The 109,132-nt window shown below is 37.9% G+C and overlaps 3 protein-coding genes and 1 long non-coding RNA gene across 21 annotated transcripts; 2 read left to right on the top strand and 2 right to left on the bottom strand.

The window, feature by feature from the left end:
* The first annotated feature begins 401 nt into the window (after positions 1–401).
* Positions 402–28,521, top strand: RPE (ribulose-5-phosphate-3-epimerase). 3 transcript variants are annotated; one of them, XM_034432244.3, is made up of 6 exons: positions 402–608; positions 3,770–3,849; positions 8,665–8,804; positions 12,229–12,363; positions 12,537–12,623; positions 12,986–14,880. In XM_034432244.3, the coding sequence occupies exons 1-6, from the start codon at positions 487–489 to the stop codon at positions 13,106–13,108; spliced, it is 687 nt and encodes a 228-aa protein (XP_034288135.1). In that variant the 5' UTR covers positions 402–486; the 3' UTR covers positions 13,109–14,880. The 3 variants fall into 3 exon arrangements, with proteins under 3 accessions (XP_034288135.1, XP_034288152.1, XP_034288143.1); XM_034432261.3 differs by having other exon boundaries at positions 454–597; XM_034432252.3 differs by lacking the exon at positions 12,986–14,880 and adding an exon at positions 27,703–28,521 and having other exon boundaries at positions 461–608.
* KANSL1L (KAT8 regulatory NSL complex subunit 1 like) lies at positions 14,706–71,658 on the bottom strand. 15 transcript variants are annotated; one of them, XM_087882168.1, is made up of 17 exons: positions 71,385–71,602; positions 67,621–67,703; positions 62,411–63,522; positions 50,542–50,683; positions 45,865–46,059; positions 44,054–44,175; positions 42,097–42,301; positions 34,938–35,088; positions 33,550–33,660; positions 32,805–32,942; positions 29,848–29,969; positions 28,521–28,645; positions 25,774–25,828; positions 23,670–23,779; positions 18,022–18,187; positions 16,323–16,614; positions 14,706–16,238 (listed from the first exon to the last, which is right to left on the bottom strand). In XM_087882168.1, the coding sequence occupies exons 2-16, from the start codon at positions 67,627–67,629 to the stop codon at positions 16,378–16,380; spliced, it is 3,000 nt and encodes a 999-aa protein (XP_087738294.1). In that variant the 5' UTR covers positions 67,630–67,703; positions 71,385–71,602; the 3' UTR covers positions 14,706–16,238; positions 16,323–16,377. The 15 variants fall into 15 exon arrangements, with proteins under 15 accessions (XP_087738294.1, XP_060544151.2, XP_060544150.2 ...); XM_060688168.2 differs by having other exon boundaries at positions 67,643–67,703; positions 71,385–71,588; XM_060688167.2 differs by lacking the exon at positions 71,385–71,602 and adding an exon at positions 71,178–71,301 and having other exon boundaries at positions 67,643–67,703.
* On the top strand, positions 41,078–50,766 carry LOC117674338 (uncharacterized). The gene is made up of 3 exons (XR_004593804.3): positions 41,078–41,209; positions 44,093–44,182; positions 50,599–50,766. It is a non-coding gene; the product is annotated as an uncharacterized LOC117674338 (long non-coding RNA).
* A 351-nt stretch (positions 71,659–72,009) lies between the features above and the next one.
* Positions 72,010–99,884, bottom strand: ACADL (acyl-CoA dehydrogenase long chain). 2 transcript variants are annotated; one of them, XM_034432220.3, is made up of 11 exons: positions 99,461–99,884; positions 95,433–95,594; positions 93,191–93,328; positions 90,345–90,509; positions 89,158–89,224; positions 86,026–86,190; positions 85,264–85,365; positions 81,603–81,716; positions 79,598–79,725; positions 77,264–77,350; positions 72,010–72,562 (listed from the first exon to the last, which is right to left on the bottom strand). In XM_034432220.3, the coding sequence occupies exons 1-11, from the start codon at positions 99,541–99,543 to the stop codon at positions 72,511–72,513; spliced, it is 1,263 nt and encodes a 420-aa protein (XP_034288111.2). In that variant the 5' UTR covers positions 99,544–99,884; the 3' UTR covers positions 72,010–72,510. The 2 variants fall into 2 exon arrangements, with proteins under 2 accessions (XP_034288111.2, XP_034288100.2); XM_034432209.3 differs by lacking the exon at positions 72,010–72,562 and adding an exon at positions 74,427–75,430.
* Between the last annotated feature and the right edge of the window lie 9,248 nt (positions 99,885–109,132).

A 109,132-nucleotide genomic window follows, 5' to 3' on the forward strand; every position in this document is an offset into this window, starting at 1 on the left:
AAAATAAATAAAATAAATAAATATAGAGAGAGATGTCTCATATATATAGATAGATAGATATCACGGCATATCCTGTGGTTTAGATTTCAAAATTAAGTGTCCGCAACACAGTTGCGATTCCTTTCTCTATTCGCACGGAAAAGGCAAGTAAGGTGGGGAAAGAGCCAGTCGGTTCGTCCTCCCTTCTGGGGCTTCCCGAGGCCTAAACAGTTTGAAAGGCCTAGCAATAACTGGCTCCACATAATACGCGGACACACAAATCAAGGTGACTTAATTTTCGGGATTTCCCAGACGAACCAAGTAGACTTTTCACGGTTAACGTTTTGCAGGTGAGCTCCCCTGGCGCCTAAGCGGCCGTTTTCAAAGCCACACCTTCAAAGAAGAGGAAAACTACATTTCCCACAAAACAGCTTTCCGCGGACTGGCGAAGCCCGAGTTGTTTCCGGTTTGGAATGAGTTCCGCTTCTGGGCCTCCGAGAAATAGTTATGGCGTCGGGGTGCCGGATAGGTCCTTCCATTCTGAACAGCGACCTGGCGGCTCTGGGAGCCGAATGCAGGCGCATGATGGACTGCGGCGCAGACTACCTGCACCTGGATGTAATGGACGGGTAACTCGCTCGAGCGCTTGGGACAGGGTCCCCTCCCTCCTTCCCTTCCTCGCGTGGGCGGCCGACGCCTGTCATTCGGCTCTCTAGTAGTAGATGACGGTCGTGGTGGGCGGGTAGGAGGGCAATAAGAATCGCCCGTCTGATTGGCTCGGGGCGGCTTTCCTTTTTCTGAATGAACCTTTCCTGGAATAGAACGGAAGGAGGAAAGTGCGGTGCTCTTGTGCAATATTTAATAGCAACAGCACTTAGACTTATATGCCGTTCCATGGTGCTTTACAGCACTCGCGGTCAGTCAAACGTCATTTTTGATGTTTTGTGAAACAAAAAGCAAATTCCTGGCGTGTTCAGTGCCAGCAGGTTTATGCTGGGATGGGTGGGCGGCTGCCTGTACCGTAACAGCCCTCAGTCACGTGAAGAGCTGCGTAAAGGATGGGGATCTTGCCAACTGGCCGTTAGCCATGGCAGTCGATACTATCATCACTTCGTTTAGCTACTTCGTTTTCAGGAAAACAGTATTTTGTTAGCAATGCTTTGTTATGGTGCCTGGAACTTGAGGGAAGATAATGCAGACTACTTCCTGGAAGCATTTTTGCCTTAGCAATACAGGTAGCCCTCGATTTACAAGCCCTCATTCAGCAACTGTTCAAAGTTAGGACAACCCTGAGGAAGGGGGACTTAATGCAACAAAGTTGCAACCATTACAGCCTCCTCCAGTCATGAGGTCATCATTTGCAATCTTCCTTGCTGGCTTGCCACAAACTGTCAACAGAGAAGCTGTCAAGATGTTGCAAGTTGCTTCCACTGCTTTTTCATCCACCCACCTATAACATCCGGACATGTTCCCTAGTGCCTGCCCATGGCATTCATCCATAGCTCTCACCTGCTGGATTCTTTTCTGGGATTCCCGCCTCTTCCCATGTCATGATCATGTGAAGTCCTTGGTTAACAATCTGCATGGTCCTGGGTTATGATGGCAAGCAGGACTGCTGGATTGTTGTGGCTAAGCAAAACGGTCATGTGATATTTAATTTTATGGCCACTGCAGCTGGCATGCAAAAATTTAAACCCTTTCTAAATCAACCAATCATAGGAAAGAAAGTGTGTAAATGGACTACAGTGCATCTTTGTACTCAAATGAACTAGAATAAAACAGAACTTTTACTTTTGAAATACCTAGAAAACAAGTCAAATTATTTCATATTTGGCCCCATGTTTTACTTTAATTATTGTATCTTATAAAGTCCATAGCATAGGGGAAACCTGTATTTATTTTTTTTAGTTTAGTTTTAAATTTTTTAAAAACAAACTAATAAATGAACACATCTTTATTAGTCAAATATTTTGCAATGTTCCATTCTTAGTAATTCCATACAGAAATATCTGAAGACAGAATTTTAAAAGGTTTTATGGACTGATGAGAGTGACTTTTAACGGACCAGTTGGATGGACCCATGGCTGGAGCAGTAACAGGCACAGAGCTCCACTTCGACTCAGACGCCAGCAAAATGGAGGTGGGGTACTGGTCTGGGCTGGTATTATTAAAAATGAACTGGTTGGACCTTTTCAGGTTGAAGATGGATTCAAAATCAACTTCCAAACCTACTGCCAGTTTTTAGAAGATACTTTCGTCAAACAGTGGTACAGGAAAAAGTCTGCATCTTTCAAGACCATGATTTTTATGCAGGACAATGCTCCATTGTATGCATTGAAGTACTCCACTGCATGGCTAGCCAGTAAAGGCCTTAAAGACGAAAGAATGACATGGTCCCTTCCTAACCTGACCTAAGCCCTATTGAGAACTTGTGAGCCCTTCTTAAATGGGAGATTTACGATGAAGGAAAACATAGACCTCTCTGAACCGTGTTTGGGAGGTTGTGGCTACTGCTGCACAAAAAATTGATCATCAACAGATCAAAAAACTGACAGACTCCATGAACGGAAGGCTTATGACTGTTATTAAAAAGAAGGGTGGCTATATTGGTCATTGATTTTTGTGTGTGTGAAATGTCAGAAATGTTTATTTGTACATTTTGAGTTGGTTGTTTATTATTCTCACAGATGCAAATAAACGACATGGGCAAATTTTCATTTTTCATTTACTTGTATAATAATTCTGCACACAAATAGTTGCCCAATAATTGTGCACACATAGATATTCTCCTAAGAAAGCCAAAACCTCACTTTTACTTTCTTAAATATTTAGGTTTGAGGTTTATTAACATTTTAGATTGACTGAGGGCACTTTAGTTGTTCAATAATAAAAATAATCCTCAAAAATACAACTTGCCTAATAATTTTGCACACAGTATATTATTATAGCTCTTTATTTCAAATAACTAATATTCTAATTGGTAAAATATCTATTTAGAGTCAATCAAAATATATTTCAGTATTGATAATTTCTTAGGAGTTTTAGATGCTGCTGATGCATCCGAATAAAACTATGGGGTCAGAAGACATTTTAAATGTGTACTGCCTTTCCTCAATTTAGAGGAAAGTTTTTTCTTGCAATAACTCAAAAATGTAATTGGCAAAAAACTGATGTAAAATATTAATAACCTGTTACCCATGATTTACAAAGGAGAGAGATCTACCAAGTTTGGGAACTGGGTATCTGTTTCTTACAAATACATTGCAAAATAATTCCATTAAAATCAATGGAATATGAGACTGATGATATATAGAATTAAAGCTGTAGATTGTAGCTATGTAATATTGTGGACAGGAGATTACTGAAAATAGGAGCAGGGAGTTGCATTTCCAAACTTGTTTGCCAATATATACTGGTATTTTAGAATAAAATTCAATACAGACAGACCTCATTCTGCATAAAGTGGTTGCAGAATCACCAATCCTGTAGGGTGATTGCAATGGTTTCCAGTTCTTGAGTGGCATTCTGCACGTGGCAATGCAAGGACTCTTAAGCTTGCCCCCCAACCCCTCCCTCCAGTCTAACTGAGATTCCAAAAGTATGAACTGCTGCCATTGGCTGAAGGTCTTTTCAGTGCTAAGGATCTTTACTCTTCTGTCATTGCAGGAATTTTACTAATATTTAATCAGTAAATTAATTACCAGTTAATTATTTAAAATCGTGCATATATTGAAATGGTCCGGCAAAAATTGTTTCACAATGGATTTATTTATTTTTTCCGTTTGGATAGGCATTTTGTTCCAAACATAACTTTTGGCCATCCTGTTGTAGAGAGCCTTCGGAAGCAGCTGGGTCAGCAGTCCTTTTTTGGTAAGCTGTTATTCTTTATTAGTTTTGGGTTAATTTTAGATTTAGAATGAGATACATTTGAATTATCCTCTCCTTACATCAGGATTGTTTTGAGCTGTAGAATTGTCCATAAGATGTGAAAGAAATGCCATCTGAAGGTGGTTTAAAGCTTCCAAATGACTGTTTTGCAGTGTTTTGTTAACATAACTGAAGAGCCTCTTCTCAAGGCCTTACAGGAGCTGTGTTATTTGGAAGACTTGGAGGTTGCCTTTTCCTGTATATGGCTTTGCTTCATGAGGGTCCAGGGGCTCTTCCCCATACAACCACACAAGCAGAAATACATGAGGCAGCCTTCAAGGAAGATATTTAAGTCTTGCAGCAGATGGGCTTCCTTTTGGTACTCTCAAGAATAGGTGATTCACTCACTCTAGCACCCCTTTGAATGTTTTGCATGTAAGAAAAACAGTGACATTACAGTTTATTGTAATTGTATATTAGAGATCTTGGCTAATATTGTCAGGGCATTTATTAATCCCATGTTTGGCTCTGGGACTAATTACCCTGGTTTAGAGGAGGAGATGAATCGAGGCTTATTCCAAGTTGCAATAATCTGAAAAGAAACGCGAAGGAAGGTTTCTAATAAAACTCATTTATTTGTTATAAAGAAAATAAAACACCTCACTAACTAAGAAAAGTTAATTGTTACATTTTTGAAAGTAATTCTTGCCGGCTATCTGAGCCGGACCTCTGGCAAGAGAACAAAGGAAAAAGTGTGTGAGAAGCAAGTGAAGGAATGTGGGTGGATACGGAAACACGTAGCTTACTGATAAGAAGTTGGCAAAGCTACGGAGAGTCTGACAGTCCAGAAATAATGAGCTCAGCTGGTAAATAAAATAACGCAGTGACATTCCCCTTCTTTTGCCAGTTGAGTGAATATCAGTTCATCATCAAATAAGGCACATCTTCTTGCGCAGATACTCATGTTGCGCTGCTGGAAGTGGTTTGTTGAGCATGTCAGCAATTTGATCATGTGTAGATACATATTGCATTTTGACAAAACCTTTTTTCACTAAATGCTTTATGTTTTGGTAACGAATGTCAATGTGTCTGGACCTAGAACCTGTGAAATGAGATTCAGAAATATAAACCACCGATTCATTGTCTTCCATCACGGTGATTGGTCGGATCGGGTGTGTCCAGTACTCTCCCTTTTTGGAGTTTGCATACTTGCCTGTGTTTGTGTTTTAGGCTTTGGCTTTAAGTAATAAACACCACCAATTAATATGGTTTCAGCAACAATATCTCCATCTTTAACTATGTAACTTGCTTTTTCAAGGTGGTGAACCTGAAAATTTAATGTTCTAGACAAGTGACTCTGACTAAGCAAATTACTGGTTGCTGTTGGTATGTAATAAACATCAGGAATGAATGCATCGAGCTCTTCAACATAAACAGTTCCTTTTCCTTTGACCTGACAAGGATGATTTGAAAAAGAATAAAGTTCACGTAGTTCAGGTTCTGGCTCGTGCATTTCTGTGAAAAATTCCTTTCTGTAGGTAACATGCAATGCTGCACCACTGTCCAAAGTCCACAGGAGTCGTCTGTCGTACTCTGGTTGAGGTTGTGGATCATTGGTTAAAGCCAATGTGGCGAGTGGAGTTTGTGGATCACGCTGGGGACCACGGCGACCTTGTCTTCCGCCTCTGCCTCTGCCTCTGGAATCTGTTCCTCTGGGCTGGTACGTGACGGGAGCTGGAACTCGTTGGGGACAATCCCGGGTGGCATGTCCCACACGATCGCAGGTGTTGCATCTTGGCATCCTTGGAGCGTAGGTCCTTCCTCGGAAGGGACACCTAGCTGGAGCTCTTGATGCGGGTGGTCCTCTCAAGTGTGGTGTGGCCAGCATGAATGCCTCTTCTTCAATTAAAAGTCTACAGACATTGTCCACTGTGCGTTGAGCAATAGGGACTTGGTTAATTTTTGTAACAGCATCTTTCCATTCATAATTCAAAGAGTTAATAATGATGCTGATCATTTGAATATCTTCAATGTTATGACCTCTTTCTCTCAATTCTGTTCTCAGACCTTTCAGTTTGGTCAAATGTCCTCCAATTTGTTCACCAGGTTTCAATCTCGAACAGTGGAGTTCAGACATTTTTAGTTTTGACTCACCAGTTAGTGGAGAGACAGAAAATGCCTGGTAAGGAGCCTGCATTTGGTACGCTGGCTGTGCTGGCAGGAATGCCTGTGGTATTTGCTGTGCCTGTTGTGGACCTAAAAATGGTCTTGGTTGTGCCATTGGAGGTGGGCCAGGAGGTGGCCCTATTTGCACTTGTGGCTGGGGCACATATGCAAGCATTTGTAGCTGCTGTGGCTGATGCACTGGAATCTGCTGTATTCCAGTTGCCATTTGTGCTTGAGCTGCAATATTGGCATGACCTGCTGGAGATGCAATCATTTGCCTTTGCTTCATAAAGCGTGCCTGTGTTTCTTCTAAAAGGACACCAACACCACCAGGGGGTGTTTGAGTTTGGGCCTGTGGAAACACTTGTGGCATTTCAGCTTCCTGTAGTAAATTACTTTTGCCAGCAGATGGTGCTGCACCTTTGGCTTCGGGCAGCTTTGCATACGGGGCATTGTATGCTTTAGAGTAGGAGTGGTTATGTAAGACATGTGTAACTTGATCAGGGAGACTTTCATGTGACGTACGCAGTGCTCTTTGCCTTAATTGGCCTGACACAGAATCCACCAGGGGGAGTGTCTTTGGCTCTGAGCAAGAAGACAATATGGCGCTTTTTGAAAAATTTAAGTTATCTCCCTTATCTTGCTCAAGCATAGATATAGCCATTTTTGCCTGGAATAGCTGCTGTTCATAGAGTTTTATACGGTCACGAAAGGGTTTCATAGCCAGCTCATCCAGGGGGAGCTTAGAGCTTCGAGGAGAATAATGAATTGTTTCTCTCTCTGCGTGGGAGGAATTTTGCTCAGCAGTGTGCTTTAGCCTTGCATCGAGCATTACAAATTCAGAAGGTTCTGGGAAGACTTTTTCAGAGCTTGGAAGATCAGAAGAAAATGTTACTGACCTCAGTCATAAATCATCATCTTCAAAAACAGCTTCTGTCTTATCCTCTGTCTCCATTTCTGTTCCCACGGCTTTTTCTTGTTCCAGGCGTGTGGCTGTAGTAAGGGGCTGGAAATCTGGAAACCTCCTTTCTGCCACCTTCTCAGCAAAATACATTTTGTATTTGTTTTACTTCTGTTTCGGCATCTCAGCATCTCAGCAATATAATTAGCGTACCTCAGTAGCTAAAAACTAATTGCCTATGCGCTCTTATCAGAAGTAACAAAAACAAGGAAAAAAGCCATAAATCAAACCATCCTCTGCTACCAGATGTCAGGGCATTTATTAATCCCATGTTTGGCTCTGGGACTAATTACCCTGGTTTAGAGGAGGAGATGAATCGAGGCTTATTCCAAGTTGCAATAATCTGAAAAGAAACGCGAAAGAAGGTTTCTAATAAAACTCATTTATTTGTTATAAAGAAAATAAAACACCTCACTAACTAAGAAAAGTTAATTGTTACATTTTTGAAAGTAATTCTTGCCGGCTATCTGAGCCGGATCTCTGGCAAGAGAACAAAGGAAAAAGTGTGTGAGAAGCAAGTGAAGGAATGTGGGTGGATACGGAAACACGTAGCTTACTGATAAGAAGTTGGCAAAGCTACGGAGAGTCTGACAGTCCAGAAATAATGAGCTCAGCTGGTAAATAAAATAACGCAGTGACAAATATGTATATATTCTTTGCAAAAAAGCCAAATGATTTGGATTTAGGGTTTTGGTGTTTATAATCAATATTGTATTTAATATTTTATTCAGTTAAATATTAATCTGAGGCAAGTATGGTACCAGTGCACACAATCATGAGTGCCCATTTTTAAACCTAGCAAGATCTCTTGCCCCTTATTTACTTACACACCCAGGCACATAAGTACTTTTTTTTTTTAATGGATTTTAGGAAAGCAGCATTGCTGCAGCTTCCGGCATTCCAGGCTTTTTACCTTTCTCTTTCCTAGTTGTTTCTGGAATCCATTTAAAGGAGGGGCAAATAACTTTTTTTTCAAGGTGTAGAATTTTACTGTTTTTTTAAAAAAAATCTGGGCTGCTTTCAGCTCTATTTTCATTTTCCATGGATGTGCAAAAATTAAATGAGGATACTAATGTAATTAAAGCCTTTCTTTATTTAGTGAATAGTGATTATAGCATCAGTTGAATCATGATTGATCATATAATTATATATAATTATTTGTTTAAAGTCCACACATTAAAACACTTCTTGCAGAGCCAGCCCTGCTGCTCTAGTGGGTTCTGGGGTTCTTCACTGGTCAGGACTGCTTGGGCAAGAAGAAGAGGCCATCAGTTGAGGTAATAAGGGGTTCCCCTCATTAGATGGCATGCCAGTGGCACAAGCAAAGGTTGTGAGCAGCTCCAATAGCAACAAAACAGGGTATCCAGGTGAATAGCTGCTTTGAGGGTCAATGAGATATAGCCAAGGCCTTCTGAAGCATAGGTGAAAAGCATATTAACAGGGTTTTTCTTGAATTTAAGGTATTAGTAATCCCCAAAACAGACTGATATGTTAGCATTTGAGGGAAAGAGTCTACTAGATATGTATGTACTTGGGTACTGAGTGCTAAAAGCTTACCTCTGGTTCCTATCCTATCTTTTATATCCTAAAACCAAGAATGCTTTATAAATTGGGACTGTCCTCTGGTTGAATGATTCAGAAAATATGCAGTCCAGTAATTTGTGCTTCTGATCTTATTTTATTCTTTCTAGATATGCATATGATGGTTGCTAAACCAGAACAGTGGGTAAAGCCTATGGCTGTTGCTGGTGCAAATCAGTATACCTTTCATATAGAAGCTACCGATAATCCAGGGGCCCTCATCAAAGATATAAGAGAAAATGGAATGAAGGTGAGAGGTTTGGAATCGTTAGAATTTAGTAAACTCCTCTTTTCAACCAATGGCTTAGCACATGCTTTGGGTGAAATTAAGGGTCAGTGGAGTTCAAGGGAAGGGGGGATGTACATAGTTCTGTTGTGGTTATGTAAGGATTCTAGGCTGATCCCTCTTTTAATTCCACTCCTGGGTTCTGCCACTCCTTTTCCTACATTGTATCTCTATTAATACCCTTATTCCTTTAAAATACTAAATAAATATACATTGTATTACAAACACCTTTTCCCCTTCTGTTCAGTTGTATCCAATTCTTGGAGACAGATTGGAAAAGTCCCTGCAGTTTTCTTGGCAAGATTTTTCAGAAGTGTTTTTCCATTGCCTTCTTCCTAGGGCTGACAAGTAATGGCTCAAGGTCACCGAAAGTGACTGGTTTTGTGCCCAAGACGGAACTAGAATTTGTGGTCTCCTGATTTCTCACCTATGTCTTAACCACTATAACAAATTGGTTGCTAAGGTGTTATACTTTCAGTAAAATAATCCTTAACCTCACATAGCTCTGATATCACATAATAAATTAGATCTTCTATATTCTAGGACAATGTTTCCTATATCTCTGGTAGATGAGGTACTTTATTTTTCTAGTTGCCTTCATTATGTTAATGTGGGAATTACTGTTCTAAATATTTTCTAATTGATAGGAATCAATGCTCAGACCAGGAACCATGCAGAAAAAAATACTACACTCTGTCCCAAGGAAGTAATTCAGCATTTTTGTATTTGATGTGATTGAATTCTTAGATATACATGTATCTGTTGTCAAACAAGGAGAGGAATAACTTGAATCTTAGAGGCTGCACTTAAAAAGAGATGTGGCAGAACTATGATGTTGGGTGCTTAGTACTTACAGCTCCTTTCAAGTATTTTTCTGGTAACAGTAGGGATTCTTGTGCTATATTGTTTAAAAAGTATTTGTAAAGAATATATTCATGAATATAGTTAGCATATGGGCAACCATAGCCATATGCATGCATGTGGGTGTTTGAAGCCATATATACCCTGGACCTATTCCCCTACTTATGACACTACCATGTTTTCCCAAAAATAAGACATGTCCTGAAAATAAGACCAAGTTTGATTTTTGGGGGTGGGCCTAAATATACGCCCTTCCCCGAAAATAAGCTCCCCCCCACACACCCATATGCATACACAGGTCCCTCAACCCTCCCAAAGCAGCCAGATCCCTGCAAACTCCTGCGCCCCCTGCCCCTTTTGCCATCCACGGCACTGACCGTAAACGTCGAATGCCTGCTCCTGCGCCATGGTAGCGGTCCACCCGCTCTCTCCCCTGTGCCCAGGCGCCGTGTCCACATAGCCTGTGTTACCAAGCACCTGCCACAGCAGCCACAGCACAAGCATCACCGCCCCGGGGCTTCCTTTGCAGGGTGGCCACCGGCGGCCAAGCTCAGCCACGGGTGAGGAGCATTGGTCATGGCTGGGCTGGCCAAGCTGTTTGTCGGTGCTGCCCTCAGCGCGGCTGCCCAGCATCTCGCTGCCAAGCACCTGGAAAGAGTAAATTGGACCTGCGGCCTTGCTGCAGGCACTCGTCAGTCAGTGCTTGGGCAATTGGAGCAGAGAGGAGCAGGGGGGAAGGAGAGGCCTCAGGCCACCGTCACCATAGATTGGGAAGCACACTCCCAAAGTGGCCACTGCCCTGGCTGGGGTTTGGAAGCCGCAGAGGCAGAGTTTCGGGGAGAGAAAGAAAGACTTCTGCTGCTTCCCTTGCATGCAGCCAAAAGCAGAAGCAGCAGAAGTCTTTCTTTCTCTTCCCAAAACTCTGCCTCTGTGGCTTCCAAACCCCAGCCAGGGCAGTGGCCACTTTGGGAGTGTGCTTCCCAATCTATGGTGACGGCTAGAGCTGGAGCCTGCAGGGAGAGCTGGCCCAGGTTGTGGCTTCCAAGTGGGTGCCGGCGGCATTGGCTATGAGCTCAAGGACCTGGTGTTCGCCAGCTTCACAAACATCAACATGGTGAGGCCTGGAAGGTGCGCGAGCAGGGGGTGGGGACAGGTACTCGCGCGGCTTGGTGCTTGTGTTCTACATGCACACACCGTGGGAGGGGAGGGGCTTGATGGCGCATGAAGGGATCCTCTCTCTGCCGGACTCCTGGCTGTGAGTGTGCAGACTGCCCGGGCCTCCTGCACCCCCAAAATAATAAGACACCCCCCCCGATAATAAGGCCAAGCCCTTATTTCGGGGTTCAAAAGAAAATAAGACCCTGTCTTATTTTGGGGGAAACACGGTATCAGCTCAACTAAATTTGTTAAGGTAGATTATCTCCTATATTTATTGTGCTATTTACTTGTTTCTGGCTTGCTAATGTTTTGTTCTCTTTGGAACAAAAGAGCTCCATTCAAAATGTTCCATAAGACACTTTTAACTGCCAGTTTTCCTGCAGAAAATTTCTCAAAAGTTTTGAGTGTTTTCTGTTTGAATGGAACAAACACTTGAAACTTTTCAATGTCCCATCATTCGCAGTAACTCAAAACAAGCCTTTTATTTTGCTCCCCAGTTGGTTATCTTAGGTCACGAATGTTAAGTGAACAGCAGTCCCTGCTTGCTGCTATTTACCATCCGACCTATAAAAAGTTGGAAGATAATGATTTTGCATGCCTCATTAAAAGCCACAGAATTAAATCCAACAGAGCAGACAGCACTAGAATCACTTTAACACAGCTCATGAGTAACTTGGCAACTGTAAAAGTATACTTCTCTACCTGTGAAAAGTATACATCAGTGTAATTCTGCATTTGTACCATCACAGCAGTACCTGTAATACATATATGATATGTATTGTATACTTTGGAATCTGAATTTCTGAAAAAGGGACCTCAACAAGAGTACTCTAGTTACATCTGCTTACATAAAACATTTCACCCTGATTCCCGTTCTCCTCTTAGCTAGCTCCAGCCCATAGCAGCAAAGATGAAGCCAATTTACTTCATGTCTATATGGTCGGAACAGTTTAGAAGGACTCCCCTTCACAAATGTCAAGATACTCAAAGCAACATGTGCTGACTCCCCCCCCCATTTGTCTTAAATTTAGAATAGTTTTTTTCTTTGAGCCCAAACACTAAAATACTTTGAAATCAGACACTTTGCAGATACATACCAATCACTATAATGAGTGCTTAATGAATGCTGTTTAATCACAAATTTAAAACCAATGTGTCATATAATTCTGAACTCCTGAGCACATTAAGCAAACATTACCTTAGTAGTTGTACATTGGAAATAATCTATTTTTTTCTTTGCAATTAGAAAGTTTATTTGGCACAGCTTTTTACCCACTATCTGGTGGGAATAACTTTGAATCTTTTTGTTTCTTTTCTAAAATATTCAGGATACAAGTTGTTTTAATATTTTGGTCCTTTTCTTCTTTAGGTTGGTTTGGCTATCAAACCAGGAACCACAGTAGATTTTTTAGCACCATGGGCCAATCAAATAGACATGGCTTTAGTTATGACAGTGGAACCTGGTTTTGGTGGACAAAAGTTCATGGAAGATATGATGCCAAAAGTAAGTTTGCCAATTATTTCAAAAATCCCAGCATTATGAAAAAATAATGGGAACAACCTTAAACATTTTAATTGAGAATGTTAATACTATACATTGATGTCTAATTTTTGCATATTATGAGAAAAACAATTACTGCTCCTGTTAATTGATGTTCTTTCTGCATTGCTAACTAGGTTCACTGGCTGAGAACCCAGTTTCCTTCTTTGGATATTGAAGTAGATGGTGGTGTAGGGCCTGATACTATACATAAATGTGCAGAGGTAAGATTAAGAGACAGTTCATATTAAATGGAAAATTTTAATTATTGGAACTTCTTATGTCTAGGTAATCCATTTTTTAAAATCTGTTTAATATTAAACTTTTTTCTTCATTCCAATTAAATATAGAAGTAACTTTTTTGCAAAACATTTGAGTATTCATTTGGTACTTTTGACAAACCTTGATGCTTCTTGCTGATTAGGAGTAACAAGGAAAGTATAATTAAAGGTGCTGATCTGGTTAACTGTTGTTTGTTTTCTGTTAGAATGTATATATTGTATTTCACAATTTTCTATAATTAATAATTCATTATTGCATGTTTATTTTAAAAATTCTTATGCAGTGTCATGGGATTTGCTTTTAGGCAGGTGCAAATATGATTGTGTCTGGGAGTGCTATAATGAAGAGTGACGACCCTAGAGCTGTGATTAACCTTCTGAGGAATGTCTGTTGTGAAGCTGCTCAAAAGCGTTCTCTTGATCGGTAAAATCAGGTTGCAGCCAAATGGGTTGTGTTTTACTGTTCTCATTATGGGTGGGTTGGGATACCATTGTGGAATAAACAAGACATCAACTTTGGAGACTCATTTTATGACCAAAAAAACCCAAGCACAATACATAGTAAGAGTGTCTTGTGATCTTGGAGAAAATGCTGCTTGCTTGCTCCTTGATTTCATGCAGCAGTTTGTCATGGAAAAGGTTTTTTTTTTAATTTATAAAATACAAATGTAGTGATTCCTTAAAATGCTAAATAATAAACCCTTGAATTGGAAAAGTTTGAAGAGTGACTTGGCCCTGATGAACAATTGTAGGTCTAATCCACTTTAAGAATATAAATGGAAGGGTAAATATGAGAAATGGAAGGATGGAAATAAATGGAGCAGGAAATTTGCTTCAATGTTCAGAATATGAAAATAACAACAGCAAAAATTGCAAACCATTAAAATGTTAAGATCATGGGTATATAATCTGTAAAACTTTTAAAAATTGCCATCAGTTGTAACTGTTAACATGACAGAAGGAAAAACTATTAAATACTTTGACAGTAATTTACATTAAATGTTTTAATTTTGCTAGAATCCATGCAATTCTTGGTTGTACCCTCAGCCTGAAAAAGAATGCATACCTGAGCTTTGAGGCAATGCTAATTATCATTCAGCTTGTATAAATTATTTGCAAATTGAAAATAATTTGGTTTTTTTTAATGCACACATGCACATCCTTTTTGTTCCCAATTGACACAGCTGTTTCAGAAGTAGATATAAAGTTTATACTATAAAAGTAGTTAAGGACATGTTATGATTTGGTGCCTGTCAAATGCATTTTGAACAAAAAACAGTCTTCTCTTCCAATCAAGATTGGCACATCAAATTACAACATTTATATCATTTTCTTAAGAAAAATATGATAATGAAGACAAATATTGCAATTCTCTTTTTAGTGGAATGTTTGATATTAATCTCTTTAATTGGCTTTATTGAGAATATATTTTGAAATTAAAAAAATAACCCGATCCTTTACCTACCCTTTTTATGCTGAAAAAACAGTAGGAGACAGTGTTAAAGAACAGGGATGAACAGATTTTTTTTTTAAAAAAATGTTAATCCTTGTATCTCGATTTGCATAAACAGTAAGCTGAAGAGCATAAAAGCAAGAAAATATATAGAACCTTTTTCTGTTGTTCAATTGTATTAAAATAAATATTTTTTACGCCAGGTCTGGGCAGATGAGGTAGTTAAATGCATACTTTTTGTCGTTTTTGAAACTGATAGCAAACTTTTAGGGATTCTGGCTTTGGTCGAGGCCTCTATTTAATTTGCAAAGGTTGCAATCCTGTACAAATTTGGCTAAGAGTAAGCCCTATTGAATTCAACAGAATATTTGATAAAACATAATAAATTTGATTAGGAAATTTTGCATGTTAAAAATAATACAATGTAATTATTTACATAGGTCTCTAAATTCATTTAAAATAACTAAGTAGAAGTTAGCACACATACAACAGGCATCTATATTAGACCAAGCAATGTATAGTATGTATGAATTGCATCTCCTTCACCTGTCAGCAACTATAAGAACAGAAGATGTTCAGAAGAAATTTATTACTATGAAAAAAATTACTTACCAGAAAAAAGTATTATCATCTTTCAAATGATCAAAACCCACCTTTTAGCTAATTTTAATAAAGATGTAAATTGGAATTAGCTCTGTTTTAAGAGTAAGAATCAAATCAACAAAATAAAAATCGTTTTTAAAAGAATGCATGTTTTCATTTTTCTCATTCTGGCTGGATACTCATATATTAGAAGTCATAGTAATTTATATATTAAGAAGAAATATGAGGAAGATGATAAACCAGAAATAAAGTTGACCAACAAAAATACAGACTTCGGCTTTGGAACGCAAATCAGAGGGGGAAAATGTCATTTCATATTCATCACAATTATGTAAAACATTTGATGCCAAGCCAACAGTATCTCCCAATCATGATTTGTCATAGTTAAATACAAAATACTAAAGGGATACTATATGTTAATTACACATTTCAATCCATTAACATCACACTGTAGTATAGAGAAATAACTTTTAATTTTAAAACCTTGCATTGAAAATTGGTCTATCAGAAGCAAGATTCAAAGTTAATTTCCTGGACAAAATATTTAAAAAGCTAAAACCAAAATATATAGCAAACTACAATCTAACATAGGCTGTAGTGTGAAAAGGCAACTTAACATTTTTATATTAGCCAGTGTACTTCTAATCCGCTGGGGACAATGGAACACTAAAATTTGGCCATCTACCCATTAAAGCTTCCTTTGGGAAATGGCAGTTTTATAAAGCATACTTAATAATAGTATGTTAATAAAAGCCATCAATAGTTCCTCACAGAAGAACTATCGTCTTGAGTTGGTAGCAGTAAATGCACATAACAGTCCTGTGCAATATCTATTCACCTAGCATCACCTGGTGGATACAGGTAACACTGCAATGCAGCATTTTGGAATTTGAATGAGAACTTTTTCATTTGTCTTATCATTTTCTAACAGCTATTGTCTTGCTCATAATGCTTATATTTAAATGTCCTTTTTTCCATGTATATGTAAAGTTTCTAAGATACGAAAATGGATGCTCGTAATCTGCTGATTGTAACACATACATAGTGTTTGTAGGGATACAAAAGAGTTAAATAAATAAAAATACTGCTAAATGCAATAGAAATAGATTCCATTGCTTCAGAAATATGAATTTCTCAGATACTTCTAGTACTTACCTTTAAAATAAGGGGGGGGGGGAGAAGAGAAATCCATTGAAGTACAGAAAATTAAATCATTTAAACTGACTTTATCTCATCTGTAGTTTTAACTTGCCTAGCCCAATGAATTCAAGTATGTGTTCCATTTATATATTTATAGATTGATTTTTTTACCACTTGCTAAATGCAAAGATATATTTTGCTGCATTGTAATAACTAGACACTTCGCATATTTGATCAAGATGGGACAATGATTTGAGATTACAGTTTAAGAGCATCCACTTTTCACAACAAATATATTAGTCTACCGGACATTCTTCTTGGAATTCAGATAAATATAAATAGCTCTTGCATTCTCATCCTGCCTGTAAAAAAAGTCAAAAAATTATATTGTAAACATTAATATTATGAAGAAAATTATTGCTTGCATGAGCATGAAAATATATTACCTTACATCTTCCTTCAGCTTGATTTACTTTCCTAAATCAGCAACTTTACTCTCTGTCACGTCTGTTTTTTCCCCAAGTAAATTTGGTGGTGGTCTTCCACTTCAGAGACAGAACTCTTCTTTTGTGGCTGGTTATCGTTCAGAAAACTAAAGGCCGTGTATGGATTATGGTCAGAATCTCTAAGAACAGGCGTATCTGAACATTCTTGATGAACTACTGGGTGACGCTGGGGTATTAAAACTTCTACTTCTTCGGTTTTTAGTGGAAAAGCCCGACGTTCCCAGAGAAGAGTCTGGCAGAGATGAAAGATAAAATAAAAGGCACTGAAAATAAACTTTTAGCAGAGCATGTGTCTTACCACTATTTTTAAGATTAGTCACTTCCACACACACACACATACACCCCACAGCCAGTACTTGCAAATAGGAAGGGGGAATCGTCTTAATTTTTCAACAGATGTTGGAAAGGAAAGAATAAGAAATGTAAATGGCTGCAGATATTACTGCTGCACTAATTGGATACCCTGGAAAAGAAGCAACTACTATGGTGAGACTACCTGTAAGCCTTTTATAATGCCTAAATAAGTTATTATAAAATAATAACGACTTCCCTATCCTGGTCTTGCTAGGAGATGGGTGGTATATAAATTTGATAAAGTTGTGATTATTAACTATGTCTTCCCCTTTCCTATTTGCATCCAATTTGTTTCTACCTCTCTTCCCTACCCTTCACTTCACCCCCTTCCCATTCCATTATCCCCACCTCACCTCCTTTTTCTGTGTCTGGCAAAATAGAAAAGAAGATGTGCTTGTGTATGTAAAAGAAAGAGGAAAAATATGGCTACATACACTGGAGTTCAATTCATTTTGTAAGTGTGGTAATTTTTCTACAGGCCATTAATTTAATTAGAAACAAATGATGATTCTCTTACTAGTTCAAGGGGGGTGTAGCTTCAAGGCCATGTTCATATTCAAGTTTTTCATATATGCACATTATGAAGGAAGAAAGGAATCTCCAAAAATGATTTTAATTAGAATTGGTAACTAGCTGACAAGAAAGAAAGCTGGGCACTGAGAAGTTTTTTTTAACATAGGACTTCTTTTTAAGTGGAAGAAGTTCAAGATTATCTTTGGAGTAGATATGCTATATATCTTGTACAAAATATTTGCAATGATTCTTAATTCTGATAGTGGAAGCTCTGAAATCACATCATTTATATCAACTTAAAATTTACACAATGACAAAATCGGACTGTTTTATTTAGAAGGTTCAATTGAACAGCTTGGGGAAGCCTCACACAATATAGTCTTAACACACTACCCCCAAATAAATAAATAATTGCAAATGAAATAAATATGTATTGAGTTGCACTCAATGCAATACTGTCTACTGAAAATTAAGCTCACTGTGTTCACTTGGATGGTGTGTGCGTGTGTGTTTTTCCAACTAAGTCTATTATAGTTTTAAAAAAAGTATGATTAGGAGACTTACATAAAAACTAAATATAGTGTTCTGGTATATTAAAAATGCTTTAATGAACAACAACACAAACACTTTATAACACAAATGATCTAAACAGGATGTTTTTTAAAGGAAATTGCTAAGTAGCTCACTTTGGTCCTTTTAACTGCTCTTCAGTAAACTCAACAATAATTAAATCCTTATATTTAAATGGCATATTCATTAATGTGTGCTTTACCATTGATAGTTTTTTTCCTGAAGTCTCTGATGTTCCCAAATATTGAGAATTATAGGCTTCTGAAGTTATGCCTGCAGTGTTTTCCGAAATGTAGGTGGTTAGATTAGAATTTGCTTGTTTTTCTTTCAGTGATGCATCTTGTTCCTCAAAATTTCTGCTATATGATCTATAATGAAATAAAATAAGTTCTAATTTCTTTCAGTAACAATGATCTGATGAACAATAAGATGATGGAAGAATCTCTATAACAAAAAAATTAATTCTAAAGGGAACTTTTAGGAAACAAAAACATACTCTTTCCACTGTATACAAAGTTTTTAATATTTTTAATCAGTCTTTTTAATGTTTCATTTGTGGAACAATTCATAATCTTTCTATGATTCTATCTATCCTACATCTTTTAAAAATAATTTTACTTTAATAATAAAGGATGAATATGAAAGGAGATTGCTGGAAATGATGAAAGAGAATAAAGCAAAGATTGTATTCTTTTTGAATTCTTGGAATTCAAAATAGAGAAAGGTGCCAAATAATTCAGTATTATAGAGTTAATACCCATGTAATCAAGTCTGTGAAGCGTATTTTTCGTATCTTTTCCATTTGATTTGATTTGATTCTGTTGACTATATTATTGCTAAAAGGAGATGGAGGAGCTCAGTTATAACATCAAAGACATGACTAGATATGACTGGAATTCATCGTGAACTGCTCCTATGCAAGCTTCAAGTTAAGCTAAAGAAGAAAGCCAGTCAGTTTATCTATATATATATAAAAGCGAAAACCACTCATGCCGCAATCACAAAATCTCCAGAACCGTAAAGCCTACAAACTTGAAATTTGGCACGTATGTTCCTCTTGGCTTCTAGATGCTTGCTAAGAAAGGATTTTTCAAAATGACCATCAGATCATTAGCATTTCTTATATTATTATTAACACACTCTGATGCCAATTAGTCAGACATTCTACTCCCCCTCCCAACCTGAAAATAACTCTGGAGAAAACGGGATAGGATAGGAGAGGCTTCTGTGGGGCAACCCTGAGGGAGAGAAGGGGATAGGACAGGAGAGGCTTCTGTGGGGCAAGCCTAAGGGAGAGAAGGGGATAGGATAGGGGAGGCTACTGTAGGGCAAGCCTGAGGGAGAGAAGGAGAGAGGAGAGGCCGATCCGTAACTACCCATTAATTTTCAAGCTGTGTTGATTTATCAAGCCCGATCACATAGTTTCGTAGCGGAGCACGGGTATTCAGCTAATATGATATAATCTTGAATATATATACACCATTTTAAAGAATATCAGGAATAGCTTTTAAGTCCTGAACCACATTAATAGAGAATTATGGAATGAAATTAAATAAATTGTTAAGAATGAATGTGAAAGGAAACTGCTGAAAATGAAGGAAGAAGAGAAAGCAAACTGGATGTTAGAATAAACTGGAAATTGACAAGAACAGAAGAGAAGCAAAAGCCAAGAAAGAGAGAAAAAATATCTGAAAAGAATTTAACAAAAGAGCTTTCAGAAAAGACAAAAAGCAGTACTACAACATCTGTAAAGATACTGAAGATGTAAACAAATGTGGGGAAAAAAGGAAAGCTTTTGAACTAATGAATAAAATATTCAGTAAAGATGTCAGCATCTAAGATATCTTAGAATATAGTCCTTACTTATAAAAACCTCTGGTACTAAATAAGAAGTCAGATCAGCACTCCAGTCATTACCAAGTCTAGAAGTTATATGAACTGATGGAATACCCATGATGAAATATGGCAACCAAAAGAACATAAATTAGTCAATCCTAACCAAGCTATGCCAGCAAATCTGGAGAAAGACACTGGGGCCAACCAAGTGGAAGAAGTCGATCTAGATTCCAAAACTAAAAGAAAGACTTAACAGAGTATGCAAATTATCATACAATATCCTTAATTTCACATCCTAGCATTAGTTTAAGATCATCCAACACAGATTAAAGCCCTACATGGGAAAGAAAATACCAGATGTTCAAGCTGACTTTAGAAAAGGCCAAAAAACACGAGACATTACTGCCAATGCATGCTGAATAATTGAAAAAGCAAAATAAAAAATAATTTTAAAAATCCTAAAAGAAGTCAGTATGTGCTTCATTAATTATGGAAATGTCTATTGGGGAGAATTTCTTTGATAAAAACAAATGTTTTGCCAAGAATGATGTTTTTGTTTCAGGCAATACCTCTTTTGACCACGTTACCATTAAACAATGCCACGAAGACGTATCTAAATTTTTATAGCAAATGAAAACGTGTCATAGTGTCCTATGACACTCTATGGAAGCAAAAGTTGGACTTTAAAGAAGCAGTATTGATGGTTTTGAACTTAGTGTTGGAGAAGACTGCTGAAAATATTGTGGACAGTCAAGAAACAAGCTGATGGATCATTGAACAAATCAAAGAACAGTAATATTAGATTGTCTTGAAGAAAATGTATGTGATTAGTAGGAGTCAAAAATGGCATATAATGATGGCACATAATCAATAAAAAACCCCATTCTGATTAAAGACAACTACCCCAGTCGTTATTGAAATATGTATGAAGTCACATTCAAGAATCTCATTTAAGCTACCTTAAATAAATATTAAAATGGACAGAAATCCTCAAATCACCTATTCTGTTTATGTTTTGGTACTGAGCAACAAAGATGTGCTGTGAGGTCATCATCATGAGTCAGAATGACCCCTGTCATAATAACCTAGTTTATATATATGAAAACTGTTCATTTATTTATATCCTGCCTGTATTTTTAAAATAACTCAAGCCAAAATACGCAATGTATCCAACACATCTTCCTCCTCCTATTTTTCCCCACAACAACCCTGTGAGGTGAGTTGGGCTAAGAGAGTGTGACTAGCCCAAGGTCATTCAGCTGGCTTTCATGGTTAAGGTGGAACTAGAGCTCACGGTCTCCCACATTCTAGCCTGATGCCTTAAACACTAACCAAACCACAAAACTGTGGTTTTATATTCTGTAAGCCGCCTTGAGTCGCCATGGGCGAATAGGCATCAATATAAATTCAATAAATAAATAAAAATAAATAGCTAGAAAAATTCATGTCTAAAATTGCATCTCTTTGTTCATCACATAAAAAATTAGTCCATCTTCTGTATTTTCCTCATTCTTTGCAATTGCCTTTTGGAAAGAAAGACATTTTTTCCAAAATTTCTATAATGACGTTCACAAATAATTCTCAGTTGGAAATGCCTAATACCACAATGACTACAGCAGAAACAGAATCACAGAACTGGGACCTTGGAAGTCTTCTAGTCCAACCACCTGCTCAAGGCAAGACACCTTATACTCCTGGCAGAATGTTTCTCCAGTCTATTCTTGAACGCAATGGATTCCTGAGTGATGATTTTGTTCATGCTCAGGACAGATATCTTTAGTATGTTTTCACTGCAGGAGACCAACCCTAAATATATGTTTATAAGTATAAAAAAATGTTTAACCCAGAAATGGCCTTCCTCCAAGAATGATCTCAGATTTTCATATCAAGTTAATTAACTGTCTGCCATCCTGCTTATTTCTTGTATACAGGTAGTCTTTGCTTAGTGACCGCAGCTGAGACCAGGAACTCCATCACTAAGTGAAGTGGTCATTAAGTGAAATATCACTTGACCAGGATGCACTTATATCATTTTCCAGTCAGTTATGACAGTGGTGAAATGCACTTACCTTTGTTACCGGTTCAGAAATGTGAGCACGCGCTCTTCTGCGCATGTGCAGAGCCTTCTGCGCATGCGCAGGGGGTCAAAAACAGGACCTAATGATATCCCGGAGAGTGGGCAGAGCCTCCCGCTGCCGGCCCTACCGTCTCACATGAGCCGGATAGATCCGGCAGGATTTCACTGCTGAGTTATGAAGGAAGTCATTAGGGATTAAGTGAAATGGTACACTGAGTGCAACTTGCAATTTTATTTGTGGCTTCTCCACTGACTCTGCTTGGCAAAAGCTGATTGTGAAACATGCAAGTGGAATCACACAATGTGGGACACTGTAACAGTTGCAAATGGGTGCAGGTTGCAAAGCACCTAAATGGCAATTGTGACTTTGAGGACACTGCAATGATTGTAAATGTGAGGACTGGCCATAAAGTTATTATTTCAATGCTGTCGTAACTTCAAATGGTCAGTAAACAGGGCAGCCATTAAGCAACGTCTACTTTTATTACAAAGTCCCAAGATGATGTCAATATCCCCTCAGTGCTCTACAAAACTGCTTTACCAACTGATAAAGGAATGTCTGTGAAGAGTCTCAGTCATCCAGGTCATGGCTGTGATCACATCTTTCTTTGAGCCTTCCTGACAATCTCCTTATCTGACATTGGCAAAACTACAATTTAATTACATTACATTAAATTAAAAAAGTCTTCTACTTTTACCAAATATTATTATGGTGCATTTGTCTCCTCTACCGCTTAAATAAGATTGCCTTCATTCATTCATACATACAAATATTACATAGAGAACTCGTAGAAGACTGCATTTATACAACCCAGTCAAAGTTTTTGGCAAACTTGGGCCTTTAACCTTGCAGAGATGTCTGGTATTGCTTTTATCCCTTGATCGCTCCAAACCCACTTTCCTTTTACAAAAGGCAAGACATAGGGAAATCAAACCCAAAAGCATGCATGCTAGAGTGGGTGATTTGTTTTTTAAAAAGACCCTTCACAGTTCTTGAAGATTCTGACATGGAACTCTGTCCAAGAACATCAACCTTTTGAGGAAGCATAATCCAGTAATGATTTGAACAAATAACCAGCCTATTAGTCACATTGTTAAAGATTTATTCACACATTGGTGAGCCTGTAATGTTCCAGAACTTACATTCAAATAGGAAACTTGCCCTTTCCCTTCAGTTCTTGCTTGAATGCCAGCATTAACGCATTGAGAATTTCTGAATTTCTCCTACTATATTTTATTCATTGTGCTTTGTGTTTATATATTAAAATTTTAAATTACCGCATAATGCTATCTCATCATATATCCTTAGTTTCAGAAAGCAAAGAACTACTTAGTTTTATAATAACAGGATTGCATTAGTCATGTGAACAATATTCACTTTTTCTTTCTGAAACAGCTCTTGGGTTATTTTCTCACCAAATGCCTTCAAACCCCAGTTCCCAATTAAAAAAATATTTTGCTATACAAAATGGAAGCATGCTATATAAAAAAAGTCAATTGATAATGAAAAGTACAGTTCTGTGGATTTTAAACACCCACCTTTTTACACTATTTTCAGATGCCACTAAAGCAATAAATTAAACCACCCATACTTTCAATATTAAAAACATTCATGTTTTTTCAAATGAAAAATTTGAATACATTTGCATAAGTGAAGGTTTTGTAACTAACTATGCAGAAAAATCAACACATACTTTTTAGTTCATGCGCAGCTACAATTAGTATTAAGTCAAGCATCTTGCCTATGTAAGAATTAGATACAAATGCTGACACGAGCATTATATTTGCAATAGTAAATTTTCATTTGAATAATAGGAAAGCAAGATTCAGATAGCTCCAATAACGTAACTAATTTTGTAAGAGAAACTGGCTAAAGAATTTGAGACTACTAGCAATAAACAAAAATGTAATTCCAATATTTTTAAATTTCAACCTGCCTATTCCTTCTAGGACATCGACACTTTTCCCACAGTGACCACCGTGCTTTTTCTTTGTCTTCATATTTTGAATGACGTACAGCATAGACATCATCAGACAGATCTTCTGCCTAAGTATTAGAATACTCAGATTATAAATCTTATTTAATGAATGAGAACAGTCTTCTCACAAAACAGTTATGAATTCAGCACTCTAAAAATATACTGTACAAATGTACAGTATAATTCATTTTTACTAAACATGGAAAAAACAGTAGAATAATCCTAAAACCACATAAATGTATAAATGGCTCTTAAGAACATTATATTTAATAAAAAAGAAACCCATTTTAGGATTGAGAATCGGTGGGAATCTGGGCCAAATACAAGAGTGAGCAATAAATATTTTGCCTTATCTTTTCCCCCATCTACCACCACAGCCTCTCTTTTCAGACACTCCATCAGTTTACATGAATGAATACATACCTAGCCTGCTCCATTCTTGTTTTTAAAGATGGAGATGGACTGAAACTTTTTCTCTTACTATGATAAGATGGCAAAAAAAAAAAAAAAAAAAAAGTTGCTGTTTCTCTTCCATGGAGATGGGAAGTTTGCTCCTCTATATCCTATTAGCTCACCTATTAATTTGATGGCAGCCAATGTCATGACCATGACATTGTGAAGAATTGGAAGTATTATGGTGATTGGGGAAGAGAAAAGGACTCCAATATGGTATCTCACAAGCTCAGGGATTACCCCTATGTTATTCAATATTTATATGAAATATGATACAATTAAAATTGCCCCAAACTCAGTAAAAGAAGTGTTTGTGATTTAAGGATCTTTCTGGGGTTTAAGCTTCTCCTTATATGATAAGCAGAAATCAAGGCTAGGGCCTTTGCCCAGCTCTTGATGGTGAGCCAGGATGCTGTGGTGATGGAACTCTCATCCTGCTCGCTATGTGCTTGGACTATTTCATAACAGTATGTGGGACCCCAGGTGCAACTCACAACTTCTTTGCATAGCAATGGAAAGTCTGGTCCCAATTGCGGTTGTAAATCGATGATTACTTCTATGCATTTGGCCCTTTTTGATTATGGGCAGTTATCATAGGAAATCTAGGCATGCTTATATTTGGCCTTTTTATTGTGTAGTTGATTTATATTCATAATTGTTCACTGTCTGTCACAATTTGGACAGGCTACAAATATAATGATATTTGTAGCAAGCAAGCAAATAACAAGCAAATAACAAGCAAAAAACAAGCAAATAACAAACATGGATTATTGAAAATCAAGGCATAGTTGACCCTGGTCAGTAGATTTGTGGACACCTGCCCTAACCAATGCTATAGTGTTGACCCAATTTTAGTATAAACTCTCAAAATATTCTCTTTTGTAACCTGTCCTTCACCCATCTCAGAACAAGAATAATTATATTTTTTCTTCTGCCTTTTGTGTGTGATTGTGTGTGTGTGCATGTGTTCGTACCATGCTGACTCCTGCAAGTCCCTGCATTTCTCCTGGCAGTATTTTTGGAAGTGGTTTGCCATTGCCTTTTTTCCTAGAGCTGAGGAAGAGTGTCTGACCCAAGGTTACCCAGTTAGCTCTGTGTTAAGGCAGGACTAGAACTTATGATCTCCCAGTTTCTAGCCTGATGCCTTAATAATTATACCAAACTGACTCTCCTCTATAGTTTTAGATAAAAAATAGTCAAAGTATTTATAATTTTATAATAATTATTTTTATTATAACATTTATTTTATTCTTCATATACAGTAAGTTGTACAATGGCATTACTCCTTGAAATGTGAAAATAGTTATATCCTTTGAAAGACTTTTGTGGTAGCTTCAAAGACTGTTCTCAGTCTCTGAATATGCAGTTGTGCATATATAGCTGCTTCATTTCACTTGTGGCTCCAGTATTGTATGTTAATAACTGAAGCAGCCATCCAAACCTCCCAAAGGAAATATCTACTTTCAGATTTCAAGAATGCTTTGCTAACATGCTTTCATTTCAATGCTTTCACAATCCTGATGTATAATAATTTATCTGCAAGTAAAAATATAAAATTCCTCACTGTAAAACAACAGCAAAACAACAGCTGATCATAAATACACCTTACCTTCTCTTCATCCTCATGCAGTTTTTCTAAAGGCTTTAGGCTAACTATTCTCCAGCTGTTGATAAAAAAGATTCTTCTTTGAAAATTGTTCAGATAAAACTCAAATCTAATTCATTATGAAAAACAATTTCTACTCTAAACACTGCAAATACACCTACCGATTCAATTACATAACTGAATTCTTTCTCATAGTTAATATTTATCTGTTCCAAAGTCATTGGCTTTGATATTAAGGTAAGTTTCTCTTTTTATCAAATCATTTGTGCAAATGCACCAATGTACTGTGTTTATTTGAACATAAGACTATGTGTTCCCATGTAATTTTAAAATTGGAGATTCAGTAAGATCATGGTTAAGGGATATTTTTTTTCTGCAATCTTTTGCTTATGGAAAAGACTATCCTAAACGAAATTAAAGCAATTAACTTTGCTTTTGAGTAACATAGTATCTGCTTTTATGCGATTCTTCATAGTGCTACATAGCTACATGTTTATTAACAGCCTGCACAAATGAGCAATATATTCTCCTGTTTTAAACAAATATTTCTCATCTGTGTTTTCTACTTTCTTGGTATTCTTCTATCAGAAATCTTATATTAACCAAAGAATTACCTTTGTAATTGGTTCATTTTCTTTCCTCTTTCTAAGGTAGCTAAGGTAGCAAAGTCCTGATAGACTAGATACAGTTTCACATACTTGCAATGAACCTCAGTAATGACAAACAAATGTTGTGAATGTCTGAAAGCAGAGACACACTGGTTGCTTCTGACAGCTGCTTAAATGTAGTCATCATAATTCACTGATAAATGACTGAAAAGTGAGGAAATATCCAGAGTTTGAATGAAAAGGTTTAGGCATTTCTGGTCAAATTGTATGTTTTAATAAACCCCTAAATGAACAGGTGTGGTTTGTTTGTTTTTTTACAAATCCTTCATCCTTTCTCTTCCAGATATATTGTGCAGTTATAACTAATCAGTTTAATTTTGGTTTCATTAGTCCAAAGTATCTTATTCCAAAACATCTCAAGCTTATAAATATATACTCCCGTTACTCCCGTGTAACACCACTCCTGCGCGAGCTGCACTGGTTGCCGGTGGTCCTTCGGATCCGCTTCAAGGTGTTGGTGCTTACCTATAAAGCCCTTCATGGCATGGGCCCGGGGTACTTGCAGGACCACCTCCTACCGGCCTCCCACACCCAGTGCGCTCACATAGGATTGCCCTCCTCCGGGTGCCATCGGCCATACAATGTCGGCAGGTGGCACCCAGGATGAGGGCATTCTCTGTGGTTGCACCAATCCTCTGGAATGAGTTACCCACTGGGCTCCGGACAGCCCCTGACCTCCACACTTTCTGCGGCAACCTAAAGACATGGCTTTTTCAGCAAATTCCCTGATCTGCTGGGAGTTTTAATTGTTTGGGGATATTAAATTGGATTATTTTAATATCATTTTATTGTCGTGTTGTTTTATCTTGTGAGCTGCCCCAAGTCCTACGGGAGAAGGGCGGCATATAAATACGATAAATAAATAAATAAATACTAACATTATGACTATTGAAACTAAGTCATAGTTTCAAAGATAAAAGTTTTCCTTCTGATAACTGTGGACCACTGTTGGGAAAATAATGTTATACAGTGGACCTGTAACCAAGTATTCCTGTGTCAGTTCACCTTTTGAGGAGGATGTTTGTGATCTGTACATCAGATGCTGTTTAGTTCTGAAAGGCACAGCTTTTTCTCAGTTTTTTGGATCTTTCCATTCCATTTAATTTCCATTTCTTAATAATGTTTCTTTCAGTTGAAATAAGTAGAAGTGTTTGGATATTTAGATATTTTATAGCCCTCCACTGCATTTCAAAAGTAGATTATTTCCATTTTTAAATGCTCAGAAAGCTCATGATTGTTGAAAATATTTAATTATTTCTCCTAGGCAATCATAGATCTGATTCATTCGCCATTAGTAACTTAATACTTCTAACAACTTTACAGAAAAGGAGGGCGACAGCTGAATCAACTTGAAGGATGTCCAAACTTTTGCATTTGCCATATTATATAGAAGTGTATCAGCTTCTGTTCCCTTGGGGATTTGTTAAAACGGTTTCATGAGGAATGCCTAAATGTTTACATGCAACTGGATTTTTAAGCTTTTATAAATTAATGTAACATATGGATATATGTAGTATGATGGTGCCAAATTCTGAATTTACACAGTATAATGAAACATATTTTACTTTAAACGTGTACAGTTTAACATTTAAATATTTAAGAATTTTAATCTAAATTAAGTATCTTAATCTTTTGTGCCTACTGCAATATTATATACACAGATAATACATTAATTGCATTGAAGTCTGTTCATTCATTTGAAAGTTGTATGATTTGATCAACAATAAAGAGAGCTTATTATCTTTAGCAATACAAATCCTACAACTTTTCTGAATTAGCTTTGCCATTAATCTATGAGATAGGTCTCTAATATCTTTGTTTCACAGAAAAGAAATTTAGATATATAGAAACTTGTGATCTATTAACCAACATAAGACATCTGTAGCAAGAGTCAGACTATAATTGAAAGCATTAAGAACAAATCCCAAGAGCTGTGTTATAGGCACTACATCCATTTCCCTAATAAGAAGTAGCATGACTAGACCTTTCCACAATATTGTCAATTGTATACAACATGCTTTCTATCAGAACAAAGTTTTATATTATTTATTTATGTATAAAATTCAATAAAATTTCAAATACCTTGGGGTAAGAATTTCTTTATACTGAAGTTTCTCCAGTTTTGATGGTGCAATTAATGACATAGGAATAACAATATTGTCTATGTCATAGGAACACTCACTTCTCAGTCTCCGCCTTGAATTGAGCTGTTTAAAAATCGTTTCATTAATTACATTAAAAAGCTATATGAAAAACAAATTTCAGTGCACGTATTAGTAATAATACTAAGCTTTCAAACTCAAATAAATACATTAATTTCTATGTAATATTTTCTTTTGAAGCTGGCAATGTTTTTTCTTCGTTTTATAAAGTCATACTTATTTCAAATGTATAGAATGTAGAAAACTAAAAGCATTTTTAAAATGTGACTATGGTTGCTTAGATAAGAGAAAAAAGATAAATGCTTAAATAATCACTTCTATAGTGCCCATAGCCTGGCAAACTTCCCTTAAGTAACCATCACACTGAACTGCCCCAAGGAGTGCAATTCCTTCAGGGCAAAGCACAGGCTTCTAATCATAGCATCTTTATTTTTCCCTAGAGATGATAAGAAAGGTAACACTATAAAGTACTATCTAACAGGTGACTACGTTTTTTCTCTGGTAAATAGCAAGGCCAAAGCACTACAAAAAGAGAAGAATTAAAAAAGAATTTCCATTTCTTGGTAAAGATTGTTGAAAGACTTGATGGCAGAGCTATGAAGAGACTGGATTAGAAAAACAAAGACAGTTTCAGAAGATCACACAGAGAAGACTTGGAAAGGGATAAAGATATAGACAGGAAATGAGAAAAAGAAAAATGGAGAAAACCAGGCAGGAAGAGAATGTTGGGTTGATTTTAAAGAAAAAAGAGCCAGAAAGTACACTTAAGTTTTGTGCATTATTACAAATGTTTTCAACATTTTGTGGCATTGGGAAGATGCCTCAGAAAAAAATAATGCAGGGCACTTTTTAAAGGATTATAGACTGCTTTTATAGTTCAAGGCCAAGATTCAGCTTCTGAATCACTCGGTTTCTGTATATTCTGTTAAAAGGCCTTAGGAACAAAAATAAACTGTAATTTGTCTTGCTATTAAATGATGTGGTGTAATTTTAGCAGTCACCTAAGCAGATACATTCAGAAATCCATCCTATATTTAATAACATTTTAATTTTAAGAAATTTGCTGAAGCATGAGATATGTTTTAAAATTCATTAAAGACAAATAGAAAACTTCAGTTCCTAAAAACTAAAAATTGCTTTCAAGATTCATCATTACAGAAAAAATGCCACTGCCTCATAGAAGCTATTTAAAAGTTACACAAATATTTTTTTTAAAAAAAATAGGCAATATAACAATATTATCATACCTGTGATGAGATACTGTGACTAGATCTAGATAACATGTCAACACTGGATGCTGCTGTAAAATTACTATAAGACTCCTGTCCCTCATGCTGAAAAGACAATGCTTCACAACTATCATTTGCTCCTGCCATGAACAAATGACAAAATTAACAAAATTAATTGATAATAAACATATAATGTAGATGCTTGCAAAAGCGTATCTAGAGTAGAGAGCAGGCTAGCAATGCAGTTATTATAACTTTTTCACCCCAGATAACAGAACAGAATAACAGAGTTGGAAGGGACCTGGAGGTCTTCTAGTCCAGCTCCCATTCCAGACAAGTGGCTGTCCAGTCTCTTCTTAAAAGCCTCCAGTAATGTTCTCACTGTTAGGAAATTTCTCCAATCCTAGGTTGCTTCTCCCCTTGATTAATTTCATCCATTGTTTCTTGTCTTGCCTTCTGGTGCTTTGGAAAATAGGTTAACCCCTTCATCTTTGTGGAAGCCCCTCAAATATTGGAACACTGTTATCATGTCACCCCTGGTCCTTTTTTTCACTAGACTAGACAAACCCAATTTCTGCAACTGTTCTTCATATGTTTTAGTCCTCAGTCCCCTAATAATCTTTGTTGCTCTTTTCTGCGTTCTTTCCAAAGTCTCTTCATTTTTATTATATGGCGAACAAAACTGGGTGCATTATTCTACGTTATAAAGCCTTACTTAGGCTTTATAAAGTGGTATTTTAAGTTCTGAACCATGCTCTCATTTCTTAAATCAGAAATGAAAAGCACAATGAACTAAAATAGCATTTAATTAAAGAAAACAATTGAACAATTTAGCTACACTGTCTATTGGTAGACATGACCTTGATTCTATCCCTCTGTTAAAACAACCTAGGATTGCATTGGCTTTTTTTGGCTGCTGCTGCACATTAGTGGCTCATATTTAAGTGGCTGTCCACTAGGACTCTAAGATTCCTCTCACAGTTCTGCTATTGAGCTAGGTTTCACGTAACCTGTAGCAATACATTTGATTTTTCTTGTCTAAGTGTAAAACCTTATGTTTCTCTACATTGAATTTCATTTTGTTGGATGCATGAATATGGAAATATACCACTTGTTACCGCAGAATTGGTTGTCCGTGCTACCATCAGTTTTAGAGCTTGAGTCATATACTGTACTAAAAGGAAACATCTTTTTAATTAACTTTTAAGTAAACTTTATTTTTTACTTTTTTAAGCAACCTAGAACTAAGAAGAAATTTCCTGACAGTGAGAACAATACACAAGTGAAATGGCTTGTCTTCAGAAGTTGTGGATGCTCGGTCACTGGAGGTTTTTAAAAAGAGACTGGACAGCCACTTGTCTGAATTGCATAGGGTCTCCTTCCTGAGCAGAGGGTTGGACTACAAGACCTCCAAGGTCCCTTCCAACTCTGTTATTCTATTCTATTGATAATGATTTTATATAGAACCTATAAAAAAGGGACAGTTTCAATAGACAGTGTAGCTAAATTGTTCAACTGTTTTCTTTAATTACATGCTATTTTTAGTTCATTGTGCTCTTCATTTCTGATTTAGGAAATGAGACATTGGTTCAGAACTTAAAATAACAATTATGTTTGTATGTGCATTCACATGAAATTCTGTCCAGTACCTTTCATCTTTGGAAGGGTTCAGGAAAATTAGGAATATTAACTCTGCCACCCTACTACTAGCTTTTACATGTAAAACAACGAGTAAATATAATGAGATCTGCTCATTCTATTCTCATTCTTAAGCCCCATGTACACTCCAATTTAGAGATACTGGTCAGGAGAAATAAATTCACAGACCATCTTGCTTCTTGAAAAATGACAAGTAAGCAACAATTTTATTTATAATACTAAAACAATACTAGTAGTTTATTAAATCTGTATATTGCCTCTCAACAACTTTTTAATGGGATCCTGTTAATGGGAGTTTAGGAAGATTACATAGCAGAAACCATGAGTATCACAGAAACGTGAGTGAAGCTTTTCCAAACTTAATAGGTCTGTAGAACTCTGATAATATTAACATTTTAATGGGTGCAATAGCTTTAGCTTGAAAATGGAAGGATTCAAATATTATTGTCTTTGGGCATAGAGAAAACTTTTTGTTTGACCCATGGAAGCATGGGCGCTATATTTACAATTCATTTTGATATTTTTCAAAGGGTTGCTTCTTGGACAAAGATGTTATATATCCTAATCAGTGTCATATAGCCTAATGAATTATTTAATGTAAAGTACTATGGCACATATAAATGGAGCTCTTTATTCACTTAAAATTGGACATAAGTTTTAGCTTTGCACAAAGGTTGAAATAAATAGACAAGAGTTTATCCTTGAGTTCAAATAGAGAATTATTATTTCACCCTATTGATTTGCAGTCATGACTTGTTGTTAAAGTTTTTATTAATTTAATTTACTAGTGAAGACACATTTTCCCTACCAGAATAAATCCAGTCCAAATTCCTCTGTGCAGAGTTTTAGGTCTCCAATGTGCCTTATGCTTTGAATCATATATGAAAATAGAGATCAGACTCTGGCTCTTAATGTTTGTACATTGGTTAAAAATGTGTCCTTACCATAGGATCTTGCCCTCTTGAGGATGTCAGGTAACTGTCACTAAAAGAGTTCCCTTGTAAGCAAATTATAGACAATTTTCCTCCACAAAAATATTGTATTAAAAAGAGGCTATGTTTAAGAGATGTTGCTCATTAACAATAATGAGATGTTTCTCATTATGAATGTAGAATGCCAAATTGATCTAGTTCTTAAAGTATCCATGGACTACTGCATTTTAAAATGTGCCTCAACACTCACAGAATTGGATTATTCAGGATATAAGATAATTTATAACCTGGAAAGGTGCGGTGCTCTTTTTTCAGCGGTGCTGGCAGATACATTTAAAAAAAACCCTATCCAGTATAATTGTATCATGAGTACTATGTACTTACCAGACAATGTCTCGCTTAAATGTCTTTTCCTCCTTCCCTCTGAAAACAGTTCAGATACTTTTGCCATACTTTGATATTTACAACTGGATTCATATCCATGGCTCAACTGTTGAAGAGGAGCTTTAATTTGACTAAAAACTAAAATAAAAACGAACATAATTTTACTGTGGTTCTCTATCTATTTAAATCACACAGAAAATGTTTAATTTCTGGCAGTATGCTTTTAAGACGTTGAATTACTTAAAGCCAAAAATATATCAAAACTGGTCAATGATGTCAGTCACAATTTATAGATGGGCACAATTTATACAGTATATATTTTCCTTGCTGTAAAATTTATTAGATACAGAAGGGCACGTAGATTTATTTTAAATCAAACTGTTTTAAGTAATAGATATTATTAATTTATATATTTGAAAGATGATTTGTTCATCAATCAGGAAGATTCTTTAATAGTAATTTCTAGTAAAAAAAATCTGGTTTGATATATTCATTAGTATAGAGTAAGTGCAAATCAGAGATGGATAAATTTCATTTTCCAAAGGTGCATACAATATAAAATATTTGGTCGGACCTTTTTCAGATGAATTTTCACTACAAAAATGGAATGATGATCTCAGTTCAAAGCAAGCAGATGTATTTTTTTTTGCAATTGTATTAAATACTAGTTCTTATCAATCAGAAATATAAAAACAAAGGAAAACCAACAAACTATTGAATAAATAGTTTTTTTTATACTGCATACCATTTAATGGAGACATTTTGTATGCTAAACCAAGAGCAGCACCTTCAAAAGCATCACCTTTGATCTCATATTTCTTGAGTAAAGTTTTAAAATGAACATGTAGAGGAACATCTGCAAAAAATATTTAAATAGATAACTTCATTTATTTATTTAAAACATTTAATGTACATAGCTCCCCATCTTATATCTAACTCTGGAGGGCTACAGTTAGCAATAAAATAATATCAACAATAAAACAACATGATACATAAATATATTAAAACTGTAAATATTAAAAACCTGGCATGAAATTTTCACTTACAAGCTTTATTATCAATTGTATCTCTGTTTATCTAAAACAAGTATCATATTGTTCATCTTTAGGTGTCTAAAGAGTCTAACAGAGTTCAACACAAAGCAGAAACAAGAGGGAGAATATTGTCATATTGTGTACATTTCAGCAGTTTTTAACATTTATAGATGTTAAAATTTACATCTATAAATATGATATGATGAAAATCTACAACATCACATAAATAAAGACCATAACCGTCCTAGCACTTCCTCAAGAGACTGTTTCTCCAAGGACAGAATTAAGCTAGTTCTGATCTAATTTCTTTATAATTGCTTTTACCAATGCTTGATCTGTCTAAGTACGGTAGATCAGCCAACAACCAACTAACATTGTTGAAATTGATCACATATTATTCAGTAAGTATGGTTTTTGCTTGATACATCAGAATTACATTTTTATCTCACACAATGGAATCCATAAAGTACAATGGCTAGTCCTCATTTATTTATAAAATTATGGCCAGTTCTTATGCACTGGGTTCAGATCAACTATCAACAGGTTCAAATAATAGCAATAAGAATGGCTAAAACCAATGCAAAGAGATGGTGGAAACTGCTCAGTTTTCAAATGACTGTGGAGGATATGACAGCATTTTTCTGATGTAACATCCAGATTTTAACACATTCTCTATCATCCTAGTGACTGAGACTACAGAATAAGATATAAAAACTGAAATCTCCTTTGAACATTAGGAAAAAGAACTAACAATAAAAACAATTCTATAAATGGAATCAATTAACTAAAAAAAATGGTATGTGTCCTTTTATTGGATGTGTTCAAATGTAGACCATTCAAACTATGAACACATTAAAATCATTACTTTGGATTCCTAATGGGAATAAGCAAGTGCTTTCCTAGTCCATGATTCTTACACACCAAATAATGTATGTATATGTGTTGATTGTACCATGACTTTCCAGCACACGGACAAAACTAATTAGAGATTTGATTATCATAACAATCAGCTTTAAGAAAATGTTCTTTTGTAATGATTTTTATACTATATTAAGATTTTTAGAATAACTACCCATGCAATAGCAGGTAACTAACTTACCTGAAGAAAATGATAAAACAGGATGGAATGATGTGTCTAGTTCCAACATGAGTTGTTTGTGTATACTAGAATTGGTGCTAAAGTCGTAAGTACTTCTTTTGCTGCTTGCAATCTCTTCCGTATTATACAAGGTACTGCCCTGATGCAAAGCCTATAAAATGGCATATAGATTTGAACAAATGGAATAATGATTTGACCAATCCTAAAACAAACTTGAGCTAAAACTGAAATCAAATCCAAACAAAATAAATCACTTCTTCAATGACACAGTTCTACTAGATTTTGATGGGCTATATTTCCCTTAAAAAACAAAGTTCATTGTTTGGGTTAATTTGTGCTCAACCCTTTTCTTAAATAATGACATTACAACAAAACTAAACTGTTCTAATTGTATTTGTTTTCTAATGACAATGGATCTGGCCACAATTACCAAGCAATACATCTAATCTAAATTAATATAGTACAAATTATTAAGTTTAACTTTTTGTGACTATACATGCATACAAGTTTTAATAAAAGTCATATATACATGTAGAAAACATTTTAATAATATTTATTGAAACTTTAAATTTACCACCTTATATGTTGTGATCCTACTGAACCAAAAAAACTAATTTTTTGCTTAATTAATATGCACTTTGTCTTTTCTCCAGAAATTCCTAACTGATGAGCATAGAATTGTAGAATTCTTTATTGTCCAAGTGTGACTGAAAACAGAAGAAATTTGTCTCCGGTGCATAAGCTCATAGTATACATATAAACAGCAAGTAATAGGTCATAGATCATAATAAACAACAATTGATAAATCGTAAGAAACCAATTGGAGAAAATAGTAGGAAAGATGAGAGGATAAGAAATGAGACAGTGATGTCAGAATTAAGTGTTCAGCAGAGTGATGGCATGGGGGGGGAACTATCTTTGTATCTAGTAGTTTTGGCTTGCAATGCCTTATAGCAGCGTCCTGAGGGGAGAAGTTGAAATAGATTATGTCCAGGATGTGAGGGGTATGTAGAAATTGAAGTCTGTATCTATCCTGTTTGGTTGCAGCGCCAAACCAGACAGTTATTGAGGTACAAATGACATACTCAATAATTTCTCCGTAGAACTGTATCAGCAGCTCCTTGGGCAATCTAAGCTTTCTGAGTTGATGCAGGAAGAACATGTAGATACTAGAAACTTCAGCTAGTAGAAGAGAGATTTTTTTTAACCAGAGAAAGCATTCTAGAACATGTAGCACTACTATTATATCATAATCCGTTTTCAAACACAATACAAAGGACTCATTATCACTTCTTAAATGTTACAATGCCTTAAGCAAAAGTAAATGTATTGTTTGGTCATTTGACTATATTAAGAAACTCTAAAAATAGTACTAAGATAAAAGTAGAACACCTTCATAATATATTGTTGTCTCTGCAATCAACCCAAATCTATTCTACATGATCCATCCTCTTCTGGATGGTCTTTGATATAAAAGACACAGTCCTCTAGTAATATGCAAGATCATTCTCTGCAAAAAGTACAATTAATTTTGACTGTTCCAGTATGGCTTAGATTATTAAAAAGGTTTAGGCAATTAATTCTTGCTACAGAGTAACAGCAGCACCTTGAATAACTGAACCACCAGAAATATACAATCTTTTTGAAAAATATAAGATTTTTCTGCAAAAAGTACTTCAGGAAATCTCTCATACTTTACCATAGAATTGTGTGGTTCAATCTAGCTCTAGAGAAAGATCTTCTAAGGTGCTGAGGCATGTAAATTATTAAATGCTTTCTACCTGGAAATCTGATTTATGTTGTGCCAGCCTCTTCAAAGACTTGGTACACTTAAGATATGCTATGTCATCATGGGCAGTGAAATCCAGGAGCTTTTGAAACTTTAGCTAGCTTTCAGGTCTGTTTGACCTGGGGAAGTGAACAGAAAATCCCTATTGTGAAATAGTATGACTAGCACAAGTGCAGGAGAACTGCTGAAAATCTGCTCTTCAAAAGACAGTTTTTATAGTCTGAGTCCATTGATGGATTCTGAAACCAGCAATTAAATAATTGTTAGATGACTTTGTATTGGGGGTATTCCCAGCTCAGCCTTCAGTGCAAAGATGGATATCCTAAAACCTAGATATTTTAGGAACCTTGTCTCTCTACATGAATCTGCTAATTACCAGAAAACACTGAAATAGTCCTTTCTTATGTCACCATCAGATCTCAAATAGGATAAATAGGAAAAAGCCTTATTCAAAGTAGGATCCACATGAAAGACGAATTTTGCTCCTACCTAGGTGAAGTTTGATTTCACCTGATTTCTTTTATTCTGGAAAGGCTAAAAATTAACTAATACCTGATGTGCCTTTCCCTCTGTTTCTTCCTTGCAATACATGTTATATACCTTAAAAAGGAATCTATTCATTAAAGTTCATGTGACTTTTTAAGAAGGGGAAAGAGTAGCTGTGCTTGCATGAGGTAAGTGTCAGAATCATTTTGAAGTGTTACAGATTTAACTAAAATGATTTTTTTTCTATTGCAATACACCACAGAGGGGAGGTAATATTAACTTACATTTGGAAAAATCTTGGATATTAATTCATAAATTTAAACATACTGGTGGGTGATTTTTGTTGTAAAAGCAATTCCATCATAACACACAAACACACACTTACAGAAAATATTTGAATGCAGCTAAAGGAGTTTTGTTACATTGAATAGTTTCTTTTCATATAAAGCATAAATTGAATCTAGAGTAGAAACTGAAGCTGCATGTTAACAATACAAATGTTTTGTGGATTCTAGAGGCTAAAATTCAGGATATATGTTTATATTGAAAGGAGTTAAATTGCCCTCCTTAAAAGAACAGGTATAAAATGTGTGGATCTGGATCTGGCTTAATGGTCATATTTCATCTGGGGCAAAAAGGGCCTCAAGATTTTGATTAATACAATTATTGGTAGTTTTTATTTTATTTTATTTTATATTGGATTTCTATACCGCCCTTCTCCCTGAGGACTCAGGGCGGTGTACAGCCAGATTAAAAAACATGCAGAACAAATATTAAAAACAATTAAAAGATATATAAATTTGTCCCAATTAAAACTCATTTACCAATTAAAAACGTTTAAAACATTTAAAAACAGTTAAAAATTTCATCTTAAGCCAGCCCGGCTTGTTTAAATAAATGGGTTTTAAGGGCGCGACGGAAGGCACTGAGGTCTTGGATTCTCCTTATCTCTGGGGGGAGCTGATTCCAGAGGGTAGGTGCCCCCACAGAGAAGGCTCTCCCCCTGGGGGTCACCAGCCTACATTGTCTGGCTGATGGCACCCCGAGGAGGCCCTCTGTGGGAGCGCACGGGTCGATGGGAGGTCGTTGGTAGCAGCAGGCGGTCTCGAAGATAGCTAGGCCCTATGCCATGGAGCGCTTTAAAGGTGATAACCAACACCTTGAAGCGCACCCGGAAGACAACTGGGAGCCAGTGCAGCTCGCGCAGGAGCGGTGTTACATGGGAGTGCCATGCTGCTCCCGTCACTACCCGCGCTGCTGCGTTCTGGACCAGCTGGAGCCTCCGGGTGCTCCTCAAGGGGAGCCCCATGTAGAGAGCGTTGCAATAGTCAAGGCGAGAGGTGACGAGGGCGTGAGTGACTGTGCACAGGGAATCCCGATCAAGAAAGGGCCGCAACTGGCGAATCAGGCGAACCTGACAAAAGGTCCCCCTGGTTACAGCCGTCAGATGTTCCTCCAAGGACAGCTGCATATCCAGGAGGACTCCCAGATTGCGAGCCCTCTCTGTGGGGGCCAATGACTCGCCCCCAATAGTCAGTGATGGAGTCAACTGACTATATCGGGATGCCGGGAGCCACAGCCACTCAGTCTTGGAAGGGTTGAGCCTGAGCCTGTTCCTCCCCATCCAGACCCGTACAGCCTCCAGGCACTGGGACATCACTTCAAGGGCATCGTTGGGGTGGCCTGGGGTGGAGATGTACAGCTGGGTGTCATCAGCGTACTGATGGTATCTCACCCCAAAGCCACGGATGATCTCACCCAGCGGCTTCACATAAATGTTGAACAGAAGGGGCGAGAGGACCGATCCCTGCGGCACTCCACAAATGAGAGGCCTCGAGGTCGACCTCTGCCCCCCTGCCAACACAAACTGCGACCGGTCGGAGAGAAAGGAGGAGAACCACCGCAACACGGTGCCTCCCACCCCCAACTCTTCCAGCCGGTGCAGCATGATACCATGGTCGATGGTATCAAAAGCCGCTGAGAGGTCTAACAGGACCAGAACAGAGGAACAACCCCTGTCCCGAGCCCTCCAGAGATCATCAACCAACGCGACCAATGCCGTTTCTGTGCTGTGCCCAGACCTGAAACCCGACTGGAACGGATCTAGATAAGATGTTTCCTCCAGGAATTGCGGAAACTGTCGTGCGACCACACTCTCAACAACCTTCTTTCTAAATCAAATGCTGTGGTCTTTGTAAAAGGTTTTTAGATGATGAGCCAAAAGAACGTTTTAGCACTTTTCCTTACTTATGAGTCTTTTCTGAGACTTCATGGCTCCCTCATCATTGTAGCAGCTCCCTTACATTGATAATAAGCATGAATTTGCTGTTAAAATTAATGAAGTCCATGTTCTTGTATCTTCTTATATGGGGTTAAAGTATGATGTTTAAAACATGTTATTACTTTTACAACAAACACATTCATGTCACTTGAGTACACTGGATATACCAAAGGACTCTAAAAGCTATCACAGTTAGAGCAGAGTTGGGAATACACTGCATATGTTTTGTACTGATTTAAAAATCACAGGGTATAAAACTTAGTGGAAAATTACTTTTATGGAGATTAATATTCTCAAAATTATACTTGATAGAATAGAATCAATTTCAATTTGTATTTATAACTAACAAGGTGTATCAGAAGCTGTGGGCTTCCTATGTCTTGTTTAGCTGTGTCTGGACAAATTAAGAAACTGATGCACAAAGATGCTCAGTAAGATTTATATGCCAAGATGGATAAGCTACAAGTATAATTTTGAAACTGAAAAAAATATAATTACAAAAATGCCCAAGTATCTTAGAAGGATATTTAACCAGGTGAGATTTGAACAACTAGATACATTGGTAAAATATGAAATGTTTAGTTAAATCTCTATCGAGATTCTCAATCATCCAGGTCAGAGTTGTCCCAAAGATGCTTTTCAAAAGGCAACTGGACTTTCTTGGTTTTTTCCCCCTTGAAAACATTTCACTTCTCATCTAAGAAGCTTCTTCGGTTCTGATTGAATGGTGGGGAAATGGAAGGATCCTTCTACTCCCCATCATTCAGTCAGAACTAAAGAACCTTCTTGGATGAGAAGTGAAATATTTTCAAGAAAACAATGACAAAGTCCAGTTGCCTTTTGAAAAGCACCTTTGGGTTTGGTTTAATCCCCTATCATAAATGTACATGTGTTGGAGGTACAGCAGAAACTGAGGATATAATATATATTGTATATTATTTGAATGTTTGTTGTCTCCATATCTCAGAACATATTTTAAAAGCGCAGTCAGAATATTACAATAAAATGGTCCCCTTTTTGAATAAAACAGTGCAACTGAGAGCCACATATGTCAATATAACTGAGGTAAACTATAAAGTGATAAGAACATATGAATCAAGTTTTTCTTTTTGTTTTGTTATCAATAGTCTTATTCAATTTTTCTGTACAGGTAATCTTCAACTTATGAAAGTAATGGAGCCTGCCCATTTTGGTTGTAAGGTGTGAGAACTTTAATTGAAACTTGTTGAGTGAAAGAGCCCTCATCCTGGATCACCCCAATGCATACATTAAACAAATGTAGGGGTGAATGCAGGGGTGGTTAAATGTGCATGAGGTGCCTCAGGGATGCCTGCCTGGGGCCTCCCCCACCCCAAGATAAGGGCGATGCAGAGGGAGCTGCTTTGCCTTGTTTGAAACCTGACCTGGAAGGCAAAACTATTCTTCCCCCCACCTCTGCATTGCCCTTTTAACACTGAACCCTTCATTGTCCGTTTTCCATGTCACTGCATCAGCTCCTGTTTCTCCCCTTTCCTTTAAAAACATTTTTTACCAGGAAATTTAGAAACTTCAAAGCACAAACTGTGGCTCATTATCCTGTTTTGAGTTAAAGAGGCCATACAGAAAGGCAGAAGGCTGGGAAAATGCTGCTTTGCCGAGGTCAGTTTGAAAATGGCTGCTCCACATGGCCCAGTAAGAATGGCACACAATATACTGAGTTCTGCAGATCTCCGGAAGGTAAGCAAGGATTGTGAGGGGTGGAATGGGAGAGCGGGGAGCTGGCCCAGTGCCTTTGGTAACCTAGCAGGGCGAGGATGGTGGTGGGAAGAGATAGGTGGGTGTTCTTCAGCGTCTCTGCAACGTTATGAAGTCTCCCGGTCATTCATAAGTGCGAATGATCAGATAACTTTTATAAGCACATGGCTTTTGGGAGGTATGTTGTAACTTTGAATGGTCACTAAATGATCTTCAGGATTACCTGTATTGTGTTATGACCTATGGCTAATCTAATAAAATATTGTTATGGATATATTTTTGTGTTTTATGCATCATGAAACATCTTAGGATGTTTCAACCATCATCCTAAAAACCAAGCTGTTTTTTAAAAAGTTACACAGAATCTGAGAAGCAATAAAATGCTTCTAAGCCGATAAATAAGATTGCTTGAAGAACTTAAGAAGTAAACTATTTTTTTGCTGACTTTTGATTTAAAAAATAAAACCAAAAGTTAGGAATGTTGACTGCAAAACAGCAGATGGTTTCTGACACCACCTTTATTTATAACAATTTAAATATTCTCTGGACAGAATTGCATGTACTCTTCTGCAATATATGCCTAATTTTGGCTTTGCATGTTTGATTCTTACTTTAAAGAAGTACAGAATAATATGAATAACATTTGTTCTTTCACTGAATCTAATTAAAATATAACATTTGCAAGACATATGAAAGTGTTGTGTACAGCCAGCCTCACATTTATCCTATATATTCAAGGCTCTCACAAAAACAGAAATAATATGTAAAAATAATATATATACATACAAACATACTGGGATTGACATACTGATGTATATATTGGCTGGAATCTTAACACTATATTAAAGAAAGTGGGAAAACATCTGCACCTGGTTATTCAAAGTGAAACCTGTGTTCATTCTATATGACTTTCTTCTCTGGAAACTCAGAAGTGGTCTAGTGCGAGCAGATGTGCTCATCAGAGCAACAGTAGGTGTTTTCAGTTTCATCTTTTCTTTCCTCCTTCTCTTCAGATGTTGTTGATCAGCCAGGCAACTACTAGAAGATGAAATTTCTTCTTTGTTCTCTGATTCTCTGAAATATACCTAACTATTATCCCAGGTTGTCAAGCATATTAAAAACTCACACTACAGTTACACTTACAGTTAATATTAACTTAAATATATTAATTTAAAAATCTATCATTATATCAGAATTAAGTAACTGATTTTATGAACTATAGCAGTTGTGTTACCAGGTATATTAAAGTAATATAAAAAAAGGAGTGGTCTTGTTTTCTTTTGTCCTGAAGACAGGACAAGAAAAAATGTATTGAAACAGCAAGTAAGTCGATTCAGGTTGGGAATTAGAACAGAAAGAACAGAAAGTCTTCAAACTGTTGAATAACCATAGATTCAAAATATTTTAGCAGATGCATTGAGCAGTTGTTGGACTACATGAGATAAATTCCAACTCTAAGGATCCATGACAGTTGTTCTTTGGTTCATACATTCTTTCTTTTACTTAGTTTAATTAATGTATACATAAATAATATTTGTTATTCAGATATATTGTGTTACATTCCAGCGTGAATTGTAAATAATGAGATTTTGAATCTTTGGGTACTGAACAATTAGATTCCAGTACCTCTAGTTTTCTTCTTCCATGAACAATTCATCCATCTTCTACACACTGTGGGTACCTCCACAATGTACTTGCATTTGGTGCTAATTTCCCTTGGTGAGCTCAAAGTGGCTTCCCACTCCCCACAGTTCTTGGCACCAAAATGGTCCCTCTTCTTAAGTTGTGAAAAAGCTACCAGAGTAAAGAAGCAACAGACTCAAAAGAAGGGCTCAAGTAGTCAAATGATCAGGAAGAAAATCAAAGAGTAAGAGGATTTGGAATTTTTTTCTCTGTATAGGGATCATTCTTGAAACTTGGCAACCACTGAAATTCTTTGGTATCTAATTTACTTCAGTAAATATTACTTATTTGAAGTTTTGGGATTTCTTCTAAATTTTCCTGAATAGTTACTTCTGCTTATGGAATAAAGCCTGACATGTGTAAAGTAATGATAAACAAGACCCTAACCACAATATTTTTAAACAATTGTTTCAAAATATTGAGGCCTGTTCTCTAATTATCAATCACAGCTAACAGGAACACATATAACGAAGGCCACCTGTTATCTATACTAAGTGTAGGCAATGCAGTGCTTGTGGGCACCAATATTCCCAGACAAGTCTTTTGAAGGTGATAGGTTCCTGTACCACCTGCCTTTTTTATTTACTAAAATTAAATGTATAAATTGTCATGATGTAAATTTAAAGCGTCAGATTCTAGCATCATTATTTACAATAATCCCTGGACTTTGGTTTGTTATACTGCTCATTCTTGAAATGTGCCCATTACACAGAGAACAATATTACTCAAAAATTACTCAATGACTGCATATCTCCATGCCCTGAATTATTGGATAACTAATTGGAGTATTTTTTAAAAATATTTCCCTTTATTATTTTTATAAATAACTCATGGCAGCAAACATACCTAATACTCCTTCCTCCTCCTATTTCCCCCATAACAACACTCCTGTGAAGTGTCTTGGGTGGAGATAGAATAACTGACCTATAGTCACCCGTTCGCCTTCCATTTGTTAACATTTTTCTATTATTTGAGTTCCTTGGACACAGAGTTGTAAGAGTTAAAAGTAAATCTTTCAGTATCTTTTTTGGGAGGAGGGGAGTTCTCTGATGAGGTCAAGGTAATGCTGTCATTTTATATATATGCTCATATATGCTAAACTTACCCTGATGTTATCATGTTAGTTTTCGAAGTGCTACCTACCTTAAAGAGATGCCATTAACCAATTCATTTTGTTTACAGGTTTTTGAAGAAAGTGAAGATGATGTTGGAGACAGATTAAGGGGAGCAATCAGACTGCTTATTATTTCACTCAGTTGAGCACTCTGAATGGTACAAGGAGAAAATATATATATTCAATTTAATATACTATAAGTACTTAACTAAAAAAAAATCAGTTGTGTCCATATTATACCTAAATTCTATGCTTCATAACTGAACCTTACCAATATCAAATGAAGAGTTAATTTGAATTTTTAAAATGCCTTGCAAAATAATATAGACCATATCAAACTCAAATCCTAAAGAGATTTATGAAAATTTAGAAGACATTGATATATGCAAAAACCAAAACAAATTACAATTGTGGTGTCCATGTTCCTTACTGAGAAATAATCCCTGAGATCTTGAGGTGGCTCCATTATGGCTGTTAACGTATGACTTATTAAGGTTATTTTCTGATATAAGCATATTTGAACAGTTGAACAGCTAATCTTAAATTGAATACTACCTGTAAAGCACAAGGAAAAGCCAAGGATTGTAATTCTCTTTCTCTATAAATGTGAAATATTTCTCTTTTTGTGCTGATAAGTATTTTACCAATAAAAGACCTTCAATATGGTATAAGCAGAAATTATATTTCATCCTTACAGAAAATTAATGAAGACATAAAGAAACAAATACAATTCAAATCTAGAATCTTCCTTGAACTCCCCTCCTACTGAGTAAACCTAATACATTGCCTGCTAACTATACAGGTAGTCCTCGACTTATGACATTAATGGAGTCTGCCCATTCATGCCAGAAGTTGAGGACTGTTAAATGAAACACCTAACGATCTCCCTGTCCTTGCTTTCCCCAATGAATTTATTAAAGAATGCATGGGTCATTAGTCCTTCGGGAGAAGGGCAGTATAAAAATTAAATAAATAAATAAATAAATAAATTAGGTACAGCATGGAGTGACTCAGAGATGGGGGAAACTGAGGGAGGCCTAGTGCAGGCACAGGCACTCCCAGGAGGCCTCCCCATCACTGAGATATCCCATGCTCTGCCCCCTGCCCCCTGGGTTTCCCAAAGCCCTATGGGCCTCCTCCATACCCCACCCCATCACCATTCACTTACTTACGTTTTGACGAGCTCAGGAAGTCAGGATAGAGAAGGCTGGTTCCTCGCTGGACCATGTGACATAATCAAGGAGAAATCCAATCTATTTTGCTTCTGTTGCAATCTTTACCTCTCCAGCCAGCATAAAGTACTACGATTTCTTCTTAGCTCTACCAACGTTAGTTTTACACCAAATTTTTAGTGGTTTACTCTAGCTGGGGAGGAAAGGATTGCCATGGAAACAAGAAATCAGATTTCTTCTTTGCTCTACCAGCACAAAGCTAGCGTAAAGCTAGTGCTGTTAGAGAAAAGAAGAAATCTGATCTCTTTTGTTTCCATGGAAATCCTTTCTTTCCCAGCCAGGTTAAACCATGATTTCTTCTTAGCACCACTAGTGTAAAACTAGCGCTGGCAGAGCTAAGAAGAAATCGTAATAGTTTATGCTGGCTTAGAGAGGAAAGGATTGCACCACAGGGGGTGGGGGGGCTGCAAAATTTGAAACGGATTTGAGATGTGCATTGTAACTTCAAATGTTCATTGAATGGACTATCATACCGCAAGGATTACCACTTTTACATCTGGGAGAAATACTTAGAAAAGTAGAAGTGTTTTTATGGATTATGAGTTAAAACATAAATGAATTTTAAAGTATATTAACTAATGCACATTGTGTTAGTTTCATTTTAATACCTGTTTTTCAATATTACGAAGAAGCAAAGTTGGACTGCTGGGTGACATTTCAAAATCATGTTCTGGCCAAACATCCTGCCTCTGTAGGAAAGCTTGTGAGTTCCCTATAGAATTCAATGCCTCTTGATCTGGTAATTGTGTACGTTTCTTCAAGATGTCTTTTCGGACTGAACATTCTTCTAAAATCACCATTCCCTAGACAATAGTAAATGAGCATAATCAGACTGATAATCAGAGTTACCTTGTAGGGTATATAGGCGGCATAAAAATGAATTAAAATAAATAAACATTAATAAAAATCTGAACTGTAACTGTTAAATATTAATTGAAAGCGCCACAGAAAAACTGGGACATTGCTGGGGGCAGAAGAGAGATATCAAATAGCTTCTTATTTAATTGAATTAACTAAAATAGCAGGAAATAATTATAATGTATTCCATATAATCAGTTGCATTAAATATATCTTAGTTCTCTTCCAACTTCAAAAACAATCAGTTTTCAACATGGACCTTAAGGGACTTAACCAAACAACCTGTTCCTTTCATAGAAGTCTTATTATATTCTAAATTATTTTGCATAGGATCGCCTATATTTAAACTATAAGAGAACTCTCCATTGCCTTTCTCACTGATTTACATGCATATTTATACCTCTTTTTATTGTTATCCTTAGTGATCAGTATACATACATTCAATGTATATCACTATCCTTAGTGATCAGTATACATGCATTCAAGATAAATCTTAGTTACTGCACCTTTTTCCTGGGACAATTTAAACTGGAAAAGTGATGCTGAAATAGCCTTGCAGCAAGATTTTTTTAGTTGGGCAATCCACACAATTCTAGTAAAAAGCAGAGCCTTTCAATTAAACTCAACTCCTAGTGACTTTATGGATATATCCATGCAATTTTCTTGTCCACAGATATAGCTTGCCACTGCCTTCTTCTGGGATGTTTTTCAACTACTCAGTCTAGTACAGTGTTTCCCGGAAAATAAGACCTGGGGGCTCCAAAATAAGCATTAGGGTTTATTTTTGGGGAAACACGATATCAGGGTGATCAGCCTGGCTGGATCCCCCACTACCCCAGCATGCTCACAAGAGGCAGTGAGCGTGTGGGGGGACGACAGTGTCCGGCAGTTGCTGCAGCCCACCAGTCTCTTGGTCGGTGTACTCTGGGGCTACGCAGCTTGTGCAACACAGGTGATTTGATTACCTGTCCAAGCAACAGATGGAGGCAGAGGTGCAGGGGGAGGCAGGTGATCCCGACGTGCTGCGCAGGCCGCAAACAAGCTGAGAGAGGCAAGCACAAGCCTCCCGCAGCTGCCTGCCCCCTCTGTCCTACTGTCTCTTGGCTTTCCTACAGCCTGTGCAGCGTGTCTGGATTGCCTGCCTTCCCCCTGTGCCTCTGCCTCTGCCTCTGCCTGCTGCTGGTGCCGCTGCACAAAGACAAGCTGTGGCTGCCCACTCTGGCCCATCAACTCTTGCCTCTCCCATGGCCCACATCTAGATCACTTGCCTTCCCCCGCCTCTGCCTGCTGCTTGGACAGATAATCAACTCACCTATATTGCAACGAGCTGTGGCTGCTGCCAGACACCATCAGCCCCTGCTTCTTCAGCGTCTCCACTGCTGGCCATGCCCCACACACTCCTGGCTAATGAAGACCTTTACTGAGGGTTATTTTGGGAACAGGGCTTATATGAGGAGCATGCTTAAAAATCAGGCTAAGGCTTATTTTCTTGTTAGGTCTTATTTTCGGGGAAATGCAGTATATAACAGCTGATATACACCACTTTGGTGAGTGTCTCTCACCAAAGAACTAATCAGGTCTGAACCTCCTTTGCTCCTGAGCCAGAAAAGAACACACTATTTTAGTTGGGATATATTTTATTTTTAGTTTGCTAATTTACAGTAATATTCACATTTCTAGCACTCTGAGGTAAAAGATGGAAATCCTGGCAAGAAAACTTTCTCCTTAATCCTCCTCTGGACATATTGATTATATATAAATATAAATATATAAAGATTTATTACAAATAACAGGAATTAAATGACTTGGGTTTTTTAAAATCCTCCCATATGTTAAGTTACAATAAATTAAAAACTGAAAATCTAGATTTACTGTAAGTAATGGTTAGGAACTAAAACATAATGTAAGATGTTGTAATCAAGCTGCTAAATATATAAAACTGTTTCTGTTCCTCCATGCTTGTACATTTTCCATTATTTCTTATCAAGTACTCCAGAAAAAAATATTATAACTAGTGCAATTATAGCAACTATAGTTGCAAGAAAAAGTATGTGAACCCCTTGGGATTACATGGAGTGTTGCATGAATTGGTCATAAAATGTGCTCTGAACTTCATCTAAGTCACAACAATAGAAAAACACAGTCTGCTTAAAATAATACTACACAAACATTAGATGTTGCCATGGTTTAATTGACCACTAACATGTAAACATTCACAGTGCAGGGAGGAAAAAGTATGTGAACCTTTGGACTTAATAACTGGTTGACCCTCCTTTGGCAGCAATAACCTCAACCAAATGTTTCCTGTAGTTGCAGATCAGACCTGCACAACTCCATCTGGAGTAATTTTGGACCACTCCTCTTCACAAAACTGTTTCAGTGTAGCAATATTCTTGGGATGTCTGGTGTGAATTGCTCTCTTAAGGTCATGCCACAGCATTTCAATCGGGTTGAGGTCAGGACTCTGACTGGGCCACTCCAGAAGGTGTATTCTGTGCTGTTGAAGCCATTTTTTTGTTGAATTACTTGTATGCTTTGGGTCATTGTCCTGTTGCATCACCCATCCTCTGTGGAGCTTCAGTTGGCAGACAGATGGTTGTACGTTTTCCTGCAAAATGCGTTGATAAACTCTGGAATTCATTTTCCCATCAATGACAACAATCCGTCCAGGCCCTGAGGCAGCAAAGCAGCCCCAAACCATGATGCTCCCTCCGCCATGTTTTACAGTGGGGATGAGGTTTTGATGTTGGTGTGCTGTGCCTTTTTTTTCCCACACATAGTGTTATGTGTTCTTCCCAAACAACTCAATTTTGGTTTCATCTGTCCACAGTATATTTTGCCAGTAGTGCTGTGGAACATCCAGGTGCTCTTTTGCAAACTTCAAACGTGCTACAATTTTTTTTTTTGGACAGCAATGGCTTCCTCCGTGGTGTCCTCCCATGTACTCCATTCTTGTTTAATGTTTTCCTTATTGTAGATGTGTCAACAAAAATGTTAGCATGTGCCAAAGATTTCTGTAGGTCTTTAGCTGACACTCTAGGATTCTTCTTTACCTCATGAAGCATTCTGCGCTGTGCTCTTGCAGTCATTTTTACAGGATGATCACGCCTAGGGAGAGTAGCAACAGTGCTAAACTTTCTCCATTTGTAGACAGTCTGTCTTACTGTGGATACATGAACATCAAGGCTTTTGGAGATACTTTTGTAACCCTTTCCAGCTTCATGCAAGTCAACAATTCTTGATCGTAGGTCTTCTGAGAGCTCTTTTCTGCGAGGCATGGTTCACATCAGACAGTGCTTCTTGAAACCAGTAAACCCAAAACAGGTGTGTGTTTTTAAAGGGCAGGACAGCTATCAGCAACACATCCAATATCATCACACTGATTGGAGTCAAGGTTGGCTCACTCCTGGCTCCAATTAGCTCTTGGAGAAGTCATTAGGCTAGGGCCTCACATGCTTTTTCCTCCCTGCACTGTGAATGTTTACATGTTATGTTCAATTAAACCATGGCAACATCTGTTTGTGTAGTATTATTTTAAGCAGACTGTGTTTTTCTATTGTTGTGATTTAGATGAAGTTCAGAGCACATTTTATGACCAATTCATGCAACACTCCATGTAATCCCAAGGCGTTCACATACTTTTTCTTGCAACTGTAAACATAAAATTAAAATTTTACCTTTTCAAGGATCGCATTACTATATAAGTTGATCCTAATTCAGGCTATAAGAATGTACCTTCCATTAAGTTTTGAATAGAAGGGGAGACTCTGAATAATGTTTACCACCATCAAATCCAATATCTAGATTCCAGACAACTTTTTCATTTGTCAATTTAGATTTCTCAAAACATTTCTGTATAGAGTTCATGGATTGCATAGAAAATACCTATCAACAGTTTTACATGTTTTTTTGAGTAAACACTTTTAATTAATAATACCTTGCTGGCACAGCCCCCTAAGGAATGCAAGGCTCCACAATGCTCCAACTGAGGTGTCCAGCCAAAAGGTGCAAAGAACGGAGGGAAATCCCCTCAGAAACCAGCAAGGCCAGTAACTGAGGGCCAAATCTTACTATATAATCACTGAAGCATAAACGAAGTCCAAAGAACAGTCCAGGTCACACCAAGAAAATCCAGCAGTATAGAGAAAGGATAAGGAAAAAAGGGTGGACTAGAAGCAGCTAAAATTAGCCAAAATAGCCAAAATAGCCAGAGATACAGTCCCACACGCCTGTCCAGACTGACGGACTGAGTCAAAAGCTGGATCTGCCCAGTAACAAGGGCGGGACTTAACAGCTATGAGAGACTCAGTCCATCAATCTGAACGGGAAGGTACAACCCATCCTGGCTGCTGTCTCCACCCACAATGGAGAATACCTATCAACAGTTTTACATGTTTTTTTGAGTAAATACTTTTAATTAATAATACCTTGCTGGCCCGAATCTGTCTGTGAAGGTCAGTAAGTTGTTGAATTTTGTATTCCAGTTCAGAAATCTGATCCTGAAGCCATGTCCACTGACAGCCAACTTTAGCTCTTTCTACCAACCATTTCCAGTCAGATCTACAGTTACTGAGAAGATAGAACATTGATTAGTCAATGTAAAAATAACTTATGTATTCTGAATCTTTATTTAAAAACCACAAGTCTTTTAATACATTGTGTCAGATTATTTTTAAAAATTCTGTAAGACTCATGAGTTTTCACATTTAAGAGTAACACATCTATTTTTTTTAATATGAACATAATAGATCATTTATACTAGTCTAGACTATAGACTTGAGACTATATACATATTCTGCATTATTATTTTGATGTATATCCCATTTTTCAAACATTAGTGCATTCATGAGAGTTTATCTCTGGGTAAAATTTTAGATGGTAGGCAGTAAATTAGTATGCAATGAACAAAGATGATAAGGGGTCTGGAGGCTAAACTGTACACTGAATAGTTGACAAAACTAGGTATGCCTAGTCTAACAAAGACTACTGGGGGTGACATGATAGCAGTCTTCTAGTACTTAAGGGGCTCTCACAGAGAAGAGGGGTTGACCTATTTTCCAAAGCACCTAACATCAGGACAAGAAATAATGGGTGGAAGATCATTAAAGAGAAATCCAACCTAGAAATAAGGAGAAATTGCCTGACAATGAGCACAATTAATTAATGGAGAGGCTTGCCCTCCAGAAATTGTGGGTGCTCCATCACTGGAGATTTTTTTTTTATTATTTGATTTATATGCTGCCCTTCTCCGGAGACTCAGGGCGGCTTACAATGCGTTAAGCAATAGCCTTCATACTTTTGTATATTTATACAAAGTCAGCTTATTGCCCCCCAATCCGGGTCCTCATTTTATCTACCTTAGAAAGGATGGAAGGCTGAATCAACCTTGAGCCTGGTGAGATTTAAACTTGCAGTAATTGCAGGCAGCTGATGTTAATAACAGTGCTTTAGTCTGCTGCGCCAACCAGGGCTCATCTTCACAAAGAGATTGGGCAACCACTTGTTCAGAATGTTGTAAAGTCTCTGCTTATTATTCTGTGTTCTATGTTGGTATTCTATGGTCTCATTAAAGGTAAATTAGCATTTCAGCTGGTGCAGAATGCGGCCGCACGGGTTGTAATGGGAGGATCCCGATACTCCCATGTTATACCTCCCCTGTGCAACTTGCATTGGTTGCCGGTTGCCCTCCAGGTGAGATTCAAGGTGCTGGTGTTAACCTATAAAGCCCTTCATGGCTTAGGCCCAGGATATCTGTTGGACCACCTGCAACCAGCATCGACTTCCCATCGCCCGGTGCGTTCCCACAGAGAGGGCCTACTCAGGGTGCCGTCGGCTAGACAATGTCGGCCGGCGACCCCCAGGGATAGAGCCTTCTCTGTGGCTGCGCCCATCCTTTGGAATCAACTTCCCGTGGGTCTTCAGCTGGCCTCTGACCTTCGTACCTTCCGCCGTGAGCTTAAGACCTGGCTGATTAAACACCCTAGCCAGGACTGATGGGGTCTACTGTTTTAAATTGGTTTTTAGTCTGTTTTAGAATGTTTTAATTTGTATTTATTGGGATTGTTTCATTTGATGTGAGCCGCCCTGAGTCCTTTGGAGAGAGGGCGGCATATAAATCCAAATAATAATAATAATAATAATAATAATAATAATAATAATAATAATAATAATAATTTGTGATATAATTCTAGATCAGTTAAATATGAGCAGTTGATAACCTTAATTCTGATTTCTATTACACAATTCTTCAGGCTATTATTCATTTGGTTTTCTGCAATAGATAACGTCTATGTTCTTTTCATTCATTTAATATTTTATTATTGTTCAAGGAGTAAATTTCTATTTTTCTTAATCAGGGCACATTCAAGAACACCAACTAGCAGTCAAAACACACAATGAGAACTGTTTAATCTCACAACATACTGACAGACTCAACATAGTTTGTTTGGAAGCTGTGAGAATTCTAAACCAGGCTAAATCCAAAGAACAGGAATCCCTAGATGCTTGACATTCAGACAAATCAGCCATTGGTGGTCACCTAGAGATAAACTAATTTATACACCATTCAAAAGATCCAGATCCAGCGAGCAAGGGGTGTGAACTGCACAGAAAGTACACTTTTGTTTGGTTATGAAGAAACCAAAGTCACATGTACACTAAATGTAGACTAACTTTTAGCTACACATCTTTCCAGCAAACAGCAAATTTTGAAGCTCTAGGTAAAGAGGATTCATTTTAGGATGAGTAACCACAGTTTGCATGTTGGAGGTTCCTAACGGAATGCTGGGAAACTCTGTATTTTAAAGAACATTTGAGGGAGGGGTGCAGAATAGCCCTTCTCTGCCTGAGGCTGTAGAGACCTGGCACCAATCAAAACACTGTGAAGCAAGTGATCAACTGACAGGGTAAGCCATTAGTACATGAAAATACTACCACTCCCTTCTAGTACTGATGATTTTACCTAGTTTGGTAATGAAACATCTGCAAGAAAATCATCAAGCTCAGAGGAACCCAACAGTTCAACCCTGAGCTACAAATACTCTCTTCTATTGATAAACACTTTTTGGTTAGAGGGACTCAGAGCCTGCTTTATATGAGATGGCTCCCAGTGGATTTCATTCTAAATTTTGATATGATTTCTGTAAATAAGGAATGTAGAATTATAATGGCTGAGTCTTTGATCCTTCATACATCAAAAAAATACAAAGCTAGGGGATAAACAAATAAAAACAGATTTGAAAAAAGAAAAGGCTCAGGAAAGAAAAAGAGTGAAAGTGTAAGAAAGGAAAAGAAGGAAAACCGAAAAATAATGACTTCCAACTTTCTTTGATACAGATATAAGTAAAAAAATATCAAACTCTTACTCTAAGATTAACATTTGTCTACATTATTTCCATAATCCCATATCTAACCATCAAAATCCAGATCAATTTTTAATTTCAGTTTCTCAGAAAAAGTCCAGTAATGCTTCATATCGCTTTAATCACTATTTGTTAAGGAAACCACAACTGCTTTATTTAATTGCAGCAAACTCTAAATAAAACAGGAATGGAAAATCTTAAGCTCTAGTGTAGACCCATGCTTCTCAACTTTGGCAACTTTAAGGTGCACGGACTTCAATTCCCAGAATTCCCAAGACAGCATGAAGTTTGCCCATCTTAAACTTGCCAAGACTGAAAAACGATGATCTACAGATAGGGATTTTTCCATTTCCATCCTCTTTTACTGATTCTTACTTACTTATGAGCAATCACAATGCAAGGCCGCCCAGGCCAAAAACGGGCCGCAGGGGAGGGGGGCTGCAGCCTCCCAGCTGATTGGCGTAGCCAGTCCATTCCCAGCTTCCCAGCTGATCAGCATGGCTCCCAAACATGCCCCTGCAGCTTCCCCATCCTGAATGGCAACCCTAGTGGGCAGGGCAGGGCAGGGCCAGCCAGTGGTGGCCAACCTGTTCGCTGAACTATGCAAAAAATTAACAACCAGTTCAGCTAAACCAGTCCAAATCCCACCACTGCATCTTTTTCTGTAGTCAACACCCAGATAAACAGGGATTACCAACAGAAAAACAATCAAACAGAAAACAATATCCTAATCCAGTGATGGTGAACCTTTTAGACATCGAGTGCCCAAACTGCTTGTGCACGCATGCCCAAACTGAAATGTGTGTGCGCGCACATGAACGCACCGACATGCACACATGTGTAGCAGAGACCCAAAGACCAGCTGGCCAGCGGGAGGTGGGGCATCCGAACACCAGCAGCGCAACAAGAGGTAAGATTTTTTTCTCTGTGAGCTTCTGTTTCGTCGTTTGCAGGGAAACAAGCTCACGAAAGAAACACCACGGAGATCTGACCTGGGGCGATGGAACACATGCCAGTAGAGAGGGTTGTGTGTGCCACCTCTGGCACGCGTGCCATAGGTTCGCCATCACGACCCTAATCAAAGAATTACCAAGCAGAAAATCCCCAATCCCACCAACAGACAGAAAAGCTATTATACGTAAACAGGATTCCACAGTATAATCCTCAGACTGACTAGCTGTCTATCTGTCTGTCTGTCTATCTGTCTACTTACTGTTGGAATCACTGTTTAAAATAAATCTATTAACAGAAAAATATTTTACAATTAATGTAATAATTGCCATTTAGAAAGCATTTTGGAATTTATTACAAAAGATGCCAAATATATCATTTGGAGAGAAAATTATATATTGGAGCTAAAATGGTATCGGGCTTAAAAACCATTCAACTCTAATCCATCCTCACCTATTAAAGCTCAGGGAATGGTATTGACTTTAGTGAAACCTACCTCACAAGAGTTCTTGTGTGAAAAAGTAGGACAGTGTACCGGCACCCCGTTTTGTCCACTATGTTCCATTGCTTTCCCTAGGGGGGAGGTGTTGACCCCCTTAGAGAAGGTACACAATTTGGGAGTCCTTCTAGACCCATGGCTTAGCTTGGAAGATCATTTGACTGCCGTAGCCAGGGGAACCTTTGTCCAGGTGCACCTGGTTCGCCAATTGCGCCCCTTTTTGGACCGAGATGGCTTACTCACAGTTGCTCATGCCCTCATCACTTCTCGTTTGGACTACTGCAATGCACTTTACATGGGGCTGCCCTTGAGGAGCATTTGGAGACTTCAACTGGTGCAGAATGCGGCCGCGCATGGGGGTGCCTTGGTAGTCCCATATTACACCACTCCTTCGCGGTCTGCATTGGCTCCCAGTTGTCTTCCGAGTGCAATTCAAGGTGCTGGTGATCACATTTAAAGCCCTACGTGGCCTAGGACCAGGCCACCGGTAGCCTTCCATCGCCCGGTTCGCTCCCACAGAGTTGGCCTCCTCAGGGTACCTTCGGCTAGACAATGTCGACTGGTGACCCCTAGGGGGAGAGCCTTCTCTGTGGGAGCCCCTACCCTCTGGAATATGTTACCCCTGGAGCTCCAGATAATCCCCGACCTCCGAACCTTCCGCCGGGCCTTGAAGACCTGGCTCTTCCAACGGGCGGGCCTGGGTTGACTCTAAACTGATTTTGTAGCTTTTTAAATTCTTAAATCTTAAATTTGAATTTGTATTCCCACGTTTAACCTATTTATTGGATATTCTGTTTTAATTTGTCTTTTAACTTTTGTATTCTGTTTCTTATTGTTGTGAGCCGCCCTGAGTCCTTCGGGAGAAGGGCGGCATACAAATCCAATAAATAAATAAATATAGCCCGAGTCACTATATAAAAGTGGGATATAATTCTAACAAATAAATTTAAGAAACAAGCTTGTTACTTGGCTATTAATGTGTTAGAATTTAACAGGGTAGATAAAAATTGATTTAAAACAAAAATTTTAATTGGATTTTTTTTATTTAAATCAGATTTTTTTATTTTTATCAAATTTATTTTAATAAAATGCTTTTGGAGTAAAAATCTATCTAAAGATAGCTTTCTATTGAAGATGCTGTACTTTTCGGAGTATAAGACACACTTCCTCCCTGCCCCCAAAGAGAGGATGGAAATGTCAGTGCGTCTTGTACACGGAATACGGCCATTTTTGACCTCCCAAAACCCCGCCCTGCACGTCCCGTTTTTGTCAAAAATGGGCCTGTTTTTCGCAAAAATGGGATGCACAAAGGGTTTCAGGGGCAGGGAGGACAAAAACCGGATGCACAGAGACCAAAGACTACTTTTTTCCTTGTTTTCTTCAAAATCTTGCAGCGTCTTATACTCCAGTGCGTCTTGTAGTCCGAAAAATACGGTACAGTAATAATTTAGTTTATTCAGCATGAAATGAAGCTTAGTTATGTAGCATGAGGCTGTATATTCTGCAATATTTACATTTTTGATAAACTCATTCAATTCAAGCTCTGCAAGCTGAGACAACATGCACTGCATTTGTGCATTCACACAATTTCACAGTGTGAAATTGAAATTAACTGTGAAAACATGAGATAAATCATAAAACAAAGTTCGGGAATATTCCTTTATCCCATTGTTTTTCAAATCTATGTACACTACAAACTGTGATTATCTAAGTGTGAGGAGGAAGGGCAAGCAGTAAAAATGAATGTGAAACCTTCTAAGCAGCTTATAAATATAATATTAAAGAGCACCTGTCATTTCAGATCCATCATGGCAGCGCCTGTTAGCAGGCATCCACTCACCTGCTGCCTGCCACGTCCCTCACCTTGTTGTGTCATTGCCGCATCACCAGCCATCCCATTAAAGTGAATGGGAATGTCTGTGAGTCAACAGCGAGTCAGAGGAGGAGCCCCTGTGGGACAGATATGACAGCTGCTCTTTAAAATTTATGATTTAAATCAAGTTGATTTAAATCAAGCCTTTTTACTAGTGATTTAAATCATGATTTAAATCGACTTGATTTAAATCAACTCCACCCTGGAATATAAACGTTAGAATTAGAATTTAATATGTTACTGAAAGCTAAAATATTAAAACAAATAAGCCTTGAAACATATGACTTTATCTTTGTTGGCTAAGATGACAAGTTGAAAACATATAGATAGCAGTAAAGAGAATGTGGACTAAAAAAGACAAATATATTCCAGGCTGCAAAATGTAGTGCTTCTTATACAGTTCTAAATTCTACTGTGTGTAGTGGTAGCTCAAACCTTAATATAGTTCTAGCCCAAGACAATAAAAATTAAACAAAGCTAAACACTGAATTAAAAAAAAACAATAGAATATCTGATTTAGCCCATATGCAGCCTCCCAAAATCTGGCTTTAAAAAGAAATTACCAAATTGTAATTTTTTGGCATTAAAGAATATTGTTAAATATATGGCTAGGAGAATATTAACTGTATTTAATTTTAACTAATGTGATTATTCTCCCACTCAAATTAATTACAAAATCAATGTTTCATTGATTTCATAATTAATTCAGTCAAGAGCCTTGGTAGTACAGTGGTCTAAAGCACCCTGTTATTAAGACCAGCTGCCTGCAATTACTGCAGGTTCGAATCTTGCCAGGCTCAAGGTTGACTCAGCCTTCCATCCTTTCTAAGGGAGGTAAATTGAGGACCCAGTTGTGGGGGCAATAAGCTGACTTTGTATAAATATACAAAAGTATGAAGGCTATTGCTTAGCACATTGTAAGCCGCCCTGAGTCTCCGGAGAAGGGCGGCATATAAATGAAATTTAAAAAAAAAAGTTTTATTTCTATTGGGAATAAAACTTAGCCTGCAGCACACTATTAAAGAAAGTCTAAAACAGTGGATTATTTATAGTATAGGCCATAATATTTAGGAGCTGAAGAATGTACTAAATTGCAGAACAGAATGTGACAATTTAACATAGCCTTCAAACCATTAAGTTAATGATTTTCATGCAATTCTTTGGCTTTCGTATGCATGGCAAGGTGCCTGAGCTGGCAGCTGTAGGAAAACATTTTTCTATGCACTAATGGAAAAAGTATTGCTCTGGCAGGGCATGTGATACAGATCCTAATCCTGGCTAAACCCAATTTAGCTATTGGTGGTAATAAACACAAAGGAGTGTTGACTTTATATCTAACAATGACTGAAATCATCTCACATGATAAAGCAAACAAGAGGGGCTTCTGCTGTTTATTTTAGTTCCTCTATTTTAAGATCTGGAGAAAGGATCATTCTTCTTAATCCAGTGGATTTTCAAATTGTATGCTTTCTACAAGAGAGGTTTTAGGACGATATTACTCTAGGAAGTTTAGGCAAAATAATAAAACAACTCTATTTTCTTGAGAGTAGACCTTAATAATTACGATGTGCCCTAACTGGATTGAAGTCCCATAAAGAGATTCAGAATAGCAATGTCTAATTTGTAGTGTACAAGCATGTTGGCATACAGATAGCACCTATGAGGAACACCTTAAACTTCCAAGGATTATGTAGTAGCTGAAAATAGCAGATATGTGAGCCTAGGAAGAGATTAACTATATTAAATTACTTCAGTTGCTTTAATGTATTCTGACAGATGCTATATTTTACCCCTTAAATATTGATACTTGCAAAATATTTGCAAGTAGTTTGTTACTTCCATTAGTAAATCATGAAGTGGAAGACACTACAGCATTCTTGTGTGTGGCAGTGGGCAAGCTGAGATACTATAATGCAGGGGTCCTCAAACTACGGCCTGTGGGCCGGGTATGGCCCGCTGACACAATGTATCCAGCCTGCGCAGTGGTGGGATTCAGCCCCACCCCCTGCCCTGCCCCACCACTCCCACCCACTCTTCGCATGGCTGGCTTTTTGGCCAAAGAGGCTGTAGGAAAAAAAATGCCTTTAAAAGCCTCTGGCGATCCCAGCTGAGTTGCCTGATTGTCAGAGGCTTCTAAAAGCATTTTTTTCTTAAGGTTGTAGAAAAAATGCTTTTAAAAGTAAAAAAAAAAAAGTTGGCCACACCCACTCATCACGACCCGATGGTGCGGTAGGTGCCGCCGCCACCGCCCGGGCGGGAGAGGAGAGAGAGAGATGGAGAGAAAGAGATGAAGGAGAGAAAGGGGGGGGGAAGAAAGAGAGATGAAGAAGAGAAAGAGGGGGGGAGAAAGAAAGAGATGAGAGATGAGACACACAGAGATACCTGTTTAAAAAAAAAATACTGGGAGCCACAAAACCTGGGTGGAAGTAAGTGATATGGAATTGGCAATGCCCACCCAGGTTTAAGGTTGTGTTTAAGTGTTTACATGTGTTTAAGGTTGTGTGTTTAAAGTTGCAGACCTCTGACCTACCCCATCCGATCGCTTCACCCTGCAGCCAGCCCTGTAGGCTTGCGCCTGCCTCCCACCTGGGCAGCAGCGGCCTACCTACCCCAGTTGTATCACCTTGCCCTGCAGCCGGCCTGAACGCCCGCCTCAGACCGCTCCAGTAGGTCATTATTTAATTACTTTAATTAAGTGCTGCAATTGGCATAAAAGATGACTGGTCAAAAGTGCGAGGACCTGTCACTTTTTTCAGCCCTCTGGGTAGTCCCTATGTGCATATGGATTACTCAGAGGGCTGAAAAAGTTATTTTTGACCAGTCTTCGCACTTTTGACCAGTCCTTGCACTTACGACTGTCCTCACATTTTACGTTTTGCGCCCTATCTTGTCACTGTGGTGAAGAGAAGTAGTTGTGAAATGAGTGACACAGTTAAGAATGCTGCAATGGGCATAAATGTGAGGATGGTCATAAGTGTGAGGACTGGTCAAAAGTGCAAGGACCAATCAGAAATGACTTTTTTCAGCCCTGAGTAGTCCCTAGGCACAAAGCCACACCCACCCGGTCACATGAACAGTTAGCCACGCCCACCCGGTCACATGGCCACCTATCCACGCCCACCCAGTCACAAGGGGGGCCCAGCCACACCCACCTAGCCAGTCCGGCCCTCTAACAGTCTGAGGGACCCTGAAGTGGCCCCGTTCAAAAAGTTTGAGGACCTCTACTATAATGTGATCCTTCTATTATAATGTGTGTATTCTCTTTTATATATAGCTCATATAAGATATCAGCATATTATAGGCCATATCTAGTATGTGTTGTGGGGGGAGGGGATCTTTTTTTCAAATAATGCTTTTAACACTTGCAGTAAGTTACATCTAATTTTCATCATGTTCTGGTAAAATGCCAAAATATCTAAAGAATCTTAGAACTAAAGTATGATTAGTCACCACCTGTATAATTTTTGGAAGGAGCGTGTTATTAATGTATGTGTTAGTACTCAGATATCTTCTACATAATTAATAATTTCTGATTACCATCTATTTCAGTTCTATCTGTTGCAACATCCAACTTTCACTTTTTACTTCAGACAAATTATCTGTTGGGTACTTAGGTTTTCAAAAATTGAGGAACAGTCATTATTATCTCTTTATTTTAGAAATTCTTATTGTAGCCTGAAATGTTTGGCAGAGAACAAATTAAAGTGGTAGTTTGGTACTCATTGTTAATTGGCTCTGGGAGGCACAATGAATACCAAAAACAATGAATACCAAAAACAATGAATACCAAACAAAATTTTCCCATAAGGCATAATATAGTGAGTTACAAGGCAGTCAACACAGACAAATTCTAGCTTGTGCGTTGAGTACCAAACAAACAATGAGTATCGGGACAAAATGTTCGCATCAAAATGTGTTGAGTACTAAATTTGATTAATTTCAAAGCAGGTACCACTGTAATTCAATCTATGGTATCTATTATACAGCTGGATTTTAGGAGGCAATAATGTCATGGCCTGATTTTTTCTTTCTCTATCTTGGGAATTTTTTTTCAGATGATACTGAATATTTCCATAATTCCTGGGTATATGCCACCATAAAAAAAAAAAAAGGAATCCATAATTGAAGGGTCACAAATTCTGCATCCTATACTTCAGTCTTTCTGATACTCGTTGGTATTAAAAATGGCTAATAAAATTAGTCCCTGCATTCTTCTTGGCAAAATATGTAGTTTGCCATTGCCTTCTTCCTAGAGCTGAGACAGAATGACTGGCTCAAACTCATCCAGCTAGCATCATGCCTAAAGCAGGACTAGAACCCACTACACCAAACTGTCTCTCAAAAATATAAAATGCCTTTTGGGGGGTCAAGTAGATACTAATTTATATAATTTATGTAATTTTATGTATTTAAACAGCTAGTACAAAATTAGATGATTGGATCAACTATATACATGTTAGCATAAAACCAGAACCAGATTGTATACAAAACACCTATATATTGGACAAAACCAAACACTTACCTAACATAAAATTTTGACATTCTCAACACAGCACATATTGTGCATGATTTTTTTTACATTAAAACATTTTAGTAGCTTTGTAAACATAGCTTAGAGAATTGGCAACTGTACTTTGCTTCACATGATATGCTTAATGCTAAACTAAAATTAAGAAAACATTATTGTTTTGCTTCACAATGCATTAACATTAAACTTCTTTTTAGCAGTTCTCTAGCTCCCATCCATCATCTGTCTGTCTATCATCTATCTCAGAATCAGTCTGAAAGGACCATTTACAAGTCTAACTCTATAAAAAATCAAAGCATCCCCTTCTTAGAATGTTTTCCTGTAATTTAAATACATTATTTCATATCCTAGGCTCTGAAACAATGGAAAACAGATCTTGATAATCTTATATCACCTTTCTCATATTTAAAGATTATTCTATTATATTTCCGTTAGGTCGTAATTTCTCAAAGCTAAACAATTTTTAAATTATCCTGATTAGGTCTGAAATTTCTAGTCTCTTGATCTTCGTTTTTTTTCTGAATCTATTTCAGTTGTCTGACTCCTTCTTAACAAGTCATGCCCTGGTTTAATTATGATTTTCTGTAATATAACATTATGTCATCATTATCAGCATGTTAGCTCAACTCATATTTTCCAGTTGTTCTTTTAAAACCATTTGAGAGCATGAATTAGCAAATGTTACTTATACTATGTATGGATCCTTCCAAAGGGGAAAAATATATTATTTTCCATTACAACCAGAGTGTGGGGGAGAAATGGATATCAGAAGAATAAGTTATATGAAGGTTAAACAGTGAAACTCAATTAGACAGAACCACAAATTCCCTTCATTCAGTATAAAATGTTTACTCATCTTCCCCATTGAGTACGAGCTTTTTTTCCATGTTTTCAGTCATTGGGTATAACTTTACCATTTAGTAAAACTAGCTCAAAAGATCTGCATCTTGACTTTGAGTTTATCATTAACGTAATAACTTATCTTTAATGCAGATTTTAGGTATGAAGCATGGCATTGAATTTGAGTATATAAAACTGTTAGCAGATCTGTAGCACTGATATTTTGAAATGCTTTAATGCTTACATTGGCAGAGTTATTTTGGAAATCTGCTCATCATCATCTTCACTTGAGCTGCTACAAGTTGCTTCAGAATCCAAACTTTCTTCCACTTGAGACAGCAGTTCTGCTGTAGAACAAGCAAACACCTTGATTTCATCAGGTGCAGTATCCAAATTAGACCATATGTTTTTATTCCTACTAGTTTCTAGGGTGTTTTCAACTTTAACCATAGTACATTTTTCATAGTTTCCATCCAAAAGACTCTTTGTATCATAAAAAGCTTTCATTCTCGATAGCTGATGTTTCATAAAGCATTTCATCTGCTGGTCACAATGTTTGACAATATGCTTTGCCAACAAAATTTGTAAGTGTTTCTGACTTCTTTTGGCCCGGTTTAACAAAGTCTGTTGCTTGTTTACACACTGAAGTAACCGTAAATTTAATTCCTGTTCTTTGCTGCCAGGATTGCAATTTATTGATACTTCTGGGGCATCATGGAATATTTGATGGAACAAATCTCCTTTTTTTGTATCAGGATTAACAAATAAAGCCTTGCCACAAAAGCCATTTCTTCGATACCACTTATAGTTTGGAAACTGCTTTTCTTCTGTGTTCTTCAATTCAGTTAAATGTAAATCCAGTAATCTCTCTGTTTCCAAAAAACTTTTCCTTGTTCCTGATAAAACATCCCCTCTAACCTGTACTCCAGATTCTGAATTAATACTTTGATTGAAATGTGTATAAGTGCTGTTACATACAGGATTTCTCAACTTAGAGCAATTATGCTCTTCTAAGTTCTTCTGAATACAATTGTTATTGTTTACACTGAATGTTAAATTAGGACTCATTAATAAAGAACAATGTTTAGACGACTGGGGATCAAAATATTTTAAGTTAAAGCAATCAATATTATGATTGACTTGAGAAGCAGGAAACCCCAAAATAGAACAAGAAAAACTTGTGGCAGAATCGTCATTTATCTTCTCTTTTACTGGTCTAGTACTTTCCATTGCTAGTGTTTCACTGGACTCCATCTCTCTTGAAGGTAAAGAAGATGATAAACAGACACCATGACTTTTCATTGCTTTCTCTTGGACAGCAGGTGTCATAGCTGTTGTAAATTGTTTACAGCAAACCTGTAATAAAAGGAAACAATGAGTAAGACTGTCAAATAAAGTTGGTAAAATTGTAATCATAGCAAAAAAAAGGGTGAATAGTATCAGAAAGAAGTTCAACAAATCCAGCTTTTGCCAACTTGGGCACCCTCCATATTTTGGGGCTTCTATAATTATCAACAATAGCCATGCTGGTTGAATAATTCTGGAAAATGAAGGCCTAATTTCTGGAGAGTATCTTTGTACGATCAAGCTAACAAATGTCTCTTCCATGACATATTCTGATATTCACGTTTCTACTGATTTCCTTCTAATATAATAATTACCTGAGTTGCACACATTTGTAAACTGAATTACATATTATTCAAAATTGAATGCTGTTGATTATGAAAAGTCAAAATTATTTAATAAGAATCTTAATACTTTGCAATCTAAACACACTTATTAATGACATGAATGCATATATACCTATTTCTAAGTAAACTTAAGTATAATTGCACTGCAACTACATTATTAAACTTATTTATTTGGAAGAAAGTCCAACTGAAATAAATTATTTTTCTTAATAAATTTGGAGAAGGTTAAAAAATAATATTCTATAATATTCTGTGACATACTACAAAGTGTTTTAGGATAATAATGATGCTGTTAACACAAAGCATATTTGTAAGTTGTAAGCATGTATTTTAAAAGGATAGATCAAAAAGATTGCAACAACATTTTATGTACAATCACTTTATGACTGTATTAAGAACTCTAGTTTTGTGTGTATTTATAAAATACCAGCTTGTGGCAAAGAATACAAAGAAAGGGGAGAAAGGAAACTATTGGCATTCCCCATCCCCATGAAAATTTAGTATTATAAGACTACAGTCATTTTTCCATTAGAACTCTTCAAAAGACATTGATTTCAGTGAGACAATCTCAAAAATTTAAAAACTGTGAGATATCTTATTTAGAAGATTACTTCAGCTTACAATATTTCTTTAAAACTCCATTTTCATAATCAGAATGTTATTGGGAATCTGAGAAAGAGAATAGTCTCAAGGGGGAAACTTGCAATGTTGCTTGCTAGACCCAGCAACCAGGTTACATATGGTTACTATGACAGAACTGATATTGTTGGCATACATTGGCAAGGTGGTAACATCTAGCTGATTTAGTAAGAAACCCTAGTAAGACCTGGAATACTGCAACCAATTTTGGTCACCATACTATAAAACAGGTTTTGAGACTTTGGAAAAAGTTCAGAAAAGAGCAACTAAGATGATCAAAGGCCTGGAGACTAAACATATGAAGAAAGGCTGCAGGTTTTGGTTTGGCTAGTCCAAAGAAAAGAAGAATTGGGGTGACATGATAGCAGTATTTGAGGAGCTGCCACAAAGAGGGGGTCAAATTATTCTCCAAAGCACCAGAGGGCAGGACAAGAAATAATCGTTGGAAACTAATCAAAGAGAGAAGCAACCTGGAATTAAGGAGAAACTTCCTAACAGTTAGGACAATTAACCAGTGGAATAGCTTGCATTCAGAAATCGTGGGCATTTCATCACTGGAGATTTTAAGAAGAGACTAGACAGTCACTTATCTGAAATGGCATAGGTTCTCTTGCTTGAGCAGGGGCTGGACTAGAAGACCTCCAAAGTCCCTTCCAGCTCTATTCTATTCTATTCTGACCTGGAAGCTAATCATTATAAACTCTGGTCATTATTTGGAGAATATACTGATTGGGAAATTAAAAGAAACGTTTGAGAAAAATCAAATTTATTTAAGAGCATTTTAATATTTTTTATTCTTTCTATAAGTCTTGGTTATTATGACAGCGAGAGGAAAGGATGAAATATGTAAAATGGGATTCTATGTATGAGAAAAGAATCTAAAATAGGATTCTATGATGAGAAAAACACTGCCTAGAGCAGTGATGGCTAATCTTTTTGCCATCGCGTGCCAGGAGAGGGGGGGCGGGGGAGGGTCGCGCGCGCACGTGCCCACGCGCATGTGTGTGCAACCCCCCGCTCCTGGCACATGATTGCCTGGTAGGCCCGTTTTTCTTTCTTACCTGGTTCCAAATCCTCTCTGTGTATCTGGGAATGGGGAAAACAGCCTTTCCCCACTCCCTTGGAGGCTCTACGGAGGCTGAAAGGGCCCATTTCCCAACTCTCGGTGGGACAGGAAGTGACATTTTTTGCTGTCCCCAGCCTCCAGAACCTCTCTAGGAGTCTCTAGGAGCCTCCCTAGGAGTCTGTAGGAGCCTCTCTAGGAGTCTCTGGAGGCTGGGGACAGGAAAAAACGTCACTTCCTGTCCCACCGGGAGTGGGGAAATGGGCCCTTTCAGCCTCCGTAGGGCCTCCAAGGGAGTGGGAAAGGCTGTTTTCGCCGTTCCCAGATACACAGAGAGGATCTGGAGCCAGTTAAGAAAGAAAAACAGGCCTTCCCCACCCACCCCCCAGGCCCTCCAGAGGCAGGAAACAGCCTGTTTCCCTACTTCTGGTGGGCCCAGAAGGCCCGAAAATCAGCTGGCCGGTGCGCGCATGCGCCCCAGAGCTGAGCTGGCGTGCCCACTAATATGGCTCTGTGTGCCACCCGTGGCACGCGTGCCATAGGTTCGCCATCACGGGTTGGAAATCTGATGTATCTCTCATGATGCTTAGCCGTCTGTCAGATTGCAAATATGTCTACAGACATATTTCTAACCAACTAAAAAGACTACAGACATACTTGAGGGGACTCCAGTCATACTGGCATATAACAACCTTTTTGCAACAATCCAAGCATGAATATATCTAAAATTCTTCATAAATAAATTCCAAATTCCATAGCAAGAGAGGTAGTAGTTCCAGCACTGAGCACCAATGGCTCAGAACAAGCAGGGCAGCCTGATGCATACTTTTGACACGCATGCAAAATGACAGATGGACATGCATAAAAGTGTCCTTCAGATTTCACAGACATTAAGCCCTCTTCTTGTAAAATAAGAAGTAAGTTTTAAGCTTTACATAATCATAGACCTGGGGTATCTGCAGAACTGTATATATATTGGTGAAGTCTACCATTTTTATCTGAAGATGACTAGTCTACTAGAGCTTACAATGAAATTATAGTAAAATTATATAATAAATTATTCATTTATTTTAGATATCACAAATTTTGAGTGGGAAAGTATTTAAGGTCAAATTATTGCTTATGCATTTTTATAATAAGAAGGAACAGTTGGCTAAAGTTGTGGTTGCCGAACTGTATGCTCATATGGCACCATGGGATATTTTAAATTGTTGAGGGAAACTCATCAATACTATACTAGACATCTCTTCCACACATGGAAGGAAGCTGACATCTTTTGGAAGGCTGCTCCTTCAGGCACTAGAGATGAGAGGAAGCTGATTTTTTTTTTAAAAAAAAAAAGTATTTCAGCTCGTGAGAGGAGAGTGAAGGATGCCTCAGATGGGTGGGGAAGTCAAGTCATGTGTCTTTTCACTCAAGGACTGAAAAACCTGTTTGGATTTTGACAGGGAGGACTTTCAGCTCCTGAATGGAGAGACAGTGCAGCAAGGAAAGAAGTATGGGATGCCTCAAGGGATGGGAGTAAGGCCCTGGGTTGTCTAGCACAAGCAGCACGACTGTCTTTCTCTTAAGGAGTGAAAATCCTGCTTGGATTTTGGCAGAAAGGATTTTCAGCTCCTGAGTGGAGCTTCCCAGGTATTCCCCCTTTTGAGGGGCAGTCACATTCCTTACCTGAGACCCTCTCTGTTTAACAACCTGCATGATTGCTTAATGACTGCAGTTGAAAGAGCCAGGATTGCCATCATTGAGTGAAGTAATCACATGATATCTAGTTTAATTATTGTTTTGCTCAACAACCAAGATTCTAGTTCCAATTGTGGTTGCTAAGTAAGGACTACCTGTACCATGATCTTGGATCACAGCCAACATCTTTTCTAGTTTTCTTTGGTTCTTTCTCCACCATTCAAACTATCCTTCTATTCAATCTGGGGTCAATTTTTCCCTTGCAGCCACATCCAGGGAGGTTGCCTATGATCCCATGGACCTTAAACTTCTTGATAACATTAGCAAGCTTGGTCACAGGTACATGAAGGTTTTTAGGGAACATTGTATAGCCTTTACCTTTACCATGCTCGGCTATTACCTTCTTCCTTTCCTCCTCAGGCAACTCTCTCCTTTTCTTTATCTTGTCCATGTTCACTATGCTGCACACAATGATACAAAATGCTCGAGTGAGCACATCACAAAAACTAAGATTTATAATCTCTGCCAATACCAATATCCATTTGGGGTCAGTGATCTAAAAGCTCTATGAAAACAAGGGATTAACCTGGTTTCAATTAACTGGGCCATAAGAAATTTGATAGGAAACCTTTACTTTGAAAGACTAATAAAAATAATCTTAATAAAGTGGATGGTACATATTTTTTAATTTTCAGGAATCAGAAGTTTCACTCAAATATATAGGAAATTATTAGTTCAAGGTTTTTCAAATTACATTTTGTGAAACCCTAGCGTTCTCTCCCGTGCATCTTTGCTCAGGAGTGAAAATCTGCTTGGATTTTGTGTCCCTTTTGTCTCTAGTGGCTGGTTGAAAAATCAGCCTCCCGAAGGATGTCAGCTTCCTTCCATGGACTCAAACTAGAGTCCAGAGCCTGAAAAGGTTTGACAACCCCTGAACTACCCGACACACAATTTTTGAATATGTTGAATCACAAATTATAATACCTCAATCAAGTCAAAAGGCTGATGAGATTATGAGCCATTCTTGGGAAAAATTCAGATGGTATCACAAACAACAAACAATATGGTGGCCATCATAAATGTATCTAATTATTTCAACATTTATGAAAATAATATCATTACAATGTATTACTTACTATTCTATCTTATTTGGTTTTAACTATTTCATCCCCTGTAAATTCCTGCATATGCTATTGACATAATCCAGAATAGGGATGTAAGCATTCCCGCATTTCTAAGTATGAAACCTTTACCTTCAAAATAATTTTCACTTTTTAGAAGATAAAACTGAGATACTAAGTAGAAAGGTAGCCCACAACTTACAATTATTCATTTAGTGACCATTCAAAGTTACAATGTCACTGAAAAAAGTGACTTATGACCAGTTTTGACACTTATGACTGTTGCAGTATCCCAATGGTAACGTGATCAAAATTTGGATGCTTGGCAGTTGGCATGTATGTATGACAGTTGCATTGTCCAGAGTCATGTGATAACTTTTCTATCCAGCTTCCAACAATCAAAGACAATGGGGGAAGCTATTCACTTTATGACTGCAGGATTCATTTAACAACTGCAGTGACTGACTTAACTACTTTGGCAAAAATGTTCATAAATTGGGGCAAAACTCACTTAACTACTACCTTACTTAGCAATGGACATTTTGAGCTTGCCACCTGACATGTTAAAAGGCAGGTTGAAGATAAAAAATTAGTCAGATCTTCTACTTAAGGAGGTTGGATAGTAAATTGATAGATATCTATTTTAACCCTTGGAGGAATGCTGATGCTCAGCACATATGCATAAATAAAAACACTAATTCAAGACAACATTATCGCATTGGATAATTATCAAGTTCCATATTTTAAAGTAAACTCATGTCACATATCCAGCAAGTTACCTATTGAAATAGAGTAACACATAGGCAGATCAATTCACTCAACAGATACATATAATTTATGCTATTATTATTTTCACTATATTTGCTAAAATGTATCAATTACACTTTCCAGAATAACAGAATTTCCCATTTGAGAAGAACACAAAAGCTGAAATTCAGACTTGATATTGTCTTATCATTAGCAATATGATTCTAACAAATGAAAGAATCCAATTGAACACTGATTTACTTCTGGAAAATTAGTAAGTAAATTAGTAAGTGTAAGTCTCTTACACCACATTTTTAGATTTAGTTGGCCAAATAAACAATAAACAGGGAGAGAGGAAAGGAAGAAAGGGAGGATAGAAGAGAAGGAAGCAAGTAAAGAATAAAGAAGAGAGACATTTCTGACCGTCCCTGCCAGTTTCCCCAAGCAAAGTCAATGGTGAAGCTGGCAGGAAGTCCAAAATTGCCGCCACCGCCCCCCAGCTCCCAATGGTGTTTCTTTTTGCTCACTTATAGTCATTCTGTTTCTCTGTTTATATAAGGAAATATCTCTGAAATAATAACCCAACATGTCATGGTTATCTAGTTTAAACTAAGTATGAGTTGTCCTTTTTAGAATATTCACAGGCTACATGTCTGCTACATCCATGCCCCAAATATGCAACAGCAACCTTTTTTTCTGCTTTGTCTTCATGACACTGTCTTCATCTGACTCCCAGTCTATGCCTGCATCGCCTTAAACATCCTTAGTTGCAACAGTGTTAAAAGTAACCTTTTCCCCCTATACCTTGACATTATTTTGGCTCTTATTCTGGTATACTTCATCAATCATTGTTAGTGGCAAGTCATGTAATATTTTGGGGGTGAGATCAGTACTTGTTAATCAATAAGGTTGGTTCAGAAGTACCCGCTCTTTTGATCCTTGGTGTTGTGTTCCAAAACCACTGTTTGAACACTAGGACAGCCTGGTTCTTTCAAACTGGGTTCTCTCCCTATATCCACAGGGACCCTGAGCCAATCTCCACTTTGGAAGGCTAGACTGGTCCAAATAGAAGCTGGTCAGCAATGGTGACAGAGAGACCATACTGTGAATAAGGGGAGTAGTCTTGCTGTTTCATGGGGCAACTCTCTTTGGACACTAAACCAGCAACCAAAAGGAACCTAACTAAATTGGTTGATTAACCAACTGTTAAAACTCCTCCAGATCTGTCCAAGTAAGTTAGGCTGAAAGCGAACCTTTCAACCTAACCTACTTGAACAAATCTGGAGGAGTTTTAACAGTTGGTTAATCAACCAATTTAGCCATCTTTCAAACCTTACCCCCCCTGCCAACCCCAGCTCAATCTCACATCAAGGAGATGGGGATGCAGGATATTTTCCCACTAGTTGGTGATATTTGGTGGAGGGGAACACAGCTGGGAGGAATCCACCAATTCCTGTCCATAAATGAGGGCAAGGTGCATAAGGTAGGATAGGGATTACAAGCAGGGACAGCATGTTACAGTATATGCAAGTATTTTGTTAGCTGAAAAGCTGGTGGATAGCACTTTAATTAGGCTGCGTTTAGGAGTCCGCTGAATCTATTTTCAAACAGCAAAAAAACATCCAATTTTATACATCCCATGTTGCTACTTACGAAGAGAGAAAATTTCAGTTAAATAGAAATAAACCTCGGCCGACCATCACCTGTACTTTTTAAGTTTCCCTCTTCCCCGTAGCCAAGGTAGAGCTGAATCAGTTTTGAGCCCCTCCCCCAACCCGCCCCGTAGACTTTTCTAAACTACGAAATCTAACGCTGCTTCCCAAACCTGAGGCGCACTCTTGGCAGGCTGTCCCCACCTCTCCTTCTGCCTCATCGTAAAAAAAACAAACAAAAAAACGGATCCCTCCCTCGCGCCCCCGAACCACGGCTCTATCTCCGCCCCGCCTCAGGGCGTGAGGCAGCATCCCCCCCTCCCCTCCCACATTCCTTGGGCGCCGCCACGCCCTCCCTCGACGCCCTCCCTCGGCGTCCTCCCCCAATCCCGCCTCTCGTTCCCCGCAACCCTACCGCCTCCGTCCTCTCCTCGCTTCAGTGCCGTTACGGCGCTGCTCAGAACTCTGCGGCTGCCCCGGGGGTCGTTTGCGCTTGTCCTCGCGCGTCCCAGAGAAGGCGGGAGGAAAGGAGAACGCCGCCGGGAATCAACCGTCTCTTCTCAAATTCCCGAGGCAACCGTGAAAAGCAACAGCCTCCACCTCTCCCCAAGCACCGACTTGCCTGCAAACTCCGTCCGCTCGCCCGTCCGTTTGCGGGCTGCTTCTCTTCCTCCGGTTGCCTCAGTTTCGCAGAGCTCAGTTCACTTCCCCCAAAACAAAAGCGGCGGCGCCTCCCTTGTCCCTCCCATTCCACTTGGCGGCTCCGCTCAATTCTGGCTCTCCCCAACAGCCGCTCCGCTCCAAGGAAGTTGCCTCAGCAGCAAACAAGCATTAGCGGGCAGGGGTTTGGGCGGGGCAACCGAGGCCTCTGCTCGGACTTGGCCGCCTAAGCCAACCAATGGAAAGCCAAGGTGGGCGGCCCTATGCAAAGCACACTGCGGTGGGTCTTCAGGATTCTCCCAGGATTCTGGGAACTCAGCCGATCTCTTTAGAGTCAATTTTGAACTTGAGCCTCGTCCCGTTCGGCGCTTCGCCCGACTGCTCCCTTCTCGGTTTCATTGTACGCTGGAATTGCGCATTCGTGGATTAGGGTACTGAGCGGACATTGTTAAACGCTTAACATCGTTAGCCGAATGAATGCCAAGCACGAGGTAGAGAGCAGCATTGGTCCGTTGTTTTTCCGTCGTGTCAAAGTAGTTCCTTGCTGATACAGAAGAAATAATTGCAGAATTGTAGGAATAGCATTAGGAAACAGACTAACAGATAATTTCATTGAAAGCAATAGCCCTGGGGCATTTTAAAATCTGAAAAACCCATCATGATATCCATAAAAGCTTATGCTACATTAAATGTGCACTTTTAAGTGCCAATGCGAGTATAGGATGCATTTCAAAGAGGCATGAAATTCTGCATGGTTTTAGCTGTCCTGGTATATTTTCAGAAAACAAAAGATCCCAACTTGGCAATTTTCTTCAGAGCACAGAGGAAAGCAAGAGAGAATGAGCAGCATTTGGTTTGATATCAATCAATACTTAGTTGAGGAAGCGGAAGTAATGGGTACTTTGGAGAACAGTAATCCTGGAGGTCTTGATTTTGAGGGAATCTAAAACAGTATCATGCTTTACTTTTTAAAAATGAAACTTGATTAAACTCAAGCAATAAGGACGGAGACATATACAGGACAGTCAACAAAATCAAAATGATTAAAATATCCTTTGTTATGTTGAAGCTATGTGTGTGCTTCACATTCAATGCCCAGTTGCACTTGCCATTTTTGACTGTCGACAATCTGCAGAATCCCTAAAAAAACAAAAGTAGATTCCATGACATAGGAAGATAATGGGGAAAAAAGATACACATAGATGAGATAGAGAATAGTTCCTAATGAAGGAAGTTTAAAAGTTCAATGAGGTGAGAAAAGAACAACAGAAGACGCCAACTGGGAATTCAAAACAGCTTAATGAAAATCTGAACATAAAAAAGAGCTCATACACAAAATAGAAATAATATCAGGTTATAAGCGAAGAGAGGAGGTTGCCCAAACTATAGGGCTGATATCAGGAAAGTAAAAACTACCATGTTTTCTCAAAAATACAACCTACCCCAAAAGTAAGTCCTAGCTTGGTTTTTAAATCTGCGCTCAATAAGTCCTACCCTCCCCAAAATAAGCCCTAATTAAGACCCTGCCCACTCCAGGGTGCATGGGTAAAAATTAAGCTAGGGTAGGGATGGTGGGGTGGAGCTGCTCTACTATTTACCTTTGGACAGTTTCAGCCAAGCCACGCACATCCCGACAACTGCCTTGCTGGCCCATTTTTTCTGCAGCCAGCAAGGCTTTCCTAAAGGCCTCTGCAGCTGATAACAGAGCTCTGGATCAATCTGGAGCTCTGTTATCGGCTGCAGAGGCCTTCAGAAAAGCCTTGCTGGGCTCAGAAGAAGTTCCTAAAGGCCTCTGACAGCAAAAAGGAGGCCAGGGGCTCAAGTGAGGTGAGTCAGTGGATGATACCCCTCCCCCAGAAATAAGACCTGGTGCCTTTTTTGGTGGCAAAAAAATACAAGACTGTCTTATTTTCAGGGAAACATGGGATGACTTAGTCTAGGTTAAAAATAGATATTAAACCTAATCAAAATGGCTTCTTTGGATACTGTATATTCAGAATAAAAGGAATCTGTATACTAGCTACTCAGTGAAGACAATAAACTGTTAACATATACAAGATTACTCTTCTCTTCCCGTCCTTCAAAATGTTTATGTTCCAACAGGAAATTATGAAGGGGGTAGGATTGACATCCAAGACTGACCGAAGCAGGAAATACTACTTTATTTTTTATCAGACTGAAATGAATTGCATTCCAGAGTGTTTAAGGTCTGGCTGAGCCTCTACATATTATCTTTGAGAAATCCTAAACAACTGAAATGCCAAACAATGGAGAACAAACTTTCCTTTCCAACATCTGTTGGGAGGCATGTCACCTGCAAGTGGGAAATAACACTGTTTTCAAGATTAGTTGGCTTGCCATACCTATCTTCCATGAGCTTATCTAATCGCCTTTAAAGCCAAGTACATTAGTGGCTATTGCCATGTTTTGTGGCAATGAAATACACGTGCTAATTATAGTTTTTTGAGTTTCTTCCAATCAGCTTCACTGGATGACCTCTTTTCTTAGTTTTCAGATGATAAAAACTTCTGCCCACTTTCCTCAAACCAAGCAACTTTATACACTTTATCTGCATAAAATACTGAAGGTTTTTAAGAAGAGATTGGACAACCATTTGTCTGAAATGAGTTTCCTGCTTGAGGATGGGGTTGAACTAGAAGACTTCCAAAGTCCCTTCCAACTCTGTTATTCTGTTTTATTTATTTATTTTTTTGAAGAATGATGAGTTTTAACATCTCATCAAATACACTACAGAACTTTTACATTCATTAAAAATGTCTTGTTTTTATTCAGCTTTTTTTAGATCATTGAAATGTCCCCCATCCAACTAAAGAGTAACTAATATTTTAGCGTGTTCTTATAAAGATTCTGACCCTCCCTTCCAATCATTTAATTTATACTCCTTTACATCTTTTTACTTTTATTATAACTTATTTTTCAAATCTGGACACTAGAACTGTACATAATATTCCATATTCACCCACATAATACATTTGCACAAAGATTAGAATTTTGGCAGTTTTATTTTCAGTTTCTTTCCTAATGATTCCCAGCAGGGCAGTTGTGAAAATGCAATTCATTTTTCTTGATACAGACCTCTTGGATCCTGTCAGTGTAAATATTTTTTTTGCCTCATACATCATCTCACACTTAATTATTTAATATAATTATAAATTGCTGTAAGAAAAAAAAAATTGGATGGGATAACTAATACTAAGAATACTAAGATAAAATATAAAATGATCCTAATAGAATAAAAGTAACGGAATGAATTCAAAGTGCTTCACTTACAAAATAAAAATCAACTATGTGAATATAGTACACAAGGATATCTGGTTTGGTAATACTACCGTACTTGTGAAACAGACTACTAGAATAGCAGTTGATTGCCAGCTGATTATGAATCAGCAGCACATTCTGGCTACTGAAAAAGCAAATGCAATTTCTTTTGCTTCATCAATAGAATTATAATTATATTTTGTATCAGTTCAGAAATAAATCTAAGATTATAATATATGTAATATTTTAAAAAGAAAAAAAATAGATTCACATTCCATTATTTTGAAAAAATCCATTATGTAAGTTTCTACAATTGGCATTTCCTCTGGCACCCAAAATTTCTTTAAAAAGTATGTTAATTTTGAATGTAGAATCATAGTACATTGCATCCAGAGTAACTTCAGAAGTTTGAGAATTGTTAAAAATTCAACAAAGCGTCTTGCATTGTTCAATGTGAATTTATATCATCAAAGACAGACAGTGATTTAATACTGAACATTAAAGGTCAACCTGAGAAACAGTTTTTTGTTATTGTTTTACAACTTTTACAACTTTTATTCCATTTCTTCATATGCTGGGATCATATGCTGGGATTTTGTTTTTGTGAAATTTAATTTTCTATCAGGTAACTGCAACTAATTGTTGCTTACAATATCTCTTGCAATGAGCTCTTTCATTATTTCATTGGTACCACCATAAATTGGCTGAACACGAGAATCTACAAAAGATCTGGAAAAAAAAAAGATATTGAAGCATATGAATTAAGCATACCAATACTAATAAATATAAATATCTATGTCTTTTATATCTTTTCCTACCAAGATATATTCTTAACGATGACCTTGTTAATGGTGATTGGTAGCTTTTGAGATAATGTGAAATGCAAATTTTAAGTTTCTGCAATCTTATTTTCCAGAATGTTTCTAAGACCTAAGCTTCTTGGGAATAAGGATGACAAGTATAATTATTAAAGCTGCTTAGTAAAAAGACAAAATGGAGAAAACTCTGGATGATCCAAAAGAAGAGGAGGAAAGAAAGAAAAATAGTTGTAGCAAAGCAGTTAACAGTGAAAACACAAAGACAATTTTGGGGATGACTTGCAATCAGACGTGGTGAAAATCAAAGAAATGACAAGTCAGGCTAAAGCAGGTAGTATGAAAAACGTATTCATGTATTTAAAATACGTATATGGTACTTATCATACCATATACAACATTAAATAGTTGAACTTTCTTTTTAAATTATAATAAAACATATAAAACAATCTTCTGTCAAATGTCAAGGCTGGGAAGGAAAAGCAGAGAAAATGCTTTGTGTTTGTGGGTTTTCTGTGTCTGCGAAGTGATCCAACCAGTTTGCCTTTTTGTAAAATGGATACGTTATAACCAGTGGTGGGTTCTTCCCGGTTCCACCTAGCCGGTAGCGGTGACAATATGATGTCACCGAACAGGTTCTGCCCCCGCGGGGGCCCCACCCCCACCCCCTGCGTTATTCTTACCTTTTATTTGACCCCACCCCCAATCTATTGCTGCTTCCTGAGTCCCAGCTGATGGGCTATAAAGAAAAACTGTTTAAACTCTTGCGGTGGGGCTTCAAAGGGCCGCCCTACAGCTGATCAGTGGTAAAAGGCAGTTTGGTGGTAGACCATTGCCTCCCAAAACAAATGAGTAGACTGGTGCCTGCAAAAATAAATGGGTAGACCAGTGCCTGCAAAAATAAATGGGTAGACCGGTACAGCTCTGCAAGCAGTTAAAAGCCTGGTAGACCAGTTCCTCTGCTAAATCCTAAAGAATTGTCACACGACCATCAAGCCATGCCCACAAAATAAGCCACGCCCATAGAACCGGTAGTAAACATTTTTAGAACCCAGCCCTGGTTATAACTGATCACACCAACTACAGGAATAATTTTGTAAATGGACACATTTCCCACATCAGGTATTTTGTGATGGTAACCACGAGACCCAAAATTCTACTGATCCCAAGGAATCTATAATATTTAATTATATGACACCAATATAACACAGATGTTAAAGAACTACTTAAAATAGCTGATATAAAATAAAATTAAAATAGACATAAAATTAAAGTTGAAAGTAACAAAGGGGCCATAAAGTTGTATATAAAGGGAACATATTACCGGAAAACTTAACAGTAATAAAAACCTGAGCTTGCTGCTCACATTATATGAGGTAAGCTGACTGGAAAAGTAAAAGATTCTTGAAGTATTTATGTTCAGTTTGTTCAACTAAACTGCATTACTAAGAGCCTTGGTAGTACCGTGGTCTAAGGCACCCTGTTATTAAGCTGGTTATTAAGACCAGATGCCTGCAATTACTGCAGGTTCGAATCTCGCCAAGGCTCAAGGTTGACTCAGCCTCCCATCCTTTCTAGGGTAGGTAAATTGAGGACCCAGTTGTGGGGGCAATAAGCTGACTTTGTATAAAACATACAAAAGAATGAAGGCTATTGCTTAGCGCATTGTAAGCCGCCCTGAGTCTCCGGAGAAGGGCAGCATATAAATCAAATTAAAAAAAAAATACTAACAAAAAAAGTAACTTACTTTGCAATTGGGTACTCCCACATATATCCCCATCCTCCATGAAGCTGCACACACTGAGTAGCCACATTATTTTGGAGATCAGAAGCCCTTAAAGCATAGATAAGTCTGTTTCAAAACTATTTGAATTGTTATACTCAAAAAAATAGTTGAAATTATCACTTCTATTTATCTAGCTGCATTATTTAGCCAAAAACACATGAGAAGTTTTAACAGCTAGAAAATATATCTAAGCAATCATACAATAATTTATATACAATTCAAAATCTCATTTTGGCAATGGCAATTGAACAAAAGGGTTTTAAATGTAGGTTTAAATTTAACAAGATTCACTATACATAAATGCTCAATACAAACAATTTAATGGTTTATCTTCTACTGAAAATGTTTTCTACATCAGTTTAAAGTATGGAAAAATTATCTGTACCAAGAGAATTTTCTATTCAGTAATGAAATCTCCACAGCACTATATGATGAATATAGCTAAAATCAAATTCAATTACGTAAAAGAGAAACAACTTTAAGAAAGATACTTTAAAGATTACATTGGAAAGCAAGATAAGCAGGTCATGAATGGCAATACCCAAAATATATATCTAGGTACAACCATAAATAAGCATTCTGCACATTGCTGGAAATCCTACTAAATAGGTATGTACAATTGCAAATAGATGAATGATTTCCTTTTATTAAAACTAAATATAATTGCTGTTTCAGTCCAATATTATTTTATATTACTGGATATTTCTCATGTGGACATCTTTGGGCTTATTTTACTAATTTTCATAAGAGACAAACATTTCAAGAAAATGTGTTCTGCTCTTTCTCCTAATTTTATATAGGTAGCCCTTGACTTACAACCATGATGGAGCTCAAAATTTCTGTTGTTAAATGAGACATTTGTTAAATGAATTTTGTCCCATTTTATGACCTTTCTTGCCACAGTTGTTAAACGAATCACTGTAATTGTTACGTTAGTAACACAATTGTTAAGTGAAAGTGATTTTCCCATTGACTTTGCTTGTCAGAAAGCTACAAAAGGTGATCACGTGACTGCACTGCAACCGTCATAAACATGAACCAGTTGCCAAGCATCCAAAATTTGATCACATGACCATGGGGATGCTGCAACAGTCATAAGTATGAAAACTAGTCATAAGTTCCTCTTTTTCAGTGCTGTTGCAACTTTGAACGGTTACTAAATGAACTGTTGTAAATCAAAAACTATCTGTATCTTACTTCTTTTACCCATGCAGTTAATTTAATCTGGTATCAGTACACAATATTTCCTTGGATGTTTTCACTTTGGTGAAACATGTTAATATGTAACAGCAAAAAATTCCAAGAGCTGTTTCTGGCTAATGAAAAACAGAATTCTAAGGAATCTAGGTAAAGCTGTCTTATATAACAATGGACTGCTTTTCTGGTCAGATTTAAGAAAAATTCTGCATGTGTATGTTTATGTCTGCAAATGTGTACATGTGTGTGTAATATATATATAGAAATATATAGAATATTCTTTGTATTTAATACATTGTTAAACAACTATTTATTTATTTCATTTAATAATGAATCCAAGAAACGTTTGATCATCTGCCCTTATCAGACCCATTTGGAATACTGAGGGCAGTTCTGGATGCCATAATTTAAAAAGGATAATGGTACATTGAAACAGGTTCAGAGGAGGGCTACTAACAAGGTGAAAAGTCTGGAAACCAAACCCAGTCAAAAAGTCTGGAACTGCAACTGAGAAACAGTTAATAATCTGGATATGTTTTACCTATAGAAAATATAGCCAAGGGAGATAAAAAAGCAATCTTCAAATATCTGAAGTGTCAATTTACAGAAAAGGGAATGGACTTCTGTTCCATTGCTCTAGTGGGCAAGACCAGAACCAATGGGTAAAAAACAAGGAAGGAGTTTCACATTAGACATTGTCTTCAGTGGACAAGTTGTCAGCCAGTGAAAGAGGCTGCCACACAACATAGTGATTACTCATTCACTAGAGTTCTTCTACAGAGGTGGTTTGATGGGTTTTGTATTGAACAGGGTGTGAACAGGATTATTTCTATAATCCCTTCCAGTTATGATTCTAATGAAATTCTGTTTAAAGCAAAACCAAGATCGCTTAGTTAAGGCCCCTTATACATACTGTACATATTGACATATATTGTGAGTGAAAGAAAATAGAACTGAAAATAGGGTAACCCATTTGAATTTTCTGCAGAAGGTATTTGTCCCTACAATTCTTGAGTATATTATGAGATTATATTTATTGTCACTATTCAGATATAGAGCATATATATATGACATTAAGTTCTTATTTAATAGACGTACCAGTATTTGGCCATTGAAGCAGTAGCAGAATCCAAGCATTTCCGTGAATGAAGATCAATACAATTATCCAAAAATGTCCGACTTACACAAATCTGTGTTTTCAATTCTGCTAATTTGTGTTGCACAGTCTTCCAATTGGAAAAGAAAAGATACAATGTATGCAAAGTTATTTTTCAATACTTGCAACACATTATGAACATCTCAATTATATCTCCATAATAGCTGGCAATATTTTGCAAAAAATGTTCAAAGACAGTGTCCATAGAAATTCTTCAAAATTTAAAATGTATTCACTGGCCCAAAGCAAACTAACAATTTAATCACATTGAAACTATGTAAAAAAACATTTTAAGCCTTAATATTTAGAGGTAGTCCTCGACAATTGAGCCCAAAATTTTCATTGCTAAACAAGACAGTTAAATGAGTTTGGCCTATTTTACAATCTTTCTTGTCAGAGTTATTAAGTGAATCACTGTAGTTGTTAAATTAATAACACAGTGTTAAATGAATCTGGCTTCCCCATTGACTTTGCTTGTCAGAAGGTCATAGAAGTTGATAACATGACCCTGGACTGCAACCATCATAAATACATGCCAGTGGCCAAGCAATTTTGAACAAGTGACCATGGAAATGCTGCAAAGGTCATGTGGAAAACAATCATAAATCACTTTTTTCAGTGCCATTGTAACTTCGATTGGTCACTAAATGAATGGGTGTAAGTCAAGGACTATGTGTATTTTGTGGGGAGTGAAACCCCACCACAATTCTTTCTGACTTTAGTAGGTACAGTATTAGTTATATACTGTGAATGGATGTTATCTTTATGAAGACTGTTGTATTGTTCAATGGTAATAATAATGCATCTTTTTCAAAATTCTAGTTTAACTTTAGTTTAACAACACAAACTTTTATAACTGTAAATTTTAACCAGGTCAGTAAAACTGATCATGAACAGAAGCATTTTATATCTAATTAATCTTGACAGTACATCGGTTTTGTACCTAGACAGAACATGTGTTTATTTTTCTTTTTTCGTATTATACTCATAATTAATTTCATATGAAGGTCAATTTTATACAGTTCATTTTTCCCCTATCTCGGCTTTCATCTGCCATCCAACTCCCCTCTAGCACTGTGTTCTCATGCATCTCTCTGCTCAGTCCCATCTCCTCTCCCAAGTTGTCCTGACCAGCAATTCTCATGTCTCCCAATCTGTTTCCTATTTAATATTTGATATGCATTCTTCCCTCCAGCAAGTTCACCAAAAAGTGGTAATCCATTTTTCTTTTGAAAAATATTTTTACTGAGCATGTTTCAAAAGGAAGTGGTGCTACCTCGCATATTCATTTCCCCAAAGAACACCCCAGGAATGTCTAAAAACTACTAATTATTTCTGCAATTGGATTTCTTCTGCTTTTCCGAGTCAGGAATTTGTAAAAGAAAGTAAGTCCACACACATATTGATATTATAAACTGGCTTAAAGTCTTTTCCCCATCCCTAAGAAATCTAGAAATGAAAATTTTATTATGCAGAATTATAAACACAGAATTCCACCCTCAACAATTACAATAGCCAGCACCAGGATGTATTTAAGACATGCTTGCAAGGAAAGGATATAATTCTGACTTTCAACCTCCTTTCAAAATATCAGCAATTCATCTGTTTATTTTTTAACTGTTAGCCTAATGCATAAGAATCAGATATAACAATGCACTTCATAGGAACATTTATGTTTTTAAGTGATAAACTGAGAAACTTCAGAAAGTCTCTAAGTCATTTTCTTAAAAAACAAAAAGCTGCATATAATCTGCATACATGGAACAAAAAAAAAGTCCTACAAACCCTAAGGCCAAATAGCGGCCCTCAGCTAGAAATCAAAAGATTTCTGGATGTAGATTGTTCATCAGATGACCAAGCAACCAGGTCTGCACCCCAAATGAAAAAAACAAAAGGATTTCAAATTAAAAAGTATTACTGAGGAAACAAATATTCTCAAGTTCTCACCTGTAAATGTGAAATTGTTTTCCCAAAAGCTTTTCGTTGTTTAACATAGTTTCTTGTTTCTTCAAACATGAATTCACAGCTAGCAATCGCAATATCACCGATCAAGAGCCTTTCCTTGAAAGATAAGAGGGAAAAGACATTCTCAAACATGTTCATTATTAAATGGAAAAAATATCATTATTTCTCTATACATTCTTCTTCCTAGATATCTCTTCCTTGTCTTCCTTTATAAACCTTTCTGATTTATAAAGATGTATATAGGTCTAAATCAGCCTTGCAACTAGATCTACTGTAGATCTGCTTTGAGTACACTTTTGTGCCTGGTATGTTAAATGTAAAACTAGGGAAAGAAAAGCTCTCAAATAATTTAACTTGCCCCAGATGCAATTGTAATATTTAATATTCTGGTCTATAACATCAAGATACATTTTATGCAGGTTAAAATATGTATGGTGGAAATGCATGGCGGAAAATTTATGCATGGTGGAAAAATTTGAAATTGCTCTTAACTGGTACTACTCCTTTAAGTTATCAATCTGAAATTCAGTCTGTTTGCAGGTTAATGAATATACAGCCCAATATGGACATATTTTGAATAGGTCCTAAAATAATTGAGAGATGAATCTGTGATTATGGTATGCAGAAATTTTGATCAGCATATGGAAGTCAGGGTGTCAGGGTTCCAAGTCCCAACCAAGGAAGATTCCGAGGCCAGCTGTGCCTCAAAGTTCCATTTTATTAGAGATGTCATATTGGCACATCTGGGAAAACCGAATCGGAAAGCCCCTGGGTTTTCCCCATCCAAAGGAAAGCCAAAGTCCCTTCCCCTGCACCCACATGTCCATCACATGGTCCAATCAATCCACCATCCCAACTGGAAATGTTCCCCAGTTATGCTTCTCCAGGTGCAGGCTGAACGACCTTGACTGCCAAGGAAAAGAATGTTGTTATGGCTGTATATTCCACCAACTCCATAATCCCCACAGCACTAAGTGTGGCATCCCTAAAGATCCAAAGAAAAAGATGACTTCCAGGGCTGACACAGGGGTGAGGAGCCAACTGTCATGCCCCCTGTTGGAGCCTGAATCTGCGGGGGAAGACGAGCTAGAATCTGAGCCGACAGATTGAGAGGAAGGCTTCATTGGCTTTGGAGGAAAATGGGGAGGGGAAGGGCCAGTCCGGCCAAGGCCTTTCAGGATTAGAATAGTTTGTAGACAGGGAGGAACAGGGGCAGGATGAACATGAGACAGAGCACAGGCGAGGAGCAAGGACCACCCCGTCCTGATCTGAGAGTAAGGAAAGTATAGAGAAGGCGAGAACAGCGCAGACTGAGCAGGCTACTTGGGAGAAGAGTGCCCTGCCCATCTTCACAAGGCACACCTGGGGAATGAGACTTAAGGAGACGCTGTGGGGAGGGGCATTTGTGGGGAACAAATGCTGAGTTCCTGAAGTGTTATGTGCTGACATTTGAACTTTTCAAGAGTCCTTGCATTCCTTCTGGCTTTCTGGATTTATTAACTGGATCCTTTGCTTCCTGAACTCCTTGATTTGCCCTGCTGGATTTATTGCTATGCAGCCTTAGTGTACACAGTGCTGGGCTGGATTATATGCAGCCAGAGGCTGCTTGAGATGTGTGTGGGGGTTTGTGATCATTTTGCGCTGGGACTTGCCAGAAATGTGGGAGTGTTTGGGGAAATTTGGAGCAATAAAGGCGAGGTCTGAACTCTGTGCCATGCCTGTGTTATCTCTGTGCCATGCCCCGTGTCATCACACCAACAGACTTGAGGTGTACAAAATATGTGTCAGCTTTGTACTTTGACTCTCTACCTAGTGCTACCGTGTAAATGTATATGAACCTCTTGAACTGTTGAATATGGTTGGTATTCTACATGAAAACATGAATCATATTCAGAAAATAATATTCCCAAAGGAAATTCAGATAGAGTCACAAATGGAATGGAGCCCGCCCACTGCATTCACAACCCAAGGATTTGTGGGAGTGAATCTCGTACCTTGAATGGGATCACTTCCTCCTTTCGCCCACACATTCGGTAACCAAACGGGAGGCTTGTTAAGTGCATGTGAGGTATCGCGGGATGCGGAAGGCCATGGGGGGGAGCTTAGTGATGGAACAGGCCACCTGCCTAAGACCACCCAAGGCTTCCCCCACCCACTGAAATACCTCATGCTCTCCACAATTACTTCTCCCCCACATCCTGCCATGCCTGGTCACTTATCTTCTGAACATCTAGCAAGCAACCTCTCAGCCGCATGTGCCCCTCTGCAGTTCTATTCGGACTCCGCAGGCCTGCCTGGCAGGTTGCCAGCCAAAATGAAGTTTCCGGGGGTGGATCTGCCGCTCCAATGCTCTATTCGGGTCTTCCCCCCATTGCAGGCCGAAATGGAGCTTCTGGGGCGGATCCACCCTTCAACACTCTGTTCAGGCCTCCACCTGCAACGGGCTGGGAGAGGTCCATAGAGCCCCAAATGGAGTGTCAGAGGGGAGAATCTGCCCTCTGGAAGCTCCATTTTGGCCTGCAATGGGCCAGGGGAGGCCCAGGGAGGCCCAAAGGGAGCATCGGAAGCTCCATTTTAGCGTGCAACATTGAGGACGAATATTGCAGAGCCTCTGTGATTGTTCATAAGGGTGAACAACTGCCATAGTGCTGCAAGATTTGTAGTTTCGGGACTTGTTCGCAAATGCTAGGAGGCACTTATCGGTAACTTCGAACGTTTGCTACGGGAATGCGTAACCTGAGGATTACCTGTATTATACCCCTCCCATGCAAAAAATTATGAGACAGGAAAACAAAAACAGAATGTAGTGACAAATGCCTACCTAAATAGAACTGAACGAAGTGAAATATTTTGAAGAATTAATTCTATTTTTGTGGATGCTGAGAGAAAAGAGCCCTCTTTTAACTATTTTCAATAACTTGGTATTTTAAATTGGTGACAGAAAGTGTGACCTGGGGGGTGGGAAGGGGGTGGGGAGCGCAGCGGAGAAATTCTACCAGAGAAAAAAATTGCTAAAACAAATCAGCACCTCCTTTGGAACTTTAAAAGAATGCTTTCCTAGGAGCAAAATATGTCTTGCTTTGGACTCAAAACAGGTTCAGCTGCAGCCTCCTAAACCTTCAATTTCCTCCCCTTTGAAAGCTAATGACAGGGAGATAGCTTTTCCTGACATTACGCAGACTTCATGTTTCCATTACTGAAGTCCACAAAGAGAGCACTAACACTCTCTATTTCTATTCACATAGAAATAGAGGAAAAGAAAGGCAGGGGGAAGGTCCTAGTAAAAAAAGGTTTTGCTTCTTTAAGTATCTGTACAATAGTTATAGAACAGGAATGAGATCTGATACTACATATTTTAATATTAAAATATCAACATTACTAAGTATATCCCCAAATCTTTTCCTCACATATTACAACAAGTTATATAAAAGCTCAAGCCTTGAAAGAGAAAATAACAATGCAATTCTGGATGCAAGATTTCCACCCTGAAATCAGTAAGTGGTAGCTGTCAACATCTTGCACAGAAGCTCAAATGTCATCCAATATAATCTGTTGCTGCCAGATAGCTGCAATGACAAATAATGCCTTTGTATTATTCTTTGGTGTGGCTTTATATCTCAGTGTGGTTCCGTGTCTGTCTTACCTGAGGAAGCTCTGACATTAGATAATAGAAGCCTTTGTTCTCCTGGCCAAGTAGTGTGCTGGCAGGCAAGCGGACATCTTCAAAAAACAGCTCAGCTGTGTCCTAATTTTAAATAATAAAGTCACATATTTGCCAATGTTCCTTAAACCCTGTATCATGATGCTTCTCTTTTAAAGAGGGCCCACAAATGCATTAAAATGGATGGAGGATACTATTTACCAAAGTGATTACTTTCCATAGCCAAATCCCAAGGTCTAAGTAGCATATAATAGTGGAAATCAATCTTTGTTCCACCTTGTATTTATTCTGTTGACTTGTAATGAAGGATGCAAAAAATCCCAGATGGGACATAGAAGATGGGAGGCAATTATTTCTGCAGCTTTGCTTTATTTTCTCAGAAGCCCAAACCCTTGCCCTCCACCTTTGAGTAATATAATACCCTTTTTGAGTGCACTCACTCTCCCCTCCCCTCCCCTCTCCCTTTCCTGTATTTGAATGTAGCAAAGCCATTAATAGCCAAATCTTCCTGACACTGGACCCAGCTGAGAAGTCCTGTTGTATTCCATAGCTTATCAAGAGAAAGCTCACAGGCGGGCATTCAGTAGGAGAAAAACACTGTTATAGGAACTGTAAGATTAGGACATAGACTTCTACAACCACTTGCCAAATATATCTAGCTTGCTATCTAATGCAATGATAATTGAAATATATTTCCATTGTGTTTACTACCCATACTTATTAGAGCAATTATCTGGGACTCACCTGTGCTTTAAGTCCTATTTTTTCAAGCTTACGTCCTTTAACAAAGCCTTTCATACCATTTTCTACTAGGAAAAGGCTAATTCCGTGAGCAGGGGAACGGGCTTCACGGTTTGTAACAGCCACAACAATAACCAAATCAGACATCCAGCCATTTGTAATAAATACCTGCAACAAACCAGAGAGATATACTTGAATTATTTTATTGTAATTTGTTTTCTTGCCTATTAAGGACTTAGTCCCCTAAAGTCAGCCATTCCTAATTTAGTTCTTGGATTATTTAGTTCTTGGATTCTTATCTTGAGGTGTAAAGAATCCAGTGTAAATAATCACCCTTTGAAATCACAGAAAATCAGAATCTAAAAGACACTCAAAGATAATCTAAAAGATACCCTCCCTCCACTGTTAGGTAGAACCGTTACAAAATTATCTGGTTTCCACAGATAACTATGTTATAGAAACCAAAGTAGTTGTACATTAAAAAGTGTATGGTGTTTCGAATACTCTTTAATAAAAACATACAAGAAAGAAGTGTGGCAAAACTAGTACAACTGAGGTAAACTAGTATCACAGTCAACAAGATTGCTTCTCAGTATATCTATAAGTTAGTCTGGCAATGCAAAACAGCCACACTATATCTGTCATAAGTATTAGAAATAATATAAATATTAAGAAATAATATATTACAAATTATATCTATTACACCCAGTCTGAATCCTTCCTTTCCATCTAAAAAAAACTCCACCACAATTTCCTCTCTTCAAATAATCAGTCCCACTCAAAAAACAATTAAACCAGGATTAACCATTATCATCCAATCCTAATGAAACCGTTAAACATCCTCCCAAATAGCAACCCATTATTTTATTTTATTTATTATTTGTCAAACACGTAAGAAAACAGATACGTTGGTGTGCTTATGAACGCCCCTTACAGGCCTCTTAGGAATGGTGTGAGGTCAACAGTAGACAGTCTAAGGTTAAAGTTATTATCTTAACCGTGATCAAATAAATGAGGACCTTTCCTCAATTTTGACTACTAGGGCAATTATGCACCTTGAACAGGATGTCTAGAAATTGTGTCTCATGTCCTGATCATTATATATGTACACTACTTTGGGGAAACTACAACTAATTCAACATGTACTGGCAAAGTTCCTGACAAGACAATCTCATTACAGTAGAATCGCATCTACCCTGGAATTACTATCCTGCCTGCTTATTAGCTTTTGAGTCCAGCTGAAGTGCTGGTGACTACTTTGAATTAAAGCCCCTAACAGCACCAGATTAAGTTATACAAACCATGCCAGAATAGAATCTGCTCAGCCAGTATAAACACCTAGAGGGGCCAATGGGGGGGGGGGTCACCCATACTCTGCGAGATCTATGGTGAGTGGGTCACACAACAGGTCTTCTCAGTGTTGGCTCCTACTCTTCGGAACACCCAACCCCAGAAAGGAGGATATCTTTCTCCCTCTTTGCATTTAGGAGGCAAATCCCAGTGGGTATTTAGCCTTTAGTTAGTCCTGGTGCTTCTTGAATATTTAATTTTAATTTGCTTGGGCACTGTATTATGTCTTTAACTGTATATACTAGTTGTGTGGTTCACTGCCCAGAATTGATTTGGTTAGAATATAAATATGGCAAATAAATAAATCATACAATATGGATATCAAGCATTTTTCTCAAGGTATATAATACTAAGGTAGATTTAGTTAGTAAAAATCAAATTCCCTTATTTTGAGAATATTTGCAGTGCCTTCTTTATCAATTCTGTTCTCACCTTCCAGAGGTCTGCTTAGATAAGAAGCAGATAGAAATATGTATTGAAATTTAATGTTTTAAATATTTCTTCATTATACTGAATCCATTAAAATATTCTCTGCCTCTTTTTCCACCTGCAATTCTGCATTATGTAGCCCATACTTTTACTCTGAATTGATGGAAGAAATCATTATGGAAAAAATGAGTGAAACAATTACAGAATTTATTAAATTTTAAAATTGGATATGATAGGAAACTGAGATTGGAGATGAGTCCTCATTTCACTATTTTCTTACTTTAGGATTTGGTTATAACTTTGGAATATATCATGTGTTAAATGATTCATGAAAAGTTAGGCTGCTTTCATTCCTCTTTCTAGTCATTCTAAATTTCATGTAGGTGAAAGGATGACATGAAATATGAATCATATTAAATATTTTATCCCATTTTGTGTGACTTGAATCGAAATTTGTAAACTTTTGCAAAAATCTTTATGTTGTAAAAAAAGTAAACATTTTACAAAAGGCAGAGACAGCTGTATATTACAAACTGGTACAAGTTATCATATATATATATATACAAGTTATCATATATATATATATATATATATATATATATATATATATATATATATATATATATATATATGATTGTGCCCTATCAGCTTTCTGTCTGAATCTCAAATACATAAGGCAACCTATTTTATATTCAAACACTTGTAAAATTGGTAATTTTATAACAACTGTACTATCAATTGGTAGCAACAATTTTACTATCAATTGGTAGACAATTTTCCTTCTTGATCTCCTGAACAATCTTATCAAAGAAAAATAAAAGCAATTTTAACAAAACTATCCAGTAATTGTAAACAACAATTGAATTTGGCAGTATCCATTTTGACACTTTCTCTGGATCCTAAACAATACACTCACCAGGAGAATACATTTTTTCTCTTTTATATACGCCACTACAGTCAAGTTTTTATTTGCCTCTTTGGTCTCTCCAGGCAATTTCATACCAGGGAGGCCATTCTCCTGCCAACTCTTTTAAGCTGTGAAATATCTAAGCATTGGTTACCCTTTGCAGACCAGCCATGTTACAGCATTAAAAGGCCAAATTCTTCAGATGTTTTTATAATGTTCGCTAACAAAAGAAGGACAGAAAAGCACCTGCTAAGTTGATTGAGTTTTCGAGTCGTCAGATGTAGTCACCATGTTATTCTGGCAGCAGGAGTCCTTGTCCAAAATGGAAAAGGTGATGACCTGGCATTGCTTGATTGAAAAGTTGTAGAACGCCTACCCCATAATTCTCAGCACTGATCTCAAATGGCTGCACAATACATTTACCAAAATTAAAAGAATGTATCACATACCTTACTGCCATTTAGAATCCAATCACTGCCATCCTTTTTTGCAAATGTTTTCACACCCTGCAAATCACTAAGAAGAAAACAGTTCTTACTAATGCAACATAGCAAATGCACAATGTTTAAAGTCTCCCAGCTGAAAGAGGAACAGTAAATGATCTCCCACAGTGATTCTAAATTTCTTCTTTTATGCAGGCCTTTTACACTGTTATTGAAAAATTTTGAAGACAATCACAGAAGTCAGGGATTGCCTACACAGTGCTGTGAGCACCATATGGGACCTGCAATCTCCAAAATTAAACAGAAAGTATCATATACATTTGATAAAATGTAATTTTGTGAGATCATCAAATCTTTTAAAATGCTGGCATCCTCGTTGAAATGCTCCAAGTTTTCAAGAACACCAACCCCCCTGAGAAATTATTTTGGTGTAAATAATTGTGGATAGAATGCATACATAAGAACACATTTCACAACTTGCAAGAAACTACCAAGCTTGGGATTGAATTTAACCTATAAAGGTGTTCATTTGATTCCATGTGGCTACATTTATCAAGAACAAATTTGGCCTCCATCCAATGTTTCTCTTGTGAAAATAGGAAATACGAAAAATGTTGTCTTCCTGGTTCACAGTTCCATCCAAAACTCTGTACTGACCAAAATGCCCACCAACTTTAGACTCTATGTAGGAAGGGAAGGCAATATTTTCATACCCTTGACTTCCAGTCTTACTACAAGACAATAGGAAGTCTCCTGCTAACATCTCTAGAGACAGTGGAACCCAAGCAAATTGGTCCAATTGTTTTAAAATTTTGACTGTTCAGAGGGTTTTAGGGCCTTGCAAAACTCATCTCCAGCATAATTTTGCATTTTTGTGCCAGGAATTTGCCAATTTGTTGCAAAATTTGGGAGTCTATTCCCTCATTCGCAGGCTATGGAGATTTAAAGGAGATAAATGGAAGTATAGTTCCACATATTTTTGGTATTTTTGCATTTATAATCCATCACTTTATAATCTTGGGTTGCTCTGGGGATTGCAATGTGGTAGTGGGGAGGAGCACAAGCAACCTATCACATGTGCACTCTGCTAGGCAAATTTATTAGGGATCTTATTAATGCTCACAGGTCTGCCTCAGTGAAAATTAATAACTAAAATGTATGCAAAAGACTGCATTCTTAAAGAGCGGGCTTACCTTCCAGCTCCAGGTTCTGTCATAGCTATTGCACCAATACATCTGCCTGCTGCCATTTCTGGAATGAACCTTTTAATCTGCTCTTTTGAGCCATAGTTTGCTATATAAGGCATGACAATATCAGAATGAAGACTAAATCCTGGGCCTGTACAATTAGCATACATCCTGTAAAGGGAAAAAATTAAAAAATTAAAGATTTGTGCCTGAGTTTTCTTCAACTACAAAGAAGAAAATTATTACTGAATTAGTCCTACAATGTCATATTTTAAATCAGCTTTTTTCAACCTTTCACCCTGGAGAAACCCTTGAAATAATGTTTAGATCTTAGGAAACCTTTGCATAAAAATTGCAAAAAGTACAAAACAATACAATCACTTCTAATCTGTAGAATGCATATAGACAGCAGCAAACTGTCAGGCCGGCATGGCAGCTGAATCATATAAAGTCCCACCACTACAAGTCTAGCATTGCATACAGTGCAAAGTTCAGAAAAGGCCATTTACAGTATTTTTTTCAATTGCAATCTTACTATGTAGCCTCCCATAGAATCCCGAGAAAGGCTGTTTTTGTTAGTTACATTTTGGGAGGATTCATAAAACAAGAGATTCATGTTGCTCATTCAAAAATTACAAAGTTTTAATTCAAAATAGATCTGCCCACTGGCTAGTAAGTAAAATGTATTATTTTGCTCTTCTCAGCATATTTAAGGCAGGATATTCTGCTTCAGTTATTATGGATCAGAAGCAGTATATATTCATAGAGGGCTCCAAGCCCTATTATTACTAAGCAGGAAACATGAAGCTACAGATGGAAGAAACAATCAGAGGCTCATTTCTACATACAAATTAAGACATAAGAGAAAATAATGTTCCTAGCTTTCTCCCCACTCTCCCAAACCTGATAGCCTGGTATCTACTTCACCATGGTGGTGAAAAAGGGAGGAAGTTCCTGGTAGGGATGAAGAAAGAATGCCAGGAGTATATGCCAAGAGTATATAATTCAAGGATGAAAGTTAAAGTGAAAAGTATTGTAAATATATATATATATATATATAAAACAAAACAAAACAAAACAAAACAGAATTAAAAAAAACATTTTAGGAAAAAACATTTCAGTAATCTCCCCCCCCACTCATTTCCCCAGTCATTAGTTGATGTTTAAATATTTTTATATTACATTTTGCACATCTGCAATTATTGCCCATTTTTATTTGGATCCTTTTGCTTATTTTTGAAACAGTACTTTTTTCTTCAGAAACCATATCCTAAGTAACTCAGCTTGCATTCACACCGCTTGCCTTGTTGTGTGATATGTTGTTTATAATGGAAGCATTCCTACTTTTATTTGGTTAGATTACCACTGCGAATATACGATCCATTTTTCCATTGCTGCATATTTTTCAATTTTAATCTCCCAATCATTGAACTTTGTGGTTTCATAATTGCACTATATCACCAACATAACATTTCACTTTGTGCTCCATTCCATTAATTTTGATCCTGTTTATCCGCTTATCTATTTACATCTTGTTGGATAAGACTTTCAGCACAATTACAAATAGTAAAAAGGAGAATGAACATCTTTTGTCTTGAGCCTTTGCAAATTGAAAGCCTTGTGGAAAGTGTTCCATTCACTGTGATCTTTGTCGTTTGGTGTTGCTATATTGTCTCCACTCAGGTTTTGCATTCTATTCCAAGCTTCTTTTTGTACTAGGCCTCTAGTAAAATAGTCCATTTCATGACACAAGCCACCATGGCTTGATTCACACTCACACTAACTTAAAACCAGACCAAATGTGTTATGCACAAATACTTTTCAGCTAAAGAACAAATGTTTGGATGGATTTAGTGAGGGAAATATCTTCAGCTAGGTTTATTTTTTTCAAGGATTTAAGATTGCAAGGAAAAGAATGAAAAATCTAGTTTGTTTTGGCTTGGAAAAGAAAGGAAGGCAAACAAAGGATGGAGTCAAACACCCAGTGTTGATTATGACCATCCAGTCTTTTTTATCCAATAACACTTGCTTTTGTTTATTAAACCAATCTCCTTATCTTTCTCTGAAACTCAAACTTCTTACCTATATCTATCTCTATAATGCAAAATGATATCCTCTTCTAGTTTTTGTTGCCAGCAGACCAATATAGATTGAAAAAGGGGAGAATGTTGTGGAGTGATGAATGAAGGAGTCAGCTGGTTATGGCAGAATGAAGGGACTGATGCCAAGAGAAAAGGAGAGGAATGTTTGCTCTGTGACTACTTTGGGATCTTGCATTGCATGTAACATAGGAAGGAAATCCTGATCCAAGAGAAGGAGATGAAAGTCAGCAGCAGCAGAGGTCTGTGTAAAGTGACAACAATGGCTATAGCTGAGAGCCTTGGTAGTACAGTGGTTTAATGCACCCTGTTATTAACACAGCTGCCTGCAATTTCTGCAGGTTCGACTCTTACCAGGCTCAAGGTTGACTCAGCCTTCCATCCTTTCTAAGGTAGGTTAAATGAGGACCCAGTTTGTGGGGGCAATAAGCTGACTTTGTATAAATATACAAAAGTATGAAGGCTATTGCTTAACGCATTGTAAGCCGCCCTGAGTCTCCGGAGAAGGGCGGCCTATAAATCAAACTAAAAAAAAAAATGTGGAAGAATGCTCTCAAAATAGTAGTGAATTTATCACCATGAAAATTCCTATCCAATTTACTCGGTTTTGCCTACACCCAAAATACGCCTTTGTTGTCAATGAATTATGTCAACCATGAAGACCAAATTTTATGATATAGCCATCAGAGGAAATAAGGAGGAAAAAGTTGTAATTACAGAAAAATCTTGTAAAGGAAAGAAAGACAAACTTACTGCTCTTCCCAAACAATTGCTGAAGAGAACAGATCCCCTCCAATGCCTTCATTTTCTTCTGATATATTGATACCAAGCAAACCCTGCTGTCCGGCTTTTTCCCAGAGTTCTCTGCTTACTTGACCAGCTTTTTCCCATCTACAAAACAAAAAACAAAAACAAAAAGTAAAATCATGGAATTCTCACAGAAATATAAATGAATGCATAATAATTTACCTAGAAAAAATGCAAGCTTGATTATTTAGGGGAAAGGATATTTAGAATACAGCATACATAAAAAGACTATATACATTACCTATTGGGCTAAGCCAACTTTATCCCATTATTTGTTAAATTCACAGTAACTTGTTTGAAGCAAAAAATTAAGCCAGAATAGGTAATTTCATTTTGTGTTTACCAAAACAAAAGCATTTTAGCTTAATCATTAAGTTTTGACAATTTTAATCAGCTGAACAACTTCCAGAGACAAACTCCATCAATTATATTATGGTATAGTTTTTGCTTAATGACCATCATTCAGACATCACTCAAACATATGACAGCATCTCATGGTAGGACCAGAAGCAATGGATGGAAATAATCAAGGAGAAAACCAACCTACAGCTGAGGAGAAATTTCCTGACAGAATAATTAATCAGTGGAACGACTTGCAGAAGCTGTGGCTGCTCTAACACTGGAGGTTTTTAAGAAGAGATTGGGCAACCATTTGTCTGAAATGGTATGGGATCTCCTGCTTGAGCAGGGGGTTGGACTAGAAGACCTCTAAGGTTCCTTCCAACTCTGTTATTCTGTTCTGTTCATGTGATCATAATTTGCAACCTTCCCACAAACAAAGCCAAAGGGGAGCTGGCAAGAAGTCAGAAATCTTCACTTAATGACCTGCACAGTCCTTATTTGGCACTAGCACTAGCACCAGCACTTAGACTTATATACCGCTTAATAGTGTTTTACAGCACTCTCAGGATGCTGTATAATATCAACATATTGCCCCCAACAATCTGGCTTGGAAGAATGGAAGGCTGAATCAACCTTGAGTCCTGTCAGGATCGAACTCCAGGCTGTTGGCATCATTTGCTTGCAATACTGCATTCTAACCACTGCACAGCAGGGCTTCTTAACAATGGAAACTAAGGACTGCTGGGATTGCCATAGCTAAGCAGTGCAATCATGTGATATTGCACTTTATGACATCATTTAGCAATAGAAATTCTAGCCCTAATTATTGCTAAACAAAGGCTACCTCTAATCTAAACAGGTGATGTAAAAAATAGTAGATTTTTAAAATCATCCACTATGATGACCTCTATGTTTGCCTTAGCAGAAATAGCAATTTGGAGCTAAAGTACATCCCAGTTGCACAGTCACTTCACTTTACTGATCTTAAATCACTGGAATACACAAAAAACCTTCGCCAATCAGGCCTCACCTCCAGCTGAGCAAGAGTTCAATGAAAACATGATGAGGAAAGTTTTCTGCAATTATTTCAACCACTTTTATCAGCATTGCCCATTGGAGCCATTATAGAGGTTCCAAATTCCTGCTGAGCAATCACTGGAGAAGCAGAATGTGTTTTTGTGCACCATTATCTTTCAATCCATATTGAAAAACAGTTGGTAAGAAGCACAATCCTGATCAAGTATACAAAGGCAGTCATAAAAAGTAAGAGGAAAGCAGATGTCTAATCAGTAATTTGAACTTTTACCCAAAAGCATGTTCCACTGAGCAAACTGGACTCTATTCCCAGATAAGAATATTGCAATTTTTATAAGATCACCTTTGTTAGTAAATAAAATAAGGTATCATTTATTAAAGCCAACAATAGTGCAAACTATTTTTTTTAAAAAAATCAATGCAGAAGCAGTTTAGATGTCTGCTAAGATACATAAATTGTTAATTCAGTGAGGCTCATGTAATTGAGAAGATTAGTTAACTTGCTTTATATCATCTAATTAAATCTGATGCAGCATTAAATGTGAATGTATTTTCCATTCCATTCCCCATTTTCGAGACAACAGACACAATGCGATGTAATTGGGTCTACGGCGCCTGGGTGTATGTATAGAGGAAAATCTTTTCTTTCAGAGAAAACCACTAGTAGCTTTAAAACTGTTATTAACCCTATAGAAACGCTTACATTAATGTTAGTTATAGTTCTCCACCAGGGCAAGCGGCATAAAATTAAGGATTATTTCAAACATGAGAAAGAGAAAATGAGAAACGGGATTTTGTGCATTTAACTTACTCTCCATGATATGGTACCACAGCTTCCTGGAAGAATTTTCTCACACTTCGCCGGAAGATGTCATGGTCTGAAGAAAAGATCCTTCTAATTCCTATGTCCATTAATGTTTTAGCTGAGGAGGGTTCAAGGCGTGTTGAATCATTATTTTCAGTCTGAAGTTTTCTTTAAAAAATAAAATTAAACATACTACTTAAAAAGTCATAGTTTTGTTTAAATTCTGTCTATTAAATTATATGTACTGATGCTTCCAAACAATAAACATTTTAAAGTTTACTTTTGTGGAGTTTTTTTTAATGTTTTGAGGTTTTTAATCTTTCAGTTCTTTTTATTTGTATGTTTTGGTGAGGTACTTCCAAAAAATGCTGCAAGCTATGATCGACAAACCTGTTCCTTTCCAGCTTTCCTCCACCTATCACAGGACAAAAGTATGATCTTGCATAGCAATTTTTTTTTAAAAAAAATGACTGACAAAGTTTTAAGATAGTAATGGAGCTGAACATTGATAGATATAAGTCATCTTTTATTGTCATATTACTGCACTAATTAGGGTGTTTGAACAGGAGAACTCAAATTAACTTAACTGTACAGAAGATTTTGCTACTTTGCATTTTTTTTAAAAAAACAAACATTTTTAGTTATTCACATATCGAGTGACGTAAGTGGTCTGTACAGAAGATTATATCCTAATAAAAGTTATAGTTAGTCCTCAGTTAACAACTGTTATTTAGCTACAGACATTCAGCAACAGTTTGAAGTAACAGTGGCACGACCAGTCTTTAAAATTTTAGCACCCCCCCCCGTCACACAATCACAATCTGGGCACCTGGCAACAGCTCACACTTCTGATGATTGTAGTGCTCCGCAGTCGCATGATTGCCATTTGTGTTCTTCCCTGCCAGCTTCCTACAAGCAAACTCAACACGGAAGGGAACAAGGAAACTTGCATGTGATGTCACGGTTTACAACTGCATTGCTTAGTGACAAAAACTCAGGTCCCAAGACTGTCATTAACCAAGGACTATCTGTATGTATAAATTACCAGAAGATTCTTTATTGTTTTTCCTTAACAATTTTACCTCTCATAAATCAACACAGCTTGCCCTCTACACCAGAAGGAAATGATGAAAATTCTAGCAAAACATATAATCTATCATCATCATAAATGAGCACTGATATGGAATAAACCTAATGCAATTTTGATATATAAACTTCTATTAGAGCTTCTCCATAACAATTAATGTTCATCTTGAGTCCAAATTAATGTTTTTAATATGAAAGCTAATAAAAATGGGAGAAAAAAATCAGATAGCTTTCAATAGATCAAAGACAGGGTCATGGTAGCTGATCAGTCTCTTAAAAGATATAATCTTCCTGAACTGCAGGCACTCCTTTGGTACTACTGAGAAAACCTGAATAAGCAAAGATTATTTGACATAATGTATTTTGGTGGAGTATGCAACTATATCTTAATCCTTCTGTTTTATTACCTCATGTATTACACATAAGCATCAGTGAATCAACACAACACACCAAATATTAAAATTACACAAGCTATGTTTGTGCAACACAGGCTAAACTGTAGTGGATACTTTGTAATTTGGTATGTCATAACAAACCTATTGTTGATTTTATTTATTCATTATTGATTTTATTTATTGATTGATAGTTAAATTTCTATGTCACTTATTTTGCTGAGGTGAGTTTGGGCAGCTTACAATTATATAATTAAAATATGATATTAAGCCTTAAAATAATAAATAAAACCCATATATTTAAAATGCAGTTAAAACTCAATTAACCAAGATAGGAGGGAGTAAAGTGTGCATGTGGAGGAGGTGGTGTCTGACTAATCCTTTAACCACCTCCAAGATGCCACTCCCCTAACAGAGCCCCAGACGAACTGGCTAAGCCAGGTCTTCAAGCCTTTCAGAAGGCCAGAAGAGTGGGGGCAGATTGCATCTGGAGGGGCAAGATGTTCCAGAGGGTAGGTGCCACAGCAAAAAAAGCTTCTGGATCCCTCTGGCTGAATTTCCTTGGCTGACAGGGTTCACAGCATGCCTGTTGTTGCTGGCACAGGTAGGGTGGGCTAATCCCATTGGGATAAGATGGTTCCTCAGACCCTACCCGAAAGATGTTCATCTTCCCTTAACTTTGTATTGTAGCATGCTGTCTATATTGCTAAAAACTTTCACTTTTGATAATCAATCATTTTTTTCTAAAAAGGCTATTTACTTCAATAGCACTGCCTTTTCTAAAACATTCTAATAATCAGGAATTCTCCAACTTTTCAGGACAACGATATCTAAAATGATAAACAAAATTGTATGATGGCTCCCCATGAATGAAATTACTTTGTTTGGACTACAATTGGGCTTTAAATATTACACTTATTTTAATGATCCAAATTTGATCCACACAGATCCTCAGGTTTTTGTGGTACTTTAACGTCCCACTGAGGCTTGAACAAGCAAAACAAGAAGCAAAGCTTGGAGCAAGTTTTACAGCATACCTGGTTTGCAAATCAGGAGTGCTGACAAAACTCACTCCTGCTTTGCCTCGATGAGCACACAGTTAACTTGCACAAGCAACATGGAGAGTAAAACTCAGAATAGGCACTCCCATATAGCATGCAGTATGGCAAATATAAATATTTACAGTTTGCCTTCTATGATTATACCCATCTAGTATTTATAATTAGAGTTATAACCAGTGGTGGGATTCAAGTAATTTAACAACCGGTTCTCCTGAAGCGGTGCGAACTGGCTGAATCCCACCACTGGTTATAACTATATAATGTTTTAAATTATATAATGTTTAAAACTATTGTAAATTAGAAGGCCCAAAAGGGGAGGGAAGGAAGGAAGATAGGTTGTAATGTTGCTTGTGCAAGCTTGATTTTTGAAAACAATGACTCCCAGTTGCTTGTGGCCCCACAGAGGGATCTGATCCACAGTTTGGGTACTCCATACCTTTTTTTCATTTTTGGATACAATTTTTCCTCCCCAATTTTTCTCAGCTCTCTTCTACTCAAATTCCTCTTCTGCCACTACTGTTTCCCTGATCTTGCATTAAATGATTTCTGAGCCATCACAATAGTTTGCTTGACTTTTCTACTACTAAAATTGTCATGGCTTCAAAGAAAGATTCATTAACTAGGCTGCAAAACAACAGAAAGCCCTCTCTGAAATATGCCATATAAGGAGAACATTACATCTGCATTTTACAGTATTTATTATTATCTAATATTATTATTAGTTAGTATTGCTCACAAACCCAAAGATGTCCTATGAACTCCAAATTGTAATCAGATCATAAAGAGGCCAATTCCAATGGACCAGCCCTATCACATTCCAATTACTATCTAAAAATAATTATACAGTACTCATAGCTGGCAGGTTTCCCAGATTTACATAAAATAGAGTGTTTCATTATTAATATGAAAGAAGACAGGCTTTATATTGCCACAGTGATCACCAGCTATATAATAAAAATTGCAAGTGATAAAACAACCAAAGGCCTAAACATTCCCAAATCTAAGATCCCTAACAAAAGCTGTGCATGTCAAATGATGAGAACCTCCTGCCAGGTCAATTCATTTCGGGCAAATGTTGAGGTTACCTGCTCCAGGCTGCAAGAATACTGCTGACTATTAATTAACAGTAGAGAGTTAAATTTGGGATATTCCTTTGTTGAACTCTATTTAATAGTCGTCCGGAATCTTGCGTCGCACCTCCTCTCTTCTTGTATTTGGTCGGCGGCCGCAGATTTTAATAAACTTCCTCTCTTCTTAATGACTCTTGTTTGCCGTTATATTTTAGGAAGAGAGTGGGACAGAGGGGGAAATGTCAGGCCTGTCACTATAATCGGGGCAGTCTTAAATGTTAAAAAATGTTACTTAAATGTACTGAGAGGTTAGTTGGCTCTTTTGCTTGGAAGGAACTTTTCAATGGGACCGTCACCCCTTCAGCCTTTTTAATGTTATTGCCACGCTTTGTGAAGCTGTTCCCAAGCGAAAAGAGACTCCTTACCTCACCAAGATCCTCCTCCCTCCGGGAGAGCAGAGAGATCTCAACGCCTGGTTGACCAGCACCTTGCAGACGGACGCGGCCATGTTGCTTTTAATTGCTTCCTTGAAGCAATTACGGTAGTTTGCTCGAAGTCCTGGAGCCTCGTAAACCAGCCAGGAGAGCCCCCAAACGGGCAAGCGACTCTTTGCAGCTTTTACGAATGGGCGGAGAGATTGAGTTGACAAAAGGGACAATTTCTCGGAAAACAATGCGCGGAATGTCGCGCTAACTCTTCACTTCTATAGCTCAGGCAGCTCTCTCAAGCATAAATAAGAAACGAGTAATACCGCTACGGAGAGTAAAGCGCTTTGGTAGCGCGTTGCTCATTGTTGCTCTTCCAATGCTAAAACCAAGTTTGCTCAATATACAATGCAGCGTTGCAACTGGGGTGTAAGAAGGAAATACTTCAGCAATTCACTGTCAAATGGTTAGCTGCACGGTCATGTTCCAGTAAGTGCTGTTTTCAGAGAATCGGAAACCAGGAATAATTGCATTGGCACTGGATCTCATAGCACTCCTCAGACCCTTGATCCAGATTCTGCAATTGCAATGTAAGGTGCCTTCAAAGGCACAGAAGCCATAGCCTTGAGAAGAACTATCGATAGAGGCTACTTCTAGAGCAGTTCATAGAAATCCGTTGAGCTCCCAGCACAAACCTTCTTGTCAAATTCTGACAACTCTCAAATGGAAAAATCCAGAATAAAAATAGGAATGCTTGTGCACAGCACTAATCAAAACTCTTGCCATGAGTAAGGAGGTGGTATAGAGTTCCTTGAGGTTTAATTTGCACAGAAAAGTTATTCTATACAAAAGCTATGAAAATAATGCAAGTCAAAGCTGCCTTATGATTAGTGGTCATTTAGTTATAGCAAGAGTAAAAATGATACTGTCATAAATTGGCTCAGTATGTCCATTTGTTGTTTTTCAGGTGTTGAGTCTAGGGAAGTTGCACCAAGCGCAAATCAATTCAGCTGAGACTGAAGAACCAGAACAAGAGCAGCAATTTAATACACTTTTCTTCAGATGGGCCTCCTTGGGCCCTGTAAGGCCCAGCCAACATTGAACTTGTTACATTTCCAGTCTCAGGCTGGGAATACCAACAAAATAAGCAACTAGCCTCAATGCTTGCCCTTTCCTGCAAATGACCAGTCCTTAGAGGGTTTATCTTTCAGGGTCATGATTAAGAGGTGCAATTATTAGCCACTGACTGGGTGCACATATTGGAATGAACTAACCTAACAGTGTGGTCCACAGCCCATGTTTTATGATTTTGCTTCCTGTGTCTGTGTAACCCATTTCTCCATCAGTTTGATTTCTCCAGCCACCATCACTTGCACTTGACTCTGGGCAGTTTACAAGGATTAAAACAGAAGACTAACAATTTAAAACAACATAAAAATGACCTGGTTGAGGGGGAAGGCGGAGGGGGGGGACTTGATAATTAATAATTGTCACATAAATTCCAGAGAGGGTTCATTAACAATGTAGTGGAATGGAAGGACTAAAAAACATTCCAAGGCCAGTCAGAGACAGTTTATTGCGCAAGGTTCAGAGCCAGATTTGTACCTGAAGCTTTGAACAAAGAAAGAACTCTGATACAATGGTTCTTATACATTTCTAAGACAAAGGATTCAGTGAGATCATACATTTTCCATATATGGTTAATCATGAGATCATACATCCGATTTTCCTTCTATGGTTACATATACTTGTTAATTAGTTCATCTAATTACTTAAAGCATTAATCTTAGTTTATAAAATTATCTTAGCCACACAACTTTTCTTAAGTGCTCAGAGTCGCTAATGAGAGAGTTACTACTGTCCTTGGGTAAGTTCATTAGATTAAGTAACTCTTTGTAACATATAGGTCTTTGTGTCATTCACAGTCAGGTCACTCAGATGTTTTTCCATATAGCAGTCCTTTCTGTGACATCTAGGTATCAGAAGATATATTACCACTTAAAAGAGTTTAACTGTTTGTTAATGTAATTTCCAACAAGCACTTTCCTCTCTTATAATAATGTGAATAGATAGAGTCTCTCAGAGTTCATGTATCTAAGCACGTCTTCCCTTTATAATAATGTGAATAGAGAGGGTTCCCCAGAGCCCATATATCTGACTCTGTATGATTCCTATTTTATTCACATTATTTCTTTTATCTACATTATTCTTTATTTGCTCTTTACCTCATTCCCCCCTGTGGAAGTTTTTCCATGCATAAACTTCCATTACTTCCTACACAACACTCTATGTCCCTTAATACACAAAGCCAACATATAATATCCCACAACATATGACTAATCTAGGCAAGAGATAGGTATTTCTTGATCTTCACCCTAGTAATCCTTGGAGGTACTCCCTCCATTCTTTTCCCAGACCCTATTTCGACATATGTGTCTGTTTCAGAAACTTTTTTCTTCAAGAAAGCGCTCTGTCAAAACTAATTCCTTCGCAGTCTGTATCTCTTTCACTGCTCTGATAGATAGCTGTTTCAGCACAGGGATTGCACAAGGAATAAAAGCTAGGCCTGCCACAGCCATATCAACAAGAATAACATTTGCTTAATCCAGCTGGATCCAGGCAACCAAGAAAACCACCTGTCAGTTGTTTGTAACCTCTGACTTATCTTGGATGCCCTATCCTGCAAATCCTTGGCAACTTCTCTGACCACACCTGATTTATTCACATAGAAACAACAATCTTCTCATACCTCCTTTCTCTGTGGCCACAAGGTCTAAGGCACGTTGATTTTGTAGGACCACTGCTGCCAATGACTCTATCTGGTCTTGGACTTCCACCAGGGTTCCAGCAATTTGGTTCAGGCTTTCTTCTGATAATTGCTGAAACTGTATTACTGAGTGTGTTAAACCACCTATCCCTGTACCCACTGCAGTTCCTATTCCCATGACTACTAATAGTGGGACTAGGATGGGTACCCGTTTCTGAACATGCCCCATGAAAGGAACAGGGATGGTATGTTCTCCACTGACAACACCTATTTCAGGAAAAAGGAGTACTAGTGTGCATGTTCCGGTCCAATTTGTTGGCAAACATAAATACGTATCCCTTTCACATAAGAAGATTTACGGAAAAGGCATGTGATCGGTTATTCCTTGCATTAGTCCAGACCCCCAAAAGCCCCCACCACAAACATTCCTGTCAGCGGCTGTAATGGGACTTTTAGTGAAGGGTCCTTTTGCTTATCTCTGAGGATTGGACCTTCAAAAAGATACCAGGAGGTAGTATCCCAGGGGGAAAGAAAACACATAAACCTGTGTTGGACCTAATGGAGAACCAGATAGTGAGGCGAGGGGCTGGAACAGACTAGTGCACCTTTCCTTGGATACCTTCCAGGACCTCTTCCATCCTCCCCATTTTGTGATGATGGCAGCTGGTGGTGATGAGAAAGTGAGTGGTGTGCAGAAGGAAAAAAGATCTTTGGTTAGTTTTACATCCCTAAGGTTCATTCTAGGACCAAGGTACACTTCTGATGGACATTGTTCTTTTGTCAGGGATCCAATAGGCCTACCAGGTTTCTGATGTCTCTACACACACAGGGAAGGTGACCCTATGATTTAACCAGGTTTCGACCCAATTCCAGTATCCCTGATATGCAATCTTCTCTTTTCAATTACTGTAGGGGCCCTTCTATTCCCCCCTGTACCAGGATTGTTAAACTCTTAACCTTAGGTCTAGGAGTTGGTTTAGGAATAAGGTACCCACTCCACCTTCTGATGCCATGTTGTTGGCGGGAGTGGACTTGACCCAAAGTGTCCTCATTCAGTGTCTTGATGCTGCTAGGTCCCCTGGGATTCTTGACATCTTCAAATCCTTCCGCAGAGACAAGGGGAATTTCTTGAACATCCACACAACCTGGGGAACTACTGTTCAAGCTAGCATCACTCACTAGACCCTTGGCTAATAGTACCCACAACCCCAAATAAATCATAGTGACTTTATTCCCACACCCACAAGGCCTTAAGAGCGCAAGACCCGAAGTTTACAAGTTCACCATGTTAGGAAGAGGGTTAGGGATATGTGTAACTTGGGGTAGGGCAATATCAATTGTATTAAACAATACCAACAGAAGGGCTAAAGTAGCTGTTGCCCAGAGTCCCCACACCCCAATCTTCCTCAACCATGAGTGTTTTTAATAAGTGCTTACTGGATACTATCACTGTTAATGGGTTTTACATTACAAACTACAGTCATGGAATGTTGTCTTCCTCCATTCCAAGCTTCAGCCGTGCGTAGAGAACCAGCTTCCGGGGTGGTTCAGCAAAGCTTGACGATCACCACCGTGCGTTGAGAGTCCGTTGCCGGTAGGACTCAGCAGGGTGTATTCTTCTTGAACCTCAACACCAAGGGCTGGTCAGTTGTTGTCACCTGGTATGTGGCTGGATCACTTTGGTCTGCGGGCTTCAGTCTCGTCCATTGGATCCAGGACTGTCCTCCTAAGATCTTAAAAGCACAGTTACAAAACTAATACATCTGGGGGAGAGCGCAAAGGGATCTGAGCAGTTGTAGTCCTCTTCAGTTGGGAAACAGCATAGGCAACCACTCAATCCTTCCACTCCTTTGGGGCTGGCATGGGCCCTTTCACTTCCTTCCAGGAACATCCAATCATCATGGTGGAATTTATGGACTGGAAACTTCAAAGGTGGTGTTTGGGTTAATAGTCCTTGTTTCCTAAAAACTTTAAAATATCTGGACAGTTTATACACATATTGTTTCAATACTTTGTCTCTGGTTTCCAGAAAATTAATGCATATGATGCATTTGTAATGCATTTTACAAATCAAACATTTGTTTATAATTGATGTTACTAAAGGATATATCCCAATACAACCATAGCTTTTTAAAAGTTCATCTACAATAGCTTGAATTCCCCAATGACTCCACCCATATTTTGCCAAATGAATGCACTATCCCAAATGCATACAGTATCCAGCATACATCAGCATCCCCATACAGTCTCCAGTATCCCCATACAGTATCCAGCATCCCCCCCTTTTTTTTTTTTTTTAATGTGCCGCCCTTCTCCGGGAGACTCAGGATTATAATGCGTTAAGCAATAGCCTTCATAAAGTCAGCTTATTGCCCCCACAAACTGGGTCCTCAATTCACCTACCTTAGAAAGGATGGAAGGCTGAGTCAACCTGGAGCCTGGTGAGATTCGAATTGACAGTAAGTGCAGACAGCTGGTGTTAAATTACAATGCATTTGTCTATTGAGCTATCCAGGCTCCCTGTCCATAGAGCTTAATTTAATGAATACCATTCAAAGGTTTGAGCAGACCAATTTCGAGGCAAACCCCTTGTTTCCAGGATTTTTCCGTACTCCCCCTTCCACCCTAGAGGAACCATTTATACAAATTGCTTCTCCTTTCTCCAGGGGGTGTTCCTCCAAATCAGGTCTTATTTTTGTTTGTAAATCAATCACTTCAGCACCATAATGTTCTAATCCAAACTGATCCATTGATCTGGTGTTGGCTAAGAACTGTACTTGATTCAAATTGTGATTTGTGGTTACAATCAAGTCTGTCTGCTGCATTAAAATTGTTTCATTTGTGTGTGTGTGTGTGTGTTTTCAAAGAGATTGAATGGCTTTTCCAAGTTTGGTAAACTTAATACAGGAGCCTTGTTCAAAGCTTGTTTCAAATTTTCAAGGCTGCCTCTTTCATGTCCCTCCCATTTGAGACTCCAAGGTCCAGATACAATTAATTTTGCATAGAACTATCTTAATTTTTTTGCTTGTTTATAGATAGGGGCTGAGACGCTACTCCTGTCGGAAGGAAAAAGAAGCCTTTCCCTTTAAGGATTGTTGAAAGGCAGAGCTTTCCCTTCCTGAATTCAAAACTCCCGGCTGGGAGATTACTTCCAAATGATTGGAGGTCAGCTGCTTGAGAGTAGAATCAGTTTATTGTTTCTGGGGAGGCAGGCAAGAAACAAACACAAGCACAGCGTTCCGAGGCTAGCCTGTCGTAACTGTAAGAGTAACCATTTTACCCTTTTTTCCCCAAAAAAAACATCTTTTGATTTGGCGTGTGAATTCTTTATTTTGTGTGTGTGTGGTTTTATGGTGGTTAAATCCTGTCTTTGTTTGTGATCAGGTTCTTCTGTCCTGGATCTGGCAAATAAGTAATAGTTGTATAGTTCACAGACTGTTTTTCCTAACCTTTTGTAGTTGTTCGTTCCTTATAATTATTCAGCTTGCCATCTCCGTGTTTTAGTGAATATCTCTCTTTTATAAACAAATTAGCTCCTTCTTCGAAAGGAACAACAATCAAACAAACAAATCTGAAATATATCAAACTTTAGTTTCAATTCTCTGCCTTTAGTAAAATGCAAGTCAGATTAAAAAAATCTTTCAAAATCATTTCTTTTATATAGGTTTAATTAAGCGTTTTAAACCTCAAAAATTTTCCAGAAAAAAATAAAATCAAAATTGTATTCAGAGCAGAAAAGCTTTCGTATGCAAATTAAAGAGATCAGCAGCAAAAACCACATTAGCCGATCTTTCCCCCTCCTTTCTCTGCTCTTTCAGCAGAGAGAGATGTCCGCTGAAAAAAAAAATCCAACAGCCCACCCTTTTCCTGCTTCTCACTTCCAAAGGAAAAGAAGGGGGGGGAGAGGAAAAAAAATGTTTTACAGCAGGCAACCAAGCCTACTTCATTCAGCATTCACCTGCTTCATTCAGCATTCTTCCAACAAAGCAACACATTCTGCATTTCTCTCTAACCTCCATCATTCACAGACATTTCCCACAAATTATATGAAGGGGAATTAAAGTGCATTTTCACCAACTTTTACCCTCAACACACTTCACATTCACACTGCAATCAAACTGCGTACACCAATCTCACATGCAAAAATCTCACTTCATGCAAACCAATCATTACAATTATTCAAGCACAAATTTACTTAATTTGCTGGCCAGCCAAAAATATCACAATCAATTCCATTCAAATTTACACACTATCATTATATATATATATATATTTTTAACAGAAATCACACCAAATTGATCAAGTCTTCCCATTTAGACAGGCTTTCCTCTTTACGGCCTGCTAAACCCCGGGTGGGAAGACTAGTAAACAATGTCTTTCAGAGTTCTCTAGCTTTTTAAGAACGGCAATTTATCAGAAAATTTATAACACTGCAATTAGTTCTTTTCTCTTACCACACATAAGATCACACATTTTTTTAAAAAAAACTTTTATTGCATAAGGTTTTATTTCTCCCCTTTCTTTAGTTTTCATCAAACAGACCCTAGCAAACTCTGCCTGATACTTGAGTAATTAAGGGGGGGGGGGTTTTAGGCTTCTACTGATCAATATTTATTACCACCCTTCTAACAACACTACCCCTGGCTCACGACGCTGGACGTTCCGACAGTCGTCTATGAGAACCGCAGAGGTTTAACCACCCACACAATCCCACACAATACTTAATTAAATACTTTAAATACTTAATTCCAGAGACTTCAGGATGCCACCTGGTCTCCAGGTGGGACTCGAACCCACAATCCCTGGCTTAGGGGGCCAGTGCCTTATCCATTAGGCCACTGGGTCTCCAGGTAGGGGGTGATCAGGCCCCTCTGCCACCCCTTTAATGGGTGGGGTACCTCTAAACAGAGAGACTTTAACTCTCTGATTTATACTTACCTGTTTTCTTTTTCCTTTTTTTTTCTTTCTTTTTTTCTTTTCTTTTCTTTAAGGTCTCTGTGTCTGGCTAGCCTTTAAGGATCCTTGACTAGCCTGTTTCGCCAGCGGTTTACGGCACCTCCTCACCGAAAGGTTCCGTGGACTTCAAAGGAGTCCTAATGGCCGGCCAGTGGATTTTCCTTGGGGAGGCGTCGGTTCCGCTGGGGCAGGCTGTCTGGCAGAACAAAAGTTCTTTGTTCCTTAGTCCCATCTGCCAGGGTGCCATAAATGTAGTGGAATGGAAGGACTAAAAAACATTCCAAGGCCAGTCAGAGACAGTTTATTGCGCAAGGTTCAAAGCTTCAGGTACAAATCTGGCTCTGAACCTTGCGCAATAAACTGTCTCTGACTGGCCTTGGAATGTTTTTTAGTCCTTCCATTCCACTACAACAAGAATCAAGTTTTCAGGACTCTTGTAAAAAATGAGAGGATTGGGCATTATTAAATCAATCACTTCAGTTCATATAATACACTGAGCCGTAAACTAATCCTGACTAGTAGGGTGGCGGCATAGTGTAGGGAACAAGTGACAATATGATGCATGCAACATCATTTTGATATTATTATGGCTTCTAGCTGGATTTGCAATATTAGGCAACCATATTTTAGTCTGGTATGTTGTCTACACCAGAATTCCCCAACCTTTCTGGCCTTGCGGGGGGGGGGGGAGAGAAAAGGGGATGGCATGTACAGCTCCATTTGCACGAGTGCCGTCCACACGCACCTGCTGCTCACACAAATGAAGCATACATACACATGCCCACTACTCATGCAAGTGGGGATGCACTCACCTGCTCACCTGCTGTTTCCGCAGCCCAGTTGCAAACACCTCATGACCCACTGGTCTGGCTCAGCCCAGAGGTTAGAGACCCCAGGACTACACCAATAAAAGGAGAATATTTGTAGCTCTGGATTGAAATAAGGATTCCTTGATGCTCTTTGAGCTTGGTTGTTTTCTTGCAGATGTTGCAGAGCATTGATGATGTTACCCAGTTTGGGTATTGAAATGTCTGCAAGAAAACAACTAAGTTCAGAGAGCATCAAGGACCCCCTCAGGCTGACTACACTGTTTGAGAAGCTGTTTGGTCTAATGGTTAAGACACCAGGCTTGAATCCAGGAAACAGTGAGTTGTAGTTCCACCTTAGGAATGGAAACTGACTGGGTGACTTTGGGCCAGCCCATGATGTCAGGCTCGCCTGGTGAATTTCTGTCACAACCAATAGATCAACCCAAAAAACCACCTACACAAAATGGATCCTGCATTTTTGGCAAAACACGAGGAAAAGAAAAAGGGAAAAAAATATTGACTAAACATCCAGTGGCTTGCTCAGCAAAGGATTAAAGCAAATTATGATTTGGATCTTTTTCTCAAAATGCTCAGTAGGCTAAAATGTATTTAGTTTGTTGCATCAGCCCACTTGGGGTGATTAGTTTATTAGTAATTACCAATTCTAATTACTTCAATAAACTTGGGATCATGTAGACATAGCAAGCATGTTGTATACACGCAGCCTCTGATTTTTTACCGTAGTGTAGACAAATGGACCACCAGATGGCAGTGAAGGAATACATATCGCTGTATAAATTATTGAAGATTGAAGCCTAAGATATTCCCTCCAAAGGCAAAAATGTTTGAAAAGTGGGAGGGGGGGGAGAGAGAGAGAGAGATACATAATCTTGTACATTATGTTTTCATTTTCCATTTTCATTTCTGTTACTTTTTATATTTTTCTTAGTTTGTATTAGTTTCTTATTTTTGTATTTTTACATTTTAACAAGTTTTATACACAAGTGTGTGTGTGTGTGTGTGTGTGTGTGTGTGTGTGTGTGTGTGAAGAATCTTGCAACCATATACCCTGAACAGGACAAGTTGTGTCACTGTGATTAAATCCTTTGTGTACTCCCAAGGTGATTTGGTCATCTTTCA

The sequence above is a fragment of the Pantherophis guttatus genome, chromosome 1 (assembly GCF_059756535.1).
Source record: "Pantherophis guttatus breed Tessera chromosome 1, ASM5975653v1, whole genome shotgun sequence".
NCBI lineage: Eukaryota > Metazoa > Chordata > Lepidosauria > Squamata > Colubridae > Pantherophis > Pantherophis guttatus.

Excerpts from the sequence above, each read along its gene's own strand:
- RPE (XM_034432244.3), top strand. The coding sequence starts at position 487 with ATGGCGTCGGGGTGCCGGATAGGTCCTTCCATTCTGAACAGCGACCTG. Across the intron at positions 8,805-12,228 it reads TAAGAGAAAATGGAATGAAG|GTTGGTTTGGCTATCAAACC; the intron begins GTGAGAGGTTTG and ends TTTCTTCTTTAG. Across the intron at positions 12,624-12,985 it reads CTATACATAAATGTGCAGAG|GCAGGTGCAAATATGATTGT; the intron begins GTAAGATTAAGA and ends ATTTGCTTTTAG.
- KANSL1L (XM_060688168.2), bottom strand. The coding sequence starts at position 67,693 with ATGGACAAGATAAAGAAAAGGAGAGAGTTGCCTGAGGAGGAAAGGAAG. Across the intron at positions 50,684-62,410 it reads TCCAAAATAACTCTGCCAAT|TAACTGTAGATCTGACTGGA; the intron begins GTAAGCATTAAA and ends CTATCTTCTCAG. Across the intron at positions 18,188-23,669 it reads CGATGTCCTAGAAGGAATAG|ATCATATAGCAGAAATTTTG; the intron begins GCAGGTTGAAAT and ends ATTTCATTATAG.
- ACADL (XM_034432209.3), bottom strand. The coding sequence starts at position 99,543 with ATGGCCGCGTCCGTCTGCAAGGTGCTGGTCAACCAGGCGTTGAGATCT. Across the intron at positions 95,595-99,460 it reads GGGAGGAGGATCTTGGTGAG|AAAACTTCAGACTGAAAATA; the intron begins GTAAGGAGTCTC and ends TATTTTTTAAAG. Across the intron at positions 89,225-90,344 it reads ACAGAACCTGGAGCTGGAAG|TGATTTGCAGGGTGTGAAAA; the intron begins GTAAGCCCGCTC and ends TTTTCTTCTTAG.